This window comes from Pristiophorus japonicus, chromosome 4, assembly GCF_044704955.1.
Source record: "Pristiophorus japonicus isolate sPriJap1 chromosome 4, sPriJap1.hap1, whole genome shotgun sequence".
In the NCBI taxonomy this organism is placed as follows: Eukaryota; Metazoa; Chordata; class Chondrichthyes; family Pristiophoridae; genus Pristiophorus; species Pristiophorus japonicus.
Genome location: NC_091980.1, coordinates 86946753 through 87068648, shown reverse-complemented (window position 1 = coordinate 87068648; position 121896 = coordinate 86946753). Strand labels below are relative to the sequence as shown.

At 44.4% G+C, this 121896-nt stretch overlaps 1 protein-coding gene across 1 annotated transcript; it reads left to right on the top strand.

Annotated features, from left to right (window-relative positions):
• The first annotated feature begins 18092 nt into the window (after nt 1-18092).
• Nucleotides 18093-71019, top strand: LOC139262113 (vesicle transport protein SEC20-like). The gene is made up of 6 exons (XM_070877260.1): nt 18093-18185; nt 33110-33202; nt 39910-40001; nt 59425-59529; nt 61779-61897; nt 69130-71019. The coding sequence occupies exons 1-6, from the start codon at nt 18102-18104 to the stop codon at nt 69324-69326; spliced, it is 690 nt and encodes a 229-aa protein (XP_070733361.1). The 5' UTR covers nt 18093-18101; the 3' UTR covers nt 69327-71019.
• The last annotated feature ends 50877 nt before the right edge of the window (nt 71020-121896 follow it).

Sequence of the window (121896 nt, the reverse complement as noted above, 5' to 3'; positions counted from 1 at the left end):
GAATGCTCATGAGAGATTGATTCGCTCCCGTATCCAGTTCCATGTTGACGGGTATCCCGTTGAGTAGGACCCTCATCATTATTGGAGGCGTCTTGTTGTCAGAACAGTGGCCATTGATCGTGTTGACCCGCTGTACATTGGTGTCCCGGGCACTGTCCCCACCGTTTTCTGGTCCTCTTTCCATCCCTTCCAATTCGTATACCAGCTGAGCTGCTGTTTTTCTGCACATGCGGGCCAGATGCCCTGTATAGTTGCAGTTTCTGCAAACGGCATGCTGAAATCGACACCCCCTTGATGAGTGCCTTCCCCCCACATCTCCAGCACAGACCGCTTCCATTGTTTCCGAAGGATGAGCTGCGTCTGGCTGATCTCTCTTGAGCTTCTCTCAGTTTGTAGTTGATTGCTCGCATTGTGGGTTGATGAGGTGTGAACGGCCGTTCATGTGGCCCTTGATGGCTTCTGGCGCCACTGCCTGCTGTTGAGGGCCTGCTCTCCTGCCTTTGTCTGTGTGTGGGGGTGGTGGCTTGTTTCACACTGTGAACCCCTTGTTCCGATGTTTTGTTAGTTGTCGTACCCGCAGTATAGATCAACCTCGTTTCTTCTTCTGCCAAGAATGTCTGCGCGACCAGTGCTGCTGCCTCTAGGGTCAAGTTCTTGTTCTCTGAGCTTTCGGAATATGCCTGCGTGGCTTATTCCTTCAATAAAAAAGTCTCTCAGTACTTCTCTCCTTAGTTCATCGGAGAACTCACATAAACTAGCCAGCCTCCGAAGTTCCGCCACAAAGTCGGGTATGCTCTGGCCCACACAGCGTCTGTAGTTGTAGAACCTGTATCTGGCCATGTGTAGGCTGCTCGCTGGCTTCAGGTGGTCTCTTACCAGTGTGCTCAACTCTTCAAACGACTTGCTTGCTGGTTTCTCGGGTGCCAGCAGGTCCTTCATTAAGGCGTATGTTTTCGAGCCACAGTTGGTCAAGAGATGGGCTCTTCTCGTGTCTGTCTTATCGTCACCTAACCAGTCTTTGGTTACAAAACTTTGCTGGAGCCTTTCTATAAAGTCCTCCCAATTATCTCCAGCATTGTATTTTTCATCTGAGCCGTTGGTCGCCATTCTGTGGATTCTGTGATCCCGTAACTCGTCGCCACTGTAAAGTCCTGTCCCTGAAGTACAGACTCACACGAGGCACATGCTGACGTCAAGGTCACTCAGGACCTGCACCTTTATTTCACAGCTCTCGAATGCCACACTTGCCTGAGACCTGCCTTTATATACCTGTGTGGAACAGGTATGCAGTGTCTCCTGCAAGTGCACCCCTGGTGGTAAGGTATGCTTGTGGTTACAGGTCATATCTAGTTACAGTCATGTATAGCATGGTAAGATACAGTTATGTACAGTAGTGTGTGATACATGACAAGGCCTACCTGGTCCAGTCAGTGTAGCACCTCCTCCAGGCTGTGGAGGTGTTCCTCGGTATCTCGACCCGTGATGAGGATATCGTCCTGGAATACAATTGTTCCAGGAATGGATTTAAGCAGACTTTCCATGTTACGTTGAAAAATCGCGGCCGCTGATCGAATGCCAAACAGGAACCTGTTATACGCAAACAGTCCCTTTGAGTGGTGATGGTGGTCAGTAGTTTGGATTCGTTGGCCAGTTCCTGGGTCATATAGGCTGAAGTAAGGTCCAACTTGGTGAACAGCTTGCCACCTGCCAGCATGGTGAAAAGATCCTCTGCTCTTGGGAGTGGGTATTGGTCTTGTAGGGACACCCAATTGATGGTGGCCTTGTAGTCGCCACAGATCCTGACAGAGTCATCCGCTTTTAGAACGGGAACGATGGGGCTTGCCCAGTTGCTGAATTCAACAGGCGAGATGATGCCCTCTCGCAACAGCCGATCCAATTTGCTCTCGATTTTTTTCCCGCATCACATACGGCACCGCTCTGGCTTTGTGGTGCACTGGCCCGGCGTCTGGGGTGATGTGTATCCTTACTTTAGTGCCTTTGAAAGTCCCGATGCCCGGTTGAAATAGTGACTCGAATTGTTGTAGGACTTGTGAGCACGAACTTCGCTCCACCGAGGACATTGCGTGAACATCCCCCCATTTCCAGTTCATCTTGGCTAACCAGCTCCTCCCCAACAGAGCGGGGCCATTGCCTGGGACAATCCAGAGTGGCAGCCGGTTCACTAGTCCAGTGTATGTGACAGCCATCAATGCACTGCCTAGCACCGGAATGATTTCCTTGGTGTAAGTCCGTAATTGTGTCTCAATACGTTCTAATTTGGGTCTACTGGCTTTGAGTGGCCATAGCTTCTCGAATTGCTGAATGCCCATGAGTGATTGGCTGGCCCCAGTGTCCAGCTCCATGCATACTGGGATGCCGTTCAACAAAATCCTCATCATCATTGGTGGCATTTTGGTGTATGAATTGTGAATATTCACTGCATGGACACACTGATATTCAGCATCCATCGATTTGCCTCTCAGAACCCTCTTCTGGTCCCTCTGTCTCATATATCAGTCTAGTTGCAGGTTTTCTACACATTCGAGCTAAATGGCCACTGAGATTGCAGTTTCTGCAGACAAAATGTTGGAATCTGCAAGATCTGGCTGAGTGTTTTCCCCCACACCTCCAACATGAGTTAAAGTTTCCATTGTTCGGGACAAAGGGACCATGGCCAGCAATTCCACGCTGACTGTCCCTTTGACTGCTCTTAACTACCCTATTAGTGGGTGTCAATGGCCCCATCTCGGGCCGCATTGTCCACTGTGATGGTGTGAGCGTCTGTTCAGCCTGCCATTGTCTCTGTTGAGATCCTGCTCTGGGATCTATTGCTGCCTGGTAAATGTTGGACTGCCCCTGCCTGCCTGCGGGGCTCTGAGTAGCATTTATGATGTTGACTCCCTGATCCATCGCTGCGTTAGAGGCAGAATTGCGCGCGTAAATCATTTTCGTCTCTTCCTCCCCGCCACGAAAGTTTGAGCTAACAACGCTGCCGCTTCCAAGGTCAAGTCCTTGGTATCAATTAACTTGTGAAAAATTCCCGCATGACCGATACCCTAGATGAAGAAATCCCTTAGCAGCTCCCCCCTGCAGGCGTCTGTGAACTTACAGAGGCTGGCCAAACGCCGGAGGTCCGCTACAAAGTCCGGTATGCTCTGTCCTTCATGACGTCGGTGGGTGTAGAAACTGTGTCGAGCCATGTGTATGCTGCTCGCCGGTTTGAGGTGCTCCCCGATTAGTTTGCTGAGCTCTTCAAAGGTTTTGTCCGACGGCTTTTTGGGTGCCAGTAAGTCCTTCATGAGCGCATAAGTCTTTGGCCGCAGCTGGTCAGGAGATGAGCCCGTCGCTTGTCGGCCACTGCATTCCCTAGCCAGTCTTTAGTTACGAAGCTTTGCTGAAGCCTCTCGACAAAATCATCCCAGTCTTCCCCAACACAGTACTGTTCCTCTGTGCTACCGGTGGCCATTCTTGTGGGTCGTGAATTCCCGTTTCTCATCGCCAATGTAAAGTCCTTACTCTACAGCATGAAACCACATGAGGCACATTCCAGGGACAAGGCCACTCTGTGACCTTAACTCTTTATTACAGGACTCCAGAAGTGATAACCCTGTGTGGGACCTCCCTTTATATCCCTGTGAGGTAAGGAGTGTCTCCCACAAGTTCACCCCCTGTGGTCAAGGTGTGCATCTAAGTTGAGTGTATTAATACAGTGGTGTTACATTGTAGTTACAAACATGACATAGCTGACTGAGGGCATCAGCGCAGTTCTCTGGCCTGTGACGAATTACATAGTATATGCAGACAGCGTGAGCGCCCATCTTTGGATGCGAGCAGAGGCATTGGTATTGATACCTTTGCTCTCTAAGAATAGTGATATGAGCGGCTTATGGTCAGTTTCTAACTCGAACTTAAGCCCAAACAGATACTGGTGCATTTTTTTACCCTGTAATTGCATGCCAGAGCTTCTTTTTCAATCATGCTCTAGGCCCTTTCGGCCTTGGACAAGCTCCTGGACACATAAGCGACTGGCTATAATGCTCCCGATTTGTTTGCTTGTTGTAACACACACCTGACCCCGTACGAAGACGCATCACAAGCTAGCACTAAATATTTACAGGGATCATACAGGACAAGCAGTTTGTTGGAACATAACAGATTTTGGGCTTTCTCAAAAGCTGTCTCTTGTGATTTCCCCCATACCCAGTCATCTCCCTTCCGTAGCAACACGTGTAGAGGTTCTAGCAAGGTGCTTAACCCGGGTCGGAAATTACCAAAATAATTGAGGAGTCCCATGAAAGACCGCAGTTCCGTCACATTCTGTGGTCTCGGCGCGTTCTTGATGGCCTCCGTCTTGGCGTCGGTGGGACTGATGCCGTCTGCCGCGATTCTTCTCCCTAAGAACTCGCCCTCTGGCACCAGGAAAACACACTCCGAGCATTTCAACCTAAGTCCCACACGATCTAGCCGACTTAGAACCTCTTCCAGATTCTGCAAATGTTCGATGGTGTCCCGACCTGTGATCAATATGTCGTCCTGGAAAACCGCGGTGCGCGGAACTGACTTTAGCAGACTCTCCATGTTCCTTTGCAAAATAGCCGCATTCGATTGAATCCCAAACGGGCATCTATTTTAGATGAACAGACCTTTGTGCTTGTTGATGCAGGTGAGGCCTTTTGAAGATTCCGCCAGCTCCGGCGTCATGTAGGCCGAGGTCAGGTCCAACTTGGTGAATGTCTTTCCTCCTGCCAGCGTCGCAAATAGGTCATCTGCCTTGGGTAGCGGGTACTGATCCTGCAGTGAAAAACGGTTAATCGTTACTTTATAGTCCCCGCAGGACTGAGATATGAGGAGAGACTGGATCAACTGGGCTTGTATCCACTGGAGTTTAGAAGAATGAGAGGGGATCTCACAGAAACTTATAAAATTCTGACGGAATTGTGCAGGTTAGAGGCAGGAAGACTGTTCCCGTTGCTGGGGAGTTCCAGAACCAGGAGTCACAGTCTAAGAATAAGGGGTAAGCCATTTAGGACCGAGATGAGGAGAAACTTCTTCACTCAGACAGTGGTTAACCTGTGGAATTCTCTGCTGCAGAAAGTTGTTGAGGCCAGTTTGTTAGATATATTCAAAAGGGAGTTAGATATGGCCCTTACGGCCAAAGGGAACAAGGGGTATGGAGAGAAAGCAGGAAAGGGGTACTGAGGTTGAATGATCAGCCGTGATCTTATTGAATGGCAGTGCAGGCTAGAAAGGCCGAATGGCCTGCTCCTAATTTCTATGTTTCTATGTTTCTATGTTTCTGAGCATGCCATCGCCCTTGAGAACCGGAACAATCGGACTGGCCCACTCGTTGAAGTCCACCGACGCAATGATGCCCTCTCGTTGCAGCCTGTCCAGCTCGATCTCCACTTTCTCTCGCATCATATATGGCACCACCCGTGCCTTGTGGTGGATGGGTCGTGTACCGGGAATCAAGTGGATTTGCACCTTGGCCGATGAGAAACTTCCGATGCCTGGCTCAAACAATGAGGGGAACTTGCTCAGAACTTGGGCACATGAGGCGTCGTCGACGGACGAAAGGGCTCGGATGTCGTCCCAGTTCCAGCGGATTTTTCCCAGCCAGCTTCTGCCGAACAGTGTGGGGCCATCTCCTGGTACAATCCATAGTGGTAGTTTGTGCACCGCTCCATCATAGGAGACTTTTACTGCTGCGCTGCCAATTACAGGGATCAGCTCTATAGTGTAAATTCTCAGCTTGGTATGACTAGGGCTCAGCTTGGGCCTGTGTGCCTTGTTGCACCCCAGCCTCTCGAAGGCCTTTTTGCTCATTGTGGACTGACTTGCACCCATGTCCAATTCCATGGATACTGGAATTCCATTCAGTTCAACTTTTAACATGATCGGTGGACATTTCGTGGTGAAGGTGTGTACCCCATACACTTCTGCCTCCTTGGTTTGAGTCTCTAGTTCACTTTGATCTGCCATGGATCGGTCTTCCTCTGCAACATGGTGGTTTGCAGGGTTTGCAGCTTGTCTGCACATTTGCTGGAGGTGTCCCATTGTTCTACAGCCTTTGCACGCATAGTGTTTGAAGCAGTATTGATGGGCTCGATGATCACCTCTGCAGCGCCAACAAGGTGTCAATTGCCTCGCATTAATGCTTGATGGCGGACTCTGGGTCATCTGAGGTTGTGCAGTTGGAGGCATGTACGTTCTGCCATATGCATTCCTGCCTGAAAACGACATTACTTTCTGTACAGTACTTGCCAATACATCTTTATGCTGCAAAATTTGTTTGGTGTTATCGCTGGCGGACATAAGTGCCTGGGCTATCGTTATGGCTTTGCTCAGGTTCGGTGTTTCAACATTCAATAGTTTGCAAAGGATAACCTCATGACCAATGCCAAGCACAAAAATGTCTCTTGGCATTTGCTCCAGGAATCCATCGAATTCGCAATGCCCTGCAAGGCACCTTAGTTTGGCAACGTAGCTTGCCACTTCCTGGCCTTCAGACTATTGACATGTGTAAAATCGATACCTTGCCATCAGAACGCTCTCCTTCAGATTTAGGTGCTCCTGCACCAATATACACAGTTCTTCATACGATTTTGTTGTTGGTTTCACCGGAACAAGAAGATTCTTCATGAGGCCATAGGTTGTTGCCCCGCAGACAGTGAGGAGGATTGGCCTTCATTTGGCAGTGATTGCACTTCCTTCCAGCTCATTGGCCACAGAGTATTGGCCGAGTCGCTCCACGAAGGCCTCCCAATTGTCCCCTTCTGAGAATTTCTCCAGAATCCCATCCTCGTCGCCAGTTGTTGTCTTGGATAAAGCAATGTGACTGAGTACTGTAGACATAAGTAAGTGTGACCTTAGTCTCTTTATTCTAACTCTAGAGTGTTGGTACAGCATGGGAGGCCTGCTTATATACAGTGCTTCCAAGGGATGCTGGGATCCCTTGGGATGCCAACAGATACACCCTCTGTTGGTGGTAGAATGCTGGTTACATAGTGTTGCATACATAACACCTTCAGCCTGTGTCTTTTGAATATAACTACTGGTGGGTCCCCACTTAAACAGTTATAACTATCGAAATGACTGCTCCTTAAGACGCAATTTCTCCCGATCCATTTAACCGTTTATATTATACTTCGCAACACAGGTTAGAATCACAACTCATGAAATTTCCAATTGTTCAAAAGAATCATCAAAAAGCTGTCTCCCCCGATGCCCGCATTCTCCACCAATAAGATTTCTAAATCTCTGGCATTATATTGACAGTGAGACGATTCTTTTAAAACAATTCGGAACAGTTCATTAAAAATACACACACATGCACATCTAACAGCAGTCGTCAATTATCCTACGGATCTACCTTAGTTACAACAAAGATACAATGAGGTTAGAATAAAAACAGTATACTTTACTTCCCTCTGGCTGGCTGGATGAACACACGGCCTGCTGTTTCAGCTGGTCTTTGAGCAGGAGGTCTTGCCATGTGTCTAGGAGAGAAGGAGAGGGACGAGTTCCTGGCTTGCGTTTTTATATTCCTTAAGTTCATTGTTCCTCAGAAAGCCCCAGGATTGGATCTTGGTTCCAGGGCCGTTCCTTCTTGGCTCTCCTCACTCATGTGACTGTCTGGACTGGCCCAGCCATCTCTTGATCAGATTAAGTTAATGGCTTTCCAATTAAGACAATACACAAACAGTAATATGTCTGTACTTACCTGGAGAATAATTCCATGGGGCCTAGTGCTGTGCTTGAACTGCTGTGACCTCAGTCTCTTTATTGTAACTGCAGAGTGTCTTCACCGTGGGGTGACCAGCCTTTTATGCAACTCCTGCCTGGGCCTCCCACAGTTGCGCCCTCTAGTGATACCAGCATTGTATATACACAGAGTATACATATATGACAACATTCCCCCCCAAAGTCTTTGATGCTAGTTAGTTACAGGTTGAGGCAATCCGGAGCTCTGCGCTCCCTGGTTGATCGTCTGAGTGTCACTTCTGGCATGGGTGAGTTGGTCGGGCCATTGCTGTCTTGCAGCGCTGTTGGTCTGACTGGATTGTTGGAGATGGTGGGATCATCTTCGTGGTTGGCGGCTAGGTATGTTGCTGATTGGGTGTTTGTAGGTGGATTGCTGAAGGTAAGGTCCTCTCCCGGTAGTTCCTGGTTACCTGTAAATCGCAATTTGGTCTGGTCCAAATGCTTTCTGCACATTTGTCCGTTAAGCAGTTTGACAACAAATACTCTATTCCCCTCCTTGGCTAAAACAGTGCCAGAGACCCATTTGGGGCCATGACCGTGATTCAGCACAAACACCGGGTCATTTACAGTGATGTCGCGTGATACAGCCGCGCGATCACGGTACATGTTTTGCAGATAACGCCTGGTTTCCACCTGATCGTTGAGGTCAGGGTGGATGAAGGAGAGCTTGGTTTTGAGTGCACGTTTCATTAGTAACTCCGCAGGGGGGGGACCCCGGTAAGCGAGTGGGGTCGTGTCCTGTAATTGATCAGCATCCGGGATTGGCGGGTTTGTAAGGAGCCTTCCGTGACGTGTTTCAAGCTCTGCTTTATGGTTTGGACTGCCCGCTCCGCTTGACCGTTTGATGCGGGCTTGAACGGGGAAGACCTGACGTGCTTGATGCCAATGGGGGTCATGAATTCATTGAATTCCGAGCTGGTGAAACACGGACCATTGTCGCTGACCAGAATGTTGGGCAAGCCATGGGTGGCGAACATGGCCCTGAGGCTTTCAATGGTGGCGGTGGACGTGCTGGATGCCATTATTACACATTCAATCCACTTAGAGTAGGCGTCCACTACAACGAAGAACATTTTTCCTAGAAATGGGTCCGCATAATCTACGTGGATCCTGGACCATGATTTTGAGGGCTAGGACCACAGACTAAGTGGGGCCTCCCTGGGGGCATTGCTCAATTGTGAGCAAATGTTACACTGGCGCATGCACGACTCCAAATCCGAGTCAATGCCGGGCCACCAGACGTGGGACTTGCCTATGCCTGACTGGGCACTATGTAGGTCGCGTATGAAGGTTTCCCTGCCTTTTTTTGGCAGGACGACGCGGTTGCCCCATAAGAGGCAATCCGATTGGATGGACATTTCGTCTTTACGACGGTGAAACGGTTTTATCTCGTCTTGCACTTCTCTTGGGACTGCTGACCAGCCCCCATTGAGGATGCAACTTTTTACAAGAGCTAACACGGGCTCCTGGTTGGTCCAGGTCCTGATCTGGCGGGCCGTTACAGGTGACCCATCGCTTTCAAAGACGTCCATGATCAAGCACAGGTCTGCGGGCTGCGCCATTTCCACCCCGGTGCTGGGCAACGGTAGCCGGCTGAGGGCATCGGTGCAGTTCTCAGTGCCTGGCCGACAGTGTTAGTGCCGATCTTTGGATTCGCGATGAAGCATTGGTGTTTATGCCTTTGCTTTCCGAAAACAGTGAGATTAGGGGCTTGTGGTCGGTTTCTAACTCGAAGCTGAGTTCGAACAAATACTGGTGCATTTTTTTACCTCACAGACACAGGCCAAAGCCTCCTTCTCGACCATACTGTAGGCTCTTTCAGCCTTGGATAGACTTCTAGATGCATATGCAAACAGTTGGAGTTTGCTTGCTTCTTTTGCTTGCACGACACCGTACGACGACGCGTCACATGCTAAAGCTAGACGTGGGTCGTACAATACAAGTAACTTGTTCAAACACAGCAAGTTTCTGGCCTTTTTGAAAGTGGCCTCTTGATTTTGACCCCAAACCAGTCATCTCCCTTGTGTAGCAACTTGTGCAATGGTTCGAGCAAGATGCTCAACCCTGGAAGAAAGTTACTGAAATAGTTGAGGCGTCCCAGGAATGAGCGCAGCTCCGTTACATTTCATGATCTGGGTGCATTCTTGATGGCCTCTGTCTTCGAATCCGTGGGCCTGATGCCGTTTGCCGCAATCTTCCTTCCCAGGAATTCTACCTCTGGCACCAGGAAGACACACTTGGATCGTTTCAGGCAGAGTCCGACTGTTTAGTCGACTTAAAACCTCTTATAAGTTGTGCAGGTGTTCGGTGGTGTCGCGACCAGTGATTAGGATGTCATCTTGAAATACAACAGTGCGTGGAACCGATTTCAACAGACTCTTCATGTTCCTTTGGAAGATGGCTGCAGCTGAGTGGATCCCGAACGGGCACCTGTAATACAAAAACAGTCCCTTGTGTGTGTTAATGCATGTTAATTTTTTCGATGACTCAGCCAGCTCCTGGGTCATGTAAGCGGAGATTGGATCTAGCTTGGTGAACGCCTTTCCCCCTGCTAATGTCGCAAAGAGATCATCGGCTTTGGGTAGCGGGTACTGGTCCTGTAATGAAACTCGGTTGATCATTACCTTGTAGTCGCCGCAGATTCTGACCGTGCCAGTGCTCTTTAGTACAGGAACAATCAGGCTGGCCCACTCGTTGAATTCGACTGGTGATATGATTCCTTCGCATTGAAGTCTGTCCAATTCGATCTCCACTTTCTCCCTCATTATGCAAGGGATCGCTTGAGCCTTGTGATGAACAGTCCGTACCTCGGGGACCAAGTGGATCTGCACTTTGGCGCCTGTGAAGTTGCCGATGCCTGGTTCAAATAAGGATGGGAACTTGCTCAGCACTTGAGCACAGGAAGCATCGTCCACTGAAGATAGTGCTTTGACGTCTTCCCAGTTCCACCGAATCTTCCCCATCCAGCTTCTGCCAAGCAGCGTTGGCCCGTCGCCTGGTATAACCCACAGTGGCAATTCGTGTATCTCTCCATCATAGGATACTTTTACATTCGCACTGTCGATAACTGGGATCAGTTCTTTGGTGTAAGTGCAAAGATTTGTCTGAATCGGGCTCAGCTTGGGTCTTTGCATTCTGTTGCCCCTCAACCTCTCAAATGCCTTCTGGCTCATAAGTGACTGACTCGCCCCCATGTTCAACTCCATGGAAACAGGAATGCCATTTATCTTGACTTTCATCACCATGGTTGGACTTTTGGTAGTGAAGGTGTGCACTCCGTCCACTGCTTCCTCGGGCTGAGTCGTCTATCTAGCTTGTACTTTATGATCCTTGTTGGATCGGAAATCTCTTGCCGACTCCTCTGCCACGTTTTGAGTCGCAGTTCTTCTGCACATTCGCTGTGGGTGGCCGTTTTGGCCGCAGCCTTTGCACACATAGTGTCTGAATCGACACTGATGGCCCGATGGTTACCCCCGCAACACCAGCATGTTAAACGATTCACATTTGCACCCCTTGGCGGACTCTGAGTCAGACTAATTCTTTGATTAACAGTTATTTTCTGTACAGTAGTTGCCAGTGAGTTTTGATTCTGGGAGAATCTCAACGTTGAGGTCGTGAACGCCTGGCTTAAAGTGATGGTCCACTTCACGTCCCGTCCCGTTGTGAAAATGTCCCGCAACACATTGTTGAGGAGTTCGCCAAATTCGCACGGTTCCGCGAGCCTTCGTAGGTCTGCGACATATTCTGCTACATCCTGTCCCTCGGTGTGGCAGTGTGTGTGGAAGCGATACCTGGCCAGCGAAACCCGAGTAAAGGCTTCACCCTCATAAACTTTTCTAAACTACCAACGGCAGCCATCTCTGCATGTAAATCCATGAACTGTACTCGTTGCCAGTTAAAGGTAACACAGGCAGATAGGGAATGGGTGACCAGCAGGAAGAGCAGTGGAAGGAAGGTAGTGCAGGGGTCCCCTGCGGTCACCCCCCCCCCCCCAAAACAGATACATCATTTTGGGTACTGTTGGGGGGATGACTCATCAGGGAAGGGCAGCAGCAGTGAAGTTCATGGCACCATGGGTAGCTCTGCTGCACAGGAGGGCAGGATAAAGAGTGGGAGAGCTCTAGGGGTAGGGGATTCTATTGTAAGGGGAAAAGATAGATGTTTCTGCAGCCGCAATCGAGACTCCAGGATGGTATGTTGCCTCCCTGGTGCAAGGGTCAAGGGTGTCTTGGAGCAGCTGCAGGACATTTTGGAGGGGGAGGGTGAACAGCCAGTTGTCGTGGTGCATATAGGTACCAACGATACAGGTAAAAAATGAGATGAGGACCTACAAGCTGAATTTAGGGAGCGAGGAGTTAAATTAAAAAGGAGGACCTCAAAGGTAATAATCTCAGGATTGCTACCAGTGTCACATGCTAGTCAGAGTAGGAATTGCAGGATAGATCAGATGAATACGTGGCTTGAGGAGTAGTGCAGAAGGGAGGGATTCAAATTCCTGGGACATTGGAACCGGTTCTGGGGGAGGTGGGACCAGTACAAACCAGATTGTCTGCATCTGGGCAGGACTGGAACCAATGTCCTACGGGAAGTGTTTGCTAGTGCTGTTGGGGAGGGGTTAAACTAAAATGGCAGGGGGATGGGAACCTATGCAGGGAGACAGAGGGAAGTAAAATGGGGGCAGAAGAAAAAGATAGAAAGAAGAAAAGTAAAAGTGGAGGGCAGAGAAACCCAAGGCAAAAATCAAAAAGGGCCACATTGCAGCAAAATTCTAAAGGGGCAAAGTGTGTTAAAAAGACAAGCCTGAAGGCTCTGTGCCTCAATGCGAGGAGTATTCATAATAAGGTGGATGAATTAACTGCGCAGGCAGCAATTAACGAATATGATATAATTGGCATCACGGAGACATGGCTCCAGGGTGACCAAGGCTGGGAACTCAACATCCAGGGGTATTCAACATTCAGGAAGGATAGACAGAAAGGAAAGGGAGGTGGGGGAGCATTGCTGGTTAAAGAGGAAATTAACGCAATAGTAAGGAAGGACATTAGCTTGGATGATGTGGAATCTGTATAGGTGGAGCTGCAGAATAGCAAAGGGCAGAAAACGCTAGTGGGAGTTGTGTACAGACCACCAAACAGTAGTAGTGAGGTTGGGGACAGCATCAAACAAGAAATTAGGGATGGGTGCAATAAAGGTACAGGAGTTATCATGGGAGACTTTAATCTACATATAGATTGGGCTAACCAAACTGGTAGCAATACAATGGAGGAGGATTTCCTGGAGTGTATTAGGGAGGGTTTTCTCGACCAATATGTCGAGGAACCAACTAAAGAGTAGGCCATCCTAGACTGGGTGGTGTGTAATGAGAAAGGACTAATTAGCAATCTTGTTGTGCGAGGCCCCTTGGGAAAGAGCGACCATAATATGGTAGAATTCTTTATTAAGGTGGAGAGTGACACAGTTAATTCAGAGATTAGGGTCCTGAACTTAAGGAAAGGTAACTTCGATTGTATGAGACGTGAATTGGCTAGAATAGACTAATGAATGATACTTAAAGGGTTGATGGTGGATAGGCAGTGGCAAACATTTAACGATCACATGGATGAACTTCAACAATGGTACATCCCTGTCTGGATTAAAAATAAACCTGGGAAGGTGGCTCAATCGTGGCTAACAAGGGAAATTAAGGATCGTGTTAAATCCAAGGAAGATGCATATAAATTGGGCAGAAAAAGCAGCAAACCTGAGGACTGGGAGAAATTTAGAATTCAGCAGAGGAGGACAAAGGGTTTAATTCGGAGGGGGAAAATAGGGTATGAGAGGAAGCTTGCAGGGAACATAAAAACTGACTGCAAAAACTTCTATAGATTATGTGAAGAGAAAAAGATTAGTGAAGACAAACGTAGGTCCCTTACCGTCAGAATCAGGTGAATTTATAATGGGGAACAAAGAAATGGCAGACCAGTTGAACAAATACTTTGCTTCTGTCTTCATGAAGGAAGACACAAATAACCTTCCGGAAGTACTAGGGAACCGAGGGTCTAGTGAGAAGGAGGAACTGAAGGAATTCCTTATTAGTCGGGAAATTGTGTTAGGGAAATTGATGGGATTGAAGGCGAATAAATCCCTGGGGCCTGATAGTCTGCATCCCAGAGTACTTAAGGAAGTGGCCCTGGAAATAGTGGATGCATTGGTGATCATTTTCCAACAGTCTATCGACTCTGGATCAGTTCCTATGGACTGGAGGGTAGCTAATGTAACACCACTTTTTAAAAAAGGAGGGAGAGAGACAATGGGTAATTATAGACCGGTTAGCCTGACATCAGTAGTGAGGAAAATGTTGGAATCAATTTATTAAAGATGAAATAGCAGCGCGTTTGGAAAGCAGTGACAGGATCGGTCCAAGTCAGCATGGATTTATGAAAGGGAAATCATGCTTGACAAATCTTCTCGAATTTTTTGAGGATGTAACGAGTAGAGTAGACAAGGGAGAACCAGTGGATGTGGTGTATTTGGACTTTCAAAAGGCTTTTGACAGGTTCCACACAAAGAGATTGGTGTGCAAAATTAAAGCACATGGTATTGGAGGTAATATAGTGACATGGATAGAGAACTGGTTGGCAGACAGGAAGCAGTTAGTCGGGATAAACGGGTCCTTTTCAGAATATCAGGCAGTGACTAGTGGGGTGCCGCAGAGCTCAGTGCTGGGATCCCAGCTATTTACAATATACATCAATGATTTAGATGAATGAATTGAGTATAAAATCTCCAAGTTTGCAGATGACACTAAGCTGGGTGGCGTTGTGAGCTCTGAGGAGGATGCTAAGAGGCTGCAGGGTGACTTGGACAGGTTCGGTGAGTGGGCAAATGCATGGCAGATGCAGCATAATGTGGATAAATGTGAGGTTATCCGCTTTGGTGGCAAAAACACGAAGGCAGAATATTATCTGAACGGCGGCAGATTAGTAAAAGGGGAGGTGCAACGAGACTTGGGTGACATGGTACATCAGTCATTGAAAGTTGGCATGCAGGTATAGCAGGCGGTGAAGAAGGCAAATGGTATGTTGGCCTTCATAGCTAGGGGGTTTGAGTATAGGAGCAGGGAGGTCTTACTGCAGTTGTATCGGGCCTTGGTGAGGCCTCACCTGGAATATTGTGTTCAGTTTTGGTCTCCTAATCTGAGGAAGGATGTTCTTGCTATTGAGGGAGTACAGCGAAGGTTCACCAGACTGATTCCCGGGATGGCAGGACTGACATATGAGGAGAGACTGGATCGACTGGGCCTATATTCACTGGAGTTTAGAAGGATGAGAGGGGATCTCATAGAAACATATAAAATTCTGATGGGACTGGACAGGTTAGATGTTCCCGATGTTGGGGAAGTTCAGAACCCGGGGTCACAGTCTAAGGATAAAGGGTAAGCCATTTAGGACTGAGATGAGGAGAAACTTCTTCACCCAGAGAGTGGTGAACCTGTGGAATTCTCTACCACAGAAAGTTGTTGAGGCCAATTCACTAAATATATTCAAAAAGGAGTTAGATGTAGTCCTTACTACTAGGGAGATCAAGGGGTATGGCGAGAAAGCAGGAATGGGGTACTGAAGTTGCATGTTCAGCCATGAACTCATTGAATGGCAGTGCGGGCTCGAAGGCCGAATGGCCTACTCCTGCAACTATTTTCTGTTTCTATGTTTCTATGATTTCATTGTTGTTGGGTAGCTCTGTATCATTGCTTACATACTGACGAAAGGCTACATGTCCACATGTTATTTTTCATTCTGCACCATTATCTAAAATAATCTGGATTAGACATTACCGTTCTAAATAATATACTTTTCGACTTTATAAAACTCATCCAAATTATTTTTGAGTGAATCTTCAATACATGGGTTTTTTATAACTAATTTCCTGAAAGGTAGTTTTAAGCTGATAACGAACTTGAAAGTTGATTGTTTTTGATGTGTTCCTGCTGATTGAGAAGATGCTACGGAGAATCCAAGAAGCAGGAGTGTGGACAGTTTTCTCCCTGGGACTGTGCTACCATTCCAGATGCCTGTTTGTTTAAAGCAGTGGATCTCTAAAAATGGAAGTCTAGGCCAAATGCAGACATTAGAGAAGTGCGAATAATTTTAATACTTAACACTCAAAAATCAAGAACATTTACGATGGGGATAATTAACATTAAGGTAGATCTATGATTGTGATATTTTTCCTGGATTATTCCTATCATTTATTCAATTCAATTAAATTTAGCGGTAGTAATATGGGCACTGAGGCTTGTTGGTTGAATTGAGGAAGTAGATTGTAAAATGTTTCAGTTTCAACAGTCGTGAAAATGATTGCCAGCTGGAATTGAGGGGAAGTGGGTGAAGAGTGCCAATAGGAACTGAAATGGTTGGAGTAGACAGTGTCCCTGCAAACAAAGAGGGTCGATTGCTAGATTGGCTCTATGAACTAGGGAGCTAAAATCTATCACGATAAGAACCTAAGAAATAGGAGCAGGTGTAGGCCATACGGCCCCTCGAGCCTGCTCCGCCATTTAATACGATCATGGCTGATCCAATCATTGACTCAGCTCCACTTCCCTGCCCGCTCCCCATAACCCCTTATTCTCTTATCGTTTAAGAAACTGTCTATTTCTGTCAAATTTATTCAATGTCCCAGCTTCCACAGCTCTTTGAGACAGCGAATTTCACAGATTTGCAACCCCCTGAGAGAAGAAATTTCTTCTCATTTCAGTTTTAAAAGGACGGACCCTTATTCTAAGATTATGCCCTCTAGTTCTAGTACAAAAGTGGTGAAATTAACCAGTGTATTATTTTTAATAAAAAATTCAACATTTTCTGGAATGCCAATCCATTGCCAATTTTGTCCTGTTAACATTTGTATTTCCATCTGCAGGCTTTCAATAGAATTGGAAAAATGTTGGATAGACTTAGTTGTTTTCACATGTCAGCTTCATTCTTGAATTATCAGTTTTTTGGATGTTGTGCCAGCTGTTTTGAAGCTTTTGCTAATTTTCTACATTGGCACATATAATGGATTTAATGGATAAATCAGGCACAGCCATTTCTCATTCTCTTCAGCAACAGGACAGCTTTCAAGGTGATCAGAAGCTCTTTAAGAGCTGCTGGCATAGAATAACTCAACCTTCGGCTGGAAGTGCTGCAACTCCATGTAAATGAGCTGACGTTGCAGTACAATGAGGTGTGCTCTCTGCACTATAGACGCACAAAGCTGGAAGAACAGCAGTCCCAGCCCCATTGTGCTAGGACCACGTTATCAGCTCTGTATAGTTTATTTAACTCTAAATTATGAAGATTTCTGAATGCATATTTGTAAAGTAAATTATACAAAATATATATAATTCTGATCAAGTTTTAAGTTAGAAAAGAAGCCTAAGCAATGGCATAAAAATCACACTGAAGGATTGTGTGTATAAGGTTGCAGTAAAGTACTTTCTTTGCAAATGTGTTAATGATTGACTGTAATCTTTGAGCTACTAAATGACCCTTTGTCCCAGGAAGCATTGTATATATGAAGCAGTTAAGAACAACCTATGTTGTTACGAACATGACAGAACTTTCATGATGTTGGTGTTAAATAGAGATTCAGTAAAAATGAAAGCAAAGGACAAAATGAGTCGGTAACATTTTATTCCAGAGCACATATACAGTACAACTCTTTTATTCCACCACTTTTGGATGATACAAAATGCAATCTTATTTATTAACCTTCCCTTCAAGTAAATATTTTACCAACATTGCTGAAGAGTTTACCTTGCTAAACCTGGCTACAAGATGTTCATGTAATCTTGCTTAAATAGGAAAGCAACTGACAATATTTGAGATATATTACAATTAACACATAAGCTCTTTTGCAAAACTAATGCGTTAAAGCAACATTAACGTTCGGAGTGCGGCGGGCTGCAGTTCGGAAGTGCATCATAAAAATAACTTTAATTTTCAATAAGTCAGGCTCAAGAATTCCTATCCCGTTCTGCACTATTGTTACATCATTAAGGAGAGCATTGGTCTCCTGCATATTGAGGAGATGCTGATCGTCACGAACACGAAATGGAACATTTCGAAGATGTAATGCATCGCTGATTTGAAATGAGGCTGTTTTATATTTTATATAAACAACATAAGTAATAATAACAAAGCCGATGGCATTGGGGTCAAGATACAGAAACAGAGAATAGAAATGCAGCATTTTAGTGAAAACAGGCAGATGCTGCAGTTTGAAACGCAGCCACTTGAACACGAAGCTATTTTGGAATAAAGCGCGTTTCTCGCACTCCCTTCGCCGGACTCGCGGCTGCCGTAGCCCCAGATAAGATGGCGGCGGCTCAGGATGTTCATGTCAAGATCTGCGCGCAGGAGATCATCAAATATGATCTGGAGATCAAGGCGTTGGTTCAGGTGAAGCCGCGTCTACTTCACTCGATGCCCCACCAAAAAAATCACAATTATACCAGGATCATCCGGACAGAAACAGCACATGAACAGGACTGTGAATGTACAGGCAGTGTGTGTTTGTGTACATATGTACAGGCAGCCTGTGTGCATACATACAGCCAGCATGGTATTGTGTGTTTGCATACATACGTACAGGTATTTGTGTATACGTGCAGGCAGTGTGTGTGTACACGCACAGGCAGTGTGCGCGCGCGTGTGTATATGCACAGGCAGTCAGTGTGTGTGTATACGTACAGGCACTGTGTGTGTGTACATACTGGCAGTGTGTATGTTGGTGCATGTACATGTATATGTACAGGCAGTGTGTGTATACATACAGGCTGTGTATATATACTTACAGGGTGTGTATGCTTACAGGCTGTGTGTTTGTGTGTATACATACAGACTATATACATACAGGCTGTGTATGTATGTATACATACAGGCTGTGTGTATGTATACATACAAGCTGTGTGTATACATACAGGCAGTATGTGTATACAGGGTGTGTGTGTGTACAGGCTGTGTGTGTGTGTGTACAGGCAGTGTATGTGTGTACAGGCAGCGTGTGTGTACAGGCAGCGCGCGTGTGTGTACGCACGCACAGGCAGCACGCGCGTACGCACGCACAGGCTGTGTGTGTATTTATGCACAGGCTGTGTGTGTATTTACGCACGTGTGTGTGTATATGCACAGGCTGTGTGTGTGTGTGCGTACTGGCAGTGTGTGTGTTGGTGCATGTACAGGCTGTATGTGTATGTATACGTACAGGCAGTGCGTGTATACGTACAGGCTGTGTATACATACTTACAGGGTGTATGTATGCTTACAGGCTGTGTGTATTTGTGTATACGTATAGGCTGTGTGTGTATGTATACGTATAGGCTGCGTGTGTATATATACAGGCAGTGTATGTGTGTACAGGCAGTGAGTGTGTGCGTACAGGCTGTGTGTGTGTGCAGGCAGTGTGTGTATGTATGTACAGGTATGTGTATGTACGCACAGGCAGTTGGTGCATTCTTTCTTAAATAATTGCAGGATTTTCACCTCCATCACTCTGCTCAGAGTTCTAAGTGTCGATCACCCTCGATATTAAGAAAAATGAAAGTCTTAGGTTTACACTCATGTTTAAAGAAATGTTAACATTAAGCCTAGATAAACAAAACAGCACACAAATTCTTGGGTACGGAAGCACCATCTTCATGAAAATGTTTCGGAGGAAGAAAAGCTGCCATGATAATGTCACATTTATATGATACAGGCTGTGTGTGTGTATATTTACGCACAGGCTGTGTGTGTATATTTACGCACAGGATGTGTGTGTGTGTGTATATTTACGCACAGGATGTGTGTGTGTGTGTATATTTACGCACAGGCTGTGTGTGTGTGTGTGTATATTTACGCACAGGCTGTGTGTGTGTGTGTGTGTGTATATTTACGCACAGGCTGTGTGTGTGTGTGTGTGTGTGTATATTTACGCACAGGCTGTGTGTGTGTGTGTATATTTACGCACAGGCTGTGTGTGTGTGTGTGTATATTTACGCACAGGCTGTGTGTGTGTGTGTGTATATTTACGCACAGGCTGTGTGTGTGTGTGTGTATATTTACGCACAGGCTGTGTGTGTGTGTATATTTACGCACAGGCTGTGTGTGTGTGTATATTTACGCACAGGCTGTGTGTGTGTGTGTATATTTACGCACAGGCTGTGTGTGTGTATATTTACGCACAGGCTGTGTGTGTGTATATTTACGCACAGGCTGTGTGCGTGTGTGTGTATATTTACGCACAGGCTGTGTATGTGTGTATATGCACAGGCTGTGTGTGTGTGTGTGTATATGCACAGACAGTCAGTGTGTGTGTATAAGTACAGGCACTGTGTGTGTATACGTACTGGCAGTGTGTGTTGGTGCATGTACAGGCTGTATGTGTATGTATACGTACAGGCTGTGTATATATACTTACAGGGGGTGTGTATGCTTACAGGCAGTGTGTGTGTGTATACGTACAGGCTGTGTGTGTATGTATGCTTACAGGCTGTGTGTTTATGTGTATACATATAGGCAGTGTGTGTGTGTGTATACGTATAGGCTGTGTGTGTGTATACGTATAGGCTGTGTGTGTGTACGTATAGGCTGTGTGTGTGTGCACGTACAGGCAGTGTGTGTATGTACAGGCAGTGTGTGTATGTACAGGCAGTGTGTGTGTGCGTACAGGCTGTGTGTGTGTGTGCGTACAGGCAGTGTGTGTGCAGGCAGTGTGTGCATGTATGCACAGGCAGCGCGTGCGTACGCACAGGCCGTGTGTGTGTGTGTACGCACAAGCCGTGTGTGGGTATGTATGTGTACAGGCAGTGTGTGTGTGTATACATACAGGCAGTTTGTTTGTCTACGTGCAGGCAGTGTGTGTGTGTGTGTATGTGTACAGGCATTGTGTGTGTGGGTATGGATGTGTACAGGCAGTGTGTGTGTATGTGTGTGTCTGTACATGCAGGCAGTGTGTGTGTATATATTCATACAGTGTGTGTGTGTACAGGCAGAGTGTGTGTGTACAAGCAGTGAGTGCGTGGACACTATAATATTGTGTATATGCACACATGGTGTAGTGTGTATGTATATAGACTCACTATATAGAGTGTAGGGGTACAGACTACATAGAATATATGGGTACAATATATACATACAGATTATAGACTATATAAATACACAAGCATATTGCAGTTATCTAATTTGAGATGGAGAGTAATAAGTGTACAATATGTATGTGATTGTGTGGGCATATGCCACCCAAGTTGAGGGTAATTGTTTAGCTTCCTTATAACTGTTTTGTGGAAACAACAAAATGATGTAAAGCACATCAAAATATCATGGTATCATATAATTTGAGATGGAGAGTAATAAGTGTACAATATGTATGTGATTGTGTGGGCATATGCCACCCAAGTTGAGGGTAATTGTTTAGCTTCCTTATAACTGTTTTGTGGAAACAACAAAATGATGTAAAGCACATCAAAATATCATGGTATCATATAAATGTGACATTATCATGGCAGCTTTTCTTCCTCCGAAACATTTTCATGAAGATGGTGCTTCCGTACCCAAGAATTTGTGTGCTGTTTTGTTTATCTAGGCTTAATGTTAACATTTGTTTAAACATGAGTGTAAACCTAAGACTTTCATTTTTCTTAATATCGAGGGTGATCGACACTTAGAACTCTGAGCAGAGTGATGGAGGTGAAAATCCTGCAATTATTTAAGAAAGAATTAGATCCTGCCATAGGATTGTGTAGCACTGTTCTGGACGATTGACTTGAGATTGGCTGAATAGCCTACCTCATCCATAAGTATATTGTGAAGAATTTATTTATGGGGCAGGAGATATATTTAACACTTGTATGAGGATTGTGTGTGGTGATTGTGTCCATGTAGCATTTGTTGAGCTGGTCTTTAGATGCAGTCATTCAGTTTTTTTTTTTAAGATGTTTACTTTTTAGATTTATTGGAAAAAAATTTTTTTAAACCAGTTGAGTAGGATTTTCTATGATGTGATGAGCATTTTCTCACTTCCATCACAAGTGAACTTTGTTTGCACTTTACTGGTGAAATTGAGGAGCTCATTTTCCTGCCCCACCCCTCACCTCAGCATTCCACGTCTGGACCGGGGTCAAGCATAGAAATTAGAAACATAGAAACATAGGGCCCAAGTTTCCACATGATTTGCGCCTGATTTTTAGGAGCAACTGGTGGAGAACGGACTATCTTAGAAATCGCAATTCTCCACATTTTTTTTTTCTGCAGTTCTAGTCAGTTAGAACAGTTCTACTTTGGAACAGAATTTTTTCTTCAAAAGGGGGCGTGTCCGGCCACTGACGCCTGATTTCAAAGTTTCCACAGTGAAAACGTACTCCAAACTAACTTAGAATGGAGCAAGTGAAGATTTTTGTAGAACTGAAAAAAACTATTCTACACATTAAAAAATCAGGCGCAAGTTACGAATTAGGCGTCCAGAACGAGGGGGGGGGGGGGGGGGGAAGGGAAGTCATTAAATTCTACAATAAATCCTTAGTTATACTTATACAAATATTATACAAATAAATCCAACATGAATAAAAATTTATAAGCAAAGAAAAGATTAAATAAACCATCTTCCTACCTGTGTGAAAGTGCTTCAGCCAGCCTCACAAGTTCGTTCGTTCGTTCCCGACGGCAGGGGGGGAGGAGGAAGCTGTTCCCGACGATGGGCGGGCGAGAGGGAGGGAGTGCGGGCCTGACCGACCGCCCGCCCGACCGCAGCGGGGGGGGGGGGGAGGAAGCCGTTCCAGACGGCGGGAGTGCGGGCCCGATTGACCGAACGCAGCAGGGGGGTGGGGGGGGGGGGGGGAGGAGAGGGGAGAGGAAGCCGTTCCAGACGGCGGGCGGGAAGGAGACAGTGAGAAGGCTGCAGGAAGCCTCAGAAGTTGAGCCGTCGGGAATGGCTGCTCAACTTCTGAGGCTTCCTGCAGCCTTCTCAGTGCTGATGTGCTGATGGCAATGTGCTTTTATTAAAAAATGTTCAAAAATTAAACAGCTACAAAGAACTACAAAAATGGCCGAGTGCCAATGTTTCCTTCACACTGCGCGTGCGCGAACGCTCCAACGTGCACGCGCAGGGTTGCCGGCAGGAAAAAAACTAATTTAAATGGTACCCGCCCCCTCCCATTTACAAAATCGGCGCGAGTGGTAGGCTCTGCCCCCTTCACGCCACGTCAGGCAGACATGGAGCTGCAAGGCGCTCGAGAATAGCGTGTTTTTTTTTCAGGCGCCGTTTTAGGCGCGAAAACGGGCGCCCAGCTCGGAGGGGCACCCGTTTTTTATCGTGTGGAAACTTGGGCCCACAGAAAATAGGTGCAGGAATAGGCCATTCGGCCCTTCGAGCCTGCACCGCCATTCAATAAGATCATGGCTGATCATTCCCTCAGTACCCCTTTCCTGCTTTCTCTCCATGGCCCTTGATCCCTTTAGCCGTAAGAACATAATAAGAACATAAGAATTAGGAACAGGAGAGGGCCATCTAGCCCCTCGAGCCTGCTCCGCCATTCAACAAGGTCATGGCTGATCTGGCCGTGGACTCAGCTCCAATTACCCGCTTGCTCCCCATAACCCTTAATTCCCTTATTTCTTAAAAATCTATCCATCTGTGATTTGAATACATTCAATGAGCTAGCCTCAACTGCTTCCTTGGGCAGAGAATGCCACAGATTCACAACCCTCTGGGAGAAGAAATTTCTTCTCAACTCGGTTTTAAATTGGCTCCCCTGTATTTTGAGGCTGTGCCCCCTAGTTCTAGTCTCCCCTACCAGTGGAAACAACCTCTTTGCCTCTATCTTGTCTATCCCTTTCATTATTTTAAATGTTTCGATAAGATCACCCCTCATCCTTCTGAACTCCAACGAGTAAAGACCCAGTCTACTCAATCTATCATCATAATGTAACCCCCTCACCTCCGGAATCAGCCTAGTGACTCGTCTCTGTACCCCCTCCAAAGCTAATATATCCTTCCTTAAGTAAGGTGACCAAAACTGCACGCAGTATTCCAGGTGCGGCCTCACCAATACCCTGTACAGTTGCAGCAGGACCTCCCTGCTTTTGTACTCCATCCCTCTCGCAATGAAGGCCAACATTCCATTCGCCTTCCTGATTACCTGCTGCACCTGCACCTGCAAACTAACTTTTTGGGATTCATGCACAAGGACCCCCAGGTCCCTCTGCACCGCAGCATGTTGTAATTTCTCCCCATTCAAATAATATTCCCTTTTACTGTTTTTTTTTCCCAAGGTGGATGACCTCACATTTTCCGACATTGTATTCCATCTGCCAAACCTTAGCCCATTCGCTTAACCTATCTAAATCTCTTTGCAGCCTCTCTGTGTCCTCTACACAACCCGCCTTCCCACTAATCTTTGTGTCATCTGCAAATTTTGTTACACAACACTCTGTCCCCTCTTCCAGGTCATCTATGTATATTGTAAACGGTTGTGGTCCCAGCACCGATCCCTGTGGCACAGCACTAACCACCGATTTCCAACCCGAAAAGGACCCATTTATCCCGACTCTCTGCTTTCTGTTAGCCAGCCAATTCTCTCTATCCATGCTAATACATTTCCTCTGACACCGCGTACCATTATCTTTTGCAGTAACCTTTTGTGTGGCACCTTATCGAATGCCTTTTGGAAATCTAAATACACCACATCCATCGGTACACCTCTATCCACCATGCTCATTATATCCTCAAAGAATTCCAGTAAATTAGTTAAACATGATTTCCCCTTCATGAATCCATGCTGCGTCTGCTTGATTGCACTATTCCTATCTAGATGTCCCGCTATTTCTTCCTTAATGATAGTTTCAAGCATTTTCCCCACTACAGATGTTAAACTAACCGGCCTATAGTTACCTGCCTTTGGTCTGCCCCCTTTTTTAAACAGAGGCTTTACATTAGCTGCTTTCCAATCCGCTGGTACCTCCCCAGAGTCCAGAGAATTTTGGTAGATTATAACGAATGCATCTGCTATAACTTCCGCCATCTCTTTTAATAGCCTGGGATGCATTTCATCAGGACCAGAGGACTTGTCTACCTTGAGTCACATTAGCCTGTCCAGCACTACTCCCCTAGTGATAGTGATTGTCTCGAGGTCCTCCCTTCCCACATTCCCGTGACCAGCAATTTTTGGCATGGTTTTTGTGTCTTCCACTGTGAAGACCGAAGCAAAATAATTGTTTAAGGTCTCAGCCATTTCCACATTTCCCATTATTAAATCCCCCTTCTCATCTTCTAAGGGACCAACATTTACTTTCGTCACTCTCTTCCGTTTTATATATCGGTAAAAGCTTTTACTATCTGTTTTTATGTTTTGCGCAAGTTTACTTTCGTAATCTATCTTTCCTTTCTTTATTGCTTTCTTAGTCATTCTTTGCTGTCTTTTAAAATTTTCCCAATCTTCTAGTTTCCCACTAACCTTGGCCACCTTATACGCATTGGTTTTTAATTTGATACTCTCCTTTATTTCCTTGGTTATCCACGGCTGGTTATCCCTTCTCTTACCGCCCTTCTTTTTCACTGGAATATATTTTTGTTGAGTACTATGAAAGAGCTCCTTAAAAGTCCTCCACTGTTCCTCAATTGTGCCACCGTTTAGTCTGTGTTCCCAGTTTACTTTAGCCAATTCTGCCCTCATCCCACTGTAGCCCCCTTTGTTTAAGCATAGTGCGCTCGTTTGAGACACTACTTCCTCACCCTCAATCTGTATTACAAATTCAACCATACTGTGATCACTCATTCCGAGAGGATCTTTTACGAGGAGATCGTTTATAATTCCTGTCTCATTACACAGGACCAGATCTAAGATAGTTTGCTCCCTTGTAGGTTCTGTAACATACTGTTCTAAGAAACAATCCCGTATACATTCTATGAATACCTTCTCAAGGCTACCCCGTGAGATTTGATTTGACCAATCGATATGTAGGTTAAAATCCCCCATGATTACTGCCGTTCCTTTTTCACATGCCTCCATTATTCCCCTGATTATTGTCCGCCCCACCGTGAAGTTATTATTTGGGGGCCTATAAACTACGCCCACCAGTGACTTTTTCCCCTTACTATCTCTATTCTCCACCCACAATGATTCAACATTTTGTTCAATAGAGCCAATATCGTCTCTCACAACTGCCCTGATATCATCCTTTATTAACAGAGCTACCCCACCTCCTTTCCCTTCTTGTCTATCTTTCCGAATTGTCAGATACCCCTGTATGTTTAATTCCCAGTCTTGGCCACCCTGCAACCGCGTTTCAGTAATGGCCATCAAATCATACCCATTTGTAATGATTTGTGCTGTCATCTCATTTACTTTGTTTCGAATGCTGCGTGCGTTTAGGTAAAGTGTTTTAATACTAGTTTTTAAACCATGATTTTTAGTTTCGACCCCTCCTGCAGCCCTTTTATATTCATACATATTGTCCCTTCCTATCACCTTGTGGTTTACACTTACCCCAGTGCTACTGTGCTCTGTTGCCTCCTGCCTTTTGCATTCTTTCTTGGGGTTCTGTTTATCTGAGCTCTCACCCACTCTAACTAGCTCAGAGCCCTCTCCTGGGTTCCCATCCCCCTGCCAAGCTCGTTTAAAGCCCTCCCAACCGTACTATCATCGCACCAACGCTCTTCTCGATCTTCCTTGCTGCAATGCTCCATCTCACTCTCAACAGGCTCCCTGTTGGAGTGGAACTAAAGTATAGAACCAATGGGAACCTGTTCAACCTTCGTCACCTCCAGGCTAGATCCAAGGTCGTCCCATCCTCTGTCATCGAACTACAGTACGCAAACGACGCTTGTGTCTGCGCACATTCAGAGGCTGAAATCCAAGCCATCGTCAACATCTTCACTGAGGCGTACGAAAGCATGGACCTTGCACTAAACATCCATAAGATAAAGGTCCTCCACCAACCTGACCCCGTCACACGGCACTGCCCCCGGTCATCAAAATCCATGGCACGGCCTTGGACAACATGGACCATTTTCCATACCTACTATCAGCAAGGGCAGACATCGATGATGAGGTCCACCACCTCCAGTGCACCAGCGCAGCCTTCGGTCGCCTGAGGAGAGTGTTTGAAGACCAGGACCTCAAATCTGGCACCAAGCTTATGGTTTACAGGGTAGCCCTCCTATATGGCTCAGAGAAGTGGACCATATACAGTAGACACCTCAAAGCGCTGGAGAAATACCACCAGCGCTGCCTCCGCAAGATCCTGCAAATCCACTGGGAGGATAGACGCACCAAGGTCAGTGTTCTCGTTCAGGGCAATATCCCCAGCATCGAAGCACTGACCACAATCGACCAGCTCCGTTGGGCGGGCCACATCGTCCGTATGCCCGACTCCCAAAGCAATTGCTCTGCTTGGAACTCCTACACAGTAAGCAAGCCCCAGGTGGGCAGAGGAAACGTTTCAAAAACACTCTCAAAGCCTCCTTGATAAAATGTAACATACTCTCCGCACCTGGGAATCCCTGGCCCAAGACTGCCCTAAGTGGAGGAGGAGCATCCGGGAGGGCGCTGAGCACTTCGAGTCTCATCGCCAAGATCATGCAGAAGCCGGGTGCAGACAGCGGAAGGAGTGTGTAGCAAACCGGACTACCCACCCTTTCCTTCAACCACTGTCTGTCCCACCTGTGACAGAGACTGTAATTCCCGTATTGGACTGTACAGTCACCTGAGAACTCAATTTTAGAGTAGAAGCAAGTCTTCCTCGATGCTGAGGGACTGCCTATGATGATGATTGGACAGGCGCAACGCATCCTGACTAGGCTGTCTACCTGAGAAACGGGCACAAAATTAAACATAGATACAGGCCTCTGACATCAGGGCAGGCAGTGACTAGTGGGGTACTGCAAGGTTCTGTGCTGGGGCCCCAGCTGTTTACACTACATTAATGATTTAGGCGAGAGGATTAAATGTAGTATCTCCAAATTTGCGGATGACACTAAGTTGGGTGGCAGTGTGAGCTGCGAGGAGGATGCTATGAGGCTGCAGAGTGACTTGGATAGGTTAGGTGAGTGGACAAATGCATAGCAGATGAAGTATAATGTAGATAAATGTGAGGTTGTCCACATTGGTGGTAAAAACAGAGACACAGACTATTATCTGAATGGTGACAGATTAGGAAAAGGGGAGGTGCAACGAGACCTGGGTGTCATGGTACATCAGTCATTGAAGGTTGGCATGCAGGTACAGAAAGCAAATGGCATGTTGGCCTTCATAGCGAGGGGATTTGAGTACAGGGGCAGGGAGGTGTTGCTACAGTTGTACAGGGCCTTGGTGAGGCCACACCTGGAGTATTGTGTACAGTTTTGGTCTCCTAACTTGAGGAAGGACATTCTTGCTATTGAGGGAGTGCAGCGAACGTTCACCAGACTGATTCCCCGGATGGCGGACTGACCTATCAAGAAAGACTGGATCAACTGGGCTTGTATTCACTGGAGTTCAGAAGAATGAGAGGGGATCTCATAGAAACGTTTAAAATTCTGATGGGTTCAGACAGGTTAGATGCAGGAAGAATGTTCCCAATGTTGGAGAAGTCCAGAACCAGGGGTCACAGTCTAAGGATAAGGGGCAAGTCATTTAGGACCGAGATGAGGAGAAGCTTCTTCACCCAGAGAGTGGTGAACCTGTGGAATTCTCTACCACAGAAAGTTGTTGAGGCCAATTCACTAAATATATTCAAAAAGGAGTTAGATGTAGTCCTTACTACTAGGGGGATCAAGGGGTATGGCAAGAAAGCAGGAATGGGGTACTGAAGTTGCATGTTCAGCCATGAACTCATTGAATGGCGGTGCAGGCTAGAAGGGCCGAATGGCCTACTCCTGCATCTGTTTTCTACGTTTCTATGTTTCTTTCTTGCTGCTGATGGAAATCAACATCTCGAAGGACCCAATTGTGTGAAAAAAACGCCCGGGGGTTTATAATGAAAAAAAAGCTTATCTGCCTGTCTTCGGTCTACCATAAGGCTCCCATCGATTTCTGGTCTGCATGGATAAGACAATAGATCCTACGCTAGCTTTCACTGGGGTGCCCAATGAATATAGCTATAGGAAAATGAGGCAGAAGATCAGAACTGCCCCTTCCACCTCGCTTGCCATCTTGTGATGCGCCCAGTGCAACATTGAGGAAAAGTTGCGAAAATCAATCCCAAATTTGTAACTTATTTTTGACCTCTGGTATTTTCTGCAAATCTTTTAGGGGGAAAAACTCAGAAATATGTTCTCAATGGCAAGAGACTAGGAAAAGTGGAGGAGCAAAGAGATTTGGGTGTCCATGTACATAAATCAAAAAAAGCTGGTAGAATGGCTAATCGAATGTTGGCCTTTATCTCAAGGGGGGATTGGACTACAAAAGTGAGGAAGTGATGCTTCAGTTGTACAGAGTCTTGGTCAGACCCCATCTGGAATATTGCACTCTGTTTTTTGGTACCACGCCCCAGGAAGAATATATTAGCCTTGGAGGTGGGTATAGTGCAGATTCTCCAGAATTATAGAAACATAGAAACATAGAAAATAGGTGCAGGAGTAGGCTATTCGGCCCTTCGAGCCTGCACCGCCATTCAATGAGTTCATGGCTGAACATGCAACCTCAGTACCCCATTCCTGCTTTCTCGCCATACCCCTTGATCCCCCTAGTAGTAAGGACTACATCTAACTCCTTTTTGAATATATTTGGTGAATTGGCCTCAACAACTTTCTGTGGTAGCGAATTCCACAGGTTCACCACTCTCTGGGTGAAGAAGTTTCTCCTCATCTCGGTCCTAAATGGCTTACCCCTTATCCTTAGATTGTGACCCCTGGTTCTGGACTTCCCCAACATTGGGAACATTCTTCCTGCATCTAACCTGTCTAAACCCGTCAGAATTTTAAACGTTTCTATGAGATCCTCTCTCATTCTTCTGAACTCCAGTGAAAACAAGCCCAGTTGATCCAGTCTTTCTTGATATGTCAGTCCTGCCATCCCGGGAATCAGTCTGGTGAACCTTCGCTGCATTCCCTCAATAGCAAGAATGTCCTTCCTCAAGTTAGGAGACCAAAACTGTACACAATACTCCAGGTGTGACCTCACCAAGGCCCTGTACAACTGTAGCAACACCTCCCTGCCCCTGTACTCAAATCCCCTCGCTATGAAGGCCAACATGCCATTTGCTTTCTTAACTGCCTGCTGTACCTGCATGCCAACCTTCAATGACTGATGTACCATGAAACCCAGGTCTCGTTGCACCTCCCCTTTTCCTAATCTGTTACCATTCAGATAATAGTCTGTCTCTCTGTTTTTACCACCAAAGTGGATAACCTCACATTTATACACATTATACTTCATCTGCCATGCATTTGCCCACTCACCTAACCTATCCAAGTCACTCTGCAGCCTCACAGCATCCTCCTCGCAGCTCACCCAACTTAGTGTCATCCTCAAATTTGGAGATACTACATTTAATCCCCTCGTCCAAATCATTAATGTACAAGGTAAACAGCTGGGGCCCTAGCACAGAACCTTGCGGTACCCCACTAGTCACTGCCTGCCATTCTGAAAAGTACCCATTTACTCCTACTCTTTGCTTCCTGTCTGACAACCAGTTCTCAATCCATGTCAGCACACTACCACCAATCCCATGTGCTTTAACTTTGCACATTAATCTCTTGTGTGGGACCTTGTCGAAAGCCTTCTGAAAGTCCAAATATACCACATCAACTGGTTCTCCCTTGTCCACTCTACTGGAAACATCCTCAAAAAATTCCAGAAGATTTGTCAAGCATGATTTCCCTTTCACAAATCCATGCTGACTTGGACCAATCGTGTCACCTCTTTCCAAGTGCGCTGATTTGACATGTTTGTTGCCCATCCCTATTTACAGTGAGAAGTTGATGGTGGGTCGTTTTCTTAAACCATTGCAGTCCTTGTGGTGAGGATGCTCCCGTGCTGGTCTAAGATAAGGAGTTCCAAGATTTTGACCCAGTGAGGATGAAACAACAATGGTGTATGTCCACATTAGAATGGTGTGTGACTTAGAGAGGAACTTGGAGGTGATCACATGATCTTGTCACTCTTGCCCTTTACTGTGGAGTTTGAAGGGCTGGGGGTTGAAGTGCTGTTTTTTTTATTGTCCATTCTATCATAGAATTAATTTTAATTGTGGTGCCTTTGGTTGATCCTTACACCTATTATATAAAATCCTTGTTGCCTATTGTTCCACACCCTCAAGCCCCATTCCAACTTTGTCCTGCGCTGACCCCTTAATGTCCCATGGGAGAAATTGCCCTGCAGGCCTTGGGGCTGGCGCGGGCAGATGTCAACGGCAGCTTTGCGGGCAGACACCCGTTCCCGAATCGCTGTTTAAAGGGGAGGTCTGCAGCTCTCCGGGCTGCCATCTTTGTTGGTCGGCCCGACATGTATTGGGCCACCATCGTGCAGCCCGGCACTCCATCTTGGGTGTCTCACGCGTTTCTGGTGGCCCAGTGGCAACCGCCAAAGGGCCATGCAGAGTGCGCAGCGGCCCTCCCCTTTAATCCAATTTTAATCGGGCGATAAAAGTCCAGGCCCCAGAAGATTACCGCCCCCAGTCAGAGCGAGGGGCAATGTTGTCCCCCTGATCTCTAACAAGGGTATCTCTGACTACTTGATCACTGCAATCTCCTGCCCCACCTTCTCATCAAACACCACATACCAGGAGCTCATTGGACATTTTTGTCTCCAAGATCATTCATGTAGTTGCCTCCTCTGAACCCTGTCTTTGTGCCATCTTTCCCCTTGCCCTCGCCAAGCTTATTTTGTTTGTGAAACTCTTATCTTTCCACTCAAATCCTGACCTCGACTCCACTTCCTGGATCTTAGTTTTCTCTGCACAGGCACCATTCCTCTCCCCTTAAAAACCACCATCATCATCTCACTCCTCAAAAAAACCTACCCTTGGCCTATCCATCCGCTCCAACTGTTGAGACTCTACAGCTCCCTTTCTAAGGTATGAAATGTGTAGTCGTTTCCTATCTCTGCCCAGCTCTCTGAAAACTCCTTGCTCAAATCCCTCCACTCTAGCTTCTGACTTTATAGCCAAAGTTAGGGCTCAGATTACATCACAAACCCATGAGAATAAATGGTTTATTAATGCCATCCTAACCCCAATTTAAAATCATTTATAGTATCATAGTATTATACCAGGACTTAAAAGGTTAAGTTGCATAAACTTGGCTTGTATTTCCTTAAGTTTAGAAGATTGAGGGGTGATCTAATTGGGATGTTCAAGATGATAAAATGATTTGATAGGGTAGAAGCTATTTTTTGTGGTGGGGAATCCAGAACAAAGGGGTATGGTCTTTAAAATTTGAGCTAGGCCATTGAGTGAAATCAGGAAACACTTTTGCTAAAATGGTAGAGAAAATGTGCAGTTCTCTCCCCTAAATGGCACTGGCTGCTCAATCAAAATTTTCAAGACTGAGTTGGACAGATTCTTTTTAGGTAAGAAATATGAATCAAAGGCAGGTAAATGGAGTTGAGGTAGCAATCAGCCATGATCTATTTGAACAGGCTAGAGGCATTGAATGGTCTTTACCTGTTCCTAGTTCTCGTGTGTCCTAGAGAATAAAGCAGCAGTGAGAAATGGAATCATATGGTGCAAGGTAAAACTGCCCGCAGCATCCTCATGACAAGGTGATATCACAGTCCTGTACTGCCCACAGATTTTGAATGACATATGTTATTGCGCCATGCTACAGTGGAAGTCAAATTAAGTTTCACCACTGGTTGTTAAAATCTTTATATTTCTTTTAGTAGAGCGACCTTAGCTGCTTTAACCTTCAAGCAGCTAAGGTCTCTCTATGAAAAGGTTGCTGTTCTTTGCCATCCAAATTAATTTGGCCACGGTAATAATTTTCAATACTGCCAATTAAAGCATAATCCAAGCTTTAATGGAAAATTGACTGTATACAGTTGAAAGTTCTTCATTCTCTTAAATTGTAACTTGGTTTTAAAGCTTTAATGATAGATGACGAAAAAATTATTAGTAATGTATTACATTCATTAAATTATATAGATTTCTGTTCGTCATACCTCAAATGTTAAACCTCTTTCTTTATCAGATGCTAAGCAACCTGCTCTGAATTTTCAGCATTTTATACTTTTATATTGGTAATATGATTAATTTGCATGTATTTTCAACTTCATGTACTTCATTCTCATTAAATAATTCTAAAATCAATGATGGTTTGATTTTAATCTGTCATTGTATAAGAATCCCTCATGGGATACGTCTGTATAGTGTTAAACCCAATGTGTGGATTAGAAGAGCTGGATTGTGAACACCTGTTAATTTCCCTGCAGGATATCAGAGGCAGTCCTGGTCCCTTGAGTTTGCTCACAGAATTAAATGCTAAAGTGAAGGAAATGTTTCAGCAACTCCGACTTCGAATACAGGTGAGGACTTGGTTGATGGTTGAATAACTTTTTTCTGCTTAAAATAGTGTCCAGCAAGAAATATGAATATATCCACTTTAAACCGGGCATGCAAACTAACTGAGCAATTGTACCCTTACAAAAAAAACCCAGTGGATTTAGGACACTGACCTGAATAACAATTCATAACACGTGTTCATTGGGCTGATTTCAGTTAAGAGCACAGATGCATTCATATTTATCTTCTTTTCGGTACGATACTGTACTTTTGTTACTTTGGAAATCTATGATTATCTAAACCAGTATCTGTGAACAGAAAAATGTGAGCTACAATATTTAACCTTTCTGATAGACATCACTGGTGCCACGTTTCTGTTTCTATATCAACTCTTGCAACTAAAAATGAAAATTAGGAAATGTTTTCAGTTTTCTCCAGCTTCTCTCCTTTTTGAGCCTCTCTTGAAAGCAGTGAATGTCAACAACCGTCTGGTATCTCACCCAAGTGACTATTAATGAGTGAGCAGGGAGTATTGGCAGATAGTTCAACCATTGGGGACATCCAAATCGAACCTGATTCTATTTTTGATGTCCACAACAACAGCAGCAATTTGATTTCTTGAAGCACCTTTAAAATAGTAAACAGAGGCAAGGTTGAAGGGGGTGACTTTTAGGAGATTTTTGAAGGTAATGTTGCAAATTTGGGTCTGCCATAGATGCCTTCTTGGGTTCAGTGGTTTCAGTCACTCTCTTGTGGCCTGAGTGGCTACTTTTTATGGAAATTGGCACCCACTGCTCTGTATCTATTTGTGCAGTAACAGGACCCTGGAGTGCAACAATGACATTCCCTTTTGATCTGGACTAGAACTTCATGTTCTACACGTGTGTACACCTTCAATCTTGCTGAAGGCAAACAAAGTTAACACTAGGTAAGACACCATCTGGTTTGAAGCACAAACTATTTTATTTCACAGTCGATAAAACATGCAGGACAATGAGGTAGAGGTACGGTAGTGTGGTTATGTTTGATCTGTTGTTTAGCTGCTGAGTGCAGTTTAAGCTCTTTGCTTAATGTGAGGCTGCTAATTTCCTGCATCCTTTTGGGGAATATATCTCATTTTCTTTCTGCTTCTTTAATGTTGTTTGTTGACATGCAATAACACTACCATTCTTGTAAGGCGATAATGGAAATGTGGGGGTAATTTTCCATCTTCGGTGGTGGCCCAGCAACTTATAATAGAAACATAGAAAATAGGTGCAGGAGTAGGCCCTTCGAGCCTGCATTACCATTCAATAAGATCATGGTTGATCATCACCTCAGTACCCCTTTCCTGCTTTCTCTCCATACCCCTTGATCCCTTTAGCCGTAAGGGCCATATCTAACTCCCTCTTGAATATATCCAACGAACTGGCCTCAACAACTCTCTGCGGTAGAGAATTCCACAGGTTAACAACTCTGAGTGAAGAAGTTTCTCCTCATCTCGGTCCTAAATGGCTTACCCCTTATCCTTAGACTATGTCCCCTGGTTCTGGACTTCCCCAACATCGGGAACATTCTTCCTGCATCTAACCTGTCCAGTCCCGTCAGAATTTTATATGTTTCTATGAGATCACCTCTCATCCTTCTAAACTCCAGTGAAAACAGGCCCAGTCGATCCAGTCTCACCTCATATGCCAGTCTTGCCATCCCGGGAATCAATCTGGTGAACCTTCGCTGCACTCCCTCAATAGCAAGAACGTCCTTCCTCAGATTAGGAGACCAAAACTGAACACACTATTCCAGGTGAGGCCTCACCAAGGCCCTGTACAACTGCAGTAAGACCTCCCTGCTCCTATACTCAAATCCCTGAGCTATCAAGGCCAACATACCATTTGCCTTCTTCACTGCCTGCGGTACCTGCATGCCAACTTTCAATGACTGATGTACCATGACACCCAGGTCTCGTTGCACCTCCCCTTTTCCTAATCTGCCGCCATTCAGATAATATTCTGCCTTTGTGTTTTTGCCACCAAAGTGGATAACCACATTATACTGCATCTGTCATGCATTTGCCCACTCACCTAACCTGTCCAAGTCACCCTGCAGCCTCTTAGCATCCTCCTCACAGCTCACACAGCCACCCAGCTTAGTGTCATTTGCAAACTTGGAGCTATTACACTCAATTCCTTCATCTAAATCATTGATGTATATTGTAAATAGCTGGGGTCCCAGCACTGAGCCCTGCAACACCCCACTAGTCACTGTCTGCCATTCTGAAAAGGACCCGTTTATCTCTGCTTCCTGTCTGCCAACCAGTTCTCTATCCATGTCAATACATTACCCCCAATACCACGTGCTTTAATTTTGCACACCAATCTCTTGTGTGGGACCTTGTCAAAAGTCCAAATACACCACATCCACTGGTTCTCCCCTGTGCACTCTACTAGTTACATCCTCAAAAAAATTCCAGAAGATTTGTCAAGCATGATTTCCCTTTCATAAATCCATGCTGACTTGGACCGATCCTGTCACTGCTTTCCAAATGCGCTGCTATTTCATCTTTAATAATTGATTCCAACATTTTCCCTACTACTGATGTCAGGCTAACCGGTTTATAATTCCCCGTTTTCTCTCTCCCTTCTTTCTCAAGTGGTGTTACATTATCTACCCTCCGGTCCATAGGAACTGATCCAGAGTCGATAGACAGCTGGAAAATGATCACCAGTGCATCCATTATTTCTAAGGCCACTTCCTTAAGTACTCTGGGATGCAGACTATCAAGCCCTGGGGATTTATCGGCCTTCAATCCCATCAATTTCCCCAACACAATTTCCTGACTAATAAGGATTTCCTTCAGTTCCTCCTCCTCACTAGATCCTCGGTCCCCTAGTATTTCTGGAAGGTAATTTGTGTCTTCCTTCGTGAAGCCACCTTCCGTGTCTTATTTTTACTCCAGACCGGGATGTACAATTGTTGAAGTTCATCCATGTGATCTTTAAATGTTTGCCATTGCCTATCCACCGTCAACCCTTTAAATATCATTCGCCAGTCTATTCTAGCCAATTCACGTCTCATACAATCAAAGTTACCTTTCCCCTAAGTTCAGGACCCTAGTCTCTGAATTAACTGTGTCACTCTCCATCTTAATAAAGAATTCTACCATATTATGGTCATTCTTCCCCAAGGGGCCTCGCACAACAAGATTGCCAATTAGTCCTTTCTCATTGCACATCACCCAGTCTAGGATGGCCAGCCCTCTAGTTGGTTCCTCGACATATTGGTCTAGAAAATCATCCCTAATACACTCTAGGAAATCCTCCTCTACCGTATTGCTGCCAGTTTGGTTAGCCCAATCTATATGTAGATTAAAGTCGCCCATGATAATTGCTGTACCCTTATTGCATGCATCCCTAATTTCTTGTTTGATGCTGTTCGCAACCTCACTACTACTGTTTGGTGGTCTGTATACAACTCCCACTAGCGTTTTCTGCCCTTTGCTATTCCGCAGCTCTATCCATACAGATTCCACATCCTGCAAGCTAATGTCCTTTCTTATTATTGCTTTAATTTCCTCTTTAACCAGCAACGCGACCCCACCTCCTTTTCCTTTCTGTCTATCCTTCCTGAATGTTGAATACCCCTGGATGTTGAGTTCCCAGCCTTGGTCACCCTGGAGCCATGTCTCTGTAATCCCAATTATATCATATTCCTTAATAGCTGCCTGCGCAGTTAATTCGTCCACTTTATTATGAATACTCCTCGCATTGAGGCACAGAGCCTTCAGGCTTGTCTTTTTAACACACTTTGCCCCTTTAGAATTTTTCTGTAATGTGGCCCTTTTTGAATTTTGCCTTTGGTTTCTCTGCCCTCCACTTTTACTTTTCTTCTTTCAATCTTTTGCTTCTGCCCCCATTCTACTACCCTCTGTCTCCCTGCATAGGTTCCCATCCCCCTGCCATATTAGTTTAAACCCTCCCCAACAGCAGTAGCAAACACTCCCCCTAGGACATTGGTTCCGGTCCTGCCCAGGTGCAGACCGTCCAGTTTGTACTGGTCCCACCTCCCCCAGAACCGGTTCCAATGTCCCAGGAATTTGAATCCCTCTCTCTTGCACCATTCCTCAAGCCACAAATTTATCTTGGCTGTCCTGCAATTCCTACTCTGATTAGCATGTGGCACTGGTAGCAATCCTACTACCTTTGAGATCCTCCTTTTTAATTTGACTCCTAGCTCCCTAAATTCAGCTTGTAGGACCTCATCCCGTTTTTTACCTATATCGTTGGTACCTATATGCACCACGACAACCGGCTGTTCACCCTCCTCCTCCAAAATGTCCTGCAGCCGCTCCGAGACATCCTTGACCCTTGCACCAGGGAGGCAATATACCATCTTGGAGTCTCGATTGCGGCCGCAGAAACGTCTATCTATTCCCCTTACAATAGAATCCCCTACTACTATAGCTCTCCCACTCTTTTTCCTGCCCTCCTGTGCAGCAGAGTCACCCATGGTGCCATGAACTTGGCTGCTGCTGCCTTCCCGCTGAGTCATCCCCCCCCCCCCCCCCCCCCCAACAGCACCCAAGGCGGTGTATTTGTTTTGGATGGGGATGACGGCAGGGGACTCCTGCACTACCTTCCTTCCACTGCTCTGCCTAATGGTCACCCATTCCTTATCTACCTGAGTAACCTTTAGCTGCGGTGTGACCAATTCACTAAACATGCTATTCACGACATCCTCAGCATTGCGGATGCTCCAGAATGAATCCATGCGCAGCTCCAGTGCCGCAATGCTGTCTGTCAGGAGCTGCAGCAGGATGCACTTCCTACACATGTTGTCATAAGAATACAGGGTATAAGCATAGAGCAGCAAAAGACCCTTCAGCCATGAAGTGCATTCCTTCCATAGACCATGTGCAGTTTGCTATATTATAGACTGCCCAGCCTATTTCATCTCCTGAGGAAAGATTCTCTCAATCCCTTCTGGTAAATGAAGGAAACTTCAGGCTATTCATTTCATGTTCTTTCTTCACTGCCTAGCAGTTCAGGATCCATTACGTTCCGTAGAGCAGGGGTTCTCAACCTTTTTGCTTCTGAGGCCCCCTCCTGTGTTATAAAAATTCCATGGGCACCTGTAACACAGCATCATTATTTTTTTCTGTATAAAATGAGTTATACAGTTAAATATATACAGGTATATAATTATAATATTTTTGTTTTACTTAATTATCATAAAGTTGAGACTGTCGCCGAGGTTGATAGAGTTCTGCTTAAGTTAGTAGTCTGTTGCCGAGGTTGGTAGACGGTGGGCAAGGTTGGTAGGCACCAGCTGAGGCTGGTAGCTGTCTCTGGAACTAATAGAGTGCTGATGAAGCCGATGGTATCGACAGCTATACCAGTTCTTGCTTCTCCTCTTGTCTGTTACTAACGAACCGAGCACACCTGCTGAGACTAGACACCGTCTCCTTGATAACACAGTGGACCGATGACCGTGAGCTTTTGGGGCCAAGCGATGTTTTCTGGTTCCTCTTGTCCTGTGTGGGGCCGGGGACTAAAGTGATTCTGTGCCTTTGTTAATTGGTGACTCGAGCGTGGAAGGTAAAACTCTGTGCCTTGGATACTGTAACCTTTGGGGATTGGCATTAAATCAACTTTAAATTTTCTGCATGATGGAAACAGGGAGCCACTGGCGGACTCCTTGAAACCTTAAGGTGGGCCCTTGGGGGCCGTGGACCCCCAGTTGAGAACCCTTGTTGTCGAGTGTTTAATGTCTGTATTTGTCCCATAACCCTGAATGCTGTTTCTAACCAGATATTTATCCAGTTCTTTTTAGAGGTAATAATGCCAAATTAACTACTTTTGCTAAATTATCCGCACATATACTGATGTGGGTTTGGGAACACAGTTCCATCTCATTTTACGACTTGCTTGAGGCTGTTGATTGGGCACAAATCTAGTCAGCGAGACAAAATACAATCCAAATTAAATTGCGTGAATTTTCTACACAATCAATTTTCCCAGCATTTTAAAGACCTGGATCATGTCATTTCTAAACAAAATTTCACAATTGAAAACATGCTCAATTCTGAATCTCCATCATTTATAGTCCCAAGTCCTGCAATTGTCCTTTTTGTTTTTTTCTGAACTTTTTCCAAGGCATCCGTGTCCAAAATTGGGAATCTCTGTTCACACAGTGCTTGACCCTGTTTATAATGGAGCCATTATCCTGAGAGGGAGAAGTGAAGGGACAATGAGCAAATGGAGATTTTATAATGCTTTATTCTGTTGTTTAATATTTTATAAATGTCATCAAGCAAAGCCTTGAGGAAAATCTCAGAGCGATGGAAGTGGAGTTTTGAGTCCTTGAGTTAGTTAGTGAGAAAGTGAATGATATGTTGTGTTGAGTGTGCATCCTTATTTTTAAGAAATGCTATCAGTATCTCTTTAGCAGTAATTGACTTTTCACAGCTCTACAAAGTAAAATATTACCATAGCAAAGGGTAAAATACTATGACAAAGTTCATTTTACCTTTAATCTAGGTATTCTATGGGCTTCCCCATTTTGTGTGTGCAAAGTAGATAAGTGAGCAAGGGACTGATAAGCAAAAGGAAAGAGTTGTAGAGGAACGTATTGCAGTCTCTAGCAATATAGAGTCGAATGTTTTAGCCTGGCTATAGTTTTGATGATCCACCTTCAGGTCTTTAAGCGATCTCTTGTGTATGAACTCTAACATACTTTCCTGATTGTTTTGAAGGATCTAGAACAGATGGCAAAAGAACAAGACAAAGAATCTGATAAACAAGCTCTGCAGGCCGAAGTGGAGAACCATCACAAACAGATGTTAAGGTAAGTGATCATTGAGGTACAAATCTGAAAACCTTGAGGTAATGTGAGTTCTAAGGCTTTACTTGTTTACAAACATTTCATGGATTAGACATATTTCTTGGACTTGCAAAGATTCTATTCTTTTTCTTTAAAAGTTTTCAAGGGTCAAAATGAACATAAGAAATAGGAACAGGAGTAGGCCACCTGGCCCCTCGAGCCTGCTCTAACATTTAATAAGATCATGGCTGATCTGATCATGGACTCGGCTCCACTTCCCTGTCCGCTCCCCATAACCCTTTATTCCCTTCTCGCTCAAAAATCTGTCCATCTCCACCTTAAATATATTCAATGAGGCCCAGCCTCCACAGCTCTCTGGGGCAGAGAATTCCATAGATTTACAACCCTCTGAGAGAAGAAGTTCCTCCTCATCTCAGTTTTAAATGGGCGGCCCCTTATTCTGAGACTATGGGCTCAAAATTGCCCAACAGTTGCTCCTTTTTTTTGGAGCAACTTGATTTTTCTGGAGTATCTTAAAAATCCCCATTTTGCACATTAAATTTGCGCCAGTGTAAGTGGGTTAGTTAGGATTTTTTTTAGTTTCTTTTTTTTTTTCAAAAGGGGGCGTTACCAGCCACCTATGCCCATTTTGACCACTTTGGACAGCTAATAGTTGCTTCAAACTAAACTTAGGCCAGCGTATGTGGCCACTTGTAGCCGCACAGAAAACCCTTGCGGAGAGTTAAGAAATCAGTGCAGGAGGTACATCTGAGACCATTTGGCCAGAGATAGGGGCGGGAAGGGAATTGGAGAGAACCTTGCAAAGCACTAAACAAAGCATAACATTCAAAAAGCATTAAAACATTCAAGAAGCAATAAAAAATAAAACTAAGTCCTACCTTCCTATCAAAACTCGGCCCAGGAAGTCAGCGGGCCGGCCGGTGCAGGAGGCCACTCGGCCGGGGATAGGTGCGGGATGACCGGGGAGAGCACAGGGAACTGGCCACCGACATCCAAGCAGGCTTGCAGAAGACACTGGCTGGCTGGCTGCAGGAATCAACCTCACAGACAGCTGCAACAGGTTGGATGGACAGGGTGGAGGGGGGGGGGGGGGAGAGAGAAGTCACAAGACTGAATGGGGGAGGGGGAGAGAACAAAAGACCTTTGGGTGTGGTCCATATGCATACTTTGAGGGGTGGGGGGGGTGGTGCGGGGAGAGAGAGAGAGAGAGAGAGAGACAGACAGACAGAACTGGGTAACTCTGCTGTGCTGCCTGCTTTCCTGCCATTTCACCTTCTTTGATCTTCTTTGAAAGTTTAACTTTAACTTTAAGTATGGGTGGAGCAATATAAATGCCACACCGTTTGCGAGCGTTCTGCATCAATGTGCTACGTAGGAGATAATTAATTAGAGCTCATCACAACAGGAACATTAGAGCCCGTAGGCTGCTGGGCAGGAGGCCTTACCCACCTCGGTAATTTCGAGTCAGGCATTTGTACCTGTACCTGAGTGATGCAGATTGTGTCAGAAGGTGCGTTTCCGCAGAGAAGTTGTCTGTGAGTTGCTGAGACCAGACTTACAGCCGAGAAACGGCAGGTGGACTGCTTTGTCTGTTGAAGTGAAGGTTACAGCTGCACTTTCCTTCTATGCCTCGGGATCGTTTCAAGCTACAACTGGAGATGTGTGTGCCATCTCTCAACATGGAATACATGTCTCCATTCACCAACTCACGGCTGCACTGTATGCACGGAGGAATGACTTCATCAAGTTCCCAATGACCGCCCAAACAATCCATGACAGGGCTGTGGGGTTCTCAAAGATTGCTGGCTTCCCAAAGGTACAGGGCTGCATTGATTGTACCCACATCGCCTTGCGAGCACCTGTGGAGGATGCCGAGCAGTTCAGGAATAGAAAAGGCTTCAACTCCATTAATGTGCAGCTCGTGTGTGAACATGCATCGCATCATGTCAGTCGATGCAAGATACCCTGGCAGCACCCACGGTACGTTCATCCTATGCAACAGCGTTATATGTGACATGTTTGATCAGCAGCCAGAAGGGCAGAGCTGGCTACTGGGAGACAAAGGGTACGACCTGGCCACCCGGACCTGGCTACGCATAACCCGGACGGATGCTGACCATCAATACAACATGTCGCACATTATGACACACAGCATCATAGAGAGGACCATTGGCATCTTGAAAGAGCGTTTCCGAAGCCTGGATCATTCCGGAGGCAACTTGCAATATTCCTCTGAGATTGTCGTTCAGTTCACTGTTGTGTGCTGCATGCTGCATAACTTAGCCATCATGAGGCACCAGCAGCTGATAGTGGAAGAAGAGGACCCACCTGCGGTGAGAGTAGCTGATAATGATTTGGAAGATGCAGGTGAGGAGCTGGATGAGGATGAGGAAACCATGCAAGTGCCTGAGGCCAGAGCACGACATCGGAAGAGGACGTGCCATCGTGCTCTTTTAACGATTGCTCGAGCCTTGCGCCAGCAGCTCATCCGTGAACGCTTTACTGATGCCCGAGGGCTCAGCGATAATATTCCGCATGGGCATGTTTATTTTTTGCAGTTGTTCCTAAATGTTGTGCAGTGTTAATGGAACCTGATTCAGTTTTAATGTAAAATATATTTTATTCAAAAGTTTACAATGTACTTCACTTCAGTGTAATAAAATAATTCTTGTATCAAACTTTACTTTAATATGACTAAGATCACTTAAAAACTTTAAGATCACTTGTAAAGTTGTAAATTTACATAACTTACAAAAAACTTTCAATTTGAAAACAGTTACAACAGTAACATCAACAACAACAGCAGCAAAAAAAGGTTGCACCCATCTCTCATCCCCATCTCGGTGAATGTGCACGGTGGGTGGGGGGGGGTCGTCAGTCAGGTGTTAATGTGGCGGGCCCGACTTGGGTCTCTTCAGCGGCTGGTGTGGGGATTGCATTGGGAGTGGTGGCATATGGCCTAGGCGTGTTCCCTTATTGCACCAGCTAACTCGCACATGCCCTCCTTGATGGCCTGTGCCATCCTTTCCACTACCTCTGACATTCCCTCCCTCATGGACACTATTCCCTCACTGATGTTCCCGGAAATCGTTCCCATTTCCCGTGCGATTATTGTTATTTCTCCCGACAGTCCCATTACCTCATCACCCACTCCACTGATGGTGTGCACGAGTGATCGGGTAAGGTCATTGCAATCCGTGCTATCATCTGAACCACATCTGTTTTATCCTGCATCTCAGGAGAGTGTGGTCGATTTTCTCCTTACCTTCACCCTGGGTCTGCCTCGTGGCAACCCCCCAGTGGGAGGCGCAACCTCGGACGGTGGGGCACTGGGTGTTCCATGCTACATCCCAACACCACTGGGACCCTCAACCTCGGCCCTTGTGAAACCATGGAATATCACATCAGAACTTAAACCACTATACATGGGCGGGCTGAAACCAAGGAATGTCACACCAGAACTCGTGGAAGAGTCTGTCTGGCAACGCCAACTCCATTAATACGGCCTCATCCATAGTCATTACAGCATTGTCCCCTTCATCCATCTCCATTTTTCCCCCCAAGTTGGTCTGCAAGGTTAGGCTCATATGCGTCTGGATCGTCAGGATTGGCATCAGGTTCTGCAAAATATAACTGAACAGTCAAATGGTTAGCAGCACAAGAGGGGGCAGGATGGGTGGCATGAGTAGGCTCACACATCGGCCAGGCAACAGGTTGATTTGAAGGGCCATGATGAATTATCAGGACTTGCCCTCTCCCTTGCGTGTGGGCCCAGCTTGTGCAGTATTGATTGTTTTATTTTCAGGTAGGACCCATCAAAGCAGCGACCCTCTGTTCCAAGTGTGTCAGTGAATGCAGATTTAGCACGCCTCCTCCTGTTCGAGTTCTTTCCCTTTTTGTTGTGAGCCAATTTCTTCTGCAAAGATGAAAATGCAACTTTTTAGAGAGGGTGTCTTTCTGCTGGGTGGGACTTATACAGCTGGTCACATTTACAATTGCAATTGCATTGAATAAATGGAAATATTACTTCCACTAACTAATTGATCAAGGTCCTGCCATTTCTTGTTACACTGGCTTCCAGATCTCCTGGGTGTTCACCACTGCGCAGTAATCTTCTGCAACTTGGTTCCAGCGTTTTTTCTTTTCTTTGGGTGGCACTTTTGTGTGACCTCTGTTGCTGGTATCCAGCTCCTGCTATCTGTTCTCAATGACATTAACTAGTATCACCACTTTGTCATGCAAGAAATTCTTCGTTCTTGGTGCTCGTTGTTGCATTGTGTATTGAATTGACACAGTGATTTTTCAAAACACACAGTCCTTATTTTGCATGCAGCAATGCTTTTCAGATATGCAGCACTCCTTCTGGAACTTTAGCAGCAGCAAAGAGCACTCACTGATTCCAACAGCTGATTTATTCCACAGAGCTCCTTCTGGCACCAAAAATCAAGCAGCTTCGATTCCCTTTAAAGATGGCTGATTGCCAATGTTATGTACTGCATGCGCGAATGCTCCAATACGCATGTGGACAGCTGCAGGCACTGTTTCTCGTGCAGGGCCCTAGTTCCGCCCCCTCCCCCCCCCCCCCCACCCCCCCCATCCCAATCGACTGGCCACGCTGCGCCAAGCCCTGGGAGAGGCAACACAGCAGCCAGAATCGGAGGAGATTTTTTCGGCGCTGTTTTCAGCCCACAAAGTTGCCGCATCTCTGGTGAGTGCGCCGAAAAAACGGGCCCTATGTCCCTAGTTTTAGTTTCCCCTGTGAGTGGAAATATCCTCTCTGCATCCATCTTGTTGAGCCCCCTCATTATCTTATATGTTTCGATAAAATCACCTCTCATTCTTCTGAACTTCAATGTGTATAGGCTCAACCTATCTTCATAACTCAACCCCCTCATCTCCGGAATTAACCTAATGAACCTTCTCTGAACAGCCTCCAATGCAAGTATATCCTTCCTTAAATACGGAGACCAAAACTGTACGCAATACTCCAGGTGTGGCCTCACCAATACCCTGTACAGTTGTAGCAGGGCTTTTCTGCTTTTATACTCTATCCCCCTTGCAATAAAGGCCAACATTCCATTTGCCTTCCTGACTACTTGCTGTACCTGCATACTAACTTTGTGTGTGCAATTTTTCTCCATTTAAATTATAATTTGCTTTTCTATTTTTTTCTGTCAAAGTGGATAACCTCACATTTTCCCACATTATACTCCGTCGGCCAAATTTTTGCCCACTCACTTAGCCTGTCTATATCCCTTTGCAGATTTTTTGTGTCCTCTTTACAATTTGCTTTCCCACCCATCTTTGTATCATCAGCAAACTTGTCTACATTACACTCAGTCCCTTCATCCAAGTCATTAATATAGATTGTAAATAGTTGAGGCCCCAGCACTGCTCCCTGCGGCACCCCACTAATTACTGTTTGCCAATCGGAAAAAGACCCAATTATCCCAACTCTCTGTTTTCTGTTAGTTAGTTAATCCTCTATCCATGCTAATATATTACCCCCAACTCTGTGAACTTTTATCTTATGCAATAACCTTTTATGCGGCACCTTATCTAATGCCTTCTGGAAATCCAAATACACCACATCGACTGGATCCCCCCTTATCCACCCTGCTCATTACATTCTCAAAGAAGACAACAGAAGTCTTGTAGCCAAGTTGTCCTTGTCTACTTTTGTAGTCCGATCATAGTGTAATTTTGTCCTAACGTTGCCTCAACCGCTAAACATACCAATGGAATTATTTTATAATAATTCTATAGCATTACCACAATGTAAGAGAGTCCTACACCGCCTTGCTACTACAGTATCAGTACATCTTTATAATCGAAGATGATTTTAAAAAGTGAAATTTGACAAATGATAGCTGAAGATTTATATTGGATTACAGCCCTTCCAACTTGGGAAATATTAATAAAATTCAGTGTGTAACTAATTTATAAGAATTACTTCACAGTAATCGGAACATTGAACCTGCAGCTTGTATGTCTATGCTCGTTCCATTTTGTTGCAGTCACAGCTTAATATTGTGCAAGCCTTACTACGGCCTCTCACTGCTTCAGCTTGTTACAATTGGTAGCCTTGAGTGCATTTTTTCCTATTATGTGCTCATTTTAAGTATTGAATGCCTTTAGGATATTATTTCTGTTTAAAACACATTAAAGTACCAATTTGTAACTTGATCTCATGTAGCAAGTTCTGGCAAATTCTTTCTGTAACAAAATCTAATTGGAAATGATATACCAATCAGATTCCAATGTACTTTCTACAATAAATTAATTCTCAAAATAACATTTTTGTAATCCGGTTTCTAATTCTGAACATATTCAAGTTTGACTTCAATTGTCGAAGTGTACATTTCTGTCCTGTTGTTAGCAGTGTTTGGATGTTGATAAATTGTTCTTTTAATCCCTGTCGTGAACTTAGCAAGCAGTTAGAACTGCAGAATTATGCTGGGCGAAGTATGCACTTAACTTCTGTCCCTGCCAGGGATTTGATTATTATCAATTCTTAGTTGTCTTAAATCGCCATTTCTTTTAGAAACAAAAAAAGAAATGCCTACTGAAGCTAGCTGAATGCTAATAGGGATTGAGCCTCAAGCGCTCATTATTATTTCATTTAAAATCATACCAACAAAAAAGACGGTTATGACTACTGTAGCAGGGGTCAACTCTGTCACTTAAGATTCTGCCTGTTGTAAAATTGCTCTGTACCTGTGCCTTTGACATCATCCCAGTCCTGGGGTGGGAGAGGAGGAGAGCAGCAAAGCCTGAGCTGATTTTTGTTTGTCATATCAGAATTTTGTGACATTAATCCCTGAAAAGATCATGTATATACTTTTAAACATAAATGGTTAGTAGAACCTATCAATTGCTGTATAATTCATAAAATGTTTGGTGATATTAAACAATGTTCTACAAACTATTGCTTAATTTATAATGGCAAAAGAATGCTGGATTGGTTCCAGAATGGGTCTTTTCTTTGCTATTAAACTACCCAAATTCTGCCATGAATTGCTTCTAAAAATCAGCAAGTTAAGATGGGCAGTTCCTCAGGTCTGTATCAGATGTCCACCAGCATAAAGCTGGATGTCTTCCTGAATTGTTGGCACGCTCTCACTCATTGTGGTTCTGCCTCCCATAAACCAGTTCTTGTGTGTCTTGCTGTTCTCTTAATCCAAACTGCATTATTAGTTTAAAAAAAAATGTCTGCCATACACAAATTCATAAGGTGCATTTGCACATATTTTAAGTCAGTCAGTTGCAAAAGGGAAAGGAGAAACCAGTGGCAAGTGGATGGGAACACGCACAAGTTTTTTCTCCCCTTCTATTAAATGAGGCATCTCTTTACAATCAGTAGACTACCTATGGGCTCAATTTTGCCCAAGCTCGTTTTCTGGTGTATTGCCAGAGTAACGTTGGGTTTTTGGGTCCAGAAATGCACCAGAAAAACATGTCCAAACTTTCCCCGATCTTTATACTGTAATCCAGAACCGCGCAGTGTGGCCAATCGCCTCGGGTGAGGGGGGTGGAGCCTGCTGTCTGCGCCGAAAAACGCAGCCGGGTCTTTTGCACATGTGCGGGAAAAAAAAATTAAGTTTTTGACATCGCTGCATGCACAGTACAGCTCCGAGTTGGCAATCGGCTATTTTTAAAGAGCCAGTTGTGTGTGTATTAGAGCATTGAAAATCATGACTGGGAGGTTGGTGCCAGGTTCAACTTGGGGTGGGGAGCTTGCAAACGGTAACCGTCAAAGGCATTGACACGCCCGCGCTTGTGTCTCTCTGCTCAAATTTGCCAGAGAAATCACGTGTTCAGCTACCAGAACGGGACACACTGTGCACATTCCCGCACCACAACATTCGGGCTCGAGACTGCGGATGCCCACTCCAGTGCTTGAATCGGACCACTGCTAGACAAAAGAAAGGTGGACGTCTCGGACTCACGCCAGAGTGTTCAAACCAAAGGGCGGGTTAGGAGAAACCGGAGCCTTGCCGAAATAGCCCTCTGATTCGTTATTGGATGTCCGTCTGCCCACCGGGGGTTGTGGGGCAGAACGGGAGGAACTCTGGAGCCTATACACCAGCCTGAGCTGGCCCGCCCAGGGCCCTCTCATGTCGGACACGAGTCGCCAAATCGATCAGTGGATACTGACTACACAACGCAGGGGAACTTGGTGAAAGAACTGAGTGCGCTTAACACTCAGTAAAACAGATTTCCCTGACCCGGGTAACGGGCACATCTGTGACAGACAGCGTTGTGAAAGACTTAGCCATTGGAAATTAGCCTGCTGTCGGTCCTGAGCTGAGCTTGGCTGAGAGGGCTCAGAGTACGATTTCAGCAAAACACCAAAGAGTTTGAAAAGAGCACCAAAAAATTGTTCGAAGCCTCACATAATTTGGTGACTTCCAAGTGATCTTTTAAAAGGTCTCTTTCCTGAGATTGAGCATCTTTCAGTAAAGTGCCACTTTTCGGGCGTTTTCAAAGTGTACCCGCTGTCAGAAAAATGTCCTGAAAAATCGTGTTCCCGATAATCTCCAGGCACCCCGCCAACCCCCAAGGACAGAAGTGACCAGTGTCCAGTCGGTGAGACTTAGGCCCACCTCCGTCCGACCATGAGCATCTAAATCCCCGCAACGAGGGCTTTTTTATTTTTCCATCCGGACTTCCGACAGTTGGCAAGTTACAACTCATTAACCACTGCTCAGACACACTTGCCAGTAAATGCAAGTGGCCACTTTGCCGGGCCAACTCGCTTGCCCAAGTGGAAAACCTTCAACCTCAAGCCTGCTAGGGCGGCCGAATCCGACCTCATCGGACTTCCAGAAACGGGGATTTTGACCCTCCCGGCTATGGCTGGCCTCAACTCGGCCTAAACCTTCAGCCCTGGTCGCCTCTGTCTTTCCAGCGACTTGTGGTTAATGATTTATCCAGCCTGGCCGAAGGGCTTGCCGACCCTCTCCGGGCCCCGAGTGTGCCTTCCCGGTCCGCTCCCCTCTGCTTCCCGCCCCTAGCCCAGGCTGAATGGCCTCCGATTTACTTAGCTGCGCCAATTTCTTTAACTCGCTGCAAGGGTTTTCTCGAGAGGCCACATATGCTGGTCTTAGCAGAAATGGAGTAACTATCAGTTGGCCAAAGTTCACTAAATGGCCAGAATTGGCATAGGTAGCTGGCTACGCCCACTTTGGATGGAAAAAAACTTACCTAAAAAAAAAAATGGTAATTAAATGAGTTACGCTGGTGCAGATTGATTGGGGAAACTGTGGATTTTTAAGTTAAGCCAGAAAAAGCAGCCTGCTCAAAAAAAACGCCGCAAATCACTGGGGAAAATGATCCCAGTTAATATAAAGCATAGCCATACTGTCAAGAGATGGAGTTGTAGTATTTTTTAGCAATAGCTATCTATCGTCAGACTTTTCAAACTCCTTGAAGAAAACTTAAATGTGTTTCTTTATTTTTTGTTACTTGGAAAAACATGTAGGTTCCAAATTGTTTCAGGCGTGTCTGTTTCAGTGCAAAACCATTTCAAAAAATATGTTCTTGCTTGCAAGAAGCAAAATTTGACTTTAAAGAAAATACAAGGGCTTACATTCCAAGGAATTGAATTGACCCAATTAACAGACAAATGACAGTTCTGATTCATTGCTATTCTGTAATGTCAATCTTAATGGTGCTGGGTGGCACCAGTTGTCTGTATTTTTTATACAAGGCTGCCCCACAGATATGCACATGATCAGGTCATTGTAATAATAAAATGCAACTTAAGATGATGTGTGGTAGAATTGATGACTTCTTTGTAATGTAAAAATATTTAATATGTGCCCATGACGATTTGAGAGCAGAGCAACATAAACTTATTCTATTAATGTTTATTACAGATTCTTAAAAATAACACATGTTCTCGGAAAGGGTATGAATATACTATGTTCTGGCACAAGTAAAAGAGGGCAATTATTGGTGGCCAGTATGTAAAGAATGTGTTGGTTTTTAAAGGTCTAAGTCAAGGATATCGAAATTATGGCTTGATGTCTGGGTCCAGCCCACGAGCTTGGACATCCGGCCCAAATACATATAGCACTCCTCTCCTTCCCTTCTGAGCAGTGCCTGATTCCAGTCTCCGCACCAGTCCAGACTCCTCGCCTCTCCATGCCTCTCTCTGCCAGTTCCTATCTCCTGAAGCTGAACACTATTGCACTATGGGCAGGAATTCACTCCTATAGTGTGCAGTGATGTTCAGTTATTTGGAGTAGTAGCAGGAGGTGGGTAACAGCAGTGGTGCTGAGGCGGGAAGAAGCCTTGAGCCTTACTGAGACCATAAAATTGCCAATATGAAATTGGAGCGAGAGAGAATAGTGCTGGTGTAAAATTAGGGATGGGGAAGAAGTGCCCATTTGAATTAAAGGGAGGAAGGGGAGAAGACTCCCAATTTGAACAGAGCAGGAGAAGAATGGCATCCTGAATTGAGAGGAAGAGAAAAAAAAGTGGTACCTTGACCTAAAGTGAGTGGGAGAGAGTGCCTGCTTGAACTGGAGGAGAGGAGGAAAAAAGTGCTAAACCTTCAAAAGGATATGATTAAGGTAACCCTAAGCAGGTTTCCAACTGTGGTAGTCGCAGTAATGCATAGCTTTTCATAAGCAGAACATGGAGCTCCATGATGATAAGTGACCTAGGAAGAGAAAATGTTTGGGTTTAAGACTTGTTAATAGTGCAATATTGTTTATTGTCTTAGACACGTGAAAGTTTACATATGCATATGTTTTAGCTTCAACTACATTCTAAATTTGTTACAGTTGGAGACTTCAATACTATATTCAACACAACAGTTTGAAAAGTATATTTTTGTTTAAAAAGGGAGAAGGATGAACCTGGCAATTACAGGCCAGTCAGTTTGCCTGACAAACCTGATTGAATTTTTTGAGGAGGTGATTAAAGTAGTGGTCAGGGGAATGTCTGGATGATGTTTATATGGACTTCCAGAAGGCATTTGATAAAGTCCCACATAAGAGTCTGTTAACGAAGGTAGAAGCCCATGGAATTCAGGGCAAGTTATGGATCTGGCTTGGAAATTGGCTGAGCGGCAGGAGAGAGGGTGTTGGTGAGCCTCCTTCTTGAACCGCTGCAGTCCTTGTGATGAAGGTAATCCCATGGTGTGGTTAGGGAGGGAGTTCCAGGATTTTGACCCAGCGACGATGAAGGAACGCCAATATGTTTCCAAGCAAGGATGGTATGTAACTTGGAAGGGAACTTACAGGTGATGGTGTCCCATGCGCCTGTTACTCTTGTCCTTCTAGGTGGTAGAGGTCGCGGGTTTGGGAGGTGCTGCCGAAGAAGCCTTGGTAAGTTCCTGCAGTGCATCTTGCAGATAATACTCACTGCTGCCATGGTATGCTGGTGGTGAAGGGAGAGAATGTTTAAGGTGGTGGTTGGGGTACCAATCAAGTGGGCTGCTTTATCCTGGATGGTGTTGAGCTTCTTGAGTGTTGTTGGAGCTACACTCATCCAGGTAAATGCAGAGTATTCCATCATATTCCTCACTTGTGCCATGTAGATGGTGGACACGCTTTGGGGAGTCGGGAGGTAAGACACTTGCCGCAGAATACCCAGCCTTTGACCCGCTCTTGTTGCCATAGACTTGGACAACTTGGACCACCTCCCATACCTTGGAAGCCTATTATCAGCAAGGGCAGACATCAATGATGAGGTTCAACATTGCCTCAAATCTGGCACCAAGCTTATGGTCTACAGGGCTGTAATGATATCCGCCCTCCTGTATGGCTCAGAGACGTGGACCATATACAGTAGACACCTCAAATTGCTGGAGAAACACCACCAATGATGCCTCCGCAAGATCCTGCAAAAATCCCCTGGGAGGACAGACGCACTGACGTCCGTGTTGTCGATCAGGCCCACATCCAAGCATCGACGCACTGACCACACTGGACTAGCTCCATTGGGCGGGCCACATGGTCCTAATGCCGGACACACGGCTTCCAAAGCAAGAGCTCTACTCGGAACTCTTACACGGCAAGTGGGCAGAGGAAACGTTTCAAGGACACCCTCAAAGCCTCCTTGATAAAGTGCAACATCCCCACCGACACCTGGAGTCCGTGGCCAAAGACCGTCCTAAGTGGAGGAAGAGCATCCGGGAGGGCGCTGAGCACCTCGAGTCTCGTCGCCGAGAGCATGCAGAAAACAAGCCCAGGCAGCAGAAGGAGCGTGCGGCAAACCAGACTCCCCACCCACCCTTTCCTCCAACAACTGTCTGTCCCACCTGCGACAGAGACTGTATTTCCCGAAATGGACTATTCAGTCACCTGAAAACTCACTTTTAGAGTGGAAGCTAGTCTTCCTCAATTTTGAGGGACTGCCTATGATGATGATTTTATGTGGCTGGTCCAATTAAGTTTCTGGTTAATGGTGACCCCCAGGATTTTGTTGGTGGGGAATTCAGCGATAGTAATGCCGTTAAATATCCAGGGGAGGTGGTTAGACTCTTGCTTGTTGGAGATGGTCATTGCCTGACACTTTCCTGACACTTGTATGGCACGAATGTTACTTGTCACTTATCAGTCTAAGCCTGAATATAGTCCAGGTCTTGCTGCGTGCGGGCATGGACTGCTTCATTTTCTGAGGAGTTGTGAATGGAATTGAACACTGTGCAATCATCAGTGAACATCCCCACTTCTGATCTTATGATGGAAGGAAAGTCATTGACATTGCAGCTGAAGATGTTGGGACCTAGGTCACTGCCCTGAGGAACTCCTACAGCGATGTCCTGGGGCTGGGATGATTGACCTCCAACAACTACAACCATTTTCCTTTGTGCTAGGTATGACTCCAGTCAGTGGAGAGTTTTCCCCCTGATTCCCATTGACTTCAATTTTACTAGGGCCCCTTGATGCCACACTCGATCAAATGCCGCTTTGATGTCACTTTTGCTTCAACTCTGGAATTCAGCTCTTTTGTCCATGTTTGGACCAAGGCTGTAATGAGGTCTGGAGCCGAGTGGTCCTGGCTGAACCCAAACTGAGCATCGGTGAGCAGGTTATTGGTGAGTAAGTGCCGCTTGATAGCACTGTCGACGACACCTTCCATCACTTTGCTGATGACTGAAAGTAAACTGATGGGGTGGTAATTGGCCGGATTGGATTTGTCCTGCTTTTTGTGGATAGAATATACCTGGGCAGTTTTCCACATTGTCAGATAGATTCAAGTGTTCTAGTTCTACTGGAACATTTTGGCTAGAGACACGGCTAGTTCTGGAGCATAAGTCTTCAGCACGACGGCTAGGATGTTGTTGGTGCCCATAGCCTTTGCTGTATCCAGTGCGCTCATCTGCTTCTTGATATCACGTGGAGTGAATCGAATTAGCTGAAGACTGACATCTATGATGGTGGAGGCCGATGGCGATCATCCACTCGGCACTTCTGGCTGAAGATGGTTGCAAACGCTTCAGCCTTGTCTTTTGCAATAAGAAAGGGATATCGATAGATTAAGTGAATGGGGAAAAACGGGCAAATGGATTTCAATGCAGGCAAATGTGAGGTCATCCACTGTGGACCTAAAAAGGATAGAACAGAATACTTTCTAAATGGTGAAAAGCTAAAAACAGTGGAGGTCCAAAGGGACTTGTGTGTCCAGGTACATAGATCTTTAAAATGTCATGAACAGGTACAGAAAATAATCAAAAAGGCTAATGGAATGCTAGCCTTTATATCTAGAGGACTAGAATACAAAGGGGTTGAAGTTATGCTGCAGCTATACAAAATCCTGGTTAGACCACACCTCGAGTATTGTGAGCAATTCTGGACACCACAACTTAGGAAGAATATATTGGCCTTGGAAGGAATGCAGTGTAGGTTTTCCCGAATGATAACCGGACTTCAAGGGTTACGTTACGAGGAAAGATTACACAAATTACCCTAGAATTTAGAAGGTTTCAAAATATTAAGCGGAACAGATAGGGTAGATAGAGAGAACCTATTTCCGATGGTTGGGGATTCTAGGACTATGGGGCATAGTCTAAAAATTAGAGCCTGACCTTTCAGGAGTGAAATTAGGAAACACTTCTACACACACAGGGCAATTAATGCTAGATCAATTATTAATTTTAATTCAAAGATTAATAGCTTTTTGTTAACCAAAGGTATTATGGGATATGGGTCAAAGGCAAGTATATGGAGTTAAGTCGCAGATCAGCCATGATCTAATTGAATGGTGGAACATGCTCGAGGGGCTCAATGGCCTACTCCTGTTCCTATGTTCCTATAATGTCGGTGATGGGGAAGCTTTTAGAAACAATAATCCGGGAGAATGATAACAGCTACTTGGACAAGCATGGACTAATAAAGGAGATTCAGCACAGATTTGTTAAGGGAAGATTGTGTTTGACTAACTTGCTTAAGTTTTTTTGATGAGGTAACAGAAAGGGTGGATGAGGGCAGTGCAGTTAATGTTGTGTATATGGACTTTGAAAAGGTGTTGGATAAAGTACCACCTACGCTTGTTAGCAAAAGTGAAGCCCCTGGGATAAAAGGGGCAGTAGCAGCACGGATATAAAATTGGTTGAGGGATAGAAAATAGAGTGTTGTGGTGAATGGCTGTTTTTCGGACTGGAGGGAGGTATACCCTGGTGTCGCCCAAGGTTCAGTAATATGACCAGTGCTGTTTTTGATGTATATTAATGACGGGGCAAAATTTCGAAATTGTCAGTTGACATGAAACTTGGAATTGTAGTAAACAGTGAGGAAGATAGTCATAAGAACATAAGAAATAAGAACAGGAGTAGGCCATTAGGCCCCTCGAGCCTGCTCTGCCATTCAATAAGATCATGGCTGATCTGATCTTGGCTTTAACTCTACTTCCTTGCCCGCTCCCCATAACACTTTGACTCACCCTTATCGCTCAACAATCTCTCTATCCCCACCTTAAATATATTCAATGACCCAGCCTCCATTGTTCTTGAGAATTCCAAAGATTCACGACCCTCAGAGAAGAAATTCCTCATTTCCGTTTTAAATGGGCCACCCCTTATTCTGAAACTATGCCCCCTAATTCTAGATTCCCCCACAAGGGGAGACATCCTCTCTGCATCTGCCCTGTCAAGCCTTCTCTTTTAAACGACTGACTCCAGTTCTTCCCACATTTTATACGACATTGATTTATTTTTGATTCAGGCAAATATTCAGGCACCTCATACGTCATATTGAGATGTGCAGGTGCGTCTTATAGACATTGCAGCCACCCTATAATACCGCATACACAGCAATGACTTGCAACATGTTTCTTACTATGGAACAGTGCACCTATTCATACCAAAGTTGCAATTTTAATTCAATAATTTTAATTGGATCAGCATGAATTCCTGGCTACTTTTAATATAAAATCAATGCCAAATTTCCCTTCCACCCCCTCTCTTGAAGGTTAGGCAGCTAATTGCACACAGCAAGCTCCCGCAAACAGCAATGTGATAATGAACAGATAATCTGTTTTAGTGACGTTGGTTACAGACTTTTCCCCCTCCCTATCCTAGGGTATTGAGACTACAATTACTGTCTCAGTTGTGATCAGTTAACGCAGTACAGACCATGGATGAAATCTGTATCTGGCTTTGCTGTATTGCAAAATATTAAAATACTTTTATCATCCCTTCCCCCCCCCCCCCCCCCAATGTTTGAAGAGCATTACGTTAATACTCCACAAGGGCCACTGTCTGATCTCCCAACAGAAACGTTTTAATTCTGAGAGAGAAAAATACAATTACAAATCCAGTAGCCTGAAATAAACAAAATACTGGAAAGTCAGTGTTTGAAATAGAACAAAAGGTTAATACTTCAGATGGGGGCCTTCATTGGCATTGGAGAAATACCCAACTCAAAAAAAAGATTCACCTTTCGTTCTTTTTCGAATGTTGATCAACATGCTGCACTTTTCCAGCATTGTCTGTATTTCAGGTTTTAAATTGTTCACTTTGGCCCATAGATCTGTAACAGCATCAACAGCTGATCCTTGTATACACCTTTAATGTAACAGAATACCCCAAAACACTTCACAAGAGAGGAAGGACTATGGTCAGAGAAGAGTTCGGGGAGGTCCAAGGTGTAGGCTTTGAGCAGACTTTTGAAGATGGGGAGAGACGACGTCAAGCTGGTTTAGGGACAGAATTTGAGTGCAGGACTGTTGATGGCTGAATGCCCTGCCACCACGACGAGAACGGAGGGAAAGGTGTTGGCGGGCAGGACACAGGAGTACAGACTCACCAAGAGCAGAAGGCACAAGCTGGAATGTAGGGCTGGAGGAGTTGCAGAGATAGGGTGGAGCATGACCACGGGAGGATTTGTAGACGAGGAATTGAAATCAATACTTTGAGCGATGGGCAGCTGGTGGAGATCGGTAAGTAGGTCTTAGCTAAGGGATAGAAGGCAGTTAGAGAGCATCTGGATGAGTTTAAATCCTCGGGAGAGGTTCTTAGTGAGGAGAGTGTTGAAGAAATCAAGACTGGAGGTAATGAAGGTATGAAAGAAGATTTCAGTGACAGGGAGCCTCGAGGGAGAAACAGAGTCCTCGGGGTTGAACAGGGCACTAAGGCTGTGCATCATTGGGTTTAATCTTCGTGAACAGCCAGGGAGGGGAATGGAACCTTGAGCAATAACTAAATAGGAAGGCTTTGATATTGCCAATGTTTAGTTTGAGGACGTTCTGGCTTATCCACAACTTGGACAGGTAGTCAGACTGCCCCCCAAACAGTCCTGGAGTGAAGAGTAATGGTGGGGAAGTAATGCTGGGCGTTATTGGCTTTCATGTGGAAGCTTTCTCTATACTTATAGATGATGCTTCTGAGAGACAGCATATAAATGAGGATTAGGAGGGGCCATGGAACTCACTGTGTGGGCACAGGAGAAGAAACTGGTGCAGGAGATGTGCTCATTATATTGGGAGCAGTAGAACTGGAACCATGATAGTGCAGCATCACAGGGGTGGGTAAAGAGGTGGAGGTGGATTGAATAGTGAGGGATTTCAGTTATGTGGTTAGACGAGAGAAGCTGGGGTTGTTCTCCTTGGAGCAGAGGAGGTTGATCGAGGTATTCAAAATCATGAGGGTCTAGACAGAGAGAAACTGTTCCTAATGGCGGAAGGTTCGAGAACCAGAGGACACAGATTTAAAGTGATTGGCAAAAGAACCTAAGGCGACATGAGGAAAAACTTTTTCTACACAGCGAGGGGTTAAGATCTGGAATGCACTGCCTGAAAGGGTGGTGGAGGTAGACTCAATCGTGGCTTTCAAAAGGGAATTGAAAAAGTACTTGAAGGAAAAAAAAATGCAGGGCTACGGACAAAGGGCGGGGAGCTGAAGCACTCTTGTAGAGAGCCAGCACGGTCTCGACGGCCTCTGCTGTAACTATTCTATGATTTCATCAAAGCACGGAGAGAAGTCAAGGACACTGAGCGATAAGATGCCACGGACATAGGATACATTTTGTGACTGCGACCAGGACAGTCTCAGTATTGTGAGCGTGAGATAAGCCACCTACAGAAAGACAGCAGTGCCATTTCAGTGTCAAAGAAACAATCACATGCTAAACATCGTATTTTAAGATCTTGATGGACATTCAATAGAAATTACTTTGTTTTTAGAAAGTGCAGAATTTTTCAAATTGATCAGTGCCTAAGATGTTGTTTCTTTTTTGAAAAAGTAATTGTTTACAGGCTGCAATGTATAATCATTTTACACATTTCAAATACGGCAAAGTATCTTGAACCACACAGTTCTATACCAAGATTGAAAGTATATTGGTCCTTCAGGTAATTGGAAAAGAACAGTACTAATGGTTTCAGGGGCTCCTCCGATCAATTGAAAAAAATGCTTACAGTTAGCTTTTTTGTTTATTCAGACCAAACATTTGTCTACCCATTAATGATAATGGGGGCGGGGAAATGAGGGAAGTTGGGAAGCAAAGAAGCAGAAAATCACAAGCAGAATGTTAAGAAAGACTTGCATTTATATAGCACCTTTCACAAACTCAGGGCGTCCCAAAGCGCTCCACAGCCAATGAAGCACTCCCCGGAGTGCAGCCACTGCTACAATACAGGAAATGCAGCAACCAACCCGCGCACACCAAGCTCCCACAAACAGCAATGCGACAATGACCACATAATCTGTTTTTAGTGATGTTGATTGAGGGATAAACATTGGCCAGGACACCAGGGATAACCACCCTGCTCTTCCCTTAAACGGCGCCATGGGATCCCCCACATCCACCCGAGAGAGCAGCCGGGGCTGTCAATAAGTCATAGACAGGCTGGTGGAATGGGTGGACACGTGGCAGATGAAATTCAATGCAGAGAAGTATGAGGTGATTCATTTTGGTAGGAAAAATGAGACACAATACACACTAAATGGTACAATTTTAAAAGGGGTGTAAGAACAGGGAGAGCTGGGGTGTTTGTGCACAAATCTTTAAAGATGGCAGGAGAGGTTAACAAAGCATATGGGATCCTGGACTTTAGAAATAGAGGCATAGAGTACAAAAGCCAGGAAGTTATGCTAAACCTATATAAAACACAAGTTTGTCCCCTGCTGGAGTATTGTGTCCAATTCTGGGCACCACACTTTAGGAAGGACATGAAGACTTTGGAGGGGGTACAGTTGAGATTTATAAGCCATGAACTCATTGAATGGTGGTGCAGGCTAGAAGGGCCGAATGGCCTACTCCTGCACCTATTTTCTATGTTTCTATAATAGAATAGTTCTGGGAATGAGGAAATACAGTCACCTGGATAGACTGTAGAAGCTAGAGAAGCTATGGTTGTTCTCCTTGAAGCAGAGAAGGGTAAAAGGCGATTTGACAGAAGTGTTTAAAATAATGAAGGATTTAGATAGAGTAACTAAAGAGAAACTGTTTCCAATGGCTGAAGGCTCAATAACGTGAGGGCACAGATTTAAGGTGATTGGCAAAAAAAACAGGCGACATGAAGAAACGAGCGGTTAGGATTTTGAAGGCACTGCCTGATAGGGTGGTGGATACAGATTCAATTGTAGCCTTCAAAAGGGAATTGGATAAATACTTGAAGGAGAAAAAGTTGCAAGAATATGGGGAAAGAGTGGGGGAGTGGGGCTAACTGGATTGCTCTTTGAAAGAGCTGACACAGACTTGATGGGCTGAATGATGGCCTCCTATGCTGTACTATTCTATGATGCTGAATGTTTCTTACCTTGCTTACAGAAGTTTTGATTGTCTTTTTTGTGTTCATCATATACCAACGCTTTTATTTCATAAAGTCATGTAATTAAAAAAGCAGTCTTGTGTGACAAGTCTCAAACCAGCCAGAGACACTGCTGCAATAGGAAGGTGCAGATGATTGCCCATAACCAGTTGTTCATTACCTCACAGCATACTAATGTCGTTGTGTGTTCCTTTTAAAGCAACCAAACTGCTTGGCGAAAAGCAAACCTGGCCTGCAAGCTTGCCATAGACAATTATGAAAAAGATGAATTGCTGCAAAGTGGGAATGCTTCAGTTCGACAACGGTAAGTTATGGATTTTTTTTAAAGTCCATATTTTTTTAGTTTTACAACATTATACCATGTGTAATTCATCTTCGGAGTGCATTGTATTTGTTTGTAACAGGAATCATTAATAATTTTCTTGGAGTCCTGATATACAACAATTCAAATGTAGGATTTTTGGATATAGTTTAACTAACCTCCAAGGATGTCGCACTTATTTCTTCAAAGTACGTGATGTGTAGCAAGCCAGGAGTCCCCATCTGCAGTGCATGATTTGTGTGACCATACAGGCATGATTAGCAGCATCCCTGTTTCACGATATAATCCCCCTACAGTTCATTGTTGAAGTCACCTATTGAATATTCTGTGTGGTTTTGCACACTGGTCCATTAAACACATTCAGAAAAGAAGCAGAAGATCCGAGAACTTAAAGCCCTAAATAATACAACTATGCAGCTGACCTTGCTGTGATTCTGGCAGTGCAGGATTCATTGTGTCTGTTGTACACTTCAACTTTTAACTCTTAACATTTAAAAGCATTCAGAAAAGAAGGGGTTGGGGGTAATATATTAGCATGGATAGAGGATTGGCTAACTAACAGAAAACAGAGAGTTGGGATAAATGGTTCATTCTCTGGTTGGCAACCAGTAACTAGTGGGGTGCCGCAGGGATCAGTGCTGGGTCCCCAACTATTTACAATCTATATTAACGACTTGGATGAAGGACTGAGTGTAACATAGCCAAGTTTGCTGATGATACAAAGATGGGAGGAAAAGCAATATATGATGAGGACACAAAAAACCTGTGAAAGGACATATACAGGCTAAGTGAATGGGCAAAAATTTGGCAGATGGAGTATAATGTTGGAAAGTGTGAGGTTGTGCACTTTGGCAGAAAAAAAATCGAAGAGCAAGTTATTATTTAAATGGAGAAAAATTGCAAGTGCTGCAGTACAGAGGGATTTGGGAATCCTGGTGCATGAAACACAAAAGGATACTATGCAGAGATCAGGAAGGCCAATGGAATCTTGGCCTTTATTGCAAAGGGGATGGACATTAAAAGCAGGGTAGTCTTGCTACAGTTTTACAGGGTATTGGTGAGGCCACACCGAGAATATTGCATGTAGTTTTGGTTTCCATATTTGAGAGAGAATATACATGCTTTGGAGGCAGTTCAGAGAAGGTTCACTCGGCTGATTCCGGAGATGAAGGGGTTGACTTATGAGGAAAGGTTGAATAGGTTGGGCCTTTACTCATTGGAATTCAGAAGAATGAGAGGTGATCTTATCGAAACGTATAAGGTTATGAGGGGGCTTGACAAGGTGGATGCAGAGAGGATGTTTCCACTGATAGGGGAGACTAGAACTAGGAGGCATAATCTTAGAATAAGGGGTCGCCCATTTAAAACTGAGATGAGAGTTGTAAATCTGTGGAATTCGCTGCCTTGGAGAGCAGTGGAAGCTGGGTCAGTGAATAAATTTAAGACTGAGATAAACAGTTTCTTAACCGATAAGGGAATAAGGGGTTATGGGGAGCGGGCAGGGAAGTGGACCCGAGTTCATGATCGTATTAAATGGCGGATCAGGTTCAAGGGGCTGTATGGTCTACTTCTGCTCCTAGTTCTTATTAAATAATCGTGCCCTACTGCGCTAATTTCTTTCCATCCCCTTCTGTTATGATAAACTACAGCAATGACATAACCTGAGCTTTTGCATATTTATTTGCATATATAACTTAAACGAAGCAGGAATTTAGAATTGCAAAATTACTACATTTTTTCATGGTTGAGTATAATCATATTTCAGTCTTAATAATCGCTTTGCCTTTTTTGAACAAAATTAACAAGAATTAACTTCAGAAATTATATTTTGACAGCATCCAATTCCAATGAATATTAGAAAATATTTGAAAGAGATCACCATCTGGAGATATTGTACTGGTCTGAAATTTAAATAATGTTGTAAAGTGATAGCTGAAGAAAAAATACATTTTCAGCAAAGATTTCAAAAATTTGCCAATGACTTTTACATTCTGTGTGCACACTTAACAAATTTATACATTTTGAATGTTCTCTAAAACAAACTCTGAAACATAGGGGTTTTTGTGAGTCTTGCTTTCTTTTCTATCACCGTTTATATAATCCAGTTTAAAAACTGTGATCAAACTGTCCAGGATACTTTTGCATTTCTCATCTAAACGAGACCAAACAATGAGGAAATACACCAGAAAAATCACTACTGCTGAAATAAGCTAAGTTCTCTTGGGTTTCAGAAAGATTACGAAGGAAGGCTTGGTACAGACTGCAAGCAGCATTACAGAGAGTTTGATGAGTATCAGTAGGATGATGTCACAACAGGTGCAGCAGAGTGAAGAGTCGGTGCAGACACTGGGTAAGGTTGAAGAAGTAGTGTATGGAATACCTCTGATTTCCTCCATGTTAAATTATTGTGTGACACAAATGAAGGATTTTTGTCTGGTGGGTTATTTATTGGATTCTTGCTGGTCACACGACATACAGGGTTAAGATTACGCACTGTTAGCTGATTCTTCAAGGAGATTGCTGTGTGTCTGTAGCTTGTTCCTATGGGATAAAAGATTGTTAAATCATAGGCAGTCCCTCAAAACGAGGATGACTTGCTTCCACGCCAAAAAGGGATGAGTTCACAGGTGTTTCAATGAAGGACCTAATATTCCAGATCCCGAACTACATCTTGAATGGTGGAAGATGCTTGTGCTGGATTTTTTTAACGTGTGGTGGCCATTGCACACCAGCCACCACACGGGCTTGACAGAGCTAGGTCTTGGTCCAGTGGCAAAGGTTAACCAAGACGACTGGAGACCTGCTCTGCTGCACGGGCCTAGTACGCACACATATCGCAGTCTAAGAACATAAGAATTAGGAACAAGAGTAGGCCATCTAGCCCCTCGAGCCTGCTCCGCCATTCAACAAGATCATGGCTGATCTGGCCATGGAGTCAGCTCCACTTACCCGCCCGCTCCCCATAACCCTTAATTCCCTTATTGATTAAAAATCTATCTATCTGTGATTTGAATACATTCAATGAGCTAGCCTCAACTGCTTCCTTGGGCAGAGAATTTCACAGATTCACAACCCTCTGGGAGAAGAAATTCCTTCTCAACTCGGTTTTAAATTGGCTCCCCCGTATTTTGAGGCTGTGCCCCCAAGTTCTAGTCACCCCGACAAGTGGAAACAATCTCTCTGCCTCTATCTTGTTTATCCCTTTCATTATTTTAAATGTTTCGATAAGATCACCCCTCATCCTTCTGAACTCTCAATGAGTAAAGACCCAGTCTACTCAATCTATCATCATAAGGTAACCCCCTCATCTCCGGAATCAGCCTAGTGAATCGCCTCTGTACTCTCTCCAAAGCTAGTATATCCTTCCTTAAGTAAGGTGAGCAAAACTGCACGCACTACTCCAGGTGCGGCCTCACCAATACCCTGTACAGTTGCAGCAGGACCTCCCTGCTTTTTTACTCCATCCCTCTCACAATGAAGGCCAACATGCCATTCGCCTTCCTGATTACCTGCTGCACCTGCAAACTAACTTTTTAGGATTCATGCACAAGGACCCCCAGGTCCCTCTGCACCGCAGCATGTTGTAATTTCTCCCCATTCAAATAATAATCCCTTTTTACTGTTTTTTTCCAAGGTGGGTGACCTCACATTTTCCGACATTGTATTCCATCTGCCAAACCTTAGCCCATTCGCTTAACCTATCTAAATCTCTTTGCAGCCTCTCTGTCCTCTACACAACCCGCTTTCCCACTAATCTTTGTCATCTGCAAATTTTGTTACACCACACTCTGTCCCCTCTTCCAGGTCATCTATGTATATTGTAAACAGTTGTGGTCCCAGCACCGATCTCTGTGGCACACCACTAACCACCGATTTCCAACCTGAAAAGGACCCATTTATCCCGACTCTCTGCCTTCTGTTAGCATGGATAGAGAATTGGCTAACTAATACATTTCCTCTGACTCCGCGTACCTTTATCTTCTGCAGTAACCTTTTGTGTGGCACCTTATTGAATGCCTTATGGAAATCCAAATGCACCACATCCATCGGTACACCTCTATCCACCATGCTCGTTATATCCTCAAAGAATTCCAGTAAATTAGTTAAACATGATTTCCCCTTCAGGAATCCATGTTGCGCCTGCTGACCCGTGCTGCCCCTGGGCCCTCGCCTCTTCTGGCCCCGAACTCATGCCTCTCCCAGATCCCAATCACATCCCTCTACATTCTCTCGCTGCTTCTTCGCCCCAACCTCGCCGCTCCTGCTGTACCTGCCCACGCTCCATTCACTGACCTGGACCTTGATGACGTCACTCTTCACTGCCATCGCCCTCCTGCACCAGCTCACGCTGCTCCCTGAAGTAACATAGAAACATAGAAAATAGGTGCAGGAGTAGGCCATTTGGCCCTTCGAGCCTGCACTGCCATTCAATGAGTTCATGGCTGAACATGCAACTTCAGTACCCCATTCCTGCTTTCTCGCCATACCCCTTGATCCCCCTCGTAGTAAGGACTACATCTAACTCCTTTTTGAATATATTTAGTGAATTGGCCTCAACAACTTTCTGTGGTAGAGAATTCCACAGGTTCACCACTCTCTGGGTGAAGAAGTTTCTCCTCATCTCGGTCGTAAATGGCTTACCCCTTTCCTTAGACTGTGACCCCTGGTTCTGGACTTCCCCAACATTGGGAACAATGTTCCTGCATCTAACCTGTCTAAACCCGTCAGAATTTTAAACGTTTCTATGAGATCCCCTCTCATTCTTCTGAACTCCAGTGAATATAAGCCCAGTTGATCCAGTCTTTCTTGATATGTCAGTCCCGCCATCCCGGGAATCAGTCTGGTGAACCTTCGCTGCACTCCCTCAATAGCAAGAATGTCCTTCCTCAAGTTAGGAGACCAAAACTGTACACAATACCCCAGGTGTGGCCTCACCAAGGCCCTGTACAACTGTAGTAATACCTCCCTGCCCCTGTACTCAAATCCCCTCGCTATGAAGGCCAACATGCCATTTGCTTTCTTAACTGCCTGCTGTACCTGCATGCCAACCTTCAATGACTGATGTACCATGAAACCCAGGTCTCATTGCACCTCCCCTTTTCCTAATCTGTTACCATTCAGATAATAGTCTGTCTCTCTGTTTTTACCACCAAAGTGGATAACCTCACATTTATCCACATTATACTTCATCTGCCATGCATTTGCCCACTCACCTAACCTATCCAAGTCATCTGCAGCCTCATAGCATCCTCCTCACAGCTCACACTGCCACCCAACTTAGTGTCATCCGCAAATTTGGAGATACTACATTTAATCCCCTCGTCTAAATCATTAATGTACAGTGTAAACAGCTGGGGCCCTAGCACAGAACCTTGCGGTACCCCACTAGTCACTGCCTGCCATTCTGAAAAGTACCCATTTACTCCTACTCTTTGCATCCTGTCTGCCAACCAGTTCTCAATCCACATCAGCACACTACCCCCAATCCATGTGCTTTAACTTTGCACATTAATCTCTTGTGTGGGATCTTGTCGAAAGCCTTCTGAAAGTCCAAATACACCACATCAACTGGTTCTCCCATGTCCACTTTACTGGAAAATCCTCAAAAAATTCCAGAAGATTTGTCAAGCATGATTTCCCTTTCACAAATCCATGCTGACTTGGACCTATCATGTCACTTCTTTCCAAATGCGCTGCTATGACAAACTTAATAATTGATTCCATCATTTTACCCACGACCGATGTCAGGCTGACCGGTCTATAATTCCCTGTTTTCTCTCTCCCTCCTTTTTTAAAAAGTGGGGTTACATTGGCTACCCTCCACTCCCCAGGAACTGATCCAGAGTCTATGGAATGTTGGAAAATGACTGTCAATGCATCCGCTATTTCCAAGGCCACCTCCTTAAGTACTCTGGGATGCAGTCCATCAGGCCCTGGAGATTTATCGGCCTTCAATCCCATCAATTTCCCCAACACAATTTCCCGACTAATAAGGATTTCCCTCAGTTCCTCCTTCTTATTAGACCCTCTGACCCCTTTTATATCCGGAAGGTTGTTTGTGTCCTCCTTAGTGAATACCGAACCAAAGTACTTGTTCAATTGGTCTGCCATTTCTTTGTTCCCCGTTATGACTTCCCCTGATTCTGACTGCAAGGGACCTACGTTTGTCTTTACTAACCTTTTTCTCATTACATATCTATAGAAGCTTTTGCAGTCCATTTTAATGTTCCCTGCAAGCTTCCTCTCGTACTCTATTTTCCCTGCCCTAATCAAACACTTTGTCCTCCTCTGCTGAGTTCTAAATTTCTCCCAGTCCCCAGGTTCGCTGCTATTTCTGGCCAATTTGTATGCCACTTCTTTGGCTTTAATATTATCCCTGATTTCCCTTGATAGCCACGGTTGAGCCACCTTCCCTTTTTTATTTTTATGCCAGACAGGGATTTACAATTGTTGTAGTTCATCCATGTGGTCTCTAAATGTCTGCCACTGCCCATCCACTGTCAACCCCTTAAGTATCATTCGCCAATCTATCTGCCTCATACCTTCAAAGTTACCCTTCTTTAAGATCTGGACCATGGTCTCTGAATTAACTGTATTCTTCTCCATCCTAATGTAGAATTCCACCATATTATGGTCACTCTTCCCCAAGGGGCCTCGCACAACGAGATTGTTAATTAATCCTCTCTCATTACACAACACCCAGTCTAAGATGGCCTCCCCCCTAGTTGGTTCCTCGACATATTGGTCTAGAAAACCATCCCTTATGCACTCCAGGAAATCCTCCTCCACCGTATTGTTTCCAGTTTGGTTAGCCCAATCTATATGCATATTAAAGTCACCCATGATAACTGCTGCACCTTTATTGCATGCACCCCTAATTTCCTGTTTGATGCCCTCCCCAACATCACTACTACTGTTTGGAGGTCTGTACACAACACCAACTAGCGTTTTCTGCCCTTTGGTATTCCGTAGCTCCATCCATACCAATTCCACATCATCCAAGCTAATATCCTTCCTTACAATTGCATTAATTTCCTCTTTAACCAGCAACGCCACCCCGCCTCCTTTTCCTTTTTGTCTATCTTTCCTAAATGTTGAATACCCTTGGATGTTGAGTTCCCAGCCTTGGTCACCCTGGAGCCATGTCTCTGTGATGCCAACCACATCATATCCGTTAACTGCTATCTGCACAGTTAATTCGTCCACCTTATTCCGAATACTCCTCGCAATGAGGCACAGAGCTTTCAGGCTTGCCTTTTTATTACATTTTGAACCTGTAGAATTTTGCCGTAAAGTGGTCCTTTTTGTTTTTTGCCTTGGGTTTCTCTGCCCTCCACTTTTACTCACCTTTTTGTCTTTTTCTTCTGACTCCATTTTGTTTCCCTCTGTCTCCCTGCATTGGTTCCCATCCCCCTGCCATATTAGTTTAACTCCTCCCCAACAGCACTAGCAAACACTCCCCCGAGGACATTGGTTCCGGTCCTGCCTAGGTGCAGACCGTCCGGTTTGTATGTATGCCTTTATGCTGCTCTTGGGCCGCTCGCTGCACCTTTTATGGCCCCGACCTGCGGCTGGTGTTCTCACTGGTCGGGGCCATAAAAGGAGCAGCGAGTGGCCCGGGAGTGGGTGGAGGCCCCGACCTGCGTGAGATTGTTAAATATGCTGCTGTCTGTTAAGAATCTTAGACCTATTTGGTCCAAAGTGGCATCTCTTTTGGTTGAAGACACGAGTGTTAAATTCCTTTTTAAAAAGTAATTGGAAGAGAGCGATACGATTTTCAGAAATGGATCAAACCATTCAGTTCAAATATCGCATGTAATTGATACTCTGAGGATCTTTCATTTATAACTATATCTGAGGTGAAGATGTGAGTCTGGTCTTTGAAAGATCCAGAGCCATGATTCTTTGTAGTCCCTTTGACAGATATATCTGTAGCCAGGAGCTAATGATAGTGGGTTTGTATTTGACTGTCTGCAGTCAGGTCACCAGCTAGTCTGAAACCATCAGGGTACAAGCCTAGTTAATGGGAGCGAGGGTTACTTATAAAGTTAAATGTCTGTGTTTCGGGGGCCACTCTTGTGTTGAAGGCTAATACAGGATATGCATCTTTGTTTTTGGCATTCCAAAGAGATTGCAATTACTATAAATATACTGTTTGTATTGAAAACTGTTATATGCGGAATAAATTTGTCTGGTGGTTTGTAGCCTGAGTCACGGTCTGATGGTGTTATTCTTTCACCTACAAAAGATAAGGGGTTTGTGTGGTACCACGTGATATATCCCAGCAAGGTCGAGTACAGTGTTTCAACCCTGAATCTCACTACATTTACTTAGGTTATTGGGCAGCAAAAGGCACACTATTTTGTAGGGGATGCATGATCCATTTATGAAAATAGTCAGTGGTGCTGAACGCAAGGAAATATTGAAAGAAACAACTTGAAATTATATAGCACGTTTCACATTCTCAGGATGTCCAAAACGCTTCAAAGCCAATTAGTTTTGAACTTTGGTGTTGTAATACAGGCAAATGTGGCAGCCAGTTTGCACACATGGTCCCACAAACAGAAATCAGATAGATGACGAGGTAAACATTTTAATTATTATCACGCATAAAAATCCAAAATAATTTTAAATTATTGACATTGCTTAATTAATTCTTCCCTGACCAATGTGATTTTTTTGAACAAATTAGTTGCATTAATAAAACTGCAAATTCTGTAGCTGATCGCAGTTTTGCATAGAAAGCTATAAATGCGATATTCTACCATTCCAGTTCTAACAGTGAAGTGAGGCCATATGATGGTTGGGAGCTAACCAAAAAGTACATTGTGACAATTCCATTATCAATGTAAGCATTTGACACAGAATCTAGTAATACTTGCATTTAAAAGATCAACATTTGCAATAATGTCAAAATGCTTTTGTCTGAAATACTTGGAAAATTTGAACGTAAATATCAAATTTAATCTCAGCATTTGCAAAACTTTATTGAAATGCAGATGCTGTAAATGCCTATCAATTTTAGCACATTATCCCAATATTGTATTATTTTATAGGTTTCATAAATATGAGATTTTTATAATGAAGTGAGGACATAGAACAAACAGACTGGAAAATATATTAGGGCTATAGGATGTCGTCAAGTTTTGTTCATTAACATTTAATTTGCTGATTGTAGGATCTTGTGTGCAATTTGGCTGTTGCATTTGTCTACATAACGACAGTGACTACATTTCAATAAAAGTGCTTTGGGGAAGCGATCAAGCACTGTATAAATCTTTTCTTGTTTTCTAGTCATTGTTTTAGTGGTTATTCTCCGTTCTTAAGTGAGAACAAATGAATGTACTTTGGGTTAGTTCTCAAAGATGTAATGGGAAATATAATCAATTCACTACCGCTTTATTGGTTACAATAAGTACCTTGATTGACTTGTTTTGGTACTATACTGCTCATCTCCATTTTTGATGCTACTATTTTTTTTTAATCATCTAAGTTTCATTACTAGGAATGTGGCTCTTTGTCTTGCCTTGTATTGTTTTAATATAAATCTTTAATTAATTAGTATGTTTCCTTTTACTTAAGCAACATCCTCAAGAACGGTTCAGGAGACAAATGAAGAATTTAAAAACATGACTGGCACCATTCAGCTGGGGCGCAAGTTGATCACAAAGTACAATCGCAGAGAGCTGACTGACAAGCTGCTTATTTTCCTTGCATTGGCTCTGTTTTTGGCAACTGTCGTATATATTTTAAAGAAACGCTTGTTTCCTTTTTTATAGAGCTGGAATAAGAGGCACAAGTGGAAATTGAAATTGGGAACATTTAAAAAAATTATCCAGGGCATTGGTTGTGAGGATGATGAAACTACAGGTTGGACCTCATCCTTGGGACCTGACCAGTGTCGAACCAGAGAATTTTCCGAACCAGGAAGGTGGTGGCAAAGCACTCTGAGTTTGTAGAGTTCACTATGTGAGTTAGGAACAGCTCCTAGTCCCCATTATCTGGCTCAGGGGTTCTCAACCAGAGGGCTGCAGCCACCTCTGGGTTCACCCTAAATAACCACCAGGATTTTTTTTAAAGGAAAAGTGCAAGGTGGGATTGAGCTGAAAAAACTGGCGGCTCCGGCCCAGACCTGTTTTTCCCCCCGCTGTCCCCCCTCCTCCCGATCATCTGCACAATGATGGCGGCAGCTGCCGCTGACCCCAGGCCCTCGTTCACTGAGAAGGGAGAGGCGGTGATCGCTGAGCGCAGATCCCCTGGCTCAAGCTCGCCATCCTTCGCTCTGCTCTCCTCTCCTCTCGCCAGGTTCTGCTGTACACACGGGCGGAGTTGCCTGCTGGCCGAACAGTTGCAGTACAACTGTCAGAATTCCTCCAGAATCACCTACCTGTCCAACTGATTCGACATCGAGAGTTACGATCCAAAGCGTCTGACTGCACCGTTAACTTATTCTGCGCAATATTGGAAACTCCTGGTTGGCAGACAGATTTTAGCCTGGACACTATTGCGAGCAATTTGGGAGAAAAATCATGAGAGCCTTAAAACTCTTTTTTTCCCCTGCAAACTAATGCAGAACCATGGATGTTTTCGGACTAGAGAGTCCCGGACCAGAGAGGTTCAACCTGTAGTTGAAGTTTTATATTTGCATGTGAATTGAAATGGAAGCAAATTAAAAGAGCCTTGTAAATAATGTCTTGTTTTATGTTCATTAAACTACCTAATTGGAAGTTAAATGACCACGAGGAAGCTAAGCATAACTGTTTCCAACTTCAGATATTTTGTTTTTTTCCCTTTTCTTCAGATGTGTGCTGTTACCTAATTGGCAGGAGCATCTAAGAAATGAGACAATTTGTATCTAGCAACAGTATAAACGCTAAAATTTCTAAGATACAACTGTTTTTATTAATATCTATTCTTAATATGTATAGTCGAGCCAGCTGAATTTCATTGGATTCCAAAAAGACTGCTTGTATTTAAGTAATTAAAAATATTACCCCAGGATGTAACTAACTAATTCCTTTTCAAACTATGAGCAGTGTAAATAGTTTTCAGCAATTTTTTATCAGTGGAATCAAATATCTTCAAATTTGCCCGAATGGGACCAATTATTTACTTCCAATGTGATGCTACTTATATTAATGTGCTGTATACATCTATTTTTGTAACTTCTTCATATTGAATACAAGTGTCTGGATCCTATTGGAAACAATTATGTAAATGGTTACTACAATTGTTTAGAATGTTTGCATGTTTAAAAATATGGAACAGATTTGTTAGTAAGTATTTAAATGGTAATATGTGGGCAACATGATTAATCTTATTTAGCTTGTACAAATGAAGCATCTTGGCTGAGGCATAAAAAAACTACCAATTATTAGAGTAAAACATGTATATTGCAAATTGTTAAAAATAAAGCTTTGGAAAAAGTGTATTCTAGCTACTATCTTGATGAAGCTCTGTGTTTAGTGAAGGCAGTTTAGAGGGAAATAGCTTCTGTGTATTTTATACCACATTTGTGCCCTTTTTGCATTCTTGTTCCTCATCTAAACTTGGATCTTTAAAAGGATTAGTAAAACTCAAAATTGTCATTTGCCCCTAAGTTGAGTCAAAAATAAACATGAGCACTTACTCGGGACGTGGCAGAGACCAGTCTCTTCCCCTAATTTGAGGGAACTCTGTATCCCGAGTAAAGTGAGTTATGCGGCAATGGCTTAAGTGGACAGAACAGTCTGGTTCAGCATTCTGGCCTTTAAGCTATATGAGTTTCTCCTCGTTAATCCAGGATGTGCTAATACAGGTACTATCTATTTCCCACTATTAGCCATTCACAAAGCTGTGATATATGGAATAATAGTGATACAGCACAGAAGGAGTCCATTTGGTCCATCACGACTGAGAGACCTATCCAATTGGCCCACTCCTTTGCCCTTTCCCCATAGCCCTGTAAATTTTTCCCCTTCAAGTATTTATCCAATTGCCTTTTGAAAGTAGTTATTGAATCTGCTTCCACAACCCTTTCAGGCAGTGCATTCTAGATCATAACTCGTTGTGTTTTTAAAAAAAAAAGGTCTCCATGTTGCCTCTGGTTCTTTTGCCAATTACTTTAAATCTGTATCTGCTGGTTACTGACCCTTCTGCCACTGGTTCTCCTTATTTACTGTATCAGAACCCTTCATAATTTTGAACATCTCGATCAAATCTCCCCTTAACCTTCTCTGCTCTAAGGAGAACAACTCCATCTTCTCCAGTCTCTCATACTTGCTAAAAGATTAAAGTATTTGATGTGAGTATGCTGAGGGTGTCTCCTGGTGTTGCCTGCTGTCTTCAATTGTGCAACACCTCTGGCTCAGCGTCACACCACTGCTGTAGTGATCATTTTGCTTTAGATAGGCTGAAATGTTGTGGTTTTAATTCTCGAGAGATTTTCATCCACTGTGACTGAGTGCATGGATGTAAATTGAGTCTGAAAGCAGTTCCTGAAGCACTGCAAACAGTGGATATTAAAACAAATGATAAACCAGTGGTTAAGCAAAAGTGGATGATGAAAATAGTAGCTCACTAGCCTGTAAAAAATGTCCCTTAAGTGCAGTGTATTACTGAAGGAACTGAAGACTGAAACTGGAAATAGGACTGCTGAAATTGCTCACTCACTCGAACTGTCTTTGCTAAAAATTGCTAGGAAACAGAAAATTGATTTGCCGATGTAATTTATGTCAAAATGCCCCATTGTTTTTTTTTGCACGTGACATGCTAGAGGCACAGCACATTTGAACTCCAGTACACTGTACATTTGAACTCCAGTACATTGTACATTTGTGATTGTGATTTCACTGCTACAGGTATCACTTAATTGCCAGTCTTAGCCATGTCTACAAGGGAATAGGGGAACATACTTGTGCATCTCCTAGCAATTGACTGACGAGCAGCTTAAGCTGAGACTTGTGAGAAGATCATCTAAAGTTGGTGTGTGGACAGGAAGACCAGGAAAGGGTGCTGTGCTGTGAAGAAAGTAATTTTTGGGGTGGGTGGATGATGGTGGAACATGAGATTTACATGCCCTCGTTGACGAAACGTGGCTGTTCTTCCCCCATTCCCATGGGCTCGAGGCAGGCTGAGACTCCGCTCCTGGCTCCATGTCAACTTCCCCCACGACTTTCTCCGATTGAGCTTGTTAAGCCAGCAAGGTTCCTGGCCAATTAAGAGGAAGTAGGTCTGCTGACATCATCTGACGACACATCATCAGCTGGTATCCTTAAAGGGACCATGTCCACATACATTTTGACAGTTGTGTTGTCTGTGTTCTGCAGCATTGAGGTGCTGCAATCACTGACTACCACTGCATAGAGGTGCACTGCTACACCCAGGTTCTCTCATGACTCCCTCCATATGGTTATAGAGGGAGTCCCTACATGCAGAAAGGTTCTTTTCCCTTTCCGTGGGCAGAAGAGACCTCCCCAGTACACCAATACACCCTGGTTGCACATTGTACAGGCGGGCACAAGCAGGGATGTCAGGACAACCTGGCTGCAGTGGCGCAAACCTTTCAATTATCTCAGTAGATCTTGAATCTTTACTGCAAAGCCACACTCAACCTCATCCTGCTGTGCCACTCATCACATCCCCATCACTCTGCCTTCCCTACCTTACACCTGCACATCCTTACACCAACTTACCTTGCACCTCCACCTATCCCTCTGTCTCTACATTATCACATCCCCATCTCAGCCACCCCTCACATTCCCCCTTCATCCTAGTCCAATCATACCAACTAACAACACATGGGTGTTATCGCCAATGCCTATGTAAAGTTTCTGCTAATGTGTTGTCAAACGTTGAAATCTTTATTTTCAACGCTTTGCCCCCTTGGACAGCACTTTTGGAAGTGACTTAGTGAGTTGCAGTGAATGGTGAGACATAACGGTACCCACCTCCTTTCCCCCCCCCTCCCCAATGGTGATGAATGAAAGGAATGGCTTCGGTATTGTAGGGATGCTTTGTGAGGTGGTGCCAACTTGGCGCATCATATCGCAGCCAGGATGTACAGCGTTAAGTGAAGTAAATTTGGCCATGGTGATGCCATCCCTGGCCTATGGTTGGGTGCTGATGCCCTGTGTCTTGTGCAGCATCAGTTGATTGCGGAGAAGGTTGGTACTGGTGCTGCTGGTGATGTTGGTGTTGGGGCTGAACTTGGTGGGATTCTGAGGAACAAGGTGAGATTTTTTCAAAGGCATTGCTGCTGATGGAAAAGATGGCAGCTGAAGTTGAGATGACAGAAGCTATCTGTCAATAGTGAGAGAGGTAGCTCCAAGAAGGTGACCCTGGATAGAGTTCACTGCAAACAGTTTAAACCTCCATAAACAACAACAACTTTTATTTATATAGCACCTTTAACATAGCAAAATGTCCCAAGGTGCTTCACAGCAGTGTTATAAGACAAAACAAATAAATTTGACATCGAGTCACACAAGACATTACGGCAAATGACCAAAAGCTTGGTTAGAGGTAGGATTTAAGGAGCGCCTTAGAGGAGAGAGAGGTGGAGAGTTTTAGGGAGGGAGTTCCAGAGCTTAGGGCCCAAGCAGCTGAAAGCATAGTCACCGATGGTTGAGCAGTTATAATCGGGGATGCTCAAGAGGGCAAAATTTGAGGAGCGTAGACACCTCATGGGGTTGTGAGGCTGAAATAGATTACAGAGATGGGGAGGGGCAAGGCCATGGAAGGATTTGTAAACCAGGATGAGAATTTTGAAATCGAGGTGTTGTTTAACAGGGAGCCAATGTAGATCAGCGAGCACAGGGGTGATGGGTGATCGTGACTTGGTGTGAATTAGGACATGGGCTGAAAAGTGTATTCCAAATCCTGAAGGCTCCAGCTTTTAGATTGGAAATTGAACAGCTGTGAAATTGTAGCTTTTATACCACTTCTGCAGCTGTCAACTAGTCAAATCAATCCAGAGTTGTTGCGAACCCGACACACTACCTGACGTGTTCCCCGAGGGATGGAAACCTCGTTTTAAAAAAAAACTTGGTAAAATGTTTAGGACCTGGAGAAAGGCTGCTTATAGTTTTAAGCAGCATTGTAACTATGTTAATTGCTTGACACGCTGCTTATTGCCGGGTCTGCAATCTGCGGACTGAGCCGGCACTTGGGAAATTCACAAGGAGTTGGGCTCAAAGCGGACTTCTGCCGAACTCTTAATCACAGCCATTTTGATAGCAGCCCCGCCTCCAAACACGCACACGCAGCGCTGGGAAGATTCCGGTTCATGATTTCTCAGTTGACTGATTTGATTTAAAATAGACCTGTTCATATCTGTATATCAGCAGCACTTTAATTCAGCTAAACAATTGTTTCTTTTTCCACTCCGAGAACACTTTGCTCACTGTATAACATTCGGCAGCTTGTGATTACAGAAGATAACCCCATTAAACTAGACCTGCTGCAGCAATAGTTACTAATCTAAGAACGTCCTAGAATTGGAATCGTGTCCAGAGAGAGTTATCTTGAGCCTTGTTTACCTGTCACACTTGTGTACTTTAAAAACTGTTTAAAGCGATAAATTCGATTTGTATGATTGTTCCAGTGTCAAAAAGCATAGTGTCAAAATATTATTCATGAAAATGTGACAGGCTGAGGTCATTCATATACAGTAATTCCATTACAGTCTTGCAATTAGTCTTTCTCATTCTTCATGATCATTTTAACATCTGTATTAATGCTATTTTATTTGTTAGGCCTTATCTGCAATAGTCATATGTTGGGATGATCGAGTTTAAGTTTTATAAAATAACTTTCATACATTAAAATTTGATTTGAATCCATTTTGCAAATAATTCAATTTGAATGCAAGAATGATACAACAGTTGTGGCCTGACAACACATTTCAATGAAAGTGCTTCTGATTGTCGTAATTGTCATTGTGTGACTAGATTTCATGCTGCTATCACTGTCTTCAAGTGAAATTTCAGTCAAAAGGGAAATACAGCCATCCTTATACTACAAAAATGAGATGAAGTCAACCATATAGCAAGGTGGTGTTAAAGTGTCTCAGAAATAAACTACAGTGGTAAATGTCTAAATAATAGCAGGATTTAACCTCAACATGCTGATTTTTATCAGAGTGCACAACTACAATATTCCTCCCTGACACCAAGATGTTTATTTTATATCTGTAACCAAAGCTGTAACATTGTAGAAATACAGCATAATCTGGGTCTCTGTGTGGTACCGAATTTTAAAGAGTTTCCACTTTGGATGCAGTGGAATTCATATTTGCTAAAAAACTTAGAAAGATATCTTGCTGCAAGGTTCATTCTGCACTAAACTGAAATACATCTGACGAAAATGACATCATTGGTGATAAGATGGCATGTGCCCCTGTGTTTCTTCTAAGATAAGACTGTAATGCTGGTTATCAGAAATCCTTTTATGAGCCTGAACAATCACAGAAGAAGGCGAATATATAACCCTATCTCTTGTAGTTTTCAACAACATTGCATAGTTCAGATTATTGAACAGTGTTCCCGAAGTAAGGTCATATTTTAAATATAACACTTTCTGGGATGTATAATTGTTCTGTTTGATTTTCTGTAGTCTTGTGTGTATTGAATTAATTATCTTGAAATTACAATATAATTAGTTTATGTCTCTAAGCTAATGCAATTCATTGTTCATTTACTATATAGCTGTTGTATTGCTTCCAAGTTACAGCAGACATGTTTAGTGTCAGTATGAAGTTTGTCGTGTTAATGCAACTTTAAACTTCCTCAGACGCTCAGAATTGCTGCTATCACGTCACAGCCAAGTTTAAAATATTTTTAAATGATTCTTAATTAAAATATTTTAGTGAATACTTGTGCTTACCAAGATGTGGGATGACGGTGCCTGGGAATGACAGGAACACTTGTTCCATTTTGGACTCCCAAAGTTGATATTGATCACTTCCAGAGCAGCAAAGTTTTTTCTACTCTGCCCTAACAATTGGCCTGATTTCCAACCTCAAGACTGCTCCCTACTGTATGAGTAAAAAATCTTTTTCCATGGCACTCATTCTTGAGGCCTCTTGAGTTATGTCGAGATGGTTTGTGGGGTGTGCCATTCACCGAGCTGGTGCAACTTACAGGTGAAATGTCCTAAGTGGCCATGGGAAAAGTCAGTTGTATAAGTAGTTAATGATTTAGTTGGGCATCAACAAAGTTTTGAAATAGTCTAACAGGTTTTTAGATTTTAAAAATGACTGAGTAATTCATGTTGTCCTTTTTGTGTTTTATCCCCTGTAACAGTGAAGCTCAAGAGACTTGTGAATACCAGAGGAACTCTTAATAGTGAATGACTACTGTCAACTTAGTCAGTAATTAATTGTTTTTCTCTGTGATATGTGGTATTTTAGAGTAAGTTTTACAAAATAACCCTCCCAGCACTGAGCTTTGTGCAGTCTGGAATATATCAGGTATTTGAACGAGTGAAGTCAGAGCATGCTGTGCGATTTTCCATCCATTAATTCATGTCTATTGCTGAATTTGAGCATATAATCTGGGCTGACACTTCAGTGCAGTGCCAAGGGAATGCTGTATTGTTGGAGATGCTGTTTTTTAGATGAGATATTAAACTGAGTTCTATCTAGTCTGCCTGTTATGGGTGTACAAGGCATCATTTGAAGAAGAGCAGGGAGTTCTCCCAGCATCTGGCCAACATTTGTCTCTCAACCAACAACATCAAAAGCAGATTCACTGGTTATTTATCTCATTGCTGTTTGGGGGACCATGCTGTGTGCAAATTGACAGCTGTGTTTGCCTACATAACAATAATGACAATGGCCAAAATTTTCTGTACCTGGGTGGGTCGGATGTGTGTGGTTGCCGTAGCAGGTAGTGACCCCGTTCCTCATTTCATCCTGCTCCTGAGATCGACTTTGCGTTAATGGCCCCTATTAAGCCCACCCTTTGTGTTACTGGGCCCAATTAAATGGTGCGAATCTGATGCTGTCATCGATGATGTATTTTCAGCTGGATATTTAAAGGATATTGAAAGTTCATCTAGGAGTGTGCAGGCAGCACACTGCACATTGGACTACTGCAAAGAGTGCCAAACATGACTACGCTGAGGCAAAGGGTTGCACTCGGGTTTTCCAATTACTTCTTCCATATGCTTGTGCAGGGAGTTACAGCACGCAGGGAGGTCCTTTTCCCTTCCAATGGGCAGAAGAGACCTCCCTAGCAGACCAAAGGAATTTAGCTCCAAATAGCAGAGGAGGTCAACAGTAGGGATGTGGTCAGGAGGACCTGGGTGCAGTGCCGGAAATGTTTCAATGATCTTATTAGATCAGGAAAGGTGAGTGTAAAGCCGCACTCAACTTCATCCTGCTGTGCCTCTCATCACATCCCCATCACTCTGCCTGCCCAACCCTCCTCCTCTGAAGAGGCTGTGCTCCTCATGCAGCGCTAATGCTCGCTGCTGCGCTGTGTTGGGCCGGGCACAGCAGACCACGATGATTCGAGAGACCCTGGCTGGTGAGTTCTAAAGGGCTCCTCCAGATCTGTCAAGGCATTTGAAGTGCATTTTGAGCATGCCTATTGTCTGCTCTATGACACATCTAGTGGAAATTTGGCTTTCATTATATTTCTCCTTGGCCTCCTCAAAAGTGATGAGCCATGCCTTCAGTGGATAGCACTTGTCTCCAAGCAGCCAGCTGGAAAGTATGTTTGGAGGAGTGAAGAGCTGAGGGAGGGTGGACTGGCAAAGGATGAAAGAGTCATGGCAGCTGCCAGGGAATTTGCATGATGATCTTCCTATGGTTGCAGACCAGCTGCCATGGGAGTGGAAGCTTTTGTGTTTGACAAAGTCTCCTATGTTGATGATGGATGCCCTGATGGCCACATGTGTGCAGTCAATGACGCCCGGCACCCGTGGGAAGCCAGCCAGAGTAGCAAAGACCAGTGCCTGCTCAATAAAACTGACTTCAACAGTAGCAAAGTTGATATAATTGGCTGAATTGTAAAACAGGGCATTGGTGACCCGTGTGACTGCGAGATGCATAAAAACATAGAAAATAGGTGCAGGAGTAGGCCATTCGGCCCTTCTAGCCTGCACCGCCATTCAATGAGTTCATGGCTGAACATGCAACTTCAGTACCCCATTCCTGCTTTCTCGCCATACCCCTTGATCCCCCTAGTAGTAAGGACTTCATCTAACTCCTTTTTGAATATATTTAATGAATTGGCCTCAACAACTTTCTGTGGTAGAGAATTCCACAGGTTCACCACTCTCTGGGTGAAGAAGTTTCTCCTCATCTCGGTCCTAAATGGCTTACCCCTTATCCTTAGACTGTGACCCCTGGTTCTGGACTTCCCCAACATTGGGAACATTCTTTCTGCATCTAACCTGTCTAAACCCATCAGAATTTTAAACGTTTCTATGAGGTCCCCTCTCATTCTTCTGAACTCCAGTGAATACAAGCCCAGTTGATCCAGTCTTTCTTGATAGGTCAGTCCCGCCATCCCGGGAATCAGTCTGGTGAACCTTCGCTGCACTCCCTCAATAGCAAGAATGTCGCCAATGTCTGCTGCAGTTCCCTGGAAGGAGCCTGAAGTGAAGAAATTGAGGGTGGTGGTGACTTTGATAGCCACTCATAAGGTGTGTCCACCCGCTCCTCTGGGCAGCAGGTCTTGCTTCAGCAATGTTCTAATGTCTGCGACGGCCTGGCGCGATAGCCTGTGCCTCCTTTGGCACTACTGCTCAATCATGTTGAGGAAGCCCATCCTCTGCCTGTATACCCTGTGTTGGGGGTTTCATTCCAGCGCAGTGCAGCCCAGCACTGATGCTCTCTGTCCTGTTGAGCATCAGGTGGTTGAGGAGAAGGTTGGTGGTGTGCTTGGTGCTGCTGATGTTGGAATTCTTCGTGGTCTGATTCTGAGGACAAAGCTGAGGCAGTATAAATGGCACCCATGCTGATGGAATAGATGGCAGGTCAAGGAGAGATAACAGGAGCAATCTGTCAATGGTGAGAGAGGTTCTACCAATGAGGTGCCTGTGGATCCCGAAATTGCTGGAAATTTCCGTGCTCATCCAGGGAAATTTGAAAGGTAAGGTTAAAAAGACTCGAGTCTGACAAGTACCTGATAACGATCTGGATTAGTTCACCCGCCTCTGTCGTTCGGGTCACTGCCGCACCTGAAACGCAGCTGAGGAAAAGGTGCGTGGGGGCGGGATGATGGCGAGTTCCCAACACGTGACCACGCGAACCCCAGAAAATTCCAGTCTACACTTCAAAAGCATTTAATTGATTGTGAAGTACTTTGGAACATCTGAGGAAGTGAAAATGCCATATAAATAAAAGTTCTTTCTTTCCATGTGAAGCACGAGCATGGTGTAACAGCTAGTATATAAAGATGTTATATTCCTGTTATTTTTTTTCACTTATTATACAGCAAATTTGTTTGGCATTTAAAGCTGAAATAAAATGTAATGTTAGGACATAAGAAGTAGGAGCAGAAGTAGGCCATTTGGCCCCTCGAACCTGCTGCATCATTTAATAAGATCATGGCTGATCTGATCAATGACTAAGCTCCACTTCCCTGCCTGCTCCATAAGAATATAAGTGGTACTCTCCTGCTATTCAAAGACATGGAGGATCCAGTGGTGGCATGGAATAGAACCCATAGTTAAAACAATGTTTAAAAAATGGTTTTCTGTACATTACTCTGAGCCGCTACAATATTTTATCTAGAGATCAGGGCAAGTGAAAGCATTCTTGAGGCCATCGGGAGTGAGAGCTCCCCTATGAGATGAAGATGATGAGAGTATTTAAAGTACAGAAGTCAAGAATAACTACAGTAAAAAAGATTAAAGAATAAAATTAAATAAAACTAGGATCTGAATTTATATAACATTGCTTGTGTTTGGAGGACAGTTACCTGAATCTTACAAAGGCACCAGAAGTGATAGAAGAATGGGTCTGTTGTAGACTAATTGATAGAGATTGATTACTACGGTTAGTCAACAACTCCATTCTCGTTGTATCATGCGGTGAAGTAGATGGACCTTGGTCATTTCTCGTCTAGCAATTCCTATGAATAGGTAAGACAATGTTAGGATTCATATGGAATGTAGAGATGTGCAAGCTGCCATCCGGGAATTGAGGGGTGAATGCTGCAAGTATGGAAAAATAAGTGTCAAAAATCCAGTTTATACAACCAAAGTTAATTTGCTTCTGGCAATCCTGTATCAGCTACACTCTATCTACATTGCTTCAGTCTCACAAGTTTTAGTCAGCAATAAAATTCAAGATGTAAAGCACTGGGTTTTTTGTTGGTTGTCTGAATTTATTTTTTGAAGTTGTTCGGTCAGGGATGTATTTGCAATAGCCTTTAAAGGTGAGAATTTTTAGATTTTTGTGAAAAACTCATCTTTAATTAAAGGGTGATGTTAATCAGACTGCCAAAGTGCATAACCTCATACTTTCCAACATTATACTCCATCTGCCAAATTTTTGTCCACTCACTTAGCCTGTCTATGTCCTTTTGCAGGTTTTTTGTGTCCTGCTCACACATTTCTTTTCCTCCAATCTTTGCATCATCAGTAAACTTGGCTATGTTACACTCTGGTCCCTTCATCCAAGTCATTAATATAGATTGTAAATAGTTGGGGTCCCAGCACTGATCCCTGCGGCACCCCACTAGTTACTGATTGCCTGAGAATGAACCATTTATCCCTACTTCTCTGTTTTTTGTTAGTTATCCAATCCTCTATCTGTGCTAATATATTACGCCCAACACCGTGAACTTTTATCTTGCGCAATAACTTTTTATGTGGCACCTTATCAAATGTCTTCTGGAAGTCCAAATACACTACATCCACTGGTTCCCCTTTATCCACCCTGTTCGTTACATCCTAAAAGAATTCCAGCAAATTTGTCAAATATGACTTTCCCCTTCATAAATCCATGCTGACTCTGCCTGACTGAATTATGCTTTTCCAAATGTTCTGCGACTGCTTCTTTAATAATGGACTCCAACATTTTCCCAACCACAGATGTTAGGCTAACTGACCTATAGTTTCCTGCTTTTTGTCTGCCTCCTTTTTTAAATAGGGGTATTACATTTGCAGTTTTCCAATCTGCTGGGACATCCCCAGAATCTACGGAATTTTGGTAAATTGCAACCAATGCATCCACTATTCCTGCCGCTACTTCTCTTAAGACTCTAGGATGCAAGCCATCAGGTTCAGGGAATTTATCTGCCTTTAGTCCCATTGTCTTACTGAATACCACCACCTTATTGATTGTGATTGTGTTAAGTTCCTCCCTCCCCTATAGCCCCTTGACTATCCACTGTTGTGATAGTTTTAGTGTCCTCGACCGTAAAGACTGATACAAAATATTTGTTCAGAGTTTCTGCCATCTCCATGCTCCCCATTACTAATTCCCTGGTCTTGTCCTCTGAGGGACCAACATTTACTTTAGCCACTCTTTTTTTCCTTTTTATATACCTGTAGAAACTCTTGCTATCTGTTTTTATATTTCGTGCTAGTTTACTTTCATAGTCTATCTTCCCTTTCTTAATCATTTTTTTAGTCATTCTTTGCTGGCTTTTAAAACTTCCCAATCTTCTATCCTCCCACTAGTTTTGGCCACTTTGTATGCCCTTGTTTTAAATTGGATACCATCCTTTATTTCTTTAGTTAGCCATGGGTAGCTATCTTTTCTTTTACACCCTTTCCTCCTCACTGGAATATATTTTTCTTGAGAGTTGTGAAATATCTCCTTAAATGTACACCACCATTCATCAACCGTCCTACACTTTAATCTATTTTCCCCAGTCCACTTTAGCCAACTCTGCCCTCATACCTTTGTAGTTTCCTTTATTAAAGCTTGGTATGCTGATTTGAGATCCAACTTTCTCGCCCACCAGCTGAATTTGAAATTCAATCATGCTATGGTCACTCATTCTAAGGGGATCCTTTACTAATCCTGTCTCATTACAGAGGACCAGGTTGGTTCTATTACATATTGCATAAGGAACCCATCCCTTATGCACTCTATGAATTCTTCCTCATGGCTACCCTGACCAATTTGATTTGTCCAATCAATATGGAAGTTAAAATCACCCAATAAATTGCTGTTCCCTTTTTACAAGCCCTCATTATTTCTTGGTTTATATTCCGACCAACAGAGTTGCTACAATTACCAATAACCTGGTCACCAATGCTCAGTTTTGGTTTTGCCAAACCACTTGGCTCCAGACTTCATTACAGCCTTGGTCCAAACAGGGACAAAAGAGCTGAATGTAGAGATGAGGTGAGAGTGACTACCCTTGACATCAAGGCAGCATTTGACTGAGTGTGGCATCAAGGAGCTCTAGTAAAACTGAAGTCAATGGGAATTGGGGGAAACTCTCCATTGGGTGGAGTCATACCTAGCACAAAGCAAGATGGTTGTGGTGGTTGGAAGACAATCATCACAGTCCCAGGACATTGCTGCAGGAGTTCCTCAGGGCAGTGTCTTAGGCCCAACCATCCTCAGCTGCTTCATCAATGACCTTCCCTCCATCATAAGGTCAGAAGTTGGGATGTTAACTGATGAATGCACAGTGTTCAGTGCCATTCACATCTCTTGACGTAATGAAGCAGTCCATGCCCACATGCAGCATGACCTGCACGACAATCAGACCTGGGCTGATAAGTGGCAAGCAACATTCATGCCATACAAGTGCCAGGCAATGACTCAAAGAAGCGAGAGTCTAACCATCGCCGCTTGACATTTAAAGGCATTACCATCACTAAATCCTCCACCATCAACATCCTGGGGGTCACCATTGACCAGAAACTTAACTGGACCAGCCACATAAATACTGTGGCAACAAGAGCAGGTCAGAGCCTGGGAATTCTGTGGCGAGTGTCTCACCTCCTGACTCTCCAAAGCCTTTCCACCATCTACAAGGCACAAATCAGAAATGTGATGGAATACTCTCCACTTGTCTGGATGAGTGCAGCTCCAACAACACTCCAGAAGCTCAACATCATTCAAGACAAAGTAGCCCGCTTGATTGGCATCCCAACACTACCTTAAATGTTCACTCCCTTGACCAGCGGCACACCGTGGCTGCAGTGTGTACCATCTACAAAATGCACTGCAGCAACTCGCCACAGCTTCTTTGGCAGCACGTCCCAAACCCGTGACCTCTACCACCTAGAAGGATGAAAGCAACAGGCGCATAAAAACACCACCACCTGTAAGTTCCCCTCCAAGTCACAAACCATCCTGACTGGAAGTAAATTGCCATTCCTTCAACGTCGCTGGGTCAAAATCCTGGAACTCGCTCCCTAACAGCATATGGGAGTACCTTCAGCACACAGACTGCAGCGGTTCAAGAAGGCAGCTCACCACCACCTTCTCGAGGAAAGTTAAGGATGGGCAATAAATGCTGGCCGTGTCAGCGATGCCCACATACCAGCAACGAATAAAAAAAAAATATCCTGACAATGAATTTAGAAAACCATCAGAGGCTGATCTACAAGCATAATTCTTGGTAAAATGTGGAGATGGATGGATAAGGAAGCAGTTAGGGGAGTCAGGCTGGGAAATGTACTGAGTGCAGTGCCACAGACATTTATTTTGTACTAAACTCAGCATTCGCATAAAAATCTGTAATATAAGAAAATGAAGATCAGTGATCAAATTCAACCAGCAGGTGGTCCTGTTGAGTTCTATTGTAAATTGTTGTAATGACAAAACTCCAGGAAGTGCCTTTATTTAGCTTGTACCATAAATGATGTGGGAGCTCTACATAAAACTTGGGATTGATTTTGCAGTTAGGAGTAGAAAATACTACAGCTGAGACTCACACAACTTGAGTGGTTTGTGTATTATATATGACAAAGTACACATGGCTAGATATCTGGAAATGTGAAATTTAACTATTTTAGAAATGAAAGATGCTTGGACACAATAATCCAGGCTCTCTCCAGTATTTTTAAAAAGCGCTTCTTCATAAATCCTTGAGAATATATCCTTTGTCACTTGTCGGCATGGGGTCAAGTCCTGACAAGTACATGACTTGAATGTTGCTTTTTGTTGGCAGCAATGGAAGGCAGTCCTGTAGAGTATCAGTAAAGTCAGTCACACAAAGCAGTTCAAAGTTATGGCTTCAGAACTTGTATAAAGGTTCATGTCATGTAGGTATGCTTGGGGTTACTAGCCACCAGGTGGCGCCACTGTCAGAGGTCATTGGGCTGTATGCACGTATGTACGGCCCAGGTATAAAAGGCAAGCCATTATGTAATGTAATCACTTTGGGCCCTAATAAAGCAGAGCCAGGTTTGTACCTGTGTTAGTTTACAGTATTCAGTCTTTCGAGTTATTACATACATAACAGTTCAAGTGCACGCAAAAATTTGGAAACAGTTTCATACTTGCTCCTTAACATGTCCTCTTCCATATCGACCTGCCCATCCTTATATTTCTATATAGCTTTATATGGTATTATTAGGATGTTTACAATGTTGATTTAAAGTACTGCCCTGAAGGGAGTCTTTGTAATAGAATCACCTGAGCTTTTTATTTATCAAAAGCACATATATTCATTTATTGATCTTGAGATCTCCAGGAACTGTACAGCATTCCTTGACTGAGAGTGAGCAAATACTTTGCTCTCTTGCCTTTACTGATGCCACTCATAGGCTGGCTGCTAGCAGGTAACCAGGGTAAGATTCCCTCTGGATTTCTCTCCACATTTCCTGCTGATAGCACAACCAAGATTAGGAGCTATCTATGTGAGGAATTGTGTTTGAAATAATATCATAAAAAGCCTTGCCAACCTATCCTACTGAACTTATATAAAAGGAAAAATTACACATTAAATAGGGTATTTAATACTTTAATCTTTCTCTAGTTCTAGGGGATGGATAGACAAAATGCTCCCATGACTTAACCAATGTGACTACCTAAATCAGTTACTGAAAGAAAGAAAATAACTTACTTTTCTACAGTGCCTTTAATGACATCAGAACATTCCAAAGTGCTTTACAACCAATGAAATACTTTTGTTTCGTATGCAAAAATGGCAATCAAAATCTCACAAAGAGCAATTAGATAAATGAGCAGATGATTTGTTTTTAGCGATGTTGGTTGAGAGATAAACATTGGACAGGACATTGGGAGAACTCCCTTCGCTTCTTATATTTATCCCTCCCTCAACATAACAAAAACACATTATCTAGTCATTATTACATTGCTGTTTGTGGGAGCTTGCTGTGCGCAAGTAGGCTGCAGCGTTTCCCACATTACAACAGTGACTAAAAGTACTTAATTAGCTGTAAAGTGCTTTGAGACATCCAGCGGTCATGAAAAGTGCTATATAAATCCAATTCCTTCCTTCCCTCCCCACTACATCGTGGGAAAGAGATAACGGAGCAGATTTGCAAGGAAATTACTGAGCGGTGCAAGAACTACAGACTAGTGACAATGGGAGACTTTAACTACCCCAATATTGAATGGGGCAGTGATTGTGTTAAGGTTAGAGAAGGACAGGAATTTCTGAAGTGTAATACAAAAGCAAAATACTGCAGATGCTGGAATCTGAAATAAAAACAGAGAATGCTGGAAATCTCAGCGGGTCAGGCAGCATCTGTGGAGAGAAAAACAGAGTTAACATTTCGGGTCAACGACCCTTCGTCAGAGCTGGCAAATGTTCAAAAAGAGCACATTCTTAAGCACTGAAAGGGAAAGGGGAAGAAAGAACAAAAGGGAAGGTCTGAGATAGGGTGGAAGGCAGGAGAGATTAGAGAGACAAAAGAGATGATGGGCCGAATTGAAATGGTAACGATAGAGGTTAGAAAATGATTAATCTGGATAGGGTGTAAGTGGCGTAGTAATGACCAGCTGCTACTAAAGTCAAAGAGAGAAAAAAGAAAAAGAGAAGAAAGAAGAAAATAAACGTAAGATGGGGGGAGGAAAAGGGAGCCAAAGATGACCAGAGGTTATGCTCTGAAATTGTTGAACTCGATGTTGAGTCCAGTAGGCTGTAAAGTGCCTAAATGATAGATGAGGTGCTGTTCTTCGAGCTTGCGTTGAGCTTCATTGGAACAGTGGAGGAGTCCGAGGATGGAGATATCAGAGTGGGAGTGGAGTTGAGAGTTAAAGTGATAGGCGACCGGAAGCTCAGGGTCAACTTATGGAGGTGTCCAGCAAAGCAGTCACCCAATCAATGCTTGGTCTCCCCAATGTAGAGGAGACCACATCGTGAGCAGCGAATGCAGTATACTAAATGGAAAGAAGTACAAGTAAATCGCTGTTTCACTGGCAGGAGTATTTGGGGCCCTGGATAGTGGGAAGGGAGGAGGTAAAAGGGCAGGTGTTGCATCTCTGGCGCTTGCACGGAAAGGTGCCGTGGGAAGGGGAGGGTGTGCTGTGGGTGACTGCGGAATGGACCAGAGTGTCGCAAAGGGAGCGGTCCCTTCGGAACCTTGAGAGGGGAGGGGAGGCGAAGATGTGATTGGTGGTGGGATCATGCTGGAGGTGGCGGAAATGGCAGAGGATGATCCGTTGAACGTGGAGGCTGGTGGGGTGAAAGGTGAGGACAAGAGGAACCCTGTCGTGGTTCTGAGAGGGAGGGAAAGGGGTGAGGGTAGAGGTGCGGGAAATAGAACGGACACGGTTGAGGGCCATGTTCCCCATGGCGGAGGGGAATCCTTGGTTGAAGAAAAAGGAAGACATGTCAGAGGCACTAGTGTGAAAGATGGCATCGGCAGAGTAGATGCGACGGAGACGGAGAAACTGGGAGAATGGAATGGAGTCCTTACAGGATGCGAGGTGGGAGGAAATGTAGTCCAGGTAGCTGTGGGAGTCAGTGGGCTTATCGTGGATACTGGTTGAAAATCTATCCCCAGAAATGGAGACAGAGAAGTCGAGATAGGGATGGGAAGAGTCGAAGATGGACCATTTGAAGGTGAGGGAAGTGTGGAAATTGGATGCAAAGTGAATTAAATTTTCAAGTTCATGGCGAGAGAGGAAACAGCACCGATACAGTCATCAATGCACTGGAAAAAGAATTGAGGGGACCCGAATAGGACTGGAATAAAGAATGTTCCACATATCTCATGAAAAGGCAGACACTGCTAGGACCCATGCGGGTTCCCATAGCAACACCTTTAATTTGGAGAAAGTGAGTGGAGTTAAAGGAGAAGTTGTTCAATGTGAGAACAAGTTCAGCCAGGCGGAGGAGAGTGGTGGTGGATGGAGACTGGTTGGGCCTCTGCTCGAGGAAGAAGTGGAGCGCCCTCAGGCCATCCTGGTGGGGGATGGAAGTGTCGAGGGATTGGACATCCATGGTGAAAAGGAGACAGTTGGGGCCAGGAAACTGGAAACTGTTAAAGTGACGGAGGGCAGTGGAGAAGTCGTGGATATAGGTGGGAAGAGATGGACAAGGGGAGAAAAAAGAGTCAAGGTTGGAAGAAATAGGTTCTGTGGGGCAAGAACAGGCTGAAACGATGGGTCTACCGGGGCAGTCCTGTTTGTGGATCTTGGGAAGGAGGTTGAAGCAGGCTGTGCGGGGTTGGGGGACTATGAGATTGGTGGCAGAGGAGGGAAGGTCTCCAGAGGAGATGAGGTTAGTGACGGTCTGGAGAATGATGGCTTGATGTTCAGTGGTGGAGTCATGGTCCAGGGGAAGGGAGGAGGAGGTGTCAGAGAGTTGACAATCAGCCTCTGCAAGGTAGAGGTCGGTTCGCCAAACAACAACAATGCCACCCTTGTCAGCAAGTTTAATGACAAGGTTGGGGTTGGATCTGAGCGAGCGGAGTGCTGCAAGTTCAGACGGAAGCAGGTTGGAGTAAGTGAGGGGAACAGAGAAATTGAGATGGTCGATGTCCCGTCAGCAGTTTGGCCCATCATCTCTTTTGTCTCTCTCATCTCTCCTGCCTTCCACCTTATTACAGACTTTCCCTTTTGTTCTTTCTTCCCCTCCCCCTTTCAGTGCTTAAGAATGTGTTCTTTTCGAACATTCGGCAGTTCTGATGAAGGGTCGTTGACCCGAAACGTTAACTCTGTTTTTCTCTCCACAGATGCTGCCTGACTACTGAGATTTCCAGCATTCTCTGTTTTTAATTTCTGAAGTGTGTTCAGGAGAAGATTGCTGTCTAACATTGAATGAGTCATTGCTGGATCTAGTCCTGGGGAATGAAGTGGGTCAAGTGGAGAATGTCACAATGGGGGAGGATCTCGGGAACAGAGAACATAGCATAATAAGGTATTAGATTAGCCATGGAGAAGGATAAGGAGAAATCTAGAATAAAAAAATACGTTCCTGGAGAAGGGCTAATTTCAGCGAATTAAGGAGAAATCTGGCCTAGGTAAATTGGCGTCAAAGACTGGCAAACAAACATGTGATAGAGCAATGGGGCGGCCTTTGGTGGTTCAGGTACAGTCTGAGAACATTTTCACAAAGGAAAAGGGAAGGCAACCAAAGCCAGAGCTCCCTGGATGACAAAGGAGATAGAGAATAAGATGAGGTATAAAAAGTGGCCATATGACAAATGTCAGCTTAATAATACAAGGGAGAATCAGGCTGAATGTAAAAAGTACAGAGGAGAAGAGAAAAAGGAAATAAGAGAGGCAAAGAGACAATACGAGAATAGATTGGTGGCTAACATAAAGGAGAATCCAAAGATCTTCTGTAGGTATATTAACAGTAAATGTGTTGTCAGAGGAGCAGTGGGGCCGATTAGCGACCAAAATGGAGATCTCGTGGTGCAGGCAGAAGGTATGGTTAAGGTAATAAATGAGTACTTTGCATCGGCGTTTACCAAGGAAGAGGACTTTGCCAAAGCTATGGTAAACAAGGAGGTTGTCGGGATACTGGATGTGATAAAAATAGATAAAGAGGAGCTACTGGAAAGATTGGTAGTAATTAAGTGGATAAGTCACCTGGTCTGGATGGGATGCATCCTAGGTTGCTGAGGGAATTAAGGGTAGGAATTGCAGAGATGCTGGCCACAATCTTATAATTTTCCTTAGATACACGGGTGGTGCTGGAGGATTGCAAATATTACACTTTTGTTCAAAAAAGGGGAGAAGGATAAACCAGGCAATTACGGGCCAGTCAATTTAACGTAGGTTGTGGAGAACCTTTTAGAAACAATAATCCAGGAGAAAGTTGATGGCCAATTGGACAAGCATGGACTACTAAAGGAGAGCCAGCATGGATTTGTTAAGGGCAAATCATATTTGACTAACTTGATTGAGTTATTATGATGCAGAAACGGAGAGGGTGGATGAGGGCAGTGCAGTTGTATCTGGACTTTCAAAAGGCGTTTGATAAAGTACCACATACTAGGCTTGTTAGCAAAATTGAAGCCCATGAGACAAAAGTGGCAGTAACAGCATGGATACAAAATTGGCTAAGGGATAGAAAATCCACCATCATGGGCAGTCCCTCGAAATCGAGGAAGACTTGCTTCCACTCTAAAAATGAGTTCCTAGGTGACTGTACAGTCCAATACAGGAATTACAGTCTCTGTCACAGATGGGACAGACAGTCGTTGGAGGAAAGGGTGGGTGGGGAGTCTGGTTTGCCGCATGCTCCTTCCGCTGCCTGCGCTTGATTTCTGCATGCTCTCGGCATTGAGACTTGAGCTGCTCAGCGCCCTCCCAGATGCTCTTCCTCCATTCAGGGCGATCTTTGACCAGGGCCTCCCAGGTGTCGGTGGGGATGTTGCACTTTATCAAGGAGGCTTTGAGGGTGCCCTTGAAACGTTTTCTCTGCTCATCTGGGACTCGCTTGCTGTTCCGAGCAGAGCGCTTGCTTTGGGAGTCTTGTATAGAAAAACATCATCATCATAGGCAGTCCCTCGGAATCGAGGAAGACTTACTTCCACTCCTGAAGTGAGTTCTTTGGTGGCTGAATAGTCTAATATGAGAGCCACAGACTCTGTCACAGGTGGGACAGATAGTCGTTGAGGGAAGGCGTGGGTGGGATTGGTTCGCCGCACGCTCTTTCCGCTGCCTGCACGTGATTTCTGCATGCTCTCGGCATTGAGACTCGAGGTGCTCAGCACCCTCTCGATGCACTTCTTCCACTTAGGGTGGTCTTGGGCCAGGGACTCCCAAGTGTCAGTGGGGATGCTGCACTTTATCAGGGAGGCTTTGTCCTTGTAGCGTTTCCGCTGCCCACCTTTGGCTCATTTGCCATGAAGGAGCTCCGAGTAGAGCACTTGCTTTGGGAGTCTCGTGTCTGGCATGCGGACGATGTGTCCTGCCCAGCAGAGCTGATCGAGTGTGGTCAGTGCTTCAATGCTGGGGATGTTAGCCTGAATAAGGATACTGATGTTGGTCCTCCCAGGGGATTTGTAGGATCTTGCAGAGACATCGTTGGTGATATTTCTCCAGCAACTTGAGGTCTCTACTGTACATGGTCCATGTCTCTGAGCCATACAGGAGGGCAGGTATTACTACAGCCCTGTAGACCATGAGCTTGGTGGCAGTTTGGAGGGCCTGGTCTTCAAACACTTTTCCTCAGGCGACCGAAGGCTGCACTGGCGCACTGGAGATGGTGTTGGATTTCATCGTCAATGCCTGCTCTTGGCGATAGGAGGCTCCCGAGATATGGGAAGTGGTCCACGGTATCCAGGGCTGCACCGTGGATCTTGATGACTGGGGGGCAGTGCTGTGCGGTGAGGACAGGCTGGTGGATGTGGTGAATGCCTGTTTTTCAGACTGGAGGGAGGTATACAGTGGAATTCCACGGGGTGCAGTACTAGACCACTGCTGGTTTTGATATACGTTAATGACCTGGACTTGGGGCACAATTCAGAAATTTGCAGTTGACATGAAATTTGAAAGTATAGTAAATAATGAGAAAGATAGTAATAGACTTCAAGAGAACATAGACAGACTGGTGGAATGCGTGGACACACGGCAGATGAAATTCAATGCAGAAAAGTGTGAGGTGATACATTTTGGTAGGAAGAATGAGGAGAGACAACACATGATAATGGTACAATTTTAAAGGGGGGTGCAGGAAGAGAGAGAGCTGGGGGTGTTTGTGCACAAATCTTTGAAGGTGGCAGAAGAGGTTAACACACCAGCTAATAAAGCATATGGGATCCTGGGATTTATAAATAGAGTACAAAATCCAGGAAGTCATGCTAAACCTATAAAAAATACTAGTTCGGTCCCAGCTGGAATATGAATACATATTGAATAGTGTCAGTATAGGCTTTGATTACATAAAGGGATGGATGGTAGAGTGGTTCTGTGTTATGTAGTTCTGAGTATTGATCCTTTAAATGTGGACAATATCATCACAGGCATTAACTACAGACTGGTTCTGTGCTGTTTAACTGAGTGTCAAACTACTATCAAAGTCACAGTTTTAATCATTATAACAAACATTTTAGATGGTTATAATAAAGGGCTTAGTGCAGATTAATTGGCTTCTCTCTCATATGTGGCAGTGACTTTTTTCAATATAGGCTGTGCTACAACAAGGCACTGAGGGTCTATGCCCTTGTAACTAAAATGTGTTTCATTTTGTTCTCACCCATCTTGAAGCAAAGGAATAACTGTCTTTTTATCTGAGCTTCATACAGTCCTGGCTCTGTGATCTTGCCAGGTTTTCACTATTTGCAGGTGCTTGAGTGTCACTTTTCTCTTTGTGGAGCTGTTGACTGACAGCGTCCCTTGTGTAATCTGGCAGTGTGAATTAGTCAGTGCAATAATTTACTCTGGCTGCTTCAACTATTGTACCATTTTGGCTCTTTAACTTAATTCATTAACTCATTTTGTCAACTTGTTAATTCTTTTACACCAGTCCTTGAAGTCAGTGGTATTTACTAGTCAAGCACCTTTTTTTTAAAGCAATGGGAATCGATGAGAACAAAATGATAAAGGTTAATTATATTTCTTTGTGACTGGGGAAAGTCTCTCTTTGCAAAGAATTCACCCTCCTGCTGCCATGTTCAACTGTGGAATTCTTCCATCCTCAAATCCCTGCACATCCTTCTCAGTGTCCACCTTTTCTCTTCTATTCCTCTTCCTCTGTAAAGTCCTGAGACATTCACATGGATGAAGAATGCTATGTAAAGATAGATATGTTGCTATGGACTATTTAAAAAAAGAAAATCACTCAATAGTATGGTACAATGTAGTCCAGGACTATGGGGGACGAGTGAGGGAGTTGGACTAATTGGATAGCTCTTTCAAAGAGCTGGCACAGGCATGATTGGCCGAATGGCCTTCTTTATTGCAGTAGGATTCTATGATTTTATGTAAAAATTAATTTAAATCACAAGATTAGGCTATATAAACAGGGAACAGAAAAGATTTGCAATAGTAGATCTTCCTTGACAAAGCCATCAAAGCTGGATGAAAAGCCATAGATAAAAATGCAGTTTTATATACAAAATATGGTGCACCCCATACAGTAACTTTTTTTTTAGATGTTTCTGTAGTTTTAACCTCCAAAGTCTAGCCACTTAAAACTGGTTCCTCCTTTCATCGCATTAGCCTCTGGGAAAAGTCTATGTTTGCAACTGCACCTGCTCATCTATGTTCATCTGTTACCACTGACGAGATGGGTGACTTGTTGGCACTTTTGTAGGGGTCCAGGAAATAGTTGGTTTCCTGAGGGATTTGACAGACCGAGGTCATACTCCCTTTTGAATCGAAATTCTTACTGAAGTTACCAGCAAACAGTGGTTCCAGAATCAATTTATTTCCTTATTGCCATAGTGGTAACCACTTTGACAAACTCTCTAATAAAAATGTTTCTTCTGAGGGGACTTGTAAGAGAAAAGTATTCAGTAGCTATGGCACAAACAGTTGCTATTTTAGAATTCCAGCTCATTATTTGCCAACGATTGAAGTCTGTTGATGTTCATAAATAAAATCTGTTTTGAAAACTGTGAAATTAGGAGCTTGACTGTTTAAACTTTAGTGCTCACCTTATTCTGTGCCTAGCCATTGCAATGGTATTGAAGCAGACCACAGTCATTTCTTACAATTTCTTTTAGTTTGATTTCAAAAGCATTATTGACAGACTGGTTGTAGCTCAAATGATGTATGGTAAAAGATATTAAGAAATCTATTCAAAACAGAATATCAAATGATATATGATGCACTGCTTCACTTATTGAAGCTTCTATATCCAGGGAGAAATTCTCAGTATGGCATCCCATACACCCACTCCCCGCACCTTCCCCTAAACTGAAAACACCATGAAGAAATAAAAGAGGGTTTCATTATGTGCAGTCTTTGCACACAGCAACAGAAAAGAAGGGATATTTTGCAAAGGTTGATTCTGAACTCCACTCCTCCCTGAGTTCTGCACTTGCGGCTTTATTCCCATGGTGACCATTGACCTCACAATACGTAATGTAACCCTGGCCATTGGATCAGTAAAACAGAAGGCACCTGCAGATCAATGTAAACTTGACTCCTGTCACTCTGCTCCATCAACATGTCGCATTGAAGTGAAGATGAAAGAAAGAGGCTAAGAAAATGAATGCCCTGTCTTAGGAACATTTTGAAAATGTAGTGGAAGCAGCTGGAGGTAGCTTGGTGCTACCTGTTTTGCCAAAAGGCCCATGCTGTCAGTAAACCTTTACTGAAATACCACATATATTTACAGCAAGTCCAACTTTTATTTATCTAAGGTGTTTATTTTTTAGATCCCCGATGATTTGTGCTGCAGCAGCTGATATACTTGCACGAACAAGTTAACAATTTGGGGAACACTGGCAGCCGTACAAACACCTTAAGCGCACAGCATAAACCACGCAAGCATCTGCCGTAGTGCTGACATCATTACACAAATATAGACTTTAGCACGCTGCCCAAACAGTAAATCTGCTTCAAAGACATTTTCACATCATTTTTGATATTTCTTAATGTATTTATTACTTTCCTAAATGTGAAGTACAAGACAGCACTAATGTTTTCCCAAAAACAAAACAATGAGATGGTCAGGCCTTCAGGTTCGCGAGCTGTGTGTCTGATGTCAATCTGTGGTGTATTTTTAGCTGATGCATTGGGTATCCTATGTGAAACATAATTGTCTCTAGTATTAGCATTTATTTTGTCAAAATGTTAATTGGCTTATTTCACCACTTGTATGTGATGAACTGGACCATTGGAAAAAAAAGGACTTGCATTTATATAGTGCCTTCTCAAGTCTTTCAGGGAGCATTTATATTGTTATTACCAGTCAGAGACTGTTTGCTGCAGTAGCTTTTCCAGTCGGGTAGTACTTGTTTATGCTGCCTGGCTCCTCCCAGATCAGAACTCTGTGTGTATATGGTTCCAGGCATGTTCAGAATTTCCCTCCGGACAGTTAAACTTCACATGTTTTGTGGGCACTTGCAGAAGGGTCTGTACCTTCTACATCATATATACCAACATGCACCTTGCTGACATCAACGTTTTCGGGGCCCGCCTGTCGGCATTTGCTGACTATAGTCAGTGTGGGCCAAGCCCTCTCATCTTAGCTCAGCTCTGCTCCCACTGGAAACTGTTATAATGGAAATTATTTGGCTGCTTCCCAGGAAAGGCTGACTCACTTTCATTAGCAATGGCATCCAGTGTATGGGGGGGGCGGGGGGAACGATTGGGAAAGATGTAGGGCCAGGGCAGAGGAAAAGTGGCAGAAGCTGGGAGTGATTCTTTGGGAGGGGGAGTGGGGGGAATGTCACTTTGGGTTGGAGGAAGGAAACATTAAATTGGTTGGGGGAGGTGGGGGGCAGAAAGAGTGCCAGCTTGAGTGATTTTTTTGAGGTTGAAAGAGTGCCTTTAGGACCTTTAAAGCCCATGGGGTACAAATTGCCCCCCCCCCCCCACAACGCCTGTTTTAGTGGTTTTTACCGCAGCTGCGGTTCAGGTCAATTCTTCCGCAAAATTCTGCTTTTTTTTTGTTTTGATCCGGAAGTCGGTGTAAATGGGGGTGGTAACTACACCTGAGGGGCAAAGATGCGGCGGTGACAGCAACTGAGGGATGTAAGTTGGGGGCGGTGTGGAGTCACCACCATGATGATGTCACCACGGTGCCGGGTTACCATGGCTCTCCCCTTTAATTAAAAGAAAGAAAGAGAGCATTTGTGATTTTTAAACTTTGGCCCACTGGGCCACCAGGGAGGGTTTCAGCCGGGCCAGCAGCCTGGCACCCAAGAGGCGTTGCCAAGCTGCCTGTTGGCAGCCCGGCTGAACCTGGAGTCATAATTGTTGGGCTGACATGGCAGTCGGCCGACAAAAAAAACTATGGCGGTAGCAGCAGTAGGCCCTCGCCTTTAAGGGAAGCTGTATCGCCGCTGCAGAAGGCCACAACCTCACTGGACCACCAGGGAAAAGCTTGTTTTAGCACTGCTGGGCGGGCCGAAGATTTTGCGAGGAGAATGTTGCCGTCGGGAGGTTAGATTGGCGGTGCGCATGATGATGATGCGCTTAACATTGGTCAGCAGCAGCAGGAGCGGTAGGGGAGGATCGACGAACCGCTGGGAAAACTCAGGAGGGCAATTGGGCTATCAGCGGCCATTCCACCAAAGGTCAGCGGCCACAACACTCCACAGCGTGGCCACCGATTTACGGTGGTAACAGGCCTTAAGGAGAGGGGCAATTTTCTGTCCTCATGGGTTTTAGTCAACCCTTCTAATATCTCTTTCTTTGGTTTGGCATTGACTTTGATCTGATTATCCTTCTGTGAATTACCTTTGGACGTTTTCTATGAAAGAGAAATAAAGAACTTACATTTTATAGCACCTTTCACAACATCACTGCATCCCAAAGCACTTCATAACTTTTTTTGAAGTAAAGTAAATTGGGTCTGGCAGTATACAGAATTTTTAACCATTGCCACTAAGAAGTTTCTGCTAATGCTGTGGTATGATAGCATCTCAAAGTGCTTCACATACAATGAATCATCATAGGCGGTCCCTCGAAATGAGGATGACTTGCTTCCACGCCAAAAAGGAATGAGTTCACAGGTGTTTCAATGAAGGACCTAATATTCCGGATCCCAAACTACATCTTGAAGGGTGGGAGATGCCTGTGCGTGGATTTTTTTAATGTGGGGTGGACGTTGCACACCAGCCACCACACGGCTTGACAGAGCTCGGTCTTGGTCCAGTGGCAAGGATTAACCAAGACAACTGGAGACCAGCTCTGCTGCACGGACCTAGTGCGCACACATACCGCAGTATGGCCTGGGCCACCTCTGGGCCCTTGCCTCTTCTGGACCCCGAATTCTCACCTCTCCTGGGCCGAGAACTTTTGCCACTCCTTCACCCCGACCTCGCCACTCCTGCTGTGCCTGCCCGCACTGCAGTCAGCCGTCGCCCTCCTGCAGCACTGCTCCCTGCAGTGGTATGCTATCGCAAGCTGCTCCCTCTAATGGCCCCGGCCTGCTGATGGTCTTGCAGGCTGGGACTGCGCCGATTTCCGGGCCAGGCCGCCGCACACTGCTCCCAATGTACTCTCCCACTAGAATCAATGGCCATCTAGGCACTGTGACCAGTCAACAGAGCATGACAAAAATAAGCTGAAGATATTTTTTCCCCCAAAAATAAGCTGAAGATATTTTTTTCCCCCAAAATAAACTGAAGATATTTTTTTCCCCAAAATTCTCTCCCATCTGCTCCTGAAACATGGACCCATATGGGGAACATTTCCCCGGCCACTGGCTCCCTCAGCTGCCAGTCTTCATTGGTGAGGCTATGCAGTGAATGTCTGTGGGTTATTAAAACCTAAATTAAAACACAATGAATACCCTGAAATGAAATGACTATTGTTATGTAGTTAAAAAACATCATAATTTAGAACACAGCAAGAGCCCACAAATAGCAATGAGATGAATAACCAATTAACTATTTCTTTTATGCTGTTAATTGAGAGAAGAATGTTGACCAGAAGACCAAGAAAACTCCTTACTTCTCTTTGAATGATGCTATGGATCTTTAATGTCCACATATTCAGGTGGATGGTGTTGTGTATGCAAGCACTCTAATAATGACTCCACGAGGTAAGGGTATAGTACTTGAACAGTAGTGACCTTAGTCCTTTATTGCAGCTCCTAGAGTGAGGACACCAAGAGATAAGCTCCCTTTTATACTGGGTTACCTGCAGTGTACAGGTGACCCTTTGGTCTCCAGCAGCAGCACCCTCTGGTGGTACAGGTATAGTGTATACAGGGTGAAGGTACATTCAGTGGTCAGGTGTTACAGTACATACATTAACATGCATACAAAACAACACTCCCCCCTAAATCTTTTCCAAGTCCTTATTGCCATGACATGGGGAGGTGATCAGTAGTGGATGGTGGGGGGAGGGGGGGATTGTGTGGGTGCCGGGTGTGATCCGTGTGTTCGTGGCTGCACACATCCATTTCCCCCACCCTATACATAGACCATGTGGGTGTCACTGTTGGAGGATTCCACAGTGCTGGAGCAAGTACATGTTGTTATGGGTAAGATACATACATTGTTGAATGGGTAGGTGGTGGCATTTAGTGGTGCGCAGGGCCACAGGATGGTGTAGCCTCCTTGTCCTCCATTGGTGGTGGAAGTCTGGTCATCCCAGGTTCCGCCAGGAAAGCGAGAAGGTACTGGCCTCTTGCTCCCGGTGCTGGCCCTGGTGGCCAGGGGGGGTAGGGCTGATCTGGGTGGTAGTGGCTGTGCTGCCCATTGACCACTGTCCCATCAGTGCGTATGCTCCCACTGGGTGTGTGTGAACCCTTCCTGGGGCATCATATTGGTCCTGGAAGCGCAGGCTACATGATCAGGTAGCCCGCTGGACCTGGGTGTTTCCCATGGGGGATTACCTTTGACATTGTCATTATACATGTAGAACCCGGTATCATTTCTCATTCTATCATTAGCATACATGATACATTGGCTCCGATCGCAACTAGCCGACTCGACATTGTTATATCTCTTTACACTTTCACATTTGTCACTTACAATGCTTTCTTGTATGCTATCAGTATCTCTGTACAAGGTTACATTTGGATACCTGCCTTTGTTGGTTACATTTGTCACGTTAGCATTACTGGCATCAAAAATGTTCAACAGTACAAACTTGTCACTTACATTACTTTTTGAAGCATTCATTACATTTCTCCCATTAGCATTGTCGGCATCACCATTCAACAGTACATTTATATACCTGCATTCATTGATTAGACTTTTATCTTTAATATCACTGACATCGCTGTGCCAAGAGTGGAACTGTCCCTTTAATTGTTTTGGGTTGCTGGTCTCCTTTAAGAGGGCCTTGCAATCTTTACCCCAATCTGGCTCGCCGCTCAGTAACACTCAGTAACAGTCCTGCCACTGGAGCCCGGAAGGTGAGGTCTGGTCATTCAGGTTGGATCATCTTGCCGTTGAGTTGTGCAGTCTGTGTCGTCGCCATGCTGTTGAGTCGAACGGTAGGATTTTCAGGTGCTGCGATGGATCCAAGTTTGGGACCACATAGGATGTCGATTGCCGGGGCCCGAAGGCCTTCGTTGCTCCGACAGATTTGGACGTGCTTCATCCAACTTCTTGTCAGCAGCGTTGGACCATCACCGGCTTTGATTCACAAGGGAAGCTTGTGCATCGCGCCGCCATGGGATACCTGGACCTCCACGCTGCCAATGACTGGGATGGTGCCTTTTGTGTAGGTGAGCAGCTTTGCCTGGATTGGGGACATTTTGGGTCATTTGATGGGGTTGTCCCAGAGTTTCTCAAAGGCCGTCTGATTCATCAACGACTGGCTCGCCCCTGTGTCGATCTCCATCGAGACTGGAATCCCGTTGATTTCTACTTCCATTTTCCACGGGGAACTCTCGGTGGAGCAGGTATATATTCCGTACTCCTCTTCCAGGGGCTGAGCAGCTTCGTCTTCATCAGCGCTGGAGCCCGGGTGATCGGCCAACTCTTCAGTGACTTGGTGAGTAAAACTTCTTCGACACAAGCACTGAAGGTGACCTTTAGTGTTGCAGCCTTTGCAGGTATAGTCTTTGTATTGGCACTGGTGGGCCCTGTGGTTTCCTCCACAGCACCAGCACGGGGATAGCCGGTTGGCCCCATGTGGCGGACTCAGGGTTGTGGGACTCGGGGCAGCAGTCTTGCCTTTGGTTACTTGCAATGTACAGGTGACCCTTAGGTCTCCAGCAGCAGCACCCTCTGGTGGTACAGGGGTATAGTGTATACAGGGTAAAGGTACATTCAGTGGTCAGGTGATACAGTACATACATTAACATGCATACATAACAGATGGTTCTTTTGTTTAATATCTCATCTGAAAGATGACACCTTCAACAATGTAACACTTTCTCAGTGTAGGCCTAGATTATTTGCTGGAGTGGGGATTGAACCCACAATCTTCTGAATAAGATGAGAATGCTACCAACTGAATTAAGCTGACACTATCAGAGTTTTAATTTTGAGATTGTTACCAATCGTCTGTAAAATGTGAATCTAATTTAATGAAGAACCTGCCATTTATTTTACAGAAAAAGCAAAACGTTAGTGGCAATAGTTCTTTTAGTATCCTCATCTTTATGTGTAGGCAAATATATGCAAGACTCCTCAAACTACCACAATCCATTTCTCTTTATCAACACCAATCGCTTCTTATCACCAGTTCCCTTTGCTATTTTTACTCCGTGGCAGCTAACAAGGGGATGTGCTGGCTGAGTTGAGGCCAGTTTTGAGACGAAACGTGTAGCTGTCTGCGATATGTACAAGGTCTGATGTGCATGTGGGTCAAAGTGGTGAGGCAAATGTATATACAATGTAAAACTACGAGACATGCCAATAATTGCTTTGGAAATCAAGGTTACAATCCTACAGTACTTCTGTTTTGATACCAGTAGCTGTAGCGTGTGATGCACAGCTGGCAAGACTCAAATTCTCCCTTAAAAGCTATTGTTAATGTTCGAGAACCCATTTTCCAATAACATTACAAAGACTCAATACTAAGTTTATAAAGTGCCCAACGACCTCCAATGGACCACTAAAACCGGCTTCGGGTGTTATACTTCAGAGCTAAACTCCACCGAGGACCCTGTCTCCTGATTTACACTGCAACCTTCGTACTGATACACAACTGAAACAGTGTAGCATCATCCTTAGAGTGATAGTATAACAGCACCTCTCTGAGCTCGGGGGAAGGGGGAGAAGGAGGAAGAGGGATCAAAGGCTGAGAACCTCTGAAAAGTCTTTAGCAGCATTGCAATATGATGTGCAATTTCCTGCATTTTCTGAAGAAACGTTTCAGTCACTGGGTGGACAGACACCTCATTGCCATGTGGTAATGTTTATTTCAGCCCATCTTGGGTCACAGGATTGAGATGTATCAGTCGGGGCCAATCTGAATACAAGATGGGTTTTTCTTTCCTCTGTCAGTCTGCACAGCTGTGATATGTAGTTTATCTTAAAATAAATAAAGAACTTCAGATAAGTGAATGCACCTGTGACCTGGGCTCCTGCAGACTTAACACTTTAAACAATTTACATATACTTTCATCCCAGAGTTAATCACTTTGCCACTGAAGTTATTAACATTTCATTCAGTTTGTTATTTACTCATTAAAATTTGAATCAGATGACAATATCTTTAAATGCTTCAGATGCACCCGATGCTACTGCTCATTGCAGCATATTATTGTTTTACATTCATAAAATGGCAAATCTCAAGAGATTTACTGATTCCCTGGTGATGTCTTTGCAAAATACTTTTCTTCAGGTCATAGAATCATAGAATCATAGAATAGTTACAGCACGGATGAAGGCCAGTCAGCTCGTCGAGCCCGTGCCGGCTCTCTGCAAGAGCACCTCAGCTAGTCCCACTCCCCCGCCCTTTCACTGTAGCCGTGCAAATGTTTTTCCTTCAGGTACTTATCCAACTCCCTTTTGAAATCCGTGATTGAGTCTGCCTCCACCACCCTTTCAGGCAGTGCATTCCAGATCATAACCACTCGCTGCGTCACCTTTTGTTTATTTGCCAATCATCTGGATTTTGTTATTCTTGATCCCAAGTGCAGGAACGTAGGGAGAGAAATTCAACTCGTGGCTGTCCATTTTTCTGGCGTAAGCCTCTGAATGTGTCGGTGCAACCTTCGCAGATCGCCATATTAACTCAGGTGACTTTTAGTTCTGCAAAGGGAGCAACTCTGGGGAGGAAGAGGTGGAGGCTGGGGAGCTGGAAGAACAGCCAGATGCCGAAGAAGAGTTGTTGGTGAGGAGTTAAACTAATATGGCAGGGGGATGGGACCCAATACAGGGAGACAGAGGGAAACAAAAAGGAGACGAAAACAAAAGACAGAAAAGAGATGAGTAAAAGTGGAGGGCCGAGAAACCAAAGGCAAGAAACAAAAAGGGCCACTGAATATAAAAGGGCTGCAGGAGGGGTCAAAACTAAAAATCATGGTTTAAAAACTAGGATGAAAACACTCTACCTAAATGCACGCAGCATTCGAAATAAAGTAAATGAGTTGATGGCACAAATCATTACAAATGGGTATGATTTGGTGGCCATTACAGAAACATGGTTGCAAGGTGGCCAAGACTGGGAATTAAACATACAGGGGTATCTGACGATTCAGAAAGATAGGCAAGAAGGGAAAGGAGGTGGGGTAGCTCTGTTAATAAAAGATGACATCAGGGCAGTTGTGAGGGATGATATTGGCTCCAATGAACAAAATGTTGAATCATTGTGGGTGGAGATTAGAGATAGTAAGGGGAAAAAGTCACTGGTCGGCGTAGTTTATAGGCCCCCAAAGGTGGGGCGGACAATAATCAGGGGAATAATGGAGGCATGTGAAAAAGGAACGGCAGTAGTCATGGGGGATTTTAACCTACATATCGATTGGTTAAATCAAATCGCACGGGGTAGCCTGGAGGAGGAATTCATAGAATGCATACGGGATTGTTTCTTAGAACAGTATGTAACAGAACCTACAAGGGAGCAAGCCATCTAGATCTGGTCCTGTGTAATGAGACAGGAATAATAAACGATCTCCTCGTAAAAGATCCTCTCGGAATGAGTGATCACAGTATGGTTGAATTTGTAATACAGATTGAGGATGAGGAAGTTGTGTCAGAAACCAGCGTACTATGCTTAAACAAAGGGGACTACAGTGGGATGAGGGCAGAGTTGGCTAAAGTAGACTGGAAACAAGGACTAAACGGTGGCACAATTGAGGAACAGTGGAGGACTTTTAAGGAGCTCTTTCAGAGTGCGCAACAAAAATATATTCCAGTGAAAAAGAAGGGCGGCAAGAGAAGGGATAACCAGCCTTGGATAACCAAGGAACTAAAGGAAAGTATCAAATCAAAGACCAATGCGTATAAGGTGGCCAAGGTTAGTGGGAAACTAGAGGATTGGGAAAATTTTAAGCAACAGCAAAGAATGACTAAAAAAGCAATAAAGAAAGGGAAGATAGATTACGAAGGTAAACTTGCGCAAAACATAAAAACAGATAGTAAAAGCTTTTACAGATATATAAAACGGAAAAGAGTGACTAAAGTAAATGTTGGTCCCTTAGAAGATGAAAAGGGGGATTTAATAATGGGAAATGTGGAAATGGCTGAGACCTTAAACAACTATTTTGCTTCGGTCTTCACAATGGGAGACACAAAAACCATGCCAAAATTTGCAGGCCACAGGAATGTGGGGAGGACCTTGTGACAATCACTATCACTAGGGGGGTAGTGCTGGACAGGCTAATGGGACTGAAGGTAGACAAGTCCCCTGGTCCTGATGAAATGCATCCCAGGGTATTCAAAGAGATGGTGGAAGTTATAGCAGATGCATTCGTTATAATCTACCAAAATTCTCTGGACTCTGGGGAGGTACCAGCGGATTGGAAAACAGCTAATGTAACACCTCTGTTTAAAAAAGGGGGCAGGCAAAAGGCAGGTAACTATAGGCCGGTTAGTTTAACATCTGTAGTGGGGAAAATGCTTGAAACTATCATTAAGGAAGAAATAGCGGGACATCTAGATAGGAATAGTGCAATCAAGCAGACGCAGCATGGATTCATGAAAGGGAAATCATGTTTAACTAACTTACTGGAATTCTTTGAGGATATAACGAGCATGGTGGATAGAGGTGTACCGATGGATGTGGTGTATTTAGATTTCCAAAAGGCATTCGATAAGGTGCCACACAAAAGGTTACTGCAGAAGATAAAGGTACGCGGAGTCAGAGGAAATGTATTAGCATGGATAGAGAATTGGCTGGCGAACAGAAAGCAGAGAGTCGGGATAAATGGGTCCTTTTCCGGTTGGAAATCAGTGGTTAGTGGTGTGCCACAGTGATCAGTGCTGGGACCACAACTGTTTACAATATACATAGACGACCTAGAAGAGGGGACAGAGTGTAGTGCAACAAAATTTGCAGATGACACAAAGATTAGTGGGAAAGCGGGTTGTGTAGAGGACTCAGAGAGGCTGCAAGGAGATTTGGATAGGTTAAGCGAATGGGCTAAGGTTTGGCAGATGGAATACAATGTCGGAAAGTGTGAGGTCATCCACCTTGGGAAAAAAAAACAGTAAAAGGGAATATTATTTGAATGGGGAGAAATTACAACATGCTGTGGTGCAGAGGGACCTGGGGGTCCTTGTGCATGAATCCCAAAAGGTTAGTTTGCAGGTTCAGCAGGTAATCAGGAAGGCAAATGGAATGTTGGCCTTTATTGCGAGAGGGATGGAGTACAAAAGCAGGGAGGTCTTGCTGCAACTGTATAAGGTATTGGTAAGGCCGCACCTGGAGTACTGCGTGCAGTTTTGGTCACCTTACTTAAGGAAGGATATACTAGCTTTAGAAGGGGTACAGAGACGATTCACTAGGCTGATTCCAGAAATGAGGGGGTTATCTTATAATGATAGATTGAGTAGACTGGGTCTTTACTCCTTGGAGTTCAGAAGGATGAGGGGTGATCTTATAGAAACATTTAAAATCATGAAAGGGATAGACAGGATAGAGGCAGAGAGGTTGTTTCCATTGGTAGGGGAGACTAGAACTAGGGGACACAGCCTCAAAATACGGAGGAGCCAATTTAAAACCGAGTTGAGAGGGAATTTCTTCTCCCAGAGGGTTGTGAATCTGTGGAATTCTCTGCCCAAGGAAGCAGTTGAGGCTAGCTCATTGAATGTTTTCAAGTCAAAGATAGATAGATTTTTAACCAATAAGGGAATTAACGGTTACGGGGAGAGGGCGGGTAAGTGGAGCTGAGTCCACGACCAGATCAGCCATGATCTTATTGAATGGCGGAGCAGGCTCGAGGGGCTAGATGGCCTGCTCCTGTTCCTGATTCTTATGTTCTAAGAGCGGGTGCCACCAATCCTGCTAGCTTCCACAGCTGTATGGCAGCAAACCACTGAGGAATGCTTTGGTTCAATCATATTTCTCCCGCACTCCCACATCAACATTCCCTCCCATCAGCAGACACAGTCTTTACACCCACCAGATGAATGCCCTAAACTTCAACACCAGTATTGTTATCAAACCACTAGATGTGGTCAAACAAACACCAATGCAAAGAGTGCACCACCAAGAACCTGGTTCCAAACTGTTAATTTTTCAATTAGAAAAAAAAACAAGTTGGAAAACTAAGCATCACCTTCGCGCAAACCACTACTGCCTATCTTAAGTGCTTTTTGCCTAATCTGGTGCTCCTAGGAGGTGCTACCACAATCGCTACAACATGGGTGGTGGAGGGCTCCTGATCATCCACTCAGGGCACTTGAAATGGCCATACTGGGTATCTCAAGGAGCTCTGGCCTTAGAAGGCCAGGCTGCAGACTGTAGCATCTCAGCAGTGGTTGGGACTGTCTGGCACCAACATGGGCACTAGTTGAGGGGCTGGCGGGGATTCTGTGCACCTCCCATGGCATCACTGCCACTCGCATGGGTCTCAGCATTCTTATTGCTCTGAGCGAGAACAGAGTGTAGGAATAAAATGACAGTTTGGAAGCCCCTAAGCACGTTTTCTTTCATGCTTTTCAAGCTGGAGGAGAAGCTGTCTCCAAAGGCTGCATAACTGAGGGCTCCGTCACGTGTGCATAGAGAATACCACACGGTTCATAGTTGACTGCATTGTTTCAATGTCCTGCGCGATGACTCGGCATGAGTTGACATTGTCATACTGTCTGACATTGTGTGCAGGCTCCCTGGCAGGCAGTTTGATACACTGAGCAGTTGGTGGTGCACAACCATCAGTCTATAAAAGGTGCAGGCTGCCTTTAAATGGCATCACTGCCACTCGATTTCCCGCCACCCCCCCCCCCCCCCCGCCACAAACCACAATTGGCAAGCTGCTAATTTACAGAGCGAATAGCGCTGGCAGACTCCGCAGCATCCAAAGCTGAAGCCAATAAATTGCCTCTTCTTAAAGGTTTATGGCATCAAACGGACACAATGTGACTTCAGAAGGAAGTCTTTGTTACATAATGGCTGTTCTAAGCATGCTCGCAGATTGAAAGGAATTGCACATTTCTGTTATCATACTTGTAACCTTATATTTATTGAATGAAACAGATGTTGGATTTGGCCTGCTAATTTAGCTGTATCCAATATCTATTCAAAGTGCTGGTCAGTAAATGGAGTGGGGACTGACAAAAAAAATAACCAGCTTACTCTCCCATGCAGTGATTTTACTCCTTCCCACTTTTAGTTGGGAATTGGCTGAACAGAAAATTTTATTAATAAAAAAGCTGGAAAGTGTACGTTACTAACATTTAAAGAATGAATACATAATTTACAACAAATATATATTCCTTTAAGTCACAAAAACTCCACAGGAAAAGTGCTACAACCATGGCTAACAAGAGAACTTAAAGATAGTATTAGATCAAAGGTTTATAGTGTTGCCAAAAAGAGCAGTAAGCCTGAGGATTGGGAGGATTTTAGAATTCAGCAAAGGAGGACCAAAAACTTGATTAAAAAGGGAAAATAGAATATGAGAGTAAACTAGCAAGAGACATAAAAACAGACTGTAAAAGCTTCTCTAGGTATGTAAAAAGGAAAAGATTCATGAAAGTAAATGTGGGTCCCTGACAGGCTGAGACAGGAGAAATTATAATCGGGAATAAGGAAATGGCAGCGATAGTAAACAAATATTTTGTGTCTGTCTTCACAGAAGAAGATGCCAAAAGCCTCCCAGAAATAGTGGAGAACCAAGGGTCTAGCGAGAATGAGGAACTGAAAGAAATTAGTATTAGTAAAAAAAAGTACTGGAGAAATTACTGGGACTGAAAGCCGATAAATCCCCTGGACATGATGGCCTACATCCTTTGATTTTGAAAGAGGTGGCTATAGAGATAGTGGGTGCATTGGTTGTCATCTTCCAAAATTTCATAGATTCTAGAAAGATTCCCATGGATTGGAAGGTAGCAAATGTAACCCCGCTATTTAAGAAAGGAGGGAGAGAGAAAACAGGGAATGACAGACCATCTCAAAGTGCTAGAGAAGTACCACCAGCGCTGTCTCCGCAAGATCCTGCAAATCCACTGGGAGAATAGACGCACCAAAGTCAGTGTTCTCGCTCAGGCCAACATCGCCAGCATTGAACACTGACCACGCTTGACCAGCTCCGTTGGGCGGGCTACATCGTCTGCATGCCCGACATGAAGCTCCCTAACCAAGCACTCTACTCGGAGCTCTGACACAGCAAGCGAGCCCCAAGTGGGCAAAGGCAATGTTTCAAGGACACTCTCAAAGCCCCTTGATAAAGTGCAACATTCCCACCAGTACCTGGGAATCCCTGGCCCAAGACTGCCCAAAGTGGAGGAAGAGCATCTGCCAGGGCACTGAGCACCTCGAGGCTGGTTGCCAATAGCATGCAGAAATCAAGCGCAGACTGCAGAAGGAGCTTGCGGCAAACCAGGCTCCCCACCCACCCTTTCCTTCAACCACTGTCTGCCCCACCTGTGACAGAGACTGTAATTCCCTCATTGGATTGTACAGCCACCTGAGAACTCACTTTTAAAGTGGAAGTCTTCCTCGATTTCAAGGGACTGCTTATGATGATGATGAGCCTGACATCAGTAGTAGGGAAAATGCTAGAATCTATTATTAAGGATGTGGTAACAGGGCACTGAGAAAAGAATAATAGAATTGGGCAGAGTTCACATGGATTTATGAAAGGGAAATCTGTTAAGGACTTTTTTGAGGTTGTAACTACTAGAATAGATAAGGGGGAACCAGTGGATGTGGTGTATTTAGATTTTCAGAAGGCATTTGATAAGGTGCCACACAAGAGGTTATTAAAGAACATTAGGACTCATGTGATTGGGGGTACAGGTTTTACCTTTCCAGTCCGGCACTCTTGGGACCTAACTGGTGCCAGACCAGAGAATTTTCTGAACCACGGGAGGTCACGCTGCAGGTGTTTAAAATGCCAATTCATTTTTTTTCTTTTGTTCTCTTCCTCACTGCCTGTTTCTCAGTTTTTGTTTGCCCTGGGACTCTGAAAGGGGTTGTGGAGTTGGCCTATGTAACCGAAGTAAGCAGCTATCCGGGGTCTGGTGTAAAGACTCGCTACAGGCCGGGTGTATGCGCTGCAGGAAGAGGAGGTGGAGGAGGGAGGGGGAGGGAGATCTATTACATGCCATGGACACCGTACTGCACTGACATCTTGATGGAGTACGCGTTGCTGGATGACTTCACCTCTGGCCACCACACCACCACCTACAAGCTGCCCCACTGTGTTAATGGCACTGGCTTCGTGGTGTAAAATGGTGTGGTCTTCTTCAACAAGGAGCGCATGAGGAACATCGTCAAGTACGACCTGAGGACTCACATCAAAAGCGGCGAGGCCATCATCGCCAATGCCAATTCCCATGACACCTCCCCCTACAGGTGGGAGGCAAGTCAGACATCAACCTGGTAGTGGACGAGAACGGGCTGTGGGTCATCTACGCGACCGAGCAGAACAACGGCCTGATGGTGGTCAGCCAGCTTATGCGGATGTTTCCGGACCAGAGAGTCCCAGACTGGAGAGGTACAACTGTACTATACTAGAATGGATTGAGGATTGGTTAACGGACAGAAAATAGAGAGTAGGAATAAACAGGTCACTTTCGGGTTGGCAGGCTGTAACTAGTGGGGTACCGCAAGGATCAGTGCTTGGGCCTCAGCTATTCACAATCTATATCAATGATTTGGAGGAGCAGACCAAATGTAATATATCAAAGTTTGATGATGATACATAGCTCAATGGGAATATAAGTTGTGAGGAGGATGCAAAGAGACTTCAAGAGGATATGACAAGTTAAGTGAGTGGGCAAAAACATGACAAATGAAATATGTGGAGAAATGTGAAGAAAAACAGAGTATTTTTTAGACGGTGAAATGTTGGTGTTCAAAGGGACCTGAGTTTTCTCGTACACTGAAAGTTAACATGCAGATACAGCAAGCAATTAGAAAGTAAATGGTATGTTGGCCTTTATTACAAGAGAATTTGACTATAAGAGTAAAGATATCTTACTGCAATTATATAGGGCCCTGGTGAGACCACACCTGGAGCATTGTGTCCAGTTTTGGTCTCCTTACCTAAGGAAGGATATACTTACCATAGAGGGAGTTCAATGAAGGTTCACCAGACTGATTCCTGGGATGGGAGGATTGTCCTATGAGGAGAGATTGAGTAGTCTAGGCCTATATTATCTAGAGTTTAGACTAATGAGAGGTGATCTCATTGAAACCTACAAAATTCTTAAAGGGCTTGACAGGGTAGATGCAGGGAGGATGTTTTCCCTGGCTGGGGATTCTCTAACCAGGGGTTACAGTCTCAGAATAAGGGGTCGGCCATTTAGGATGAGGAGAAATGTCTTCACTCAGAGGGTGGTGAATCTTTGGAATTCTCTACCCCAGAGGGCTGTGGATGCTCAGTTGTGAGTATATTTAAGACAGAGATCAATAGATTTTTGGATATTAAGGGAATCAAGGGATATGGGGATAGTGCAGGAAAGTGGAATTGAGGTTGAAGATCAGCCATAATCTTATTGAATGGTGGAGCAGGCTCGAGCGATCGAATGGCCTACTCCTGCTCCTAATTCTTATGATAGCTCCTGTTCTAACATTTGGGATCCTAGGATTAAACCATAGACTTTAACAGTAGAATAATATGAAACGTTGTACATACAAAGTGTAAGAAAAGGTGGAATGATGAAACATTAAGTATACAGAAAAAACACAATTTGATCAGCAACACAAAGTACCTTTACAGTTCATTTACTCGAAAGGCATAAGCATAGAGTTGGGGGAGAAATTAAAGCATTCCAAGATTTGAAGTGGGGGATGAGGAAAGGGAGATAACCAGTGTCAAAATAACTGAGTGGGAGGTGGAGGGGGAAGACATGTCCCACTCATCTCCCCAGTGACTGTATCTATAATTCCGTTTACAGAGCTTGTATGGGGACAATATTTTAGTCTCGTTTTCAAGCCAGCATCATTTCAACATGATCTATAAGACTGCATTAAATACACAGACATATGGAGATAATCAAAGCTGTTTGTGTTTTGTTTGTGTACTCTACTTGTAAACAGAGTGAGCTTCAATGATTTTGTTCAGCTGTTTTCTCACTTTATTGCTTAGCGTGATGTGCTAAATATCCAGGAAGCGGTTTCCAGTATTAGACATTTTTGTGGTCTGACACATAGATACTTGTATTGAACTAGGTGATAAAATAAAGGTAATAAGTTAAAAACTAATTAGTAAGAGTAGATCGTATAGTTGATTAGAATATTGCTTATTTATCTCTGGCACCTAGTTTCAAATCCAGCCAAGACAGATAAGATGAGATTCTCCCATCTGCACTGTCTGTAAGGATCTTCAAGTTTTGGCAGTTTTGACCCAATGCTTGTAGTCTATAAGTACACAGGACAAAATTGCCCCTAACTCAGCACAAATTGGCCATCTCATTTAGAGAAGCCACATGGATACCAAAAATGGGAAATGGAATGTTACTGTATACTGTTGGGGTTGCTCTTCTGCATTGGGATTAAAGCATACTTCTGGAACAGAACATAGGCAGCCTTGCTTTACATCTACTAATATTGGCAGTTTAAGCTGAGCACATTAAATAATACTGACTCTCTGATGTCAACAGGACAACACCATCCAATACAGCATGCTTTGAAATCCACTGAAACCACACAGGAACGCACAGGCTGCGTCCGAATACCATTTTTGTGGAACCTGGGCACACCCCAAGCATGAACCTAATAGCCCAAATGATTGGACTTGCACTGACATAAGGTTGGAGGGCTGATTGAAGGGATTCTAGGGCATTGTGTTGGTTCTAGCTGTTAGCATGAAGCTGACATAACGTGACTCTACTAGAGTGAGTTTGGGGGGGGATTGCCCTTTTAAATATTCAAATGGATATGAAGTATTATTTGTGGGTAATTAATTAATTGTCTTTTCATTGGATTTTAGATTTCTAGCTTTGAGATGCTTACCAACACAACAATACAATGTTTGTTTTATTATCTAAATATAATTGAAAACAAGGCCATGGGGGTTGGGGGGGGGGGTGAATTCTGCATTTCACACTTGGAACCCAGGGTTTAAACACATATTTGATTCTCTTATCATATGGGGTCTAGTTGCATAAATTTGTGACTAAACTCATTTTGTGTAGATTGTTCAGCTCATTCTGTTAATTCAAGTAATTCTGTGAATAATCTAATGTCCTAGGGGGAGTGTTTGCTAGTGCTGTTGGGGAGGATTTAAACTGATATGGCAGGGGGATGGGAACCAATGCAGGGAGACAGAGGGAAACAAAAAGGAGGCAAAAGCAAAAGACAGAAAGGAGATGAGGAAAGGTGGAGGGCAGAGAAACCCAAGGCAAAGAACAAAAAGGGCCACTGTACAGCAAAATTCTAAAAGGACAAAGAGTGTTAAAAGAACAAGCCTGAAGGCTTTGTGTCTTAATGCAAGGAGTATCCGCAATAAAGTGGATGAATTAACTGTGCAAATAGATGCTAACAAATATGATGTGATTGGGATTACGGAGACGTGGCTCCAGGATGATCAGGGCTGGGAACTCAACATCCAGGGGTATTCAACATTCAGGAAAGATAGAATAAAAGGAAAAGGAGGTGGGGTAGCATTGCTGGTTAAGGAGCAAATTAAGGCAATAGTTCGGAAGGACATTAGCTTGGATGATGTGGAATCTATATGGGTAGAGCTGCAGAATACCAAAGGACAAAAAACGTTAGTGGGAGTTGTGTACAGACCTCCAAACAGTAGTAGTGATGTTGGGGAGGGCATCAAACATGAAATTAGGGGTGCGTGCAATAAAGGTGCAGCAGTTATAATGGGTGACTTTAATATGCACATAGATTGGGTTAACCAAACTGGAAGCAATACGGTAGAGGAGGATTTCCTGGAGTGCATAAGGGATGGTTTTTTAGACCAATATGTCGAGGAACCAACTAGGGGGGAGGCCATCTTAGACTGGGTGTTGTGTAATGAGAGAGGATTAATTAGCAATCTCGTTGTGCGAGGCCCCTTGGGGAAGAGTGACCATAATATGGTGGAATTCTGCATTAGGATGGAGAATGAAACAGTTAATTCAGAGACCATGGTTCAGAACTTAAAGAAGGGTAACTTTGAAGGTATGAGGCGTGAATTGGCTAGGATAGATTGGCGAATGATACTGAAGGGGTTGACTGTGGATGGGCAATGGCAGACATTTAGAGACCGCATGGATGAACTACAACAATTGTACATTCCTGTCTGTCGTAAAAATAAAAAAGGGAAGGTGGCTCAACCGTGGCTATCAAGGGAAATCAGGGATAGCATTAAAGCCAAGGAAGTGGCAAATAATTGGCCAGAAATAGCAGAGAACCCAGGGACTGGGAGAAATTTAGAACTCAGCAGAGGAGGACAAAGGGTTTGATTAGGGCAGGGAAAATGGAGTACGAGAAGAAGCTTGCAGGGAACATTAAGACGGATTGCAAAAGTTTCTATAGATATGTAAAGAGAAAAAGGTTAGTAAAGACAAACGTAGGTCCCCTGCAGTCAGAATCAGGGGAAGTCATAACGGGGAACAAAGAAATGGCGGACCAATTGAACAAGTACTTTGGTTCGGTATTCACTGAGGAGGACACAAACAACCTTCCGGATATAAAAGGGGTCGGAGGGTCTAGTAAGGAGGAGGAACTGAGGGAAATCCTTATTAGTCGGGAAATTGTGTTGGGGAAATTGATGGGATTGAAGGCCGATAAATCCCCAGGGCCTGATGGACTGCATCCCAGAGTACTTAAGGAGGTGGCCTTGGAAATAGTGGATGCATTGACAGTCATTTTCCAACATTCCATTGACTCTGGATCAGTTCCTATGGAGTGGAGGGTAGCCAATGTAACCCCACTTTTTAAAAAAGGAGGGAGAGAGAAAACAGGGAATTACAGACCGGTCAGCCTGACATCGGTAGTGGGTAAAATGATGGAATCAATTATTAAGGATGTCATAGCAGTGCATTTGGAAAGAGGTAATATGATAGGTCCAAGTCAGCATGGATTTGTGAAAGGGAAATCATGCTTGACAAATCTTCTGGAATTTTTTGAGGATGTTTCCAGTAGAGTGGACAAGGGAGAACCAGTTGATGTGGTATATTTGGACTTTCAGAAGGCTTTCGACAAGGTCCCACACAAGAGATTAATGTGCAAAGTTAAAGCACATGGGATTTGGGGTAGTGTGCTGACATGGATTGAGAACTGGTTGTCAGACAGGAAGCAAAGAGTAGGAGTAAATGGGGACTTTTCAGAATGGCAGGCAGTGACTAGTGGGGTACCGCAAGGTTCTGTGCTGGGGCCCCAGCTGTTTACACTGTACATTAATGATTTAGACGAAGGGATTAAATGTAGTATCTCCAAATTTGCGGATGACACTAAGTTGGGTGGCAGTGTGAGCTGCAAGGAGGATTCTATGAGGCTGCAGAGCGACTTGGATAGGTTAGGTGAATGGGCAAATGCATGGCAGATGAAGTATAATGTGGATAAATGTGAGGTTATCCACTTTGGTGGTAAAAACAGAGAGACAGACTATTATCTGAATGGTGACAGATTAGGAAAAGGGCAGGTGCAAAGAGACCTGGGTGTCATGGTACATCAGTCATTGAAGGTTGGCATGCAGGTACAGCAGGCGGTTAAGAAAGCAAATGGCATGTTGGCCTTCATAGCGAGGGGATTTGAGTACAAGGGCAGGGAGGTGTTGCTACAATTGTACAGGACCTTGGTGAGGCCACACCTGGAGTATTGTGTACAGTTTTGGTCTCCTAACCTGAGGAAGGACATTCTTGCTATTGAGGGAGTGCAGCGAAGGTTCACCAGACTGATTCCCGGAATGGCGGGACTGACCTATCAAGAAAGACTGGATCAACTGGGCTTGTATTCACTGGAGTTCAGAAGAATGAGAGGGGACCTCATAGAAACGTTTAAAATTCTGACAGGGTTAGACAGGTTAGATGCAGGAAGAATGTTCCCAATGTTGGGGAAGTCCAGAACCAGGGGACACAATCTAAGGATAAGGGGGAAGCCATTTAGGACCGAGATGAGGAGGAATTTCTTCACCCAGAGAGTGGTGAACCTGTGGAATTCTCTACCACAGAAAGTTGTTGAGGCCAATTCACTAAATATATTCAAAAAGGAGTTAGATGAAGTCCTTACTACTCGGGGAATCAGGGGGTATGGTGAGAAAGCAGGAATGGGGTACTGAAGTTGCATGTTCAGCCATGAACTCATTGAATGGCGGTGCAGGCTAGAAGGGCCGAATGGCCTACTCCTGCACCTATTTTCTACGTTTCTATGTTTTTATGTTTCTAATGAAGAGTGTGGTTACTCACTAACTTCTTATGTAAATATGGAAATTTGGAAATTCACCAGCAAATTTAGACAGCACGAGTTGTTGTTAAAATCTGTTGACAAAAACTGATCCATATGGTGTTGACCAGTCTAGGGCTTCAGAAATGAAACTAATTTCCATGTTCTCTCTGTTGATTAGGTCCAAGGCTGCATGAACATGCCAGGTATTGGGAAATTCAAAATTTGTTGATGTGTCAACAGATTTTTATATCTTGACAGAATGACGATTACATGTAAATGGTCAGTTCAATAATCTCCTTCAGGTTAGCAAAAAATTCAAACTCATCAACAAATAAATTAATACTGTTGTTTTGTGTGAATACTCATGTTGAGTTCTTCAGGATTGTTAATAATATAGAAACCAATGTGTGAAGCTCTGTGTGATGTGGTGATAGGATAGGGATAAATAGAGACAAAACTTGTTTTTATGAGTGTATCAGAATGATATCAGATATGAGGGACTTCAGTTATGTGGTGGGATTAGAGAAGCTGGGATTGTTCTCCTCAGAGCAGAGAATTTAATAGAGGTGTTCAAAATTATGAAGGGGTTTGATAGAGTAAATAAGAAGAAACTGTTTCCACTGGCAGGAGGGTCGGTAACCAGAGGACATAGATTTAAGGCAATTAGCAAAAGAACCAGAGATGAGATTGTTATATTCAGAATAACTCCACAAGACTGTATGCTGTAAGCTCAAACTGATGTGACCTTAGTCTCTTTAATCAAACTCCAGAGTGCTGAAGCAGCATGGCAGACAACCTTTTATACTTGCTTGCATAGGGTGTGTAGGTGATCCTTGGGTCTCCAACAGGTGCGCCCCCTGGTGGCGAGTCTTGCACTATTATCAAGTTTACATACATAACATCACTCCCCCCCCCCCCGCCAATGTCTTAGATACAAGTTATTTACAAATTGAGGCGATCCGGGGCTCTTTGTTCCTGGGTTGATCGCCTGAGTTGAAGTCCTGGCATGGGTGAGTTGGTCTGATCATTGCTGCACAGCAGCACGGCTGGTTTATTGGACTGTCAGGCTTAGTGGGTTCATCCTTGGGATTGACAGCGAGGTCGATTGCTGGTTGGGTGTGTGTGGTGGATCAATGATGGTAATGTCCTCTTCAAACTGTTCTTGGTTGTCAGTGAATCGCAGTTTGGTCTGATCCAAATGCTTTCTGCACGTTTGTCCATTCAAAAGTTTGACAACAAACACTCTATTCCGCTTCTTGGCTAAAACAGTGCCAGCAACCCATTTGGGACCATGACCGTAATTAAGAACAAATACAGGGTCATTAACCTCAATTTCACGCGATACAGCCGCGCGATCGTGGTACATGTTATATCGGTGATGCCGGGTTTCTACATAATCATTGTGATCCGGGTGGACTGGTTTTGAGCGCTGTCTTCATTAACAATTCTGCAGGGGGTATGCCAGTAAGCGAGTGGGGTCGCGTCCAGTAGCTGAACAGAATCCGAGATAACCGGGTCTGCAGGGAACCGTCCGTTACGCTTTTCAAGCTCTGCTTGATAGTTTGGACTGCCCATTCAGCTTGACCGTTTGATGCGGGCTTAAACGGGGCAGACCTGACATGTTTGATGCCATTGTGGGTCATGAACTCGTTGAATTCCGAGCTGGTGAAACATGGTCCATTGTCATTAACAAGGAAGTCGGGCAAACCATGGGTGGCGAACATGGCCCGGAGGCTTTAAATGGTGGCAGTGGACGTATATGATGGCATTATTACACATTCAACCCATTTAGAGTAAGCGTCCACTGCTACTAGGAACATCCTTCCTAGAAAGGGGCCAGCGAAACCTACGTAGACCCTGGACCACGGTTTGGAGGGCCATGACCACAGACTCAGTGGGGCCTCTCTTAATGCATTGCTCAACTGTGAGCAAGTGTTACATTGGTGTACGCATGACTCCAATTCCGAGTCAATGCCAGGCCACCAAAGGTGCGACCTGGTGATAGCCTTCATCATGACTATGCCTGGGTGGGTACTATGTAGGTCGCGTATAAACGTTTCCCTGCCTCTTTTTGGCAAAACCATGCAATTCTCCCATAAGAGACAATCCGATTGGATGGACATTTCATCCTTGCGTCGGTAAAATGGCTTAATTTAGTCTTGCAGTTCCCCGGGAACAGCCGATCAGCTCCCATCAAGGACGCAGTTTTTTACTCGTGATAGCACAGGGTCCTGGCTAGTCCAGGTCCTGATCTGGTGAGCTGTGATGGGTGACCCCTCGCTCCCAAAAACATTCATTACAAGAAGCAAGTCTGCGGGTTGCACTATTTCCACCCCGATGGTGGGCAATGGTAGCAGACTGAGGGCATCAGCACAGTTCTCAGTGCCTGGTCTGTGGCGGATTACATAATCATACACAGATAATGTTAGTGCCCATCTTTGGATGCGGGACGAAGCATTGGTGTTAATACCTTTGCTTTCTGAAAACAGTGAAATGAGCGGTTTGTGGTCGGTTTCGAGCTCGAACCGGAGTCCAAATATTTATTGGTGCATTTTGTTAACCCCGTATACGCATGCTAATGCTTCTTTCTCAACCATACTGTAGGCTCTTTCAGCCTTAAATAAATTTCTGGATGCATATGCAACCGGTTTCAGTTTGCCTGACACATTGGCTTGCTGTAACACACAATCGACCCCGTATGAAGATGCATCACAAGCTAGTACTAAACATTTACACGGGTCATACAATACAAGTAACTTGTTAGAACATAACAAGTTTCTGGCCTAATCGAAGGCTGTCTCTTGAGATTTACCCCAAACCCAGTCGTCACCCTTACATAGCAATAAATGCACAGGTTTCAGCAAAGTGCTCAACCCGGTTAGAAAGTTACCAAAATAATTGAGGAGCCCCAGGAACGAATGCAGATCCGTCTTCGAATCCGTGGGTCTGATGCCGTCTACCACAATCTTTCTTCCCCAAATTTGACCTCTGGCGCCAGAAAAACACACTTGGAGCGTTTCAGCCTGAGTCCCACTCTGCCCAGTCGCTTTAGGACCTCTTCCAGGTTATGCAAGTGTTTGGTGTCGTCAGGATGTCGTGTTGAAACACAACGGTGCGCGGAACCGATTTCAGAAGATTCTTCATGTTCCTCTGGAAAATGGCAGCAGCCGAGCGAATCTCAAAAGGGCATCAGTGGTATATGAACTGTCCTTTGTGCGTGTTGATGCATGTCAATCTTTTCGAAGATTCAGCCAGCTCCTGTCTCATGTAAGCAGAGGTTAGATCTAGCTTGATGAACGACTTCCCCCCTGCTAACGTTGCGAACAGGTCCTCTGCTTTGGGTAGTGGGTACTGGTCCTGTAACGAGACTCGGTTGATCGTTACCTTGTAGTCTCCGCAGATTCTGACCATGCCATCGCTTTTCAACACCGGAACAATTGGACTGGCCCACTTGTTAAACTCGACTTGTGATATAATTCCCTCTTGTTGAAGTCTGCCCAGTTCGATCTCGACTTTCTCCCGCATCATATATGGAACCGCTCGGGCCTTGTGATGAACGGGCCGTGCATCAGGGACTAGATAGATCTGCATTTTGGCGCCTGTGAAGTTGCCGATGCCTGCCTCAAATAGCGACGGAAATTTGTTTAGCACTTGAGTGCACGAGGTGTCATCCACTGAAGACAGTGCTTTGATGTTGCCCCAGTTCCATCGGATCTTTCCTAGCCAACTTCTGAACAGCGTTGAGCCATCGCCTGGTACAATCTATAGTGATAAATCATGCACAGCTCCATCGTACGATACTTTCACTGCCGCACTACCAATGACTTGGTATGAGCTCTTTGGTGTAAGTGCCCAGCTTTGTATAAATCGAGCTTAGTTTTGTGCCTTGTTGCCCCACAGTTTCTAAAAGGCCTTCTGGCTCATTATTGACTGACTCACCCCCGTGTCCTATTCCATGGAAACTGGAATGCCATTTAATTTGACTTTCAACATTATCGGAGGGCTTTTGGTGGTGAAGGTGTGTACCCCATACACTTCCTCGTCAGCCTCGGGTTGAGTTGCCTCTCTTACTCGTTCAGCGTGATCCGAGCCGGATCGGTCATCTTCTGCCGACTCTGCCACGTGGTGAGTCGCAGCACGTTTGCATACGTCATGCTTGAGTCGACATTGATGGGCTCGATGATTACCCCGCAGCGCCAACATGGTGTTAATGGATTTGCATTCACACCTCATGGCGGACTCTGAGTCATCCTACGTCTGGCCTCTGCAGGTGTGTAGGCCCTACCATGTACAGTTCTGCCTGCTGAAGGCATATTTTATGCACAGTACTTGCAGGTGAGCTTCGACGCTGAGAAGATATCTGCTTAGTTTTATCGTTCGTGGATATGAAAGCCTGGGCTATTGTGATGGCCTTGCTCAGATCCAGGGATTCGGCAGACAGCAGTTTGCGAAGAATGACCTCGTGGCCGATTCCAAGCACGAAAAAGTCCCGCAACATTTCCCCCAAAAATCCAGCAAATTTGCACAGTCCTGCAAGGCATCTTAGTTCGGCAACATAGCTTGCCACGTCCTGGCCCTTGGAGCGATGGTGCATCTAAAAGTAATACCTGGCCATTAACATGCTCTACCTCGGCTTGAGGTGTTCCCAAACCAGTGTGCACAACTCTGCATATGTCTTGTCCGTTGGTTTCATCGGTGCTAGCAGATTTTTGATGAGGCCATATATCGTGGACCCACAAACGGTGAGGAGCATCGCCCTGCGCTTGACCGCGTTACTGTCCTTATCCAGCTCGTTGGCCACGAAGTACTGGTCAAGACTCTCAACAAAGGCTTGCCAATCATCACCCTCAACAAATCTCTCAAGAATACCAATGGCAGCCATAACCGCTTGAAAGTTCGTGATCTGTTATTCATCGCCAATTGTTATGTTCAGAATAACTCCACAAGACCGAATGCTGTAAGCTCAAACTGATGTGACCTTAGTCTCTTTAATCAAACTCCAGAGTGCTGAAGCAGCATGGCAGACAACCTTTTATACTTGCTTGCACGGTTTGTGCAGGTGACCCTTGGGTCTCCAACAGGTGCGCACCCTGGTGGCGAGTCTTACACTATTATAAAGTTTACATACATAACAGAGACGAGGAGACTTTTTATGCAGCGAGTTGTTATGATCTGCAATGTCTGCCTGAAAAGGCAGTGGCAACAAATTCAATAGTAACTTTTAAAAGGGAATTGAACATATGCTTGAAAAGGCAATATTTGCAGGGCTATGGGGAAAGAGCGGGACTAATTGGATAGCTCTTTCAAAGAACCAGCACAGGTACGATGGGCTGACTGAACTGAAGGACCCTTATTACTCTGGCTTATTCGAGTGTGGCCTTCTTCTTTGCCGTATGATTCTATGATTTTTATGTTTCTTGTCATTAAGTTGATTTTGAAGGAAATTGGGTTCTATAAAGGGTGTACCATCAGGCGTCAAAGATGAAATATAATGAACAGAATTTTCGTCCTCCCAATTTTGCTTTCCCTCCCTTCTTGGCTCAAGTTCATGTTAATGCTGAATATCAGACAATTATCAAAGCACACACTTGAATAAGCCAGAGGAATAAGGGTCCTTCAGTTCAGTCTAGTATTCTAAAATAGGGTCCACGTCATTACAGATTTGAGACCTTGCAAAGACTGACACTTCAAACTGTCAACTCCATGAGTAATGAGTTGTACACGCTATCAGCTGGGCTACTTTAGGAAAATGTCCAACCCAAAGCAAACTTATACACATCAGCAAATTCAATTGACCCTTGGGCTTACAGGTGTTTGCCAGCTAATTCTTGAAGCAACATGTATGTCAAAACTGTGGGAGACTCAGAAGAAGAGGCTGGAAAAACACAACCCATGGGCACAGGCAGGCTGAGTTGGGCCATACCAAGGACTAGAGTTCTTCATTGGTTCACATTCCAGTTATCCCATAATACTATAATAACCAAAATGGAGGCAAGTTAGATAACCAGCATTGAAAGCAAATAGGCACATAAGAATAATTATACCAGTACCATTAAATTAAATTAAAAACATATAATTCAACCAAATCAGTTGAGAATAATGATGCTTTGCATTAGCAGTGCTTTAAGTCTAGAAACATAGAAACATAGAAAATAGGTGCAGGAGTAGGCCATTCGGCCCTTCTAGCCTGCACCGCCATTCAATGAGTTCATGGCTGAACATGCAACTTCAGTACCCCATTCCTGCTTTCTCGCCATACCCCTGATCCCCTTAGTAGTAAGGACTACATCTAACTCCTTTTTGAATATATTTAGTGAATTGGCCTCAACAATTTTCTGTTGTAGAGAATTCCACAGGTTCACCACTCTCTGGGTGAAGAAGTTTCTCCTCATCTTGGTCCTAAATAGCTTACCTCTTATCCTTAGACTGTGACCCCTGGTTCTGTACTTCCCCAACATTGGGAACATTCTTCCTGCATCTAACCTGTCTAAACCCGTCAGAATTTTAAACGTTTCTATGAGATCCCCTCTCATTCTTCTGAACTCCAGTGAATACAAGCCCAGTTGATCCAGTCTTTCTTGATTTGTCAGTCCCGCCATCCCGGGAATCAGTCTGGTGAACCTTCGCTGCACTCCCTCAATAGCAAGAATGTCCTTCCTCAGGTTAGGAGACCAAAACTGTACACAATACTCCAGGTGTGGCCTCACCACGGCCCTGTACAACTGTAGTAACACCTCCTGCCCCTGTACTCAAATCCCCTCGCTATGAAGGCCAACATGCCATTTGCTTTCTTAACTGCCTGCTGTACCTGCATGCCAACCTTCAATGACTGATGTACCATGACACCCAGGTCTTGTTACACCTCCCCTTTTCCTAATCTGTCACCATTCAGATAATAGTCTGTCTCTCTGTTTTTACCACCAAAGTGGTCTAACTTTTACAACCAACGGTCTAACTTCACTCATCTCATTGCTTTCCACATATTGGCTCCGAACCTGGTGGAAGCTAAGTTCTGCCCAGGTGCCGCCCAAAGGACCGCTGATTACCTGACGGTACTTTAGGGCGAAAGTTTCTTGAAAAAGTCCTGGAAAGACCATCCGGCGACAAAAAAGCGACTTACGCCTTGAATATGGGTGTCAGCGAGCGGGCGGGAACTCCCAATCTCGGCAGCAAATGTAATCCTCGGCAAAGTACTAATGAGGATTGAATCGGGCTCAGGGAGAGGGGAACTGATCAAAATAAAAATTTCCAAAAAATAAAAAAAAACACTGGAAAACCTTCAGGGGACCCCATCCATCTGAATTGCTGAAAAACAAATAAAGAAAAGAAGTTTATTAACCTTTTTTTGCAGGTCTTCTTACTTACTATTGAGGTTAGACCTGTCTCCATGCGATGGTCCTTTCCCCTGCTGCAGCGGACTCCAGCCCGGACCAAACTGACAGCTCGGCGGGCAGGAGATCACTTACGCGCGTTGCACGGCAGTGGACATCAGCGGGCGGTCACCAGCGGTCTTCCCTCCCCGCCGGCGGAAGGCCTCCACCAAACTCGTTCAG

What these genes read in the sequence shown, in the direction of transcription:
- LOC139262113 (XM_070877260.1), top strand. Translation starts at nt 18,102, where the DNA reads ATGGCGGCGGCTCAGGATGTTCATGTCAAGATCTGCGCGCAGGAGATC. An exon ending in AGATCAAGGCGTTGGTTCAG is followed by an intron (nt 18,186 to 33,109) that starts GTGAAGCCGCGT and finishes ATTTCCCTGCAG; the next exon opens with GATATCAGAGGCAGTCCTGG. An exon ending in AGAGTCGGTGCAGACACTGG is followed by an intron (nt 61,898 to 69,129) that starts GTAAGGTTGAAG and finishes CTTTTACTTAAG; the next exon opens with CAACATCCTCAAGAACGGTT.